General features: G+C 41.9%; 1 protein-coding gene and 2 pseudogenes across 3 annotated transcripts; 1 reads left to right on the top strand and 2 right to left on the bottom strand.

The window, feature by feature from the left end:
• Window positions 1-8,637: 8,637 nt before the first annotated feature.
• Window positions 8,638-23,114, bottom strand: LOC141573110 (26S proteasome regulatory subunit 4 pseudogene; annotated as a pseudogene).
• Window positions 23,115-27,428: 4,314 nt separating this feature from the next.
• Window positions 27,429-79,129, top strand: RPN1 (ribophorin I). 3 transcript variants are annotated; one of them, XM_019717189.2, is made up of 11 exons: window positions 27,429-27,563; window positions 36,087-36,174; window positions 45,973-46,037; window positions 49,773-50,079; window positions 65,660-65,869; window positions 66,880-67,072; window positions 72,506-72,605; window positions 73,841-73,979; window positions 74,217-74,336; window positions 76,991-77,236; window positions 78,520-79,129. In XM_019717189.2, exons 2-11 carry the CDS (start codon window positions 36,172-36,174, stop codon window positions 78,700-78,702), a joined length of 1,566 nt encoding a protein of 521 aa, XP_019572748.1. In that variant the 5' UTR covers window positions 27,429-27,563; window positions 36,087-36,171; the 3' UTR covers window positions 78,703-79,129. The 3 variants fall into 3 exon arrangements, with proteins under 3 accessions (XP_019572748.1, XP_074196586.1, XP_019572747.1); XM_074340485.1 differs by lacking the exon at window positions 27,429-27,563 and adding an exon at window positions 33,925-33,959; XM_019717188.2 differs by lacking the exons at window positions 27,429-27,563; window positions 36,087-36,174 and adding an exon at window positions 42,721-43,084.
• LOC109437765 (heterogeneous nuclear ribonucleoprotein A3) lies at window positions 32,051-33,878 on the bottom strand (annotated as a pseudogene).
• Window positions 79,130-123,449: the final 44,320 nt, after the last annotated feature.

The raw sequence follows: 123,449 nt of genomic DNA, 5'->3' as shown, positions 1-123,449 counted from the left end.
CTTGGCTATTGTAAATAACACTGCAATGAACACACGGATGCATATATCTTTTCAAATTAGGGTTTTGGATTTTTTTTCGGGTAAATGCCCAAAAGTGAAATTGCTGAGTCCTATGGTAGTCTTATTTTTAATTTTTTGAGGAACCTCCATACTGTTTTACATAGTGGCCACACCAATTTGCAATCCCACCAACAGTGCATGAGGGTTCCCTTTTCTCCACATCCTCACCAAAACTTGTTGTTTGTTGATTTATTGATGATAGCCATTCTGACAGGTGTGAAGTGATACCTCATTGTGGTTTTAATTTGCACTTCTTTGATGATTAGTGACGTTGAGCATTTTTTCATATGTCTATCAACCATTTGTATGTCATCTTTGAAGAAATGTCTATTCAGGTCCTTTGCTAATTTTTAATTGGATTTTTATTTTTTTTAGTGTTGTTTGAGTTTCTTATGAATGTGGATATTAACCCCTTATCAGATGAATCATTGGCAAATATCGTCTCCCAAATACTGTAGGTTGTTTGTTTTGTTGATGGTTTCCTTTGCTGTGCTAAAACTTTTTTGTTTGATGTAGTCCCATTTGTTTATTTTTCATTTGTTTCCCTTGCCTGAGGAGACATATCTGAAAAAAAAAATTACCAAGAGCAGTGTCAGAGTGTCTACTGCCTATATTTTCTTCTAGGAGCTTTATGGTTTCAGGTCTTATATTTGAGTTTTTAATTCATTTTGAGTTTATTCTTGTATAGGTGGTCTAGTTTCACTTTTTGGCATGTATCTATGCAGTTTTCCCAACAACTCTTATTAAAGAGACTATCTTTACCCCATTGTATATTCTTGCCTCCGTTGAAATAGATTAATTGACCATTTTGGCGTGGTTTATTTCTGGGCTCTCTACTCTGTTCCATTGATCTATGTGTCTGTTTTTATGCCAGTACCAAGCCATTTTGATTACTATCGCCTTATCGTATAGCTTGATATCAGGTAACATGATGTCTCCAACTTTGTTCTTCTTTCTCAAGATGACTTTGGCTATTCGGGGTCTTTTGTGGTTCCATATAAATTTTAGGACTATTTTTTCTATTTCTGTGAAAAATGCCGTTGGTATTTTGATAAGGATTGTACTGAATCTATAAATTGCTTTGGGTACTATGGAAATTTTAATTATATTAATTCTTCCTATCCATGATCATGGTATATGCTTCCATTCATTTGTGTCTTCTTCAATTTCTTTCTTCAATGTCTTATAATTTTCTGAGTACAGGTCTTTTATCTCTTTGGTTAAATTTATTCCTATGTACCTTTTTTCGATGCAATTGTAAATGGCATTGTTTTCTTAATTTCTATTTCTCACAGTTTGTTATTGATGTATAAAAATGTGACCAATTTCTGAATATTAATTTTGCATCCTACTACATTACCTGAATTCATTTATTAGTTCCAGTAGTTTCTTGGTGGAATCTTTAGGGTTCTCTCTATATAGTATTGTGCCATCTGCAAATAATGCCAGTTTTACTTCTCCCTTTGCAATGTGGATGCCTTTTATTTCTTTTTCTTGTCTGATTGTTGTGGCTAGGACTTCCAATACTATGTTGAATAGAAGTGAAAATGGACATCCTTGTCTTCTTCCTGATCTTAAGAAAAATGCATTTAGTTTTTCACCAATATGATGTTAGCTGTGGATTTGTCATATTGATGCTGGATTTTTTCAAATGCTTTTTCTGCATCTATTGATATCATTATATGATTTTTATTCTTCATTTTATGTAGTGTATCACATTAATTGATTTGCAGATATTAAACCAACCTTGCATACCAGTAATAAATCCCACTTGATCATGGTGCATGATCTTTTTAATATATAGCTAAATTTGGTCTGCTAATAGTTTGTTGAGAATTTTGCATCTATGTTCATCAGGGATATTGGTCTATAATTTTCTTTTATTATGGTGTCTTTGTCTGGGTTTGAAATCAGGATAATACTGGCCTCGTTAAATGAGCTTAGGAGCCTTCCTCCTCTTGAATTTTTTGGAATAGTTTGAGGATAGGTGTTAATTCTTCTTTGAATGTTTGGTAAAATTGAAGGATGCCTGTGAAGGCATCCTGTCCAGGATGTTTGTTTGTTGGGAGTTTTTTTTTTTTTTTTTCCTGATTTGATTTTCTTAGTAGCTATTGGTCTGTTTAGACTTTTTGTTTCTTCTTGATTCAGTCTTGGCAGATAGTATGTTTCGAAAAATTTATCCATTTCTTCTTGATTGACCAGTTTGTTGGCATATAATTGTTCATAGTATTTTCTTATAATCCTTTATATTTCTGCATCGTCAGTTTTCACTTCTGTTTCATTTCTGATTTTATTTATTTGGCTCCTCTCTCTGTTTCTTGATGATTCTGATTAAAGGTTTATGAATGTTGTTTATCTTTCAAAGAATGAGTTCTTGGTTTCATTGATCTTTTGTATTGTCATTTTATACTCTAGTTCATTTACTCCACTCTGGACTTCATTATTTCCTTCCTTCTACTCACATGAACTTCATTTGTTCTTTTTCTAGTTCCATTAGGTGTAAGGTTAGATTATTTATTTGTGATTTTTCTTGAGTGATGTTCCTTGAAGTAGGCATACATTGCTATGAATTTTCATCTTAAAATTGCTTTGGCTGTGTCTCATAGATTTTGGGTCATTCCGTTTTCATTTTCATTTGTCTCAAAAAGGATCTTTTGGATTCTTCTTTGACCTCATTGTCAATCCATTCATTGTTTAGTAAAATGCTATTTAGCCTTCCTGTGTTTGTGTGTTTTTCAGTTTTCTTCTTGTAATTGACTTCTAGTTTCATACCATTGTGGACAGAGAAGATGCTTGGTATAATTTCAATCTTAAATTTATTGAGATTTGTTTTGTGGCCTAACATGTTGTCTGTCCTGGGAAATGTTCTGTGCATGTTTGAAAAGAAATGTATATTTTAATAATATAATCCTAAAAAATAAAAAAAATAAAAATAAATGTATATTCTGCTGCTTTTGGGTGAAATGTTCTAAAATTATCAGTGAAACCCATCTTGTCTAACATCATTTAAGGCCACTGTTCCCTTGTTAAATTTCTGTCTGGAATGTCTATCCATTGTTGTCAATGGGGTGTTAAAGTACTCTACAATTACTGTATTACTGCCAATCTCTCCCTTTATATCTGTCAATATTTGCCTTATATATTTAGGTGCTCCTATGTTGGGTACATAAATGTTTACAAGGGTTATATCCTCTTATAACCCTTGATCCCTTTATCATTATGGATTGATCCCTTTATCTTTATGTAGTGTCCTTCTTTGTCTCTGGCTATAGCTTTTGTTTTACAGTCTATTTTGTCTGATATAAGTATTGCTACCCCAGCTCTTTTTTCATTTCCATTTGTATGAAATATCTTTCTCCATCCCTTTACTTGTAACCTGCGTGTGTCTTTCAATCTGAAATGGGTCTCTTGTAGACAGCTGTGTATGCATCTTTTTTTCTTATCCATTCAGCCACCCTATGTCTTTTGACTGGAGCATTTAATTCATTTACATTTAAAGTAATTGTTGATAGATATGTATTTACTTCCATTTTATTATTCATATTTTTTATATATTTTTTCTTTTTCTTCTTAAGAAGTCCCTTTAATATTTCTTGTAATACTTGTTTGGTGGTGATGAACTCCTTTAGCTTTTTCTTGTCTGGAAGCTCTTTATCTGCCCTTCAATTCTAAGTAACAGCCTTGCTGGGTGGAGTGAACTCGGTTGTAGGTACTTGCTTTTCATCACTTTGAATATTTCATGCCAATATGAAGTTTCTGACAGTCTTATGGGAGCTCCCTTGTCGGTAACTAACCTCTTTTGTCTTGCTGTTGCTGTTGTTAAGATTCTCTCTTTGTCTTTAACATTTGGAATTAATTATGATGTGCCTTGGTGTGGGCCTCTTTGGGTTCATCTTGTTTGAGACTCTCTGTACTTCCTGAACTTGTGTGTCTATTTCCTTCGCCAGGTTAGGGAATTTTTCAGTCATTATTTGATGAAATAGGTTTTCAATACCATCTCTTGCTTTCTTCTCCTTCTGGTACCCCTATGATGTGAATGTTGGTACACTTGATGTTGTCCCAGAGGCCAATAAACTATCCTCAATGTTTTTATTCTTTTTTCTTTTGGCTGTTTGGATTGGGTGTTTTCCACTACCTTGTCTTCCAAACCTCTGATTGGATCCTCTGCTGCATCTAATCTACTACTGATTTCCTCTAATGTGTTCATTTTATTGTTTTCATTTATTACTGGTTCTTTTTGTTTTCTAGCTCCATTTTTATATTTCCTATCTCTTTGTGAAAGTTCTCAGAGTTCATCTACTTTTCCCCTAAGTTCATTGAGCATTCTTATAACCAGTGTTTTGAACTTTGCATCTGGTAGCTTGTCTCTATTTTGTTTAGTTCTTCTTCTGAAGTTTTGTTCTGTCCTTTCATTCGTGACATGTTTTGTTTTGTTTTTCATTTTGGCTGCCTCTCTATTTGTTTCTATGTATTAGGTAGATATGCTACATCTCCCAGTCTTGGTAGAGTGGCCTTATGTAGTATGCTCCTATGGGAACCAGTGACGTAGTATCCCTGGTCACCTGAGCTGGGTGCTCCAAGTGTTTCCCTCGTGTTGTGTATGCCCTGTTGTAGTTGATCCTTGATTGCTGTTGGTGTGTCAATGGGAGGAATTGACCCCAAGGCTGACTGGCTGTGAGGAATAGCTGTGACTACAGTCGAAGTGCTGTTGTGTAGGGGCTGACTCCATGGAGCAGGATTCACTTTAGTGGGGCTCTGGTGTCTTCCAAGTCTGCCCTTTGGATGTGTCATTTGTGGAAGTGATTGTGTGGTGCTGCAGTGTGCTCTGAAGCTGGCTACTGCATGTGTTGTTTCTGGGGCCTCTTGGGAGGGGCTCTGGTGCAGGCCAAGGTCAGCTGTAGACTACCTGTGCTCTGCTCAGGGCCACATGGTATAAGCTACAAAGTGATCCGCAGACAGTTGCCACTTGCGCTACACTGAGAGGCACCTGGGTGTGGCTATGCTGTGAGTTGAGAGTGGCTGCCACTAGTAAAGGGCTGGGGGCCACTTAGCAAGAGGTATGAGGCACGCCAAGGGCAGATGCTGCTTGGTTGGGGTTTGTGAACCTTTGAGAGATTTTAGTAAAGTCCATAACACAAGCTGAGACAGGCTGTTGTTATGGAAAAGCCACTGGAAATGGCTTGGATTGGCCTGCAAGTTGGCTGGGGCAGTGGATCTGGGAAACACCAGGGCAGGTCAAACCGTGTTAGCCAGGTTGATGGAGATTTGATGTTGGTGCCTACCTGTACTTGCAGGCTGTGTGGAGGGAGGGCTCAACAAAGGAAAAAAATGTCAGAGAGAGCTGCCTCTCCAGCCCTTGTCCTAAATCCAGACAATTCAGTTCCTCCCTGTATGTCCCTGGCACTTTTTGAGCTGCTGTCCCAGCCCTGGAGCTCAGAGTGAATGAGTCCATCAGCCAGTAAATCCATGCATGCACCCTTTAAGAGAAATGCCTGGGGCTCCAGTAGTCCTTTGTCACAGTGAGCCACTATCCTCAGTGGTTTTCACAGCCAGAAGTTATGGGCATATCTCCTATCAGCACTGGAACCTTGTGCTGGGGAGCCTTGTGCATGCTGGGTCCCTTGCTTCTTAGGGGAGCACCTCTGTAGCCAAGATATCCCTCCTGTTTCTTAACTGACACACTGTGGGTATGGGGCCTGCCTGTTCTTTGTCTCTGCCTCTCTTACCAGTATCGACATGGCTTCTTCTGTATATTTAGTTATAGGATTTCTGTTCAGCTAATCATCAGGTGGTTCTCAATTATGGTTTTTCTGTAGTTTAGTTGTAATTTTGATGTGGTTGTGGGAGGTGAGCACCACGTTTCCCTACTCCGCCATCTTGACCAGAAGTCTAAATAGAAGTTTATTTCTCATCTATTAATAGCCCATCTTTGCCGTATCAGGGAGTCAGCCTTCAAATATATTGTTGTTCAACTGTCCCTAGGTATGCCCCAGTCTGCATGGCCCAAAATGGCTTATTGCCTATTGGAAGTAAGAAAAATGACTGTTTCCTTTTAGAGGCCCTGAATCATGCATATCAATTGGTCCCACATCCTATAGGCCAAACTTAATTATGTGGCCACACATAACTGCAAGGGAGTCTAAGAAATGTAGTATTTGATCCAGTTGACCATGTATATTCAGCTAAAAATTGAGGGTCATTAATATATAAAAAGTAGAGGAAATCTGATTTAGGGCAAAAATTACCATTCTCTCTTACAGTGTCCAATACCTTTTTAAATGAATCAATACTTTGTTTTATAAATTTATCTATTTAAAATTTTTCTGTATTTATTTTGAAATTCTCCCAATTGTACTGCATCATCATTTTAATATCAAAAGTATCAGGTTGGTAAACTTAAATCTTTAAAGTGTACCAGGAATTTTGGTACCTTGTTTGTTTTTTTAATGCTAGGTGCTAAAGGAATTGGCTTGAACCTTACCCAGTGGTGTAAACAAAGTCAGATGAGACCTAGTCTCTGCCCTTTTGGTCTAGTGTGGGATACAAACATGTGAATAAATCATATACACAAAAAGCTATAGAAGCCTAGAACAAGACTTTCCCTATGGGGTACGAGAAATCTTCTAAGAATAGGCAATCAAGAAAGAGCATTCCAGGCCAAGGGAGTATCTTGAGCAAAGGCACCAAGTTTTGGAAGTACCCCAAATGAGTTGGATGAGTGGCTGGAGATGAGACTTGAGAGATTGACTGGGCCCGGGTCTTGGAGAGTAAGATGCTTCATTTGTCAAACTGTTGTGGTTATGTTAAAATGGTTCTCACAATCCATTTGAATCCCCTATTGTGCACTCACACACTGCAGAGGCTAGAAAGCCAAAACTACATTTCCCTGCTTTCATTGCGGCTAGAATTCTGGATGAAAGTCAGCTCTACCAGACAAATGCATTGATGCAGCTAAAAGTGAGGTGGGGGACATCTTTTTGCTTCCCTAGTTGTTACTGCTGGCTAGTATAGCCAGTGAGACACTAAATTGTAGCCGCAATTCAGCTTTGTGGAAGCTAAAAGAGATTACGATAGAGTTGCACCAGCGGCAAAGGCTTCCTTATATCTGGATCACAGTTCCAGTGACAGCCTCCTGACTCCCCCATTCCTGATTATAGGAGAGGCTGCACCTCTCCAGTTCTGCTGCATTCTTGGAGGCCCAACCAGAGCCATTCCTCTAGGCCTTCCAATGATTTTGTAAGCATCTAATCCTCTGTATTAAATCCCCTTCTGATTAAAATGGCTAGAACATCTGTTTCCTGTAACCGAGCCCTGATTAATGCATAGGCTATGTAGTTGGAACTGACTATCCAGCTGTATTCCACCTGAAAAGTGGCTCTAATTCAAGCTCTGGCTCATATATTGGAGAGCCTGTTGCTGGTATACCCAGGAGGCAATGTGGATACACCCCCCCCCCCACACACACACACACATACCAGAAAGCTTCCCTGGCCTAACCCGCTGTAGGTGGAGAATAGGTCACTTGTGAGGGCAAGTCAGGGCAAGCATAAACACAGCCTTCTCTACAGAAATCCTGCTTCTGACATATCCAGTCCTCCCTTCCACACCCAAAGGTAATGGTTGTACAATCCTGACCATGACTCAGGCTAATTGAATGTCTGCAACAATATATTGAATAATTTAAAATATCTATCATCACAGAGATTTGGAACCTCTTTCATTTCCCTACAAACAAAGCCATAGAGGTTAAATCAGAGACTGTTGGGGTCAGGTGGGGGAGGGGTTTTGGTCATGGTGGGGAAGCACAAAGGAGGCAAGGATAACTCTCCATGTATTACACCACAGTGGTACAAACATGAACCACTTTTAATTTTAATCATTGTCTATTTATTTTCAGTAGAGTAGGAAAACACAATGTGTGAAATAAACTCAGTTTTGTAAGCAGCATTTCTTTAGGACATGGCTATGTTTACAAAGCAAAACAATTAGGTAAGTAATAGAACTGGCATAAAGCTATGTCAAAACCATTCAGGTGGCATGCCAGTTCCTAAGATTTGGGAAGCCATTGTAGGATGACAATTAGTCCTTTTGACACTCAGTGCAGTTACTTATTTTTTGTCCCTACTTTTAGAATGGAAAATGGGAGTCAGAAAATTGAAATGACCTGTCAGGCTCACCTGCCTGCTAGGGTCAGTGACAAAGTTGGTCTTCATTCTTGGCTGGTATCTTCTTCACCCTATTCCCACCCTACCTTATTTGTCATATATGGACTCTGAAAGTCACCAGTAAGAATAACCTTGGAGAAGTGAGAAACTTTGACCCACTTCTTCCCAGAGGCCATGGTCACCCACCAGATCCTGGTTCCTCTCTGATGGGGCTGGTCTGTTGCAAAGAGAGCTCAGGAGATTTGGCAGGCCTTTGGCCTGGACATCCAACCTGGGTGCTTCCTCCAGGGTGCTGGCTAGAAGGAAGCAGCTGCCTTCAGGTTCACGGGCAGAGAGGAGGGAGAAGCCTGTCTGTGTCTCATTCACTTCTTTTTGTCTTCCTCTCTGGGCTGCAGTCTATATCCCAGAAAAACAAAAGAGAAAGTGCAGCAGGATGGCTCGAGGAATTTGGATGCTGGCTGAGCACAGGCTGAGAGTTTCTCCTCAAAAGCTAATTACTAATGTGGCCCCAGGACCCAGGGTCAGAGCTGTTCAAGGCAGCAAATGGAAGAGGGGGTAAGGTCCAAGCCAGCCTTGTTGAGGAGCCAGTGGCTGTCGGTGCCTTTTGGGCCAGAGGTTTCAATGCTGTCCTAGTGCAGAGGCCAACCAACAAGGAAGAAGATCTTTGGGCATGGCTGCAGCCCACCACTCTTGCTCCACCTCAAACAACTCCCATTTTATCTGTTTAGATTCTAAGCAGTTTAAGAACCATTGCCCTAGCACCTTCTAGGTCTCAGGTTTGAAGAAATGCTTGCAGGGCCTCATTCAGCCACTGGCTCTGAAGATACCCAGGGCAGAAATGGATGGGATGGAGGAGGGGAGTAATAGCAAGTGCTGACAGAGCAGGAAGGATAGTGGGTCCCAGAAGTTGGCCTTTATCAAACCCTTTTCTAAAGTGCTTCCTGGTCATTCCTACTTAGCTTTGGGGAAAAAAGAAAAGAAAAGGAAACACAACACATTGGAATTGAAGAAAAGCAGAATGAGCCACTCCCAAATGTGCCACTTTGGCATGTGGATCATTTATTTATTTTTTTTGAAACAGGAAAGCATGACATTTAATAGAGTGGAAAGATATTCAATACAAATCAACCCCAAGAAAATAAAAATTCATGAATTAACAGACAAGGACTTATAAACATCTATAATAAATGTTAAATTATATTTTAAAAAGATAAAATGGGTGAAAAAATATGTTCCATCTCATTAGAGAAACAGAAAGTAAAAAAGTTGAAATTATAGAAATGAAAATATAATATCTGAAGTGAAAATCTACTAGATAGTCATAACAAAAATACTGGTTAGCAACAGGAAAACACAGGAAGCCTAAAATTCATAAATCATTTTTACCAAGGTTCACAGTTGTCAGACAACTTTTTTGATTTAACATAAATTTAACCTCTTTTGAGAAGAATGCTGTGGAGGATGTATTCTCATGCATTAAAAGAAATTCTCCTGGCTTCTTAGATTTTTTGTTTGTTTGTTTGATTTGTGTTTACTATTGATCAATATACTACTTTCCATATATACCCCATTTCCCATTTCTAATCTGGGTACTAGTATAGGGGTGGGTTCCAGAAATTCACATTTAATATAGTTAGAGAACATTTACATCTAAAAGAAATAGTCAAATACTAAAGCAGGTGGTGGGGATAAACAAAACAAATAGAACACATTGTTGGGGCCGGCCCGGTGGCTCAGGTGGTTAGAGCTCCATGCACCTAACTGCGAAGGCTGCCAGTTCGATTCCCACATGGGCCAGTGGGCTCTCAACCACAAGGTTGCCAGTTCAACTCCTCGAGTCCCGCAGGGATGGTGGGCTCCACCCCCTGCAACTAACACTGAACACGGCACCTTGAGCTGAGCTGCCGCTGAGCTCCTGTATGGCTCAGTTGGCTGGAATGCGTCCTCTCAACCACAAGGTTGCCGGTTCGACTCCCACAAGGGATGGTGGGCTGTGCCCCCTGCAACTAGAAAAAGGCAACTGGACCTGGAGCTGAGCTGCACCATCCACAACTAAGACTGAAAGGACAACAACTTGAAGCTGAACGGCACCCTCCACAACTAAGATTGAAAGGACAACAACTTGATTTGGAAAGTCCTGTTCCCCTTCCCCAATAAAATCTGTAAAAAAAAAACATCACATTGTGAATTTACATATCCCTTCCTTCATTCAAATGCATTTTTTAAAAAAATTTCACTGCGCTTTCCTTTTATTCTTCTCTCTCTCTCTCTCTCTCTCTCTCTCTCTCTGTCTCGCGCGCGTGCTCGCGTATTAGTTTCAGGTGTACAAAACAATGCAATAGTTAGACATTTCACTCCTCACAAAGTGACAACCCCCTTCCCTCTATCTATTGTCCTTCTGACATCACATATATCTATTACAATTCCATTGACTCTATTCCCTATGCTATACTGTTGTCACGCAGCTGTCTACCTGTCTGTCCCCTTGTACCTGCCCCTAAAGAAAGAAGGGTCTGTGAGACTGATCCTTTTAGGGACTTTGCTTCACCTTTGTGTTTATACCTTATGTCTCCCTGTTTGGCCCCGGAGGATGGCTGGTTAGCCAATGACGAGTAAGACTCCCCATGGAGGGGGGACGGGGGGGGGGGAGGACAACTCAAGCCAGGCACAGTCGAGTGGGGACCAGCAGGAGAACCCACAGGGTTGATAGAGGTGGACATAGTCCCCTACTTTCCCCCAGTTAACACGTTGCATACGGATCACGAGAATCTTCACGAGGGATTTAAACCCCGCCATACGCAACGTGTTAAGGAGAGCTTCTGCCTTTGTAGCTGCATTCCTTCCCACAACCTGCCTGGGAAGAGATTTAATGGTGTAATAACATCAGTTCTCCATCTATTCATTTCAGTAAGTTTTAGCATAAAGGTTTTGTCTCTTGGGGAGGTACATCCTGAAATTGATGGTTCAGCTGCTTGCAACCAAGGGTAATTAGTTCAAATCAGTTTCTTAGTATAATGTGTGAAATTCACAGACCTTGGAGAAAACAATGTTGCTTTCTTGTGTGTGCATCAATAAAAGCCACAAGGCAGCCCAATTCCAGGCTCTCAGTCCTTTCAGGCTGTGAGACTCTTGGCCCCTGTATCATAACTTTCTTGATTTGTTTCTTTTTTAACCCTTTGCCTGTGTTGCGCTGGATGTGACACTATACTATGTGGATTATTTTTAGCTGAAGGCAATTAAGAAAAACATTTGCCTGTCCCTTAACTGCATAAAAGAATTTAGATAGGGGGCCTGGCCCAGAAAGAGAGCTATTATCAGAGATAACTTTTTTATCTGAAAGAACTTACCTATATGGTAGGGCAAACATCTGATTACCAAACATCTGCTCTTCTTATCTTCCTGTGCATTGCCCTCCTCCCCTTGGAAGCCCCAGGCCCCTATCCCATTCCTTAGCTCAGGATGGCATTTAAGCCTCAATTGCCTTTGGGTCTCATGTTTTTATGGAGTTCTTGTTTGTATGAAATTAAATTTGTGTGTCTCTTTTTAATATATTTCATGTCAATTTAATTATTAGTCCAGCCAAAGAACCTAGAAAGGTAGAAGGGTAGAAGTAAAATTTGAACCTCCCCACAATTATTTACTGCAAAACAGTAACTTTACAGTAGGAAAACCTGGTGGAGTTCCACTTTAACTAAACGATCGCACTTAACATTAGCAATATTGGGATAAAGTAACATCATGGACCTCCTGATAAGATGAACTGAGGGCACAGTACTACACACAGTATTTCTGCCAAAAATGCAAAGCCTGGATCGAATAAGAAAGAAACCCAAACTGAGGGACAGTCTAGAAAATAACTGTCCTATGCTCTTAAAAAAGTATCAAGGTCAAAAAAGACAAAGAAAGACTAAAAAATTGTTCTAGATTAAAAAAGACTAAAGGGGCACGGAAACAAAATGAAATGCATGGTCTTGGATTGGATGTTAGACCAGGGAAAAAAAAATCCATAAAGGACATTATTGTGACAGTGGAAGAACCTGAAGATGGGGTGTGAATTAGCTAACAGTATTATATCAATGTTAAATTTCCAGATTTTGAACACTGTACTCTGGTTTTGTAACAGAATGTCTTTGTTCTTAGGAAATAAACCCTGAAGTTAGGGGTAAAGTGTAAAAATGTTTTCAGTTTGTTCTCAAGTGGTTGAGAAAGAAAGGAAATGATTTTTAAAAATTACATAAGTAATACACGTTCAAGTCAAATAACAGCATATAAAGGTAAAAATCTCTCCCACACGCTCGTTCTATTGCTGCTTCCCAGACATAAGCATTATCTTTTATATCTTTCTATGTGTTCAAATAATCATCTATACACAGATGTATGGTTTGTTGGATTTTGGTCTCTCTTTAAAAATGGGGTCATATATTACACGTTACTCTGTAATTTGATGTTTAAAATAGTTTTTACAATACATGCATATGGTAAAACAAAACAAAACACAGTACTGAAACATTTTAATAAAAGCCACCTGCCCCATCCCTTCCTGACCCTAAGGTTGCTTCTCAGAGCAATCATTCTTTAATTACTTGTTTGTTTTTCTGGTAATTACTTCTATAGCTCTAAATAATATGCTTAAACTGCTGTTTCTGGATATATGAATGATACATTGACTTCTTGCTGTGTGAGGATTTAATCCACTTATACCCTGCTCTCCCCCACTCTTTCCAATAGTTTTTATCACTGTTTTTAGTCCTTCTTGTAACTTCAGATTTTATGATTTTTTTTCTTGTTCTATCAACTCTAGACAGTATCTGAGTTCCAATTTTATAAGATATAGATATTCTGGAACCTACTCTTTTCTTCACCTTATTCTCTCACCTCTCTACTTCTGTTATTTGTGATTTTGATTGTACATCATCAAACTTGATAATCCTTATGTTTTGTTCTGTAATCATAATTATCTTCCTTGCTGATTCTATATGTAGACTGTAAATGTTGAAAAATCAATAAATATTGCTCATATGATTAGAACTACATAAATATTACCTGCACAACCAAGCAGTGTACTATGGTTATTATATTTCTTTTCTTGGGTAGCCCTTGATTTTCTTTGTGTTCAAATTCTTAACAGTATGCCAAGGGTCTTCCAATTTTTAAAATAAACATATGGCAATTCAAAGATGTAGATTTAAAAATTTTAAATTAACAAAATTTTTATTGTGGTAAAATATACTCAGACATAACATAAAATTTGCCATCTTAACTATTTTTAAGTGTGTAGTTTAGTGGCATTAAGTACATTTACATTGTTCAACCATCACCACTACCCATTCATAGAACTTTTTCACCATCCCATACTAAAACTCTGTACCCATTAACAGTAACTCCCTATTCCACCCCCCACCATCCGCTACCCCTATTCTACTTCTGTCTCTATAAATTCGACTACTCTAAGGACTTCATATAAATAAAATCAGACAATATTTGTTCTTTTGTCCATTTGGCTTACTTCATTTAGCATTATTCCCTCAAAGTTCATCCATATTGTAGCATGTCTCAAAATTACCTTCCTTTTTAAGGATGAATAATATTTTACTTGTATTGTATGTGCATATACATTTTGTTTACCCATTCACCCAATGGTGGACAATTTGGTTGTTTCCACCTTTTGACTATTATGATTAATACTACTACTGTGAACACTGGTATACAAATATCTGTCTGAGTGCTTGGTTTCAATTATTTTGGGGACTTATCCAGAAGTGGAATTGATGGATCATATGGTAATTCTATGTTTAATTTTTGATGAACCTCCATACTATTTTCCTCAGCAGCTGCACCATTTTACATTCCCAACAGCAATGAATAAGGGTTCCAATTTCTGTGTTTTGATAATAGCCATCCTAATGGGTGTGAAGTATTATCTTATTGTAGTTTGTAAAAATAGTTATTGGGGTAACATTGGTTCATAACATTATTTGCCAATTTCAGGTGTATAACTTTATAATACAACATCTGTATACGCTATTGTGATGCTCAACATCACTAGTTACAAGGGAAATGCAAATCAAAACCACATGAGATACCACCTCACATCAGTCAGAATGACTATTATCAATAAGACAAGAAATAACAAGTGTGGGAGAGGATGTGGAGAAAGGGAACCACTGGTAGGAATATAAACTGGAATATAATATGGAAAACAGTATGAAGGTTCCTCAAAAAATTAAGAATAGAACTATCATGTGACCCAGCAGTCCCTCTTCTGGGTATCTACCTGAAAATTTTTGAAAACACTTATTCATGAAGATGTATATACCCCTATGTTCATTGTATCATTATTTACAATAGCCATGACATGGAAACAACCTACGTGTCCTTTGACAGATGACTGGATAAAGAAGATGAAGTACATATATACAATGGAATACTACCCAGCCATAAAAAGATGAAATATTGCCGTTTGTGACAACATGGATGGATCTTAAGAGTATTATGCTAAGTGAAATAAGTCAAAAGGAAAGGACAAGAACCATATGATTTCACTTATATGTGGGTTAGTGTGGTTTTCATTTGTATTTCCCTAGTGATTAGTGATGTTGAGCATCTTTTCATGTGTTTATTGGCCATTTGCATAGCTTCTTTGGAGCAATGTCTGCTCAAGTCCTTTGTTCATTCTGTCCAAAATTTATTTTTAAAATTGTGGTAAAATATACATAACAAAGTTAACCACTTAACCCATTTTAAGTGTACTATTCAGTGGGATTAAGTACATTTATATTGTCGGGTGCAACTCTTACCCTATGAACTTAATTGGGTTGCTTTGTTATTGTTGAATTTTAGTAATTCTCTATATGTTCTGGATATTAATCCCTTATCAGATACGTGATTTGCAAATATTTTCTCCCATTCTATGAATTGCATTTTTACTACTGACTGTGTCCTTTGATGCACACACGTTTCACATTTTAACGAAGTCTAATTCGTCTATTTTTTCTTTTGTTGTCTATGCCTTTGGTGTCCTACCCACAAAATCACTGCCAAATCCAATGTCGTGAAGTTTGGCCCTGTTTTCTTTTAAGAGTTTTATAGTTTCAGCTCTTAACATTTAGGTCTCTGAACCACAGTACGTAGACTGTATAACTTGTTAAATTAAAACAATCTTTAAAAAAATTTTTTAAATCCAATCATGCCAGTCTCTGCTCAGAAATTTGCAGATGTTTCTCATCTCACTCAAATCAAATTGCATCACTCACATCAATGCAATTGTTGGAAAAGACGTTAGTAAGAAAGTTACCTTTCGTAACTTGATGTGTCTTTATTACTCCTACAAAGATTTGATGAAAAGTAAAAAGCAAATGTCAGCCAAGACTAGTGAAGAGCAATACAACCAGAAGTGGCATTTAAAAAAAAAGAAAGGTCAACTGGAACATGGATTCTTCTGGGCAATTTTCCCAACCTCGTCCCTCCAAGGAGTAAGGACACTCCCAACCATTTCCTTGAAGGCAACTGTGGCTTGCTAGAAATAGAGCCCCTCAGGAGTGCCTTCTTGTTTTTTATTTAAATGTTTTTTTCTTTAGATTTTTTTTTTTTTTTTGATGTCTTTATTTGTCCCTTTCATTCCATGTTCTCTCAAGGCCAACAGACCAGCTTCTGTACAGATTGCCTTGATGTGAGCACCACAGAGGTCATCTTTAGGTCAAGTGGTCTAGGGTTCTATCATCCTGCTTGTGTGAATCGCACTTAGACCTTTTGAGCAGGGGTAACTTGACCTCATCAATGTGGCCTGGTGTGATAAGTGCTGGATCCAAATTTTCTATTTGGTGGCCATGGTAACTTTTAGGGATCCTCTTGAATCAAATCCATCCAACTGTTCCAACATGGTTTGCTGAATTTCTCTCACCACCAGAATTAGAGTCGTATCTTTTGGTCACACAATGTCATCAATTTCTTCAATAAATACGATGGATGGTGCATGTTCTTCAGCAACTTAAAACAATTCCTGCACAAGTTTGGGCCCATCATCTATAGTGTTTCCTTGAAAATAAGACCTAGTTGGACAATCAGCTCTAATGCGTTTTTTGGAGCAAAAATTAATATAAGACCCGGTCTTATTTTACTATAATATAATATAATATAATATAATATAATATAATATAATATAATATAATATAATATAATATAATACTGGGTCTTACATTAATTTTTGCTCCAAAAGACATATTACAGCTGATTGTCCAGCTAGGTCTTATTTTCAGGGAAACACAGTAGGTACTTCTAAATAAGTTTAGAGCCAATCACTCTCAAGAAAGTGGCCAAGATTTGGTTTGCTACTGCTTTGGCTACTAAGCTTTTACCTAGGCCAGGTGGATCGTAGAGAATGACCCCCTTATAAGGCTTTAAACCCATCTCTTTATAATATTCAGGATGAGCAAGAGGAAGCACCACAGATTCCTGAATTTCCTGGATTTGGTTGTCCAACCTCCCCAATATCAGCATAGGTCTCCTGGGGGCCTTTTTCATCTTTATCACTGTGAGTAGGGAATCTATGTCATCCCTCAACACCCCTATCACAGCATGCACCTTGTGGCTGAGCAGGACCAAGCAGCCCAGTTCCAGCACATCCATCTACAAATAAAAGAATGCTGACACAGTGTTCTGAACCCACAGATGGAGACACAATGGCCTGATTGTCATCAATAATCTAATAATCTCTTCCATGGATATGTATATGTATATGTATATGTATATGTATATGTATATGTATATGTATGTGTGTGTATATATATAATATATATATATATAATATATATATATATAATATATAGTGCCCCAAAAACATACACATATTTTAAGAGATGTTAACACTTTGCTCAAGCAGTAGTTAGCCGTGATCAGAAGTATCTGGATGCTGATGGTAACCACTTTGAGCACCTCTTGTAATTGCAGAAGTCAAATGTGACTTGCAGTCATCTTTTGTTATCGGTATATATTAATACCGAAAGTTTTTCCTTTCTTTCTTAAAATATGTATACATCTTTTTGGCACCCTCTGTATATATACATACATACATACATACATACATACATACATACCTGTACATAGAAAAAACAGATACTTCAAAATGTTAAGGGTGGGGATTCTGTTGTAGTAGTCCAGGGAAGAAACCTGTCCAGGAAAGTACCACGGAAGTGAAAGAAATGCTAAAAACGACAAGAAACTTTCTAGACTGGGAAATTGAAAGAATGATGCAATTAACATGAAAGTCTTTAAAGCTGTCATTCTTACTACATAATAGTAACATAAATACATTTAAAAAATCCACCCTGAGTTCAGATAAAACTTTAAAAGAATTAAAGAGAGACTGTGGCTTAGTCTGTGTTTTATGAAACACAATTCCTGAGACATGACCATTGTAAAAAGGGTTCTGTAGATGTACACAGTACCTCTCTTTGAAATTTTAAAGGCTCTGAGAAACCCTGAAGTTAGGAAACATGATTAGTGTTGCTTAACGCAGCTTTATTGTGATAGACACTACTACTCACATATCTACTCTCACTTTTGTTTTTATAATATAACTCTGATTTGTTCAGGGCAACAATGTGCCCAGCAAAAGAACTACATTTCTCAGCATTACTTGCAGCTAGAGGTGTCCAGGTGACATGCTTCTAGTCAATGAGGCTGGAGTGGAAGTTGTTAGGTGGGGTTTCCTAAATAGCTCATAAAAAGAAAGGCTGACTGAGCTGGCAAATATGGTTTGCCATTTTCCCTTCCCCTTTAGTCTTCCTGAAACATGGATGTGATAGAGAAGGTGGCACAGTCATCTTGACACCCTGAGGTAACAAGCATGAGGATGAAAGCCACAGGATAAGGATGACTGAGCAATAGTATAAAAGCAGCTTTGGCCCCTGAAGGCTTCATGGGTTGACAGCTCTTCTCAGAACTTCTTGATCCATGAGAAAAATGAAATATATGTTTTCCTAAGGCACTATGGGTTGGGTTTTCTATCAAAAGATAAGAGTTTGGGAACTTGATGGCACCATAGATCAGCCACACTAAAATAAATTAAAACTTCTTTTACAAAAGAGAAAAATAAAGCTCTAATTTGCTTCTCACTTATACCTGAGACAAATAATTGCATTATTCTTGGGTTTTTGATAAGGAAGGAGTAAAGCACAGTCATGCTTTGTAAATGCTGAGTCTGAGGTATCTGTGGGAAAGCCAAATATAGAGAACCAGGAAAGAGCACGATGTGTGGGTCTGGAGCTTGGGAAAAAGATCTGGGCTGGAAAAGAACAGGTCATGTAAGTTCAGGGTGGTCACTTTTAAAGTCCCTCATTGCCTGTCTTGGAACACATATGTTCCAAGGAACAGAGCAAGGTATCAGATTTGGTCTCCAAATGAGGAAAGATCTTCCCATAGTCAGAACTCTCCAAAAATGGAACAAAGCTTCTGTAAATTAGGAAGCACTTTGCTCCTTAAGCAATGCAGAGACTGCACACTCAAGTGGTGGGGAAGATGTCCAGAGCACTGGGAAGGTGGATTCAAAGATTGTTAAAGATCTTTCAAAACTTGAGTTGCTAATATTCTAAGCATCTAATTTTGTTCTGAAGTGTGAAGTTATCAACCTTGTAAAAAGGCTCCACCCAACACTGAGATCACAGTTCTTCATTGCTATTGCACCCATCCTTGCTCTGATGCCATGTCCTTTCATGGAATCTAGGGCTGTGTGGATAGTGCTTGATTTTATGAAAGGTCTCAGATATTTTTATTAGATAACTATTAGATTCACTTATTGGGTAATTATTAGACTCAAGATTTTTATTTTTTAACTATTAGTGCCTTTTTTCCATAATTACTAAACTAATACATGCTTAAAACAACGACGAAAAATTGGTAAACTCAAGAAAACACCAAGGGAATGGAAAATATGTAATACCACCATCCAGAGATAACCCTAATTAACATTTTGATATAAAATATCATATCTTTTTTGTGTGTATAATTTTTTTCCATAAAGTTGTATTCTATTTTACATGCTATTTGCACAATATTTTTAAAGCTTATTTGACACAGATTTAAACTTACAGAAAAGTTGTAAGAATGGTACAAAGAATCCAAATATACCCTTCACCCAGATTTACTGCATTCCTTTTTAAAATCAGTTGCAGGTTCCAGTCAAGATGGCGCAGTAGGTAAATGATGTGCTCACCTCATCTCATGACCACATCAAAACTACAACTAAACTACAAAACAACCATCATTGAGAATCACCTAAAATCTTGCTGAACTGAAGCCCTACAACTAAGGACATGCAGAAGAAGGTACCTTGAGAATGGCAGGAGGGGCAGAACAGGCTGGCCCCACACCCATGTGTGTGACCATTAAAAATTGGGTGGTGTATCTCAGCTGTGGAGGTTGCCCCACCCCCACCCCCAGGAGCAAGAGGTCCCAGCCCCACCCCACCACAGGGTTCCAGTGCCAGGAAGAGAAGTCCCCATAATTTCTGGTTGTGACTGAAGTGAGATGGAGGGTGGCTGGAGTCCCAGGTGCTCCTCTTAAAGGGACCATTCAAGGACGTACTCACTGATGGAATCACTGGCTGTGAGCTCCAGTGCTGGGGCAGCAGCTGAAAAGGCAGCAGGAACATATGGCGGGAAACTGAGTTGTCTGGCTTGAGATGGGGGATGGAGGGGCAGCTTTCTCACGGACAAAGGATCTAGCAGAAGCCACTGTTTCTTTATTGAGCCCTCCCCCTACCCAGTATGCAGACACAGGTAGCCGTCATATCTGAGTCTCCATCAAGTTGGCTAACACTCTTCATTGGCTATGCCCTGGTGATTCAAGATCCCACTCTACCCAACTTTTGGACACTGCCAAGCTGCTTCTAGTGACTTTTTTTTTTTTTTTTTTTTAAGGGAGGGTTGTTGTTGTTTTTTAACTTTTATTTATTTAAGTATTTTTCCAACACCCATCAGCTCCAAGTCAAGTAGTTGTTTCAATCTAGTTATGGAGGACACAGCTCACAGTGACCCATGTGGGGTTCAAACCAGCAAGCTTGTTATTAAGAACAATGTGCTCTAACCAACTGAGCTAACCGGTGCCCCTCCAGTGGCTTTTTTGTACAAACTGCCTGCCTTGGCTCATGCTGCAGACTTCCCTAGGGTCTCTCAAAGGTTCTTGGAACACATACAAGCAGCATCTAACTTGAGCATGTCCTGTACCCTTAACTGAACAGCTCTAAGCCTGGCACTAGCAGCAGCTGGTCTTGGTTGTGGCTTGGCCTCTGGAGGCACTTCCAAACACAGTATGGGCTGTGGCCATCTGTGGATTTTCTGTGGCTCCTGCCAGGTAGCCCCCAGTGCTAGGGGGACTGGTTGTGGCTGAATCTGACCTGGCCCCTTCCCAGGTGGCCTTGGAGCTGGCTCCCCCAGCAGCCAACTTTGAAAGAAGGTGGGGAATCACCCAGCCACCTCCAAGGATGACACACCCAACGGACAGATTGGGAAGGCACCAGAACCCTGCTGAGGCAGATTCTGTTCTGTATGGTCAGCCTCTGCACCACAACTCCTCCAATGTACTCATGGCTAGTCCTCACAACCAATGAGCCATAAGGTCAGTCTCTCCCACTGATTTGCAAATAGCAATTAAGGCTCGACTACAAGAGAAGGGCACACACAGCCCACACAAGGGACACACCTGGAGTGCGAGGCTCAGATGACCAGGAAGACTGCGCAACTGAGCTTCACAGCACACCTACTACATATGGCCACCCTACTAAGGCTGGAAAATACAATAGCCCTACCTAATACAAGCATAGACAGACGGCCAAAATAGTGAGACAAAGAAACATGTCCCAAATAAAAGAACAGAACAAAGCTCCAGAAAAAGAACTAAACAAAATGGATACAAGCAATCTACCAGATACAGAGTTCCAAACACTGATTATAAGGGCACTCAATGATCTTAGGGAGAACAACAAAGAGATAAGAAACAAAAATGGAGATGGAAAACATGAAAAAGAACCAGTCAGAAATAAAGAATACAATAATGGAGATGAAGAATGCATTACAGGGAATCAACAGTAGATTAGATAAAGCAGAGGATTGAACCAGAGATATAGAAGATAAGGTAACAGAAAACACCCAATCAGAACAGCAAAAAGAAAAAAGAATCCAAAAAAATTGAGGGGAGTTTAAGGGTCCTCTGGGACAACATCAAGCTTACCAATATTCGCTTTATAGGGATGCCAGAAGGAGAAGAGAGAGAGCATGTAATTGAAAACCTATTTGAGGAAATAATAACAGAAAACTTCCCTAACCTGGTGAAGGAAATAGATATACAAGCCTAGGAAATGCAGAGAGTTCCAAACAAGATGAACCCAAAAAGGCCAACACCAAGACACATAATTAAAATGACAAAAATTAAAGACAGAGAGAATCTTAACAGCAGCAAGAGAAAAGCAGTTAGTTACCTACAAGGGAATCCCCATAAGACTACTAGCTGATTTCTCAACAGAAACCTTGCAGATCAGAAGGGACTGGCAGGAAATACTCAAAGTGATGAAAAGCAAGAACCTTCAACCAAGATTACTCTACCCAGCAAAACTATCATTTAGAATCAAAGGACAGATAAAGACCTTCCTTGACAAAAAAAAAAGCTAAAGAAGTTCACCACCACCAAACCAGTATTATAAGGACTCTTATTATAAGGACTTCTTTAAGATGAAAAAAATATGAATAATCAAATGGCAATAACTACATACCTATCAACAATTATTTTAATGTAAATGGATTAAATGCTCCAATCAAAAAATAGGGGCGCTGAATGGATAAGAAAACAAGACCCTTACATATGCTGCCTGTAAGAGATGCACTTCAGATTGAAAGACACACACAGGCTGACAGTAAAGAGATGGAAAAAGATATTTCATGAAAATGGAAACAAACAAACCAAAAATCTGGGGTAGCAATACTCATACCAGGCAAAATATAGAGTTTAAAACAAAGACTATAACATGAGACAAAGAAGGACCTAGGAATCCCACTTGTGGATATTGATCTGAACAAACCCAAAATGATACCTTGAGGGGACACGCTCATCCATATGTTCACTGTAGCATTATTTACATAAGCCAAGATATGAAGGCAACCTGGGTGTCCTTGAATGGGTGAATGGATAAAGAAGAGGTGGTATATATATACAATAGAATATTACTCAGCCATAAAAAAGAGAAGGAAATCTGGTAATCTGTGACAACATGGGATGGACCTAAAGGGTACTGTGCTGAGTGTAATAAGTCAGACAGCAAAAGACAAGCGTCATATGATTTCAGTTATAAGTGGAATCTACAGAAAAAAATAAACAAATGAAATAGAAACAAACTCAGATACAGAAAATGTTATGATGGTTGCCAGATGGGAGGGGGATTAGGGGTGGGAGAAAAAGGGAAAGAATTAAGAAGTACAAATTAGTTGTTACACAGTAGTCATGGGGATGTAGGGTATAGTATAAGGAATATAGTCAATAATATTGTAATAACTAGGAATGGTGCCAGATGGTTACTAGATCTATCAGGGATTGATGGGAGGGGAGTTGGGGGCAGGGTGAAAAAGGTGAAGGTATAAAGAAATACAAATTGCTAGTTTCAAAATAGTTCTGGGGACATAAAAGTATTAGGAATATAATCAATAATATGGTAATAACTATGTATAGCGCCAGGGGGATCACTTCCTAAATTATATAAATGCCTAACCACTATACCATATACGTGAAATTAATATAAAATAATATTGAATGTCAACTGTAATTGAAAAATTTTTAAAGGGGGAAAGATCAATAATACTGTGATAGCATGGTACAGTGTCAGATGGTCGCTGGACTTACCGTCATGATCACTTCTCTAGCATAGGGAATGCAATCAATAATGTTGTAATAATTCTGTATAGTGCTAGGTGGGTACTGTTGAATAACTATGATGTACACCTGAAACTAATATTGTATGTTAGCTATATTTTAATAAAAATCTTTAAAAAGAGAGAAAAAATAAAATAAAATATTTGCATATTATGAACATTTTTCCATGTCCATAGACAACATTATCATTATGGCCAACATTTACTACTGGCAGGTAAGTCACCATGAGTTCTACTATTCCCACAATGTCCCCCTGAGATAACTACTATTATTATCACATTTCAAATATGAATAAATTAGGCCTTAGTCAAGTGCTTCCAATATTTCACCTTATAATTTTTTTTTAAAGATGTCTTTTTCTGATCCCTATCTTTGTGCATCTACTTATTCCTTAAATTTTTGACATCATTTCTCAATAAGATGGACCATGAAATCCTCCAAACCCAATGACAGGACAGAAAGGAAAACCGCAGTTGTCATAGAACTTTAAACCGGTTGTCCCATTACTGGGCCATGTCACGGCCGATAATGCACAATGACTAACTATACTTTAACAATTTTCTAGTGACATTGTAAATAGCATGATAATACGGCATTTTTAAAAATGATTCTGAATTACTTCGTGAAATGTAAGTATACAAAACATACTCTGCTCTCTAGAATCCCATTGGTATTTCTTCATATTAAAATATGTATTCCCCATGTACAGAAAAGCATTATTTACAATGGCCAAAAGGTGGAGGCAACCCAAATGGCCGTTGATGGATGACTAGATAAAAAAAAAAAATGTGGTCTATCCATACAATGGAATATTCAGCAGCCTCTAGAAGGAAGGAAATTCTGACATATGTTACAACATGCATGAACTTTGAGGATATTATGGTTAAGTAAAATAAGCCAGTCAGAAAAAGATAAATACTATATGGTGCTACTTATATGAAGTCTCTAAAGTAGAGACAAAAAGTAGAATGGTGGTTGCAAGGGGCTGGGGGGTGGGGAGGGCAGAATGAAGATGTATTGTTTAATGGTTACAGAGTTTCATCTTTTTATGAGATGAATGACTTTTGGAGATTGGTAACATAATAATGTGAATATATTTAATGTCACTGAACTATACACTTAAAAAAGATTAAGATGGTAAATTTTATGCTATGTGTATTTTACCACAATTAAAAACTAAAAATAAATTTAAACATATGCAGTAGGTGCTTCATATTAAATACTAAAGCATGATGAATGGATGAATGAGCCTCAGAAACAGTGGCTAATGTTTCTGAGACATATGGACAGATGCTCCAAAGAGGTAACTGTGAGCTGAAATAGTGCAGGAGATTGTTGGCAACGGGGCATCTCTGGAAATGGCTTGCAGACCATAACCCCCTGGTGTGGAGGCCTCGCCATTTTCCAAATGGAGATAGGAAGCCTGAGGCCCTGAAGCCAGTGGATCTGCCATCACTCCAACTTCTTGTAGGCTTCCTCTATTAACTATCATCCTGTTGTCACTTGCTCCAGCCCCTTGACCAGAATTCTCCTGCCTCTGAGTGCAGTATTCGTTCCTTAACTCTGAGGTTGAAATATTACCAAATTAGAGACCATTTATTGAGTGTCTACAGTATGTCCTGCATCAAGTGCTTTATGTACATTATTCCTAATTACTATTTTCACAGTGACTCCATGAGAGAGGTTTTGTGATTTTTGTCTTACTCATGAAGAGATTAAAGTCCTGAAAGGTTAACTTACTCAAGGATACGCAATAAAAAGTTAAGTTCCTTCCATTGTTCCACATGGCCTCTAAGATGATAAAAATAATATGATCCCTACAGCAACTAGCATATTTTTAAAGCCCCCCTAAGGTCTCAGAGGTAAAAATGTACTATATGAAGCAACTCAGGGTTGACTCAAAATAATAATTGCTAATATTTACTGAGGATTTAGTACGTTAGGAACTTGGCTAAACTCTAATTACATTACCACACGTAATACATCCAGTAACCCAGGTATGTGTAAGAGTATTGACTTGTCAGTGACTGACACACTAGTAAAGGCTCAGTAATGGTCAGCTGCTTCATGAAGGAGGATTGATACTTCTTTCACATTCAAATATGATTCCCAAGATCAATACCAATTCTGCAACTGCTACTATTTTATTTTTTTTAGCATTAGAAACACATTTCTGGATGATTTTAAGGCAGAACTTGGTTTGAATTCTAATTCAATGCTACCATTGTTTTCCATGGTAACAACCCTAAAAACATAGGAAGATCTACCAGCAATAAAAGAAGCCACTGAGAATATGAGGTCTGACAATTAAGTTTGTGAAATTGTTGCAAAGATGTTGCTAAACTTTTTTTTATATCAGAGGCATTATTCATTACGAATTTGTACCAACTGGACAAACAGTTAACCAAGTTTACTATTTGGAAGTGTTGAAAAGGCTGTGTGAAAAAGTTAAGACAACCTGAACTTTTTGCCAAAAATTCATGGCTCTTGCATCATGACAATGCACCAGCTCACACGGCTCTATCTATGAGGGAGTTTTTAGCCAGTAAACTGTATTGGAGCACCCTCCTTACTCACCTGATCAGGCCCCCAATGACTTCTTTCTTTACCCAAAGACAAAGGAAATATTGAAAGAAAGACATTTTGATGACATTCAGGACATCAAGGGTAATAAGATGACAACTCTGATGGCCATTCCAGAAAATGAGTTCCAAAATTGCTTTGAAGGATGGATAGGTGCTGGCGTCGGTGCATAGCTTCCCAACGGGAGTACTTTGAAAGTGACTGTAGCGATATTCAGCAATGAGGCATGTAGTACTTACATCTAGGATGAGTTCGCAAATTTAACTGGCATACCTCATATGTGCGCTTGTAGCAGAAAGGCATTCATTAATCCAACAGATAGCTTGTAAGTGCCTTCTATTTGCCAGTCCAAACTCTGTTTCCCCTCCTCCCATCAATGACCCCCCCAAAAAAAACCAAACCCTCTTATGCCCCCCCCAAAAAAACAGCTAATTTCAAGAGGGTACCAGTTGAAACATGGATTTGGATCCTTTACAGCAAGTTCTACAGTACTGACCCTCAAAATTTTATCCTTACAAGTTGAATCTCATGAATCTTTATTAAATGTCCTGGTTCCAGCTGAACAAAAGCCCCCGTTTTTCTAAATGTACTATTCTCCCTCTATTACATAACCTTTAAATCATGTAACAAATATTTGCAAAACTTGTTTTTCCTCCCATCCCCATTTCCCATCGTTTCATTTTAATTCCTCTTCTTTAGACTAGGCAATTACGGTTACCAGTGTCTCAGTCCTTCCAGAGATATGTTATGCCTTTACAAGCTCATATATATCTTTACCTATGTGGAGCATTAAAAATAAAAAAAGAAAGAAAAGAAAAACGCGAACCATGGCATATCGATAACACATTTTTCTGCACTTTGCTTTCTTTCACTTAATGTATCTTGGAGTTGGTTCCACATTAGTATATAAACTGCTGCTTTGCTCTTTCTAGCAATGACGTTATTCCTCTAAAAGAATGGATTCTCATTTATTTCACCTTATCATTCTCTGGTCTCGTGGCTCAATATAGGAGAAAGTCTTTTTGTCTACATGAGTCGATCTGAACGTACTAGGAATTCCCATTCTGCCCACCTCTCTAAATCGTCAAGACGGAAAACTCCTTAATTAGGTACAATGAGGTATCCCTAACCCCAACTGGCGCTGGGAAGAGCCTGGATAGCGAGGACGCAGATGCGGCTCTCACCTTTCCCCCGTGTACCCTATAGCCCAGCCCCACCCTACGCTGAGGGCGGGGCCGGCCGAGGGGCGGGCAATCTCAAGCACACAAACTTCCATTTTCCCCGTCTCCATCAGCGCCCGCAGTGGGTGCCGCCATCTTATACTTCTGGACACCTACCACGTCAAGAAAAATACCTGTTAACTCCGCGCCAGCCATCGTTTACGAGAAGCCTGTGTTGCAATTACTTCCTTCAGGTCACCGCGTTGACGAGAAACGGGAAAGCCTCTCAGCGTTCCTTTCCACCACAAAGGAAGCAGCCATCCGTACGGCAAACCCCTCCATTTGCGGAACTGGCTTGCTCACGTGACAAGGGAGGTGCGAGCCAACATAGGCGACTCTCTCTCCCTCTGGCGGTGGGGCCCAAGCAGCGACGCCTGCTTTGACTTGGAGATTCTGCTTCCGGGTCGGCTTGGGCGGGTTTTTGTGGTCGTCCGGGTCCCGGCGGTGAACGCCAAGCTGGGGCGAGGCTGGGTTTGGGATCTGAGCCTGCGCATAGGGATGGGGCGTGGCGGAACGTCGGGATGGGAAACCCGGGAATGAATCCAGTGTTTGTTAAGGGTCCCTGCGTGGTCTGTTAAATCTCTCCACCACCGGGTGAGGCATGTACTGTTACCATTTACAGGTGAGAAAACAGACTCACTTTTCTTGTCCACCATGCTAAACCCTGGCAGAGATGGGATTAGAAGTTCCTCCCCCCGTTCCTGTAAAATGCGATGACAATAATGTGGGAAATTGTTGCGAGGATTGAGTTTTCAGGTTACAGTGCCTGGTTGTTAACTATATTAGTTTCTTCTCCCAAGAAGCCAGACCACACAGCCTTGTCCCTGACCTGTGGCTGGTGGTGATGGTGCTTGGTAGCACCTGGCTATTCGCTCTCAGGAACTTGACTGAGGTTGGGCAGTCCCTGGGAAGCTTTCCTGGCTCTGTCTCAGGAGTTGGCAGCTTGGCCTCCCATGGAGGGCTCCTACTTGTCAGGAAGGAGGAGGACTAAACATCTTTGGTACTCACACTTCCCAAGATCCATACTACCAACTTCCTAAGAAGTTGCAAATAGTGATTTGAGGAATCTTTAGATAACATTACCTGCTGTACCTGCTTCAAACCATCAATCAGACCACCTCCAATTCCATCAGGATAGTTTTCAGTTTCTGGAAATTTGATCATTCCAGGTGTTCAGGAGATCTCTCTTTAAAGTTCCAAAATACCTTCATATCTGTTATCAATTTCCACACTGGTTATTATCGCCTCAACAGGGATATGTTTAACACTTAGTTAAGGGCAAGTATGAGTCACAGAGTTTTCATCAGCATCATCACAATCCTGGGTGAGAATCCAGTTCCTGGAGAATATGCTGTTTCTGTCCTTGGGAAATGCACAGGTTTTTTAATCCACGTGTGAAAATGCGCAAATGTTACTGCCTCGTGGAAGATACAATATAAGGAAGTTTATTTTTCCATGACTCTCTAACAGATTGAAATTCCACAATATTGTCCTTAAAGTGATGAATGCCATTCGTGCTGGACAACACAAACCAAAACGAACAGGAACATTAGGCCTTTGCATTTTTATCCACATAATATGTATAATTATTGCTTTATGCAGTTGTCTTATAAATGAGAAAGAAGAGCTACAAACAACAAGTACATTTATGTTATCTTTTATATTTACCCTAGTAGTTACCTCTATTGGTTCTCTTTATTTTTTCATTTGTAATTGAGTTACTGTCTGGTCATTTCATTTTAACCTGAAAGATTCCCTTTTGCATTTTTTGTAGTGCAGGTCTGCTAGTAACAAATTCTCTCAGTTTTTGTTTGGGAAAGTCTTAATTTGTCTTTTATTCTGTTATTATAGCATATTATATTAATTGATTTTTGGGATGTTAAACCAACTTCACATTCTTGGGGAAAAGTCCACTTGACCATGGTATGTAGTTCTTTTTATATGTTGCTGGGTTTTGTTTGCTAATATGTTGTTGAGAACATCTGCATACATCTATAGTTTTCTTCTCTTGTGATGTCTTTCTCTGGTTTTGGTATCAGGATAATATTGGACTCCTAAAATGAGTTGGGAAGTGTTTCTTTCTTTTGTGTTTATGATAAGAATTTGTGAAAAATTGGTATTAATTCTTCTTTAATGTTTGGAAGAATATACCAGTGAAGCTATCTGCTCCTGGGCTTTTCTTTGTGGCTAGTTTTTAAAATTACTAATTCAATAACTTCACTTATTATAGGTCTGTTCGGATTGTCTATTTCTTCTTGAGTCAGTTTTGGTAGTTTGTGTTTTCTAGGAATTTATCCATCTCATTTGGTTATGTATATGTTGTTTGCATACAAATGAACACATAATCCTTAATTGTTTGTCTGAGGTCAGTAGTAATATCCCCTCTTTCATTTCTGATTCTAGTAGTTTGCATCCTTTCTCTTTTTTTTCTTGTTCAATCTACCTATAGATTTCTCAGTTTTTTAAAATCTTTTCAACGAACCAGCTTTTGATTTAATTGATTTTCTTTGTGTGTTTCTATTTCATTAATTTCTGCTCTAATCTATAATATTTCCTTCCCTCTGCTTTCTTTGGGTTAGTTTGTTCTTCTTTTACTAGTGTCTTATGGTTATTGGCTTCAAACCTTTTCTTTTTATTAAAGTTTATTGGGGTGACAATTGTTGGTAAAGTTACATAGATTTCAGGTGTACAATTCTGTAATACATCATCTATATATATCACATTGTGTGTTCACCACCCAGAGTCAGTTCTCTTTCCATCACCATATATTTGATCCCCTTTGCCCTCATCTCCCACCCCCCTCCCTCCTTACCCTCTGCTAGCCACTAAACTGTTGTCTGTGTCTATGAGTTTTTGTTTCTTCACTTCTTTGTCTTGCTCTTTTGTTGTTTTCAGTTTTATATACCACATATCAGTGAAATCATATGGTCTCTACTTTTTCTATCTGACTTATTTCGGTTAGCATTATAATCTCGACATCCATCCATATTCTTGCAAATGGTACTACAGTGGTACCTCGGTTTTTTAACGTAATCCGTTCCAGAAGACCATTCAAGTTCTGAAACGTTCAAAAACCGAGGCACAGTTTCCCCATGGAAAGTAATGCAAAATGGATTAATCCATTCCAGACCTCTAAAATCAACCCCTAAAACTGCAAATTTAGCATGAATTTTACTATCTAATGATACCATAGATCCATAAAATTTACGGCATTCGTAAACCGAAATGTTCGTCAACAGAGACATTCAAAAACCAAGGTACTACTGTATTTCATCTTTTCTTATGGCCAAATAGTATTCCACTGTGTATATATACCACAACTTTATCCATTCATTTATTGAAGAACACTCTGGTTGTTTCCATGTCTTGGTCACCATAAATAAAGCTGCAATGAACATTGGAGCACACATGTCTTTTTGGATAAAACTTTTCAGATTTTTTGGGTAGATACCCAGGAGAGGGATTGCTGGGTCATATGGTAATTCTATTCTTAATTTTTTTGAGGAACCTCCACACTGCCTTCCATAGCAGCTGCACCAATCTGCATTCTCACCAACAGTGTATGAGGGTTCCTTTTCCACAGCCTCTCCAACACTTGTTACTATTTGTCTTGTTGATGATAGCCATTCTGACGGGTGAGGTGATATCTCATTGTGGTTTTGATTTGCATTTCTCTGATGATTAATGATGTTGAGCATTTCTCTGATGATGAGTGATGTTGAGCATTTTTTCATATGTCTATTGGCAATTTGTGTGTCCTCTTTGGGGAAATGTCTCTTTAGGTGTTCTGCCCATCTTTTAATTGAATTGTTTATTTTTTTGTTGTTGAATTGTATGCGTTCCTTGTATATTTTGGATATTAGCCCCTTATTGGAGGCGTTGTTTACAAAAGTCTTCTACCATTCGGTTGGTTGCCTCTTTTATTTTGTTGATTTCTTTTGCTGTGCAGAAGTTTTCAGTTTGATATAGTCCCATTCATTTATTCTAGCTTTTACTTCTCTTGCCTTTGGAGTCAAATTCTAAAATGCTCTTTGAACCCACGGTCCATAGGTTTAGTATCTATGTTTTCTTCTATGCAGTTTATTGTTTCAGGTCTTACGTTTACGCCTTTGATCCATTTTAAATTAATTTTGGGACACGGTGACAGACAGCAGTCTAATTCATTCTTTTGCACGTGGGTTTCCAATTCTCCCAGCACCATTTATTGAAGAGGCTGTCCTTTCTCCATTGTACGTTTTTGGCTTCTTTGTCAAAAATTACCTGTCTGTATTTCTGGGGGTTTATTTCTCTATTCTATTCCATTGATCTGTGTGTCTGTTTTTCTGCCAATAACATACTGTTTTGATTATTGTTGCTCTGTAGTACAAAGTGAAGTCAGGGAGTGTGATACCTCTAGCATTGTTCTTTTTTCTTAGGAATGTTTTGGCTATTCGGGGTCTTTTGTGGTTCCATACAAATCTGATCATTTCTTGTTCTATTTCTTTAAAAAATGCCATTGGGGTTTGATAGGGATTGCATTAAACTTGTATATTGCTTTGGGTAATATGGCCATTTTAACTGTGTTGATTCTTCCAATCCATTAACATGGAATGTCTTTCAATTTTTTTGTGTCTTCATTTCTTTTAAAAATGTTATACATTTTTCAGTATATAGGTCTTTCACATCCTTGGTTAAGTTTATTCCTAGGTATTTTATTCTTTTTGTTCCAATTGCAAAAGGAATTTTTTTTTTAAATTTCTCTTTCTGAGATTTCATTGTTAGTATATACGAATGCAATGGACTTTTGTACGTTGATTTTGTAGCCAGCAACTTGACTGTATTCGTTTATTGCTTTGAATAGCTTTTTGGTGTAGTCTTTAGGGTTTTCTATATAAAGCATCATGTCATCAGCAAAAAGTGACAATTCTTCATTCCCAGTTTGGATACCTTTTATATCTTTCTCTTGCCTGATTGCTCTGGCTAGAACTTCCTTCCAATACTATGTTGAAAAGCAGCGGTGATAGGGGACAGTCCTGTTGTGTTCCTGAATATAGAGCGAAGGGCTTCAGTTTTTCACTGTTAATTATGATATTAGCTGAGGGTTTGTCATATATGACTTTTTTTTGTTTGTTTGAATTTTGAGATTTTTCATTTGAAGGTAAATCTTAATGCTATTGAAGTCACAAATATGCTAATTTAAATACCCAATTCTATTTATCTAAAACACACATTGCAAACATACAAATACCTATTCTCTCCATGTGTCAGAGCCCATTTATTTCATGGTTTGGAAATGGGGAGAATAGATTCCCCTTAACTGCAAGTCAGCAGGTGTTTCTTTACAGTTAACTTTAGCAAAATTCGTACAAAATAGTAATTAACAATGATCTTCTTTACTTGTTAACTCACAAGGAAACACCTTCAAAACTGCATTTTGTTAAAGTTTCTGTACTAAAATGTAGAAAAACTGAACTACACAAATATTGAAAAGTTAAAAATTCCTTAATTTTTTATTCCTGGTACCACTACCACAATTTACAGGGCAATATACCTGATGTAATGAAAAGAAAAAAGACAAAGACAAAGCTACAACAGATAAAAGACCTCAGGAATGTACACCTAATTGACACTACATTGCATTAATCAATAGCTGCACTTTTTGCAAACTGTGGCTATGACAGTCCTGAACAAGAAGGGTTTCCTGTTTAAGCTGCAGTAACTTTTCTGACTATGGATCATCGTTCCTTATGTGGCAGATTTTTACAGTTCCTTTAATGTATTTGGGATGACTGTCTCAAAGTAACCTGCAGCTTTCCTGACAACTCCTCGCTCTCTCTCCTGCTAAGAACTATAGCCCTTTTGTGCTGAGTTTTTAGAACCTTCTGCTACCATATCCACCACTTCCACCACCAGATCCATAACCACCACCATAGGGACTGCCCGAGCTTCTTCCACCAAAACTGCCCCCCTTCATGGGTCCATAATTTGATTGTTGTTGTCCACTATAATTTCCAAAATCATTGTAGTTCCCACCACCACCATAGTTACCGCCAAAATTCCCTTCATTGTAACCATCATATCCTCCACCACCACCATAGCCTCCTCTACTGCTATAGCTAGGACCACCGCCATAGTTGCCACCATCACCTCCAAATCCATTATATCCACCATCACCTCCTCCATAACTACCTCTGCTGCCACCGCCACCACCATAGCCTCCTCTTCCACCAAAGTTTCCACTGCGGCCAAAGTTACTCCCACCACCTCCGAAGTTTCCTCTGCAACCCATAAAGTTGCCAGATCCACCTTCACGACCTCTTTGTGATCCAGCAGACTGCATTTCTTACTTAGAAAGGGCCTTTTTCACTTCACAATTATGCCCATTAATAGTGTGATATTTCTGAACAACAATTTTATCAACTGTATCATGATCATCAAAAGTTACAAAAGCAAATCCTCTTTTGTTCCTACTCTGCCTGTCTTCCATAACTTCTATGGTTTCAGTGTTGCCATACTTTTCAAAGTAGTCTCTCAAATTATATTCTTCTGTATCTTCTTTATACCACCAACAAAAATTTTCTTCAGTGTTAGATGGGCACCAGGCTTTACAGAATCCTCTCTGGAAACAGCTCACTTTGGTTCTACTACGTGCCCATCAACCTTGTGTGGTCGAGCACACATCGCTGCATCCACCTCTTCAACACAAGAGTAAGTAACAAAACCAAAGCCCCTGGAACGTTTTGTTTGGGGATCTCTCATTACCACACAATCCGTGAGTGTGCCCCATTTCTCAAAATGTTCTCTTAAACTATCATCTGTAGTTTCAAAGCTCAGACCACCAATAAACAGTTTCCTCAACTGCTCTGGTTCCTTTGGATCATGGCCCTCCTCCCCCCCAGTGGCGGCGGCGATGGCTGGAGTCGGGCTGGGGGCGACTGGTCAGCGGTTTTACCTCCATTTTGAGACCGGACTTGCCTCTTCCAACTCAAGTTCAATATGGGACCTAGAGGAAGAGGCCTATGACCTTTATTATGTTAAGGTATTTTCCTTCTATACCTATTTTATTAAGTGTTTTACTCATAAAAGGATGTTGTATTTTGTCAAACACTTTTTCTACATCTATTAATATACTCATATGATGTTGTCCTTTATTTTGTTTATGTAGTGTATCACGATCGATTTGCATATATTGAACCATCCTTGTGCCCCTGGGATGAACCCCACTTGGTTGTGATGAATAATCTTTTTAATGCATTGTTGCATTTTATTTGCTAGAATTTTGTTTAGGATTTTTGCATCTGTATCCATCAAAGATGTTGGTCTGTAATTTTCTTTTTTGTGTTATCCTTATCAGGTTTTTGACATCAGGGTATTGTTGGCCTCATAAAATGAGTTAGGGAATATTGTATTGTCTCTTCTTCAGTTTTTTGGAAGAGTTTGAGTAAGACAGGTATTAGATCTTCTTTGAATGTTTGGTAGAATTCACTAATGAAGCCATCTAGTCCTAGACTTTTGCTTTTGGGGAGGTTTCGGACGAATGATTCAATTTCCTTACTGGTGATTGGTCTATTTCGATTTTCCCATTCTTCGTGATTCAGCCTAAGAGGGCTATATGTTTCTAAGAACTTGTCCATTTCTCCTAGATTATTGAATTTGGTGGCATACAGTCCTTCATAGTATTCTTGGATGATCCTTTGTATTTCTGTGGCATCCGTGATAATTTCCCCTCTTTCATTTCTGATTTTGTTTATTTGTGTCTTTTCTCTTTTTATCTTAGTGAGTCTAGCCAAGGGTTTGTCAATTTTATTAATCTTTTCAAAGAACCAGCTCATTTTTGTGTTGATTTATTCTAATGTCTTTTTGTTCTCTATTTCATTTAGTTCTGCTCTGGTTTTCATTAGTTCCTTCCTGCTGTTGACTTTGGGTTTCATTTGTTCTTTTTCTAGTTCTTTAAGATGTAACATGAGGTTATTATCTGGGATTTTTCTTATTTCTTGACCTAGGCCTGTAATGATACAAATTTCCCTCTTAAAATTGCTTTCACTGCATCCCAAAAATTTTGGTAGGATGTATTTTCTTTGTCATTTGTTTCTGTGTATCTTTTGACCTCTCCTCTTATTTCTTCTTTGACCCAGTCATTCTTTAAATGTATGTTGTTCAATCTCCACACATTTGTTGTTTTTTCTGCTTTCTTTTTGCAGTTTTAACCAATTTCAAAGCCTTGTGATCAGAGAATATGCTTGGTATGATTTCAGTCTTCTTAAATTTGCTGAGGCTAGTTTTATGTACCAATATATGGTCTATCCTTGAGAATGTTCCATGTACACTAGAAAAGAATGTATAGTCTGATATTCTAGGATGAAGTGCTCTGTCAATGTTAATTGCAGTGGTACGTCGGTTTTCGAACGTAATCCGTTCCAGAAGACTGTTAGAATTCTGAAACGTTCGAAAACAGCTGACAGCTAGGCCTCCCGATCTTGCACTTAGCAGAAGCCGCATGACATGTTTGACTTCTGAAAACCAAAGCATTTATTTCTGGGTTTACAGTATTCATAAACCGAAATGTTCGTCAACGGAGATGTTTGAAAACCGAGGTGCTACTGTGTGTCCATTTCATCTAATGTGTCATTTAGAGCTGATATTTCTTTTTTTTTTTTTTAAGATTTTTTTTCTTTAATTGGGGAAGGGGAACAGGACTTTATTGGGGAACAGTGTGTTCTTCCGGGACTTTTCCGAGTCAAGTTGTTGTTCTTTCAATCTTGGTTGTGGAGGATGCAGCTCCAGGTCCAGTTGCCGTTGTTAGTTGCAGGGGGCGCAACCCACCAACCCTTGTGGAAGTCGAAACGGCAACCTTGTAGCCATCTGGCCAGCTGGGCGCTGAGCGGCAGCTCATTGACTTCATTCTAATTGAGGAGGGCGCATTTCGCTGGCCTATGTGGGAATCGAACCGGCAGCCCCATTGCCCAGAGCTCGCTCTCTAACCAACTGAGCCACCCATCTACCCTGCAGAGGCTTTAAATTGTTGTGTTTGTATAGTTTTCACCAGTTTCATGGAGAAGCATGTGAATGGAACTCCTGATGCTGTCAATCCTTCACCCATCTCCTCTATTTTTGAAGGATATTTTGTTCATGTAGAATTATTGGTTGACAATGCTTTTCTTTTCAGCATTTTGAGGACATTGTACTGCCTTCTGGCCTCCGTGATTTCTGATAAGAAATCAACTGTTAAGCTTATCGGGGATTCCTTGTACATGGTAAGTTATTCCTCTTTTGCTGCTTTCTGGTTTTTTTTTTGTTTTTTTTGGTTTTGACCATCAGTAACTTGTGTTTTTTTTTAAAAGATTTTATTGGGGAAAGGGAACAGGACTTTATTGCGGAACAGTGTGTACTTCCAGGACTTTTTTCCAAGTCAAGTTGTTGTCCTTTCAGTCTTAGTTGTGGAGGGCTCAGCTCAGCTCCAGGTCCAGTTTCCGTTGCTAGTTGCAGGGGGTGCAACCCACCATCCCTTGCGGGAGTCGAACCAGCAACCTTGTGGTTGAGAGGACGCGCTCCAACCAACTGAGCCATCTGGGAGCTCAGCGGCAGCTCATTTCAAGGTGCCCTGTTCAATCTTAGTTGCAGGGGGCTCTACCCACTATCCCTTGCGGGACTCGAGGAATTGAACTGGCAACCTTGTGGTTGAGAGCCCACTGGCCCATGTGGGAATCGAACCTGTAGCCTTCGGAGTTAGGAGCATGGAGCTCTAACTGTCTGAGCCACCGGGCCGGCCCAGTAACTTTTGTTTTTAATTAGTTTCAGGTTTACAAAACAATGCAATAATTAGACATTTCACCCCTCATAAAGTGATAACCCCCCTCTGCCATCTGTTGCTGCTTTCAAGATTCTCTTTTTGTATTTGCCTTTTGTCAGTTTAATTATGATGTGTCTAGGTATGGATCTCTTTGAATTTATCCTACTTGAACATATTTTCCTTTAGTTCTTCGAATATATTTAAAATAGCTGATTTAAAGTCTTTGTCTAATAAGTCCAATGTTTGGTTTCCTTAGGTACAGTTTCTATTCACTGCTCCCTTCCCCCCGATATGGCCATACTTTCTTGTTTCTTTACATGTCTCACAATTTTTTGTTGAAAACTGAACATTTGAAATAATATCCTGTGGCAACTCTGGAGATCAGATCTCCTTTTTCCCGGGGTATGTTGTTTTTGTTGTTGCTGCTATTTGTTTTTTTATGACTTCCAGGAACAAATTCTGTAAAGTATGTATTTTTTGTCATGTATGGCCACTAGATTCTCTGATCATTTAGTTTGGTGGTCAACTAATGATTGAACAGAGATTTCCTTAAATGTCTGGAGCCATTAAATCTCCCAACCTTTGCTGAGGGGTTCTGTGTGCTTGTTAGTATACACCTTCAATGCTCTTGCAGGTAGTTTGTAGTTCCACCTTATCCGTTACTTTTTGTTTCCACAGAGCATCAGGAACAGCCCGCAGTGAGAGCTTAGAGCCTTCTCAGGTATTTCCTGGGCATGTGCACAGCCCTACACTTGTATGTGGCCTTCTAGATCCCAAGAATATGGGAACATCTCATTCCCCAGTTTTTCCTTTCGAGTTTTTTCAGTCAGCTTGTTTACCCCCATTGCCTCATGTATTTGTGATGCTTAAAAATCACCACTGATGGTTTTCAACAAATGTCTCTGGAGAACAACATACCCTATGAGCTCTGAGTCAGGTAAAATAAAGACAAACATTGTGAGTGGGATTTTCCAGGGACCTGTCAGCCAGTCAGATAATGACAATTATTTGGGAGTTGAGTTTTGGAGGAGCTCTACTCTGGTCTTTGCCCCCAGAGGCTGCTAGGCTGGTTTCTACCATGATTGGTTTTCAGTGCTACCACACACTGGAAAGAGTGGAATCAGAGTAAGTCAACTTAAAATGCCACAAACTCACTGTTCTTCCTGAGAGTCAGCTGTTTTTCTTGAATAAATCCTCCCTGGGTTGTTACAATCTTTCAGTTAATTTTCAGAGTTCTAAAAATGTTGATTTTGACCATTTTCCCCAGTGTTCTCATTGCATTTATGGAGGAGAGTTTTGGAGAGCCTTACTTTGCCATTCCTGCTGATGTCTTATCCATACAGTATTTACAGAAGTCTTTACCTTTCATCTCTTGATAGATGACCACATAGGATGTTTTCAATTTTTATCATTACGAACAAAGCTCTATGAACATTTTTGTCTATGTAGCCCAGGACACATGTGCTCACATTTCTCTAGGGTATATGTCTAGGAGTGGAATTGCTAGGCTATAGGACATGCATATCTTTGGTAGACCATGCCAAACTGTTTCCCAAGTAGTTACTCCAACTTATAGCAGGGAATGAGAGTTCTTCTTGATCTATATACTCACCAACAGTTGGTATCGTGAGACTAAAAATATTGCCAGTTGGTGAATATATCATGGTATCTTATCATGGTTTTAATATGCATTTCCCTCATTATGAAGGACGTTGTATGCCTTTTCATCCTTGTTGGCCGTTTGAATAATTTATCCTTTGGAAGTGCCTGGTCAAATCCTTCTGCTTATTTTTCTACTGTACTGTCTGTCTTTTTCTTATTAATTTGTATTTTCTTATATATTTTGGGTATGACTCCTGTCTGTGGGATATGTTCCAATGATCTTCTCCCATTCTGTGGCTTGCTTTTCACTTAAAGCATCTTTTAAAAAATCTTTTTATTTTTGAGTTTTGGATTTAGAGAAGAGCTGAAAAAATAGTAGAGAGAGTTCCTGTCTGCTCTCAGACTATCAGTCTGCACAGCTGCTAGTTTGCCCCTTTTATCCTTCACCCAGCTTTCCCTTGTGTGAACATCTTACATAATGATAGAATGGGAGTGGGCATAATTTTTTTAAAGGTCCCAATAGTAAATAATTTAGGTTTTGTCAGCCACATGGTCTCTGTTCCAACTATGCAACTCTGTTTTTGTAGTGTGAAAGCAATCATAAACCATACGAGGTCAGTGGGTGTGACTGTATACCAATAAGACTTCATTTACAGAAGCAGGTAGTTGGCCTACAGGCTGTAGTTTTCAGACTTCTGTAGCACAGGAAAGGAACATGCCCTCCTCTTCTCCTCCTTTATTCCCATTAGGTGGATTGTAGACTTTATGGAGGAAGCAGGACCAGCCATCTTGGATCATGAGATGGAAGCCATGTGTTAAGGATGAGAGAGTAATCATATTGAAAAAAATGTAGGTTCCTGGGTTCCTTACGATTTTTTACATGAGAAATAAACATTCTTCTTGTTGAATCCATTGTTGTTTGGAGATTTTGTAATAGTAGTTTATACTGCATACTACCATTCCTGGTTTGAGCTGGGGGTCTTCTATCATTTGCCACCAAAGGAGCTTTGAGTAATATATATAATAATAGGGATGTGGGGGTCTAAAGAAAAGAATTGTTTTGACCATTCTTCTGTGGGTAATTGATGGGCTCAGTATTTGACTTTGTTTCCTGTATCTGGTTAGTTCTGTCTTTCCAAAATAGGAGAATACGGAGGTTTCACTGATCTGCTAATGTGCAGAGTGGTATTTCTCAAATTTACTTAACTGAGTGGAAACACTTTTCTACACCTTTTTACTGAGCACCTGTGACATTCCACGTACTCTGGGAGTCATCATGGAGAAGGATGAACTGAACCTAGGTGTACCCCTTTCCTATAAAGAAAGGCAGATGCACAGACAACCCTCAAGGGGACACAGAGGTAAGGGGGGTTAATTGTCTGTGTGTGTGTAAGATTCATGAATTGTTCTCAGATGATTTTAAATGTACTGACCAGAAATGAGCAGAGGGAACAGTAAATAGGTTTGGGGCTTTTAATTAAAAGGAATCGTATGGGCAAAAACATCACAATTTCTTGACGTACAGGCCACAAACACAGGTATACAAGAAGTATAAATACCGAGGGTGCCAAAAAAGTATATACACATTTTAAGAAAGGAAAACACTGTATTAAAATAATGCTGATGGTAACTACTTTGAGCACCTCTTGTAATTGCAGAAGTCAAACATGACTTGTTATTGGTATATATTGAGTGTTATGGTTTTAATACGTTTTTTTTTCCCTTGCTTAAAAAGTGTATACATTTTTTTGGCACCCTCTGTATATTTACTTGTATAACATATCTTTATTTCTGTTTCCAGTTCCCTTTTCCTCTGGGTGATAGAAAGTTAATCTTGGTCAATTTGTTTTTTTTCTCTTCTTTTCCCAGGTTGCGCTAAGTCCTGGGAGTGGGATGGAGGGCATTGCTTAGTGCCAAGTCGGGGAGCACTTGGTACTTGCTAGTATGTATCCATTCTGGCACCCACTGGGACAATCTCCCTCCTGTGATACTGGAACTGTCAGTCTGAACAGCTGCTAATTTGTTCCTGGCACAATATTGTGATTTCCTTCCTAAGTCCATCTTCCCTCCATCCTCCAGTCTGTCTAACTTAATAGGAAAAGAAAGAAGGAATGTACTGGAAGATTATGGGGTAGCTTACAGAGTCAATGGAGGAGCAGACATTGATAAGTTGGAAACTAAAGAAGGATCCAGGCCAACTTTTTAGGACCTCCAGTAGAGATGAATTAGTACAGCAATTTTCAGGTGTAGTTGCTGTTTTAAAGATTCAAGTTTATGGGTGTGGCCTAGATTGGGCCTCATTACTCCTCTTCTGCCAATGGTGTTTGGAGCATTTTGACTGTTTCCCCAAATGGAACTAATGAAAGTTCCTTAAAATAATTGTGGAGTGCTGGTAGACACAGACTGCTCATTGTCTACCAGACATCTTTTCTCTCATTCTTTCTCACCAAACCACATTCTCTGCTAAAAATAGATATTTTCCTGCTTGTCTTTCAGATGGGTAGGAGTGGCCTGTGATGTAACTCAAAGCTCAATAAATGGTGCTTTGGGGGGTGAGGGGGTGAATGAATTCATGAAAATAATGTAAATAGCTTCAATGTTTAGAGAATTTTTTGGCAGTAGTTTCTAAAATAAAAAATAATATACCATTTACTCATCATTAACACTTCTTAGGGACAGATGCAATTTGTGCTCTCTCCTTGACTCTCTTTGCAAGGAGACAGAAGAAACGGGTAGCGGAGTATAACTGCCTCCTAGGAGTATAACTAGGTGGCTGGAGAACAGAAGATAGAGACTGACTTGCCGCTGTATACCTTTTGTGGTTGCTAGTCTCCAAAATGGTCCCCAAAAATCATAGTCTCCTGGTGGTACTCGCAGCCTTGCAGAATCCTCTTCTGCATTGTACTGGGGTTGGCTGTCACCAATAGAATATGGCAGAATTGATGGTATGTCATTTCTGAGATTACATTACAAAAGACACTCAGGCTCCTGTCTCTCTGACACCTGCCAATAGCCACATGAGTGAGCTGTCAGCTCAGGCTACAGTCTCTGGAGACTGGACTGGGGCTAGAAGATCTGCCCCAAACTCACTTAAGTTGTTGGCAGGAGGCATCAATTCCTCCTCAGGGCTGATCATGACATGGTTTTCCCTGGAATAAATGATGAGGGGAGAAGTGGGGAGGGAGAGAGGGAGGTGTGGAGAGAGAGAGAGAAAGACGGACAGACAGACACACCAGGACACCGTGAACAAGGAAGAAGTTATCCAGGGGAAACTGAAGGTCTGAAACTCCAGGATAACTCAGGGATAGCTTTGCTGTATAATTGTCATTTGGTGGAAAAAATAAGTTTTTTCATTCATTTGGGACCTGGTGCATGTCCCTAGATTTGCAACCGACTGCTGCCAAAGAACTTCCCTGTACTGTATTTTTTAAAATGACTATGTTAAAGGATTTAACATTTTCCATTCTGGCATTGTTGTTGGGGAGTCAGGATATCAGGTTTCTAGTCCCAGTTCTGCTCTTAAATAACTGTGACTTTGGGTAAGTTACGCTCTCTAGACCTGTATGTCGTATTTGGGAAATAAGGGTTAGATTAGGATCTTTCAATTTGTGAAAACCTTGGATTTTATGCAACAGCTTGGGGTAGTGGAAAGAGCTACATTTTGGAGTCAGTCTAGGTTTCCAAACAACCTGACATTTACTGGCTTGGATACATGAGTTTACTCATCTATAAAATGGGGTAATAATGTTTGTAATGAAAACCTCATTTATTCATTCAGTGTTTATTGACCACCGATGTACTACATGCTGGGATCATGGGATGAACAATCCCTGCCCTCAAAAGAGCTTACCTTTTGTATTACTTTCAAATTACCACAAACTTAGTGGCTTAAAACACAAATTTATTATGTTTATAGTTATTTAGGACAGAAGTCTGAAATGGGCCTCACTGGGATAAAGTCAAGGTGCTTTTGGTTTGCCTGATGTTTCTGATGGTTGCATTGAGGTGATGCATTTTCAGCAATTCTGTGACAGTACTACAGAAGTGAAGGGCACCTTCGGTATAGGTGTCTTATAATGGAGATGTTAAGGTGGTGCCTGCCAGGATTCTCCAATGTAAATTTACTATTTTCCCCTTTGTAATTACTAAACATTTTAGGGGAAATTACTTTGAGACTGCAGATATCCTGTTTCTGCTTAAACTTTTTCTTAGGCTTTTACTTTCTCCATTTGAGCTAAATTTTACTGTCTCTCAAGGAGTAGAAAGACCAGTGTTATTGCAAAGAAGAAAGCTAGGAGAGAGCAGATGGCAGTGGCTAGTTCCGGTAGAAACTAAATAAAGACCCACGCAATCAGGCGCCGGCGAGCCGCCCGTTGCCCTGGAAACGGGGTCCTTCCGCCCCGGGTGCCGCCATCTTGTGGCGCCAGCCTGGGCCCAATGAACGACTGCGCGGTGGCCGGAGGCGGGGCGGCGGCGCTTCGTGCGGCCTGCATCTCTTCTCAGCCCCGGTCATGGAGCTCCCAGCCGTTCGCTTGCTTCTCCTCCTGCTGTTCGAGGTCTGGGCCCCGGCGCCGGGCAGCGCCTCCCCCGAGGCACCACCACTGGTTAACGAAGACGTGAAACGCACGGTGGATCTGAGCAGCCACCTCGCCAAGGTGACGGCTGAGGTGGTCCTGGCGCATCCGGGCGGCGGCTCCACTTCCCGCGCCTCCTCCTTCCTTCTGGCCTTGGAGCCGGAGCTCGAGGCCCGGCTGGCGTACCTCGGCGTGCAGGTGAGTGGGGAGGCCTCCGCTGCTCCGAGCGCCTGTACTCTGAGCCCAGGCGTCGGGGCGGCAGCTCCTCCGCTCTGGACACGTCAGCATAAGTCTGGTCTGGTGCGGTCTGCACCTCTCTGTCGAGCGAGCACCTCCAGGGCCGCTAGTGTGGCCTCGCGCTGGTGACGTTGCGGGGAGCGAAATTACTTGCCCCAGTAAAACGAATAGCCTTAGTGAAGGGCCTAGTATGCGGCCCATGTGTACCGAACCTTCCCTTCAGTTTTCACGACTTAAGATGGCGGCACCCGGGGAGAAAGGACCCCGTCTCTAGGGCAACGGGCGGCTCGCCGGCGCCTGATTGCGCACGTCTTCCTTTATCTAATTCTTGGACTGGAGGGAGAATAAATGAGTTGTAATGAGCTTAATTTGTCTAATTCAGTATCTGGACTTCTGTAGGTGCTTCTTTCTAGATATCCAATACAATCAGAAATGTAATAGGCTCTGTGTTTAATTTGTGATCATTTGTAACCGTTGTTAATATACCACTTAAGGTTGCTAATGAACGCTTTTGAAAATTTTATCCTTAGTTTTAAAAATCATGCAAGTAATATATGCCCATTTAAACTGTACGGAAAGGTAAAGTCCATTTCATTCCCTTCTTTCTGCCGGTTCTCATTCTTACACTTCATTTCTTAAGTTTGCTTGTGTACTTCCAGGTATTTCAGTGAAGACTCAACGAAAGAAAAGAAAATGTTGGCTTTGGGAATAGAAGGAATATACAAATACAGAACTTTACTTTTTGTTACTATTTTCATTAAACATCCATTAAGTGATTACCCAATTATTTATTAAGAGGTGAATAGTCATTACAGTGTCATATTTCTTCTAAGCACACCTTACTTTCTGACTGAATCTGGAGCTATAAAGCTGAGTTTATAGAGATTATACTTCTGAAATGACTCCTATTCCCATTCATATCTTGTCCATTATGAAATGCTCAGTTCTACTCAAAGGTTTGTGGACAGATGGATTAGAACTTCATTTAAATTTGTGCTGCCACATTTGTATGTTTTGAATGTTAAATCCCATTCTAAGCTAGTCCTGATTTAATGAGGTTGCTACAGTATAATAAGACTCCAGCAGAAATAACTAATTTTGCCATCATGCTGGAGAATGCTTATAAGCTGGGTTACTGTACTGATTCCTTATTGAGAATCTATTTTGTGTCACTGTTGTGGTAAGTATTTTAAGTACATTCTCACTTAACCCTTATAGCAACCCTTGAGGTTTACTGCAGGTTAGGAGTCTGCAGTCTGGGAGGCTAAGTTTTTTGTTTAACCCCCCCATGTGAGGTTTAGAGTGGTGAGTGAGTTAGGACTTAGGTTAGGTTTGTTTCAAACTGTGATTTTTACTGTCCCACATCGCCTTTTATGGCCTAGGTGGCTATGAGGTAGCACTGTGTTGGGGTATAATGCTTGTATTCTCATCACCTGATATACTCAAAATTATTTGTTAATTTTGTCCAACAGAAAGACCACGTCAATGGATATATGTGTTCCTTTATATCCCTATCCCAATGGGAAACATAACTGGATAATACACTTAATACAGAAGTTTTGTATTTCCCAACAGTTGATTTGGAGGCTTTGGTGAAGTTGCTAGAAATTTTTTCATAGAGATAATGTTGGGGAGAAAAAGGCAGCTTAGCTCTTCTGGTATTTTGGTTGCGGACTGTTTTCAAGCTTCTGAATTTGAAGTCCAACCCCAACTGAAACAGTTCAGAGATGCCTGGAGAGCTTTTAAAGCCAAATTCAACTGCCTCTGCTTAGTTCTCATTCTAAAAAAAAAATCAGTGGATTGCCTTCAACCCTACATACAGAATTCTAGGAACTGGTAGAAGGGACCATGGTGATTATTGACGAGGAGCCACTGGTTCCTCATCTTACTATCAAGGACCCATCTTATTTTTCCTCTTGTATGGATACTATATTTGAAATATTTTGTCTCTCTAATCTTTTGTTAAAAAATAATATTTCTTAAGAGTGATACACACGAGTGTACTAGAATGTCCCCATTGTGATAAGATTCTAGTCAAAGTAATGAAACTTGTTATTTTTATTAGCCTGCACAACTTTATTGAGGATAATTGTATGATGACTTGTAGGCTGTTTGAAATACTAAAAATAGCTTCCTCATTATAGCTTTGTATACCCTGTTGGCAATTAGTGCTTCAGTGTTAAAAGGTAGGCTTAATTTTGGTGGAGGTTGGGTTCGCAAAGAGATAGGCAGTATGTGTAAGTTTTCTCCTTAATAGTTCTATAGTCTCATGATTTGAGGTGCCTACTGTTTTTCAGACCCTGCAGCCTGTTGGAGTTAACATCCTTTTTTTGGTTACACATCCTGCTACAGTGAAGGATAAGAACAGGGAGTGTGTCAAACGGTGGCCATTGGCTTGTTCGCCCCATGGACTTTTGCCACTGTTAACTTCTTTTGTGCAAATAAAAACAATTTTGGTCATGCATGAGACTTCTACAACAATTAACAGTATTTATTTTCTGTGTATATGGGTGTAAATGAAGAAGAAAATGTCCAGAAAGAAGCCTTTCAGGACTTTATATTTGGAAGTGTAAAGTGTATTTGGAGGTGTAATTTTTATGTGTATGTGTATATTTGATCAGTCAGGAAAACGTTTTGTATTTATAGAGCTTATATAACTTATTCAAAGCAAAAGTAAATCCTTGACAATGTTCTCGTGTTTCAAATGAAAAAAAAAATTGTTACTGAAACCAGAATTCAATCTTTAAAAAGTTCTTGTAGTTTGAATATTTTAGAAGCTGTTGGTTAATTGTTGACTCAAAATTTAAAGGCCAAAAACAAAAAAGAATAACCTCCTTTGTCCTTTATAGGTGAAGGGAGAAGATGAGGAAGAGAACAATCTGGAAGTACAAGAAACCAAGATTAAGGGTAAAAGGTAAGCTAACGAACAGTTGGAATATCTATATCTGCCTCTTCTTGTTATATCCTATTAGGATTAGATCATAAGGTAGGAGAGTTTCTTAGGAAGTGCCTGGTATATTAGAGGTTGTTTCAGTATAGTGTGTGGTAGCAGGCAACAGTATATAATATATTCTGGACCCATTTATGAATTAATACATAAAATATACTTAGAACAGTATGATGTCTTTTCTGATAATTAATGCTGCAATTGGATTCCCCGGTGGCTGTTTGTTTTACAACAAGAAAGTAGTTACTTTCCATACCAGGTCTCTAATCTATGTGGGGACTAGGGATCGCCAACCAATAGATGGGGAACCAATGAGAACTCCAAGCTGTTTGCCTCCGCAGATACCCTCCCATCAATGGCTGACTACTATCCTGTTTTTCAAGCGGCAGATATCCTTCCCCATCCCCACCTCCATATCTCATCTTTTAAGACTTCAGGGCATGAAAAGTGAAGCTTCTTTGCAGGAGGTAGCCTGAACTCTGTGAAGGCCTGGGTTGGATTTGCCTTGTTCTCTGCTTTAACCTTAGCACAGTCTGGGACCTGGCACTTATTATTTATATTGATACACTTAATAAGGATAGTTTTCAAATACACATAAAAGGCAGAACGAATTAAATAAAGAACACCTATATATCCCATCACCTAGCTTCAATTATCAATATTTTGCGTGATATGTGTTAGGCACTGGAATATTTGTTGAATGAATGATGTGGGAAGAAAAGATGTTTTTAGCTCAGTGATTCTTACTGAAGTAAACATCCTACAATGCCCAGGACAGGTACCCCGTTCTAACAAAGAACTGTCCACCCCAAAATGTCAGTAGTGCTAAGGTTAAAAAACCTCGCTTCAGTTTATGCGTAGTTTATCATAGGAAGAAATTAAAAAATTGGTTCTTGACCAGCAAATCATTGTGCCTTACAACTAGCAGTCCCTATGTGATTCGGAAAATGTTAAATTGGGTCTCCCTGCTTGCCAGAGTTTTAAAAACTTTCTTCTCATTCATTTTGAGTTTTTTAAAAATAATGAGAAGCTGATCTAGCAATAACTGTATTTTATGTATATGTCTGTATATACATGATTTTACATATGGGTATAAATGGGATCATACTTAAATTTATTCATCTATATAAAGCTTAATAGTAACATTAAACAAGTCACTGTCACATAACCCTAACATGACAACTTACATGTTTTTGTTCTGGACTATGTCCACTTGCAGATACATTTTTACATAGGTTCAATTACACTGTGATCCTACTTTTTAATCTTTTTTTCCTCATGTAACGTTTCCTGTATTCTGTATGGTCTTCATAGTTGTTTTTTGTTACATTTAATCTTCATTGAGTTGCTTTGATTTCATTATCTGAGGAGCCAAATTATAATGCATGGTGATTACCTTGATTTTTCTGTTGTAACCTCAGAATGCATGAAATGGGTATCTCACCAGCCCTGAGGATGCCAGATGAGTTAGCCTTAAATACGTTGTTATTAAGACTTTTTTTCTTGTAAGTATTTCAGAGACACCTCTCTGGCTATTTGAGGACCCTATCTATGTTTACTGGCTTTGGCTTACGGTCTGCAGCACATCTCTTGGAGAGCCAGGATGGCATAGTTGTTATGAGTGTGGTCTTATATAGCCTTACTGCCTGGGTTCGAATCCTGTCTCTGTTACTGCTTACTGGCTTTGTGTCCCTGGGAAACGGCTCCTCAGTTTCCTTCTCTGCTAGGTAATATCTACCTCTTACGATCATGGTTAAAACTCACTTTCACTAAATTAATACATAAAATATACTTAGAACCTGGTACATAATAAGTGCTCAGTAAATTTTGACTTAATCCCTAAGAGGACTAACCAGTGAGAAGGAGCAGTCCAGGCAGAAACATCTGTAAAGATAGAGGGGTTTGACATTTCATGGAGTGTTTAGTTAATTGGGCCTTCAGAGTGGCTGTTGCTTAGAGGAAGGTGGAGGTGGTGTAAGGAGGGCTGAGGTCAGTTTAAGGATTGCTTTATATACCATTTTTAGGGGTGTAGACTTTACCCTGTAGTCAGTTCAGAACTTTTAAAAACTTTTTTTGACAACATACTGTTTGTTTTTTATTCCTACTTATGAGTACACACATTACACAGACTTGTCTTTATTTCTCGGTCCTGCCACAGAAACTGACATGCACTGGGTATTCATCTCAGTAAATCTGTTTCTGTAAGTGAATAATTGTTTTAGTTTACCTGACAAAACTAAAAAAAAAAGTCCTTTACAAAATGTTCTTCCATTAGGTTAGGTCCAGTAAAAGAGCTGTAGAAAGCTGTCTGCTTCTTAGACACCATTATATTCAGCTCTCTGTTGCTGTCCAGCCTTTTATCAATCAGAAACCTTCATTAGCTAGTGCTTCTGCATTTCAATAAGAATTGATGTTCATAATGATGACCCTGGAACACTGAATGGTTCTGAAGTGTTTCTGAATCATCAAAACAAGATTCAATTATTTAACATGAAAATTAAGGTGGGAGTGACACCGTCAAAGTGTGTTGATGGGCTGGAGGGAGATAGAGATTAGGAGATTAATTGGAAGAGATGCAATAATCTAGGCAAAAGATAATGGTTTGAATTGAGGAGGCAATGGAAAGCCAGGAAGGGATAGACTTGAGAGATATTCTAAGACCGGATAAACCTGATATTGGGGACAGGATAGTGTGAGGCATCAGAAAATGCCTGAGATTTCTAGTTTAGAGTGGTTAGACTATAGCAGTATTAATAGAGATAGGAAATTGGTATCATGAATGATATTGGATATGTTGAATTGCCTATGGGGGTGGTCAATAGAGTTGTGAACATTTGAAAATTTGAGTTTAGAGCTCAGGACAGAATGGGATGAGAAGCAGATTTGGAACTTGAAGGCAAGAATTTGTTAAGACTGTTTCTGGAGAAGGTATAGGGCTTATATTTTGAGTAGGTATTTCAGGATAGTGTTATGAAGTATAATGGTGTGACTGATGAAGACATTTAAGAACGCTAAATACCATGGAAGCATGTTAAAATGCTTTCAGTTTTCCACTTACGGTTTCTGGGTCTGTAAAGAATTGGTAGAAACTCAGGTTCATTTCTTAGTTAATACTCTGAAGTTTAGTAGTTTCCAGGCCATCTCTTTTTCTTAAAAATGCTAGTAGCTTTATTTCTTTCTGGTTATGAGAGTGATAACAAGTTCATTATAAAACAAATTAGAAAAAACAACAAAATGAAGCTTACCCTCAGACAGTTACTATTAAACATTGCATGGCACATTCATTGAAATATTTCTTACACATACAATTGTATGTGTACATATTTTTAAATGGAATCATACTGTGTCATTTGTAAACTGATATGTTACTTACATTGTACATGGAAATGTTTAATATATATGTAGATCCAAGCGTCTTTTTTAGTGGCTGTCAATATTCCATTGTGTGGCTTTCTGCTGGAATGTTTTTAACTATTATCCTGTTGTTGGACATTTAGCTTGTTTTATCCTCTTTTACTATTATAAACAACCTTGAGATGAACATCCAAATATTTGTCTTAAAGGGCCTAAATTAATAGGTTAAAGGTGATCTCTTTTAACTGCTTTCATCTTGGGTAAAAAATTTTGCTGTGACTTTGAGTTGCTAGCTCTGTTTTTAATTTCCTTTATGTCTTAATTTTCTTGCCTTGTTTTTTCCTCCAGTGGGAAATTCTTCATGGTGAAGCTCCCAGTTGCTCTTGATCCTGGGACCAAGATTTCAGTCATTGTGGAAACAGTCTATACCCATGTGCTTCAGCCATATCCAACCCAAATCACCCAATCAGAGAAACAGTTTGTGGTGTTTGAGGGCAACCACTATTTCTACTCTCCCTATCCGACAAAGACACAAATGATGCGTGTGAAGCTTGCCTCCCGAAATGTGGAGAGCTACACCAAGTTGGGGAACCCCACGCGGTCTGAGGACCTCCTGGATTATGGACCTTTCAGAGACATCCCTGCCTATAGTCAGGTAAGCTCAGTCTAACCCATCCCTTTCTACTTCAGAGAATGTCTTCTAGAATGACAACTAGTTGGTAGGCTTGGGTAATGTGGGGTGTGTGGAAATCCAAGATCATTGCTCGGTTTTTTAACCTGCTGTGGAATGATTCCAAGGGGTCATCTTTCTCATTTTGGGAGTACCGATAGAGGCTAAAAGTTTAGGAAGGCTTTTTAAAGGAGGTAGCATTTGGGCAGTTGGGGGAGAAGGAAACAAAGCATTCTGGGCATGGGCAATAAGAGGGCCAAAGGCCTAGGGATGGGAAAATGTGTGGTGTGCTGTCTAGTGTGGGTCGGGTAGCTGCTATGGATAATAAAGCTGGCTGCTTTGCTGAGCCTGAGGGTTGGCCCTTAAAGGTAGAGGGAGCAGTTAAGGCTTAAAAAAGATTTTGTTATGAAAAATTTGAAACGTATGCAAAAGTATAGAGAATTGGATAATAAACTACTATACTCCCATCACTTAGATTCAGTGGTTATCAAGATATTAGCACACTTGCTTCAGCTATCCCTTTTTTCTGTATATTTTGCTATAATAATTTAAAGCAAATCTTAGAAATCATGTTATTTCACCCTGTCATCTCTAAAAAATACAGATATTTAAGATATTTATGATTTCTTTGAATCTCTTTGTGTCCAGAACATATGCTACTAAGGATGTATAGTCAAATTAATTTGTTCTAATGTCATTTGGAATAATTGTTCCTCTGTTCTCCTGCTCTCAACTGTCACTTTAACGTATTGTTAGGGCTGTTCATTTTGGGTTACTTTCAAGAATACTTTTATTGATTTAATTTTTTGAATATAAAAAAATGAATATTACACAGTCAAAATTATGTAACAAAGAATATTCAGAGAATTCTTCCACATTTCCCTTCCATCTGTTCTCTTTGGTGGGCATTTATATTAGTTTTAGATTATCTTTCTAATGGTTCTTTCTATAAGTACATGCAGATTTGTATTAAATGTATTCCTATTTCCTCATTTCTCAAAAAGTAGTACCCTGTATATTCTGTGGTATGTGAGTTTAGGGGGAGCGACAGAGGTCCTCTCTGTCTTCTGGTGTAGTTGCAATGTAGTGCAGAGAGCCCTGGGACCATGTGCCTCAGTGGGGCTGCTGGGCTGCTCTCTGAGTTGTGTTTCCTCTAATTGCATGTTTATTTCTTTTTCTTCCTTAAAATGTGCTCATATTGGGATAGAGGTTTGGTTCCCTCCTACCCAGGCTTTTAAAATTTGAAAGTTTTGAAATATATGGTGATGGAAGGAGAAGGACTCTTGGTGGTGAACACACAATGTGATATATAAATGATGTATTACAGAATTGTCCACCTGAAACCTATGTAACTTTACTAACAATTGTCACCCTGTTAAACCTAAAAAAAAAAAAAGAAAGTTTTAGATTTGGGGCTTTCCTTCATTTTAAGTTAATGAAATGCTCATGACAGACTTTGGCAAATACAGAAGAAAATTTTTGACATCAGTTTACATCTACTTTTGACATTTCAGCCCCTCAGTCATTTCTTTCTAAGGATAGGGGTTTTTTTGTTTTGTTTTTTAAATTTTATTGGGGAACATTGGGGAACAGTGTTTCTCCAGGGCCCATCAGCTCCAAGTCGTCCTTCAATTTAGTTGTGGACGGCGCAGCTCAACTCCAAGTCCACTTGCCATTTTCAATCTTTAGTTGCAGGGGGTGCAGCCCACCGTTCCATATGGGAATTGAATCGGCAAACTTGTTGAGAGCTTGCGCTCTAACCAACTAAGCCATCCGGCCACCCCTCTGGAAGCTCAGCAGCAGCTCGTTGTCTTCCATCTACTTGTGGAGGTGCAGCTTACTGGCCCATGTGGGAATTGAATCGGCAAGCCAGTTCAGAGTTCGCGCTCTAAGCAACTGAGCCATCCGGCCGCCCACGTAGGGGCTTTTTAGTGTAGCGATCATATTACATATAAAGCAATACTTTTGTCACTTAGAATATTTGCTAAATATTTTACATTACTGTTGTCAACCATTTTTAATGGCCATTTAAGATCCTATGATTTGATGTCCTGTTGTTTATTTGCCAAGTTTCCCATAGTTGGACAGTTAGCTTTTTTCTATTTAACAGTATAATGTTTATCTCTTTGCATATAACTTCATATATTTTCAGAATAGATTTTCTGAAGTAAGTTTTCTAATCAAAGTAAATGAACATTTTAAAATCTTCTACTGTGTATTGCCAAATCTTTTAAAAAAATATTTAGCCAATGGTTAATGGTACCACCAATATGAAACTGCCAGTTTCCTTATACCCTTGCCAGTATTGGTATTAAATGCTATCAGATATTATGAATGAAGATGAACCTTAAAAAAATCTAGCCATAGAGTGAATGAATAAGATAGAGCTGTAAGAATTAGCAAAATATACCTTATTATGTCCTTTTCATGGACTTTGTGGGAAGAAGGTTGTTTTTCTGGTGGTTCTGTCCTTTTAGAGTCTGTTTCAGTAGGGGTCTAGGTGTGTATTCATAGAAGGACACTTGAATTACTTAATGACCACAAAAATTTATTAATACTAACCTTAGTGGTAAAATTGGCAAAGAAGTGGTGGAATTGTCAAAGAGCCCTCTGAAGTTTTGTGGGACTCACTATGTAGAAATACAGAGCCAGAACTTCTGCACAGTTGAAGACCTAGTATTGCCACTTAGATTTATGACCTTGAACATGTCAGTGAAAACTGCTAGGCCTCAGGTTTTTTTATTTGTAAAATGGGGATAAGTAGTACTTTATTGTGTTGGGTTGAGAATTAAATGAGATAATGTGCTTATTTAGAGCTCATAAAAGAGTGTCTGACACATACATACATGTTCGCTCCATAGATATTAGTTTAAAAGTCTCTCTTCTGTGAATTTTTCCAGATAAGTTTTCTCCAGGTTAGAAAAATCCAGTAATGCTATGTATGACCCTCAATTATGAGTTTGTTTGCTAGCGCAATGGTTAGAGATTGTGTCTCTGTTAGATTTTTTTTATTAGCTGTGATATATGTGTGCGTATATATATATTATATATATGTATATATATATAATATATATATATTTCCTTGTCAGTTTTTATTTATTTACAATTTAAGATTTTATTTATTTTTAAACTAAAAATTATTTTTAAAAACAATTTTTAAAAAGTCATTGTAGAAATTTGGAAAATAATAACTGCAAGGAGAGAATTGACTGGGACTTCAGGTCAAAATGATGGAGTAGGTAAATGCTATGTTCACCTCCTTCTATAATCACATCAAAATTACAACTAAATTATATAACAACCACCCTTGAGAACCACCGGAAGACTAGCTGAACAGAACTCCTGCAACTAAGGATATAAAGAAGCCACATCCATACTGGTAGGGGCAGAGACACAAAATGGGCTGATCCGCACCCAGTGGTTAAGAATCGGGAAGGATAGCTCGACTGTGGAGGTCCCTCCTGAGGAGTGAAACATCCCAGCCCCACACGGCTCCCCAGCCTGGACCAGTGCCATAAAGAGGAGTCCCCACAACATCTGGCTGTGAAAGTCAGCAGAAATTCTGTCCAGATGAGATGGAGGGGTTCAGGAATCTCAGGTGTTCCTCTTAAAAGACCCTTGCATGGACTTACTTGTTGATAAACTCACTGGCTCTGAGCTGCAGTGCTGGGGCAGAAGCTCAGAAAGCTCCAGGGACATATAGAGAGGAACCAAATTGTCTGGCTTAGGGAAAGGACTGGAGGGACAGCTCTGGCCAGGACAGAAGTGCTGACAGGCACCATAGTTCCTTTGTTCAACTCTCCCTCCACCCAGCCTGCAGGTGCAGACAGGCACCAAATCTGAGTGGCCAGCAAACTCACCTCACCCTGGTGATTCCCTGAGGACGTGCCCCACACAACTTGTTCACAGGCCGGAACCTCTTTCAGCAGCTGTTACTTACAAGCGGCCAGCTTTGGCTTGCTCTGTGGACTTCCCTAAAAATCTCTGAAAGATCCACAACCCCTAAACAAATAATGGCTGGCCTTGGTGTGCCCTGTATCTCTTGCTAAGCAGCCCCCAGCCTGGCACTAGTGGCAGCCAGCCTGAGTTTGCAGCATAGCCTCTCCCAGGTACCACCAAGCCCAGCACAGGCAGCTACCAACTGCAGATGACTTTGTAGCTCCTACCAGGTGGCCAGGTCAGACACAGGCAGTGGCTGACCTGGGCCTGCACCAGAGCTCCTCCCAAAAGGCCACAGAACCAACACACCTATTAGCCAGCTTCAATCCACACCAGAGCACCAATTAGTTCCATAAACAACACACAACACGGTGGACTCAGCAGGAACCAGAGTTCCACTATAGTGAAACCCACTCCATAGGGTCAGTCCCTGCACAACAGATTACCTGCTGTAGTAACGACCAGTTCTCATAGACAGTCTGAGGATCAGTCCCACCCACTGATGTGCCAACAATAGTCAAGGCTCAACTATAACGGGGGCACATAAAACCCACATAAGAGACACCCCTGGAGCAACCCAGCTCAAGTGATAAGGCAGACTGTACCACTGGGCCCCACTGGACACCTACTATATAAGTCCACCCTGCCAAGACTGGGAGACATAGGACATCTAGCTAATACATAGAAATAAACACAGTGAGGCAGATAAAAATGAGACAAAGAAACGTTACAAATGAAAAAACAGGACAAAACTCAAAAAGAACTAAAGGAGATGGAAGCAAGTAATCTACGTTTCAAAACATTGGATATAGGAATGCTCAATGAACATATGGGGAGAATAGATGAAATCAGTGGGAACTTAAACAGGTAGAAACCATAAAAAAAGAACCATTGTGAAATGAGTACAATAACTGAATTGAAGAATACGTTAGATGGAACCAACAGCAGATTAGATGAATCAGAGGATGGGATCAGCGATTTGGAAGATAAAGTAGCGGAAAATACACAATCAGAAGAGGAGGAAAAAAATAATTTTAAAAAATGAGGATAGTTTACAGGACCTCTGGGACATCTAATGTACGAACACTCGTATCATAAGGGTGCCAGGAGACAGCAAGGTATTGAAAACCAATTTCATCAAATAATGACTGAAAACTTCCCTAACCTGGCAAAAGAAATACTCGTAGACACACAAGTCCAGCAAGTGCGGAGAGTCTCAAACAAGGTGAAGCCAGTGAGGCCCATGCCAAGACACATCATAATCAAAATGCCACAGGTTAAAGGCAAAGAAAGAATCTAAAAAGCAACAGAAGAAAAGCAGTTAGTTACTTATAAGGGAGCTCCCATAAGACTGTCAGCTGATTTCTCAGCAGATGGTATCAATGAAGTAGTCGAAGCGATAAAAAGCAAGTACCTACAACCAAGATTACCCAGCAAGGCTCTTGTTTAGAATCAAAGGACAGATAAAGAGCTTCCCAGACAAGAAGTTAAAGGAGTTCATCACCACCAAATCAGGATTACAAGAAATGTTAGAGGAATTTCTTTTTTTTCTTTGGTTTATAAAAATTTATTTAAATTGAAAGTTGATCTATCCATGAGCATCCATCCAGCTGCCTCTCAACAGGTCAGCTGCATGAGGGATTTCTTTAGATGAAAAATAAAGATAAAAATATGAATAATAAAATGGCAATAACTACACCTCTGTCAACAGTTACTTTATTTTTCTTTTTTAATTTTTTTATTTTTTTAAATGAGACCGGGTCTTATATTACTTTTGTTTGTTTGTTTGTTTGTTTTGTTTGTTTTTAATTGGGGAAGGGGAACAGGACTTTATTGGGGAACAGTGTGTACTTCAGGACTTTTTTCCAAGTCAAGTTCTTTCAATCTTAGTTGTGGAGGGTTCTGTTCAGCTTCAAGTTGTTGTCCTTTCAGTCTTAGCTGTGGAGGGCGCAGCTCAGCTCCAGGTCCAGTTGCCGTTTTCTAGTTGCAGGGGGCACAGCCCACCATCCCTTGCGGGAGTCGAACCGGCAACCTTGTGGTTGAGAGGACATGCTCCAACCAACTGAGCCATTGGGGAGCTCAGCGGCAGCTCAGCTCAAGGTGCCGTGTTCAGTTTTTTAGTTGCAGGGGGTGCTGCCCACCATCCCTTGCGGGAGTCGAGGAATTGAACTGGCAACCTTGTGGTTGAGAGCCTGCGCTCTAACCAACAACTGAGCCATCTGGGAGGCAGCTCAGCTCAAGGTGCCGTGTTCAATCTTAGTTGCAGGGGGCAGAGCCCATCATCCCTTGCGGGACTCGAGGAACTGAACTGGCAACCTTGTGGTTGAGAGCCCACTGGCCCATGTGGGAATCGAACCGGCAGCCTTCGGAGTTAGGAGCACGGAGCTCTAACCGCCTGAGCCACCGGGCTGGCCCCAACAGTTACTTTAAATGTAAATGGATTAAATGCTCCAATCAAAAGATATCAGGGTGGCTTAATGGATAAGAAAACAAGAATGATACATATACTGCCTACTTGAGACCCACTTGAGATCAAAAGACACAGAAACAAAGTAAAGGGATGGAAAAAGATATTTCATGCAAATGGAAATGAGAAAAGGCTTGGGTTAGCAATACTTACATTGGACAACATAGACTTTTAAAAAGTAAAGGCTATAACAGGAAAATAAAGATAAAGGGATCATCTAACAAGCAGCTATAACTCTTGTAAACATTTATGCACCCAATATAAGAACACCCAAATATATAAAGCAAATATTCATGATATAAAGGGCGAGATTGGCAGTAATACAGTCATAGTAGGGGACTTAGCAGCCCATTGACATCAATTGATAAATCATCCAGGCAGAAAACAAGGAAACAGCAGCCTTAAGCGACACATTATACCAGATGGATTTAACTAAAAATTTTAGAACATTTCACACCAAAGAAGCAGGATTCTTTTCAAGTGCACATGGAATATTTTTCAGGATAGAACACGTTAGGCCACAGAACAAGTCTCAGTAAATTTAAGACGATCAAAATCATACCAAGCATTTTCTCCAGTTACAGTGGTATGAAACTAGAAATCAATTACAAGAAGAAAACTGGAAAGCACAAACACATAGAACTTAAATAGCATACTACTAAACAATGAGTTAAAGAGATCAAGGAAGAACTAAAAAGAAACCTTGAAATAAATGATAATGAAAACACAAGTCTATGGGATACAGCCAAAGCAGTTCTAAGAGGGAAATGCATAGCAGTACAGGCCTGACTCAAAAAACAAGAAAAATGTCAAACAATTTTACCTAAAGGAGCTAGAAAAAGAGAAAAAGATCAGAGTAAGTAAAAGGAGGGAAATAGTAAAGATCAGAGCGAAAGGAAATAAAATAGAACCTAATAAAAGAGTACAGTACCGTGTTTCCCTGAAAATAAGACCTACCCGGACAATCAGCTCTAATGTGCGCCTTTTGGAGCAAAAATTAATGTAAGACCCAGTCTTATAGTATAATAGACCTAGTCTTATGTTGTAAGACCGGGTCTTATTTTAATTTTTGCTCCAAAAGGTGCGCATTAGAGCTGAGGTGAGGTGACAACTGATAGAATACAAAGGATTATAAGAAAATACCATGGACAGTTACGTGGCAACAACTTGAACAGTCTGGAAGAAATGGATAAATTCCTAGGAACAAAATCTTTCAATTGAATTAAGAAACAAAGTCTGAACAGACTAATAACTACTAACGGAATTGAATCAGTAATCAAAAAACTCCCAACAAACAAAAGCCTTGGACTGGATGGCTTCACAGGTGAATTTTACCAAACATTCAAAGAAGAATTAACACCTGTCCTTCTCAAACTATTTAAAAAAACTCAGGAGGGAAGGCTCCCAAGCTCATTTTATGAAGCCAGTATTATCCTGATTCCAAAACGAGACAAAGACACTATGAAAAAAAATTATAGGCCAATATCCCTGATGAATATAGATGCAAAAATCTTCTGCCAAATATTACAGACTAAATTCAGCAATACGTTAAAAAGATAACACCGTGATCAGGTGGGATTTATTCCTGGGATGGAAGGTTGGTTCAGTATTTTCAAATTAATTAACGAGATACACCACATAAAATAAAGGATAGAAATCATATGATTGTATCAATTAGATGCAGAAAAAGCATTTGACAAAATGCTACATCCATTTATGATAAAAACAAGAAAGTGGGATTAGAGGGAATCTACCTCAACATAATAAAGGCCGCATATGATAAACCCATAGCTAACATAGTCAGTGGTGAAAAACCAAAAGCGGTTTCCTTAAGATCAGGAAGAAGAGAATGATGTCCACTTTCACCACTTCTATTCAGCATAATATTGGAAGTCTTGGTAGAGCAATTAGACAAGGTAAAGCAATAAAAAGCCTTCCATGCCTTCAGGAACTTGTCTGGTCTCTAGTGGAGGGATGGCAGCTTGGGAGGCCCAGGGACATGCAGAGAAGGACTGAGTTGTATGGGTTTGGGGGCAGGAGGTAGAGGGACAGGAGCCATTGTTGTCCTTGTGTGAAGCCAGACATGTGTGGCCTACAGGAGGGCACCATCTTTTCAATGTTAAGCCCTTCCCTAAAGGACCAAGTCTGGGACTTCATTGGACTGGTGGAATCCACATGTGTGCACTGCCTTGGTGACACCCTGGGTAAACCCCCTACACAGCTGGTGCTATGTCGCTCGGGACACACTTGACTGCTGGGCTGCTGGCCCTGCTCCACAGGCTGTGGAAGCCATTTTGCAGTGGCAGCTGGCTGATGGCAGCTCGGGAAACACTTACTGATGGGTAGTAACGCAAGACCTGTGCTTCAGTGTCTCTTGGACAGCTCTCGGGAACCTAGGGGCTGGACATGATGTTCTCAGGGCTTTTTTTGTGGGGTCATGGGCCCAGCACTATTGCATTGACTTTGTAGAAAGCACTGACCACTCCCCTTAGCTCCCTAGATCCTTGACCCACCTAGAGCTGCATAGCCAGGGGCACTCTATGCAACTGGGTGGCTGGCCTTGTCCGTGGAGGCCTTTTGCAGCAGCAGAGGGTCCATGACAACCTGGGCAGATTTTGGTGGGCAGTGACCCAAAACCTGTACTTCATTTGAGCTGCTCTTGGGGATTTGCCAGCATGAGGCATGCGGTGACTGGCTGCTATGTTCTCAGGGTGCTGTGTGAAGTGGTCACAGACTGCGCACTGGCGAAAGAACTGAATCCGCGTTCACTTTGTAAAAACCACCGGCTACATCTCGTGACTCCTTGGGCCTCTGCCCCACCCAGCTAGTGCTGCATCGTTGAGGTCACTCTCAACACTCGGTAAACCAGCCTGGCCCATGCACCTAGGGAGGCATTTTCAACGACTGGGCCTTATCGGCAGCCCATGGGTGGCAACAGGCCTAGGGGACCATAGGCCTTTTGCTAAGCTACCTCAGGCCCAATACTGCTGGCAGCTGGCCTTTGTTCATAGTGAGGCCACCTTGACATTCCTCAAGGTCTAGCATAGGCAGCAGCCAACAACATATAGCTTTGTGGCTCCTATCAGGTAGCCGCATGCCTATCACAGGCAAGGCTGAAGTTGGGCTGCACAGGAGCATCTCCCAAAAGACACTAGAAACAACACACCCAGAGGTCAGCTTTAGACTACACCAGAGCACTACCTGGTTAGTCCCATAAGCAGCACCCCCAAAGGACAGGGGTCTCAACAGGCACAAGCGCCCACCGAGGCAAATCCTACTCTGAGGGGGTCAGCCTCCATACAGCATCTCATAACACTGTGGGCATAGCCAATCCTCACAGTCAGCCAGCCTGGGACTCAGTTCCCATCTCCTGATGCACCAAGAGCAGTGAAAGCTCAGCTAAAACAGAAGAATACACAAAACACACTCAAGGGACACTCCTGGAACACATGCATAGATGATAGGGAGACTGCTCCCTTGGATCACACCGGACACATACTACATAAGGCCACTTGGCAAAGACTGAGAGACATAGGAGATCTACCTGATACATAAAAGCAAACACAAAGAGGCAGCCAGAATGAGGAAACAAGGAAATATGTCCCAAATAAAAGGAGAAACCTGCAGAAATAGAATTAAATGAAATGGAGGCAACCGACCTACCAGAGACAATTTAAAATAGTGGTTATAAGAATGCTTAAGGAACTTGGCGAGAATTTCAACAGAGATACTAAGTATAAAGAAGGACATAGAAACCATAAAAAAGAACCAGTCAGAAATAAAGAATACAATAACTAAAATACAGTACACTAGAAGGAATCAACAGCAGATGAGATGAAGCAGAGAATCAAATCAGCGATTTAAAAGACAAGGTAGCAGAAAACACCCAATCAGAACAAAAAGAAAACATAATAAAAACAATGGTGATAGTTTAAGGAACCTGTTGAATATCAAGCGTAACAACATTCACATCATAGGAGTACTAGAAGAAGAGACGGAGCAAGGGATCAAGAACCTATTTGAAGAAATAATGAATGAAACCTTTCCTAACCTGGTGAAGAAATAGACATACAAGCCCAGGAAGTGCAGAGTCCCAAACAGATTGAGCCCACACCAAAACACATCATAATGAAAAAGCTAAGGTTAAAAACAAGGAGAGTATTCTAAAAGCAGCAAGAGAAAGACAACTACCCTGTTTACCCCAAAATGAGACCTAGCTGGACAGTCATCTCTAATGTGTCTTTTGGAGCAAAAATTAACGTAAGACGCAGTATTATATTATACCTGGTCTTACAGTAAGATAAGACTTGGTCTCATATTAATTTTTGCTCCAAAAGACGCATTAGAGCTGATTGTCCGGCTACGTCTTTTTCTGGGGGAAACACTGTAGTTACAAGGGATCTCCCCTAAGACTATTAGTGGATTTCTCAAACTTTGTAGGCCAGAGGCAGTGGCAGGAAATACTCAAAGTAATGAAAAACAAGGGCTTACAACCCAAACTACTCTACCCAGCAAGGCTGTCATTCAAAATTGAAGGAGAGAGAAAGTTTCCCAGAGAAGAAAAAGCTGTAGGAATTCATTATCACACTTTAATCGGAAGAAAGAAAACAAATGAAGATCAAAATTGTGGATAACATAATTATATATCTATCAATAATAACTTTAAATGTAAATGGATTCAGTGTTCCAATCAAAAGACATCTGATGGCTGAGTGGATAAGAAAACAAGACCCATGCATATGATGTGTACAAGAGAGCCACCTCAGACTGAAAGACACAGAGACAGAAAGTAAAGGTATGGAAAAAGGTATTTCACACAAATGGAAATGAGAAAAAAGTTGGGGTAATAATACTTATATCAGACAAAATACTTTAAAATGAAGACTATTATCTTCATTTTAAATGGCAATAAAGTGAACAGTCCATGAGGATGTCACCCTAGTAAATATTTATGTACCCAGCATAGGAGCACCCAAATATACTATAAAGCAAGTATTGCATGACATAAAGGCAGCAATCAACATTTAATAATCATGGTAGGGGACTATAACACACCATTGACATCAATGGACAGAGCTTACAGGCAGAAAATCAACACAGAAACAGCGGCTCTAAATGACACACTAGACTAGATGGATTTTTTAAAAGATTTTTATTAAAAATATACCTAACATACAATATTAATTTCAGGGGTACACCATAGTTATTCAACGTTTATATACCTAGAGAAGTAATCACCATGATAAGTCCAGCAGCCATCTCACACCATACTAGGCTATCACAATATTATTGACTGTATTCCGCATGCTGTACATGACATCCCCATGACTGACTTGTTTTATACCTGGAAATATAAATAGAATCAGCACAATCCCTATCAAAATACCATTTTTCACAGAACTAGAACAAATAATCCTAAAATTTATATGGAATCATAAAAGACCCCGAATAGCCACGGCAAACCTGAGAAGTATGAGTAAGAGCAAAGTGGGGGGTATCATGCTACCTGATACCGAATTATACTACAAGATTGTAGTAATCAGAATAGCATGATATTGGCATAAAAGCAGACACAGATCAGTGGGACAGAATAGAGAGCCCAAAAATAAATCCATGCCTATATGGTCGTTTAATCTATAATAAAGGAAGCAAGAATTTACATTGGCATAAAGACAGTCGACTCAATAAATGATGCTGGGAAAATTGTACAGATACATGCAAAAAATTAAACCTGAATCACCTTATGCCATATACAACAATAAACTCATAGTGGATTGAAGACTTAAATGTAAGACCAGAAACCATAAAACTCCTGGAAGAAATTTAGAAGTAAACTCACGGGCATTACTCTTAGTAATATTTTTGCTGATATATCTCCTCGGGCAAGAGCAACGAAAGAAAAAAATAAACAAATGAGACTACATCAAACTAAAAGTTTTTGTATAGCAAAAACCATCAACAAAACAAAAAGACTGAATGGGAGAAATTATTTGCCAATGATATATCTGATAAGGGGTTAATACCCAAAATTTATTTATTTATTATTTTTTTTTTTTTTTTAAGATTTTATTGGAAAGGGAACAGGACTTTATTGGGGAACAGTGTGTACTTCCAGGACTTTTTTCCAAGTCAAGTTGTTGTCCTTTCAGTCTTAGTTGTGGAGGGTGCTGTTCAGCTTCAAGTTGTTGTCCTTTGAGTCTTAGTTGTGGAGGGTGCAGCTCAGCTCCAGGTCCAGTTGCCGTTGCTAGTTGCAGGGGGCGCAGTGCACCATCCCTTGCGGGAGTCGAACCTGCAACCTTTTGGTTGAGAGCCCGCACTCCAACCAACTGAGCCATCCGGGAGGTCAGCGGCAGCTCAGCTCAAGGTGCCGTGTTCAATTTTAGTTACAGGGGGCGCTGCCCACCATCCCTTGTAGGAGTTGAGGAATCAAACTGGCAACCTTGTCATTGAGAGGACGCCCTCCAACCAGCTGAGCCATATGGGAGGCAGCTCAGCTCAAGGTGCCGTGTTCAATCTTAGTTGCAGGGGGCAGAGCCCACCATCCCTTGTGGGACTCGAGGAATTGAACTGGCATCCTTGTGGTTGAGAGCCCACTGGCCCATGTGGAAATCGAACCGGCAGCCTTCAGAGAGGAGCATGGAGCTCTAACCGTGTGAGCCACTAGGCCGGCCCCCCCAAAATTTATTTTTAAAATAAAACCTCATACAATTGAACACCGAAAAATAATCCAATTAAAAAATGGGCAGAGGGCCTGAATAGACATTTCTCCATAAGGACATACAGATGGCCAATAGACATATGAAAAGATGCTCGATGTCACTGATCATCAGATAAATGCAAATAAAAACCACTGTGAGGTACCATCTCACGCCTGTCAGAATGGCTATCAATAAATGAATAACAAGTGTTGGTGAACACGTGGAGAAAAGGAAGCTCTTGTGCACTATTGGTGGGATTGCAAATTGGTGCAGCCACTATGCAAAACAGTATGGAGGTTCCTCAAGAAATTAAAAATAGAACTACTGTATGATCCAGCTATTCCACTCCTGGGTATTTATCCAAAGAAATCCAAAACACTAATTCAAAAAAATATATGCGCCCCTATGTTTACTGCAGTGCCATTCACAATAACCAAGATATGAAAACCACCGAAATGCCCATTAGTAGATGACTGGATAAAGAAACTGGTACATTTCTACAATGTAGTATTGCTCAGCCATAAAAAAGAATGAAATCTTACCATCTGCAACAACATTGATGGACCTAAAGGGTATTATTATGCTCAGTGAAATAAGTCAGATTGAAAAAGACAAATACCATATGATCTCACTTACATGTGGAATCTAAAGAACAGAATAAATGCACAAAGAAAACAAATAGTCATAGGTACAGAGAAGAAACTGATATTTACTGGATGGGTGGGAGGATTGGGGCGTGGGTAAAGAAGGTGAAGGGATTAAGAGGTACAAATTGACAGTTACAAAATAGTCACAGGGATGTAAAATTCATTGTAGGGAATATAGTCAATAATATAGTAATAACTATGTATGGTTTCAGGTGGGTACTAGAGTTACCAGGGAATGACTTCACAAGTTACAGGTATTAATGTTGAATCACTATGCTGTATCTCTGAAACTAATATAATATTGAATGTTTACTGTAATTGAAAAGTTGAAAAAAAATTAAAAAATTATACAGAGAAAGTATAATTTCTCTGCTTCCCATCTGTTGTGAGATTCTCATGTATTGCATTTCACATTCTTTTTTTTTCTTCACATAGTTGCTATAAGGTAATAAGTGGAATGTAGACGGTTTTGTTTTTAAAACAAATGATATTTATGTTGGAACCTAAAACCGTTTTATATATCCTATTTTTCTAATATGAATATTTTAATATAGCATTAAAAAGTCTTAGTATCATTTTAAAATGTGGCAGCTCTTTTTCGTGGCACCTCAGAGGCAGTCATCAGCTTCAGGATGAAGCTGAACATCTCTTTCCCAGCTACGGATTGCCAGAAACTCACTGAAGTGGATGACGAATGCAAACTTCATACATTTTATGAGAAGTGTATGGCCACAGAAGTTGCTGCTGATGCTCTGGGTGAAGAATGGAAGGGTTATATGGCTTGAATCAGTGGTGGGAGTGACAAGGTTTCCCCATGAAGCAGGATGTCCTGACCCATGGCCGTGTCTGCCTGCTCCTGAGTAAGGGGCAATTCCTTTCTAGAGCAAAGAAAGTGCAAATCTGTTCAGGGTTGCATTGTGGATGCCCATCTGAGTGTTGTCAACTTGGTCATTTTAAAAAAGAGGGAGAAAGATATTACCGGTCTCACTGATTTTATGGTGGCTCGTCACCGGGGGCCCAAAGAGCTAGCAGAATCTGCAAATTTTTCAGTATCTCTAAGGATGATGTCCACCTATATGTTGTGAGAAAGCCCCTAAAAAAAGAAGGTAAGAAACTTAGGACCAAAGCACCCAAGATTCAGCTTCTTGTTACTTCATGCGTCCTGCAACATAAACATTGGCATATTGCTCTGAAGAAATAGTATACTAAGAAAAATAAGAGGCTCCAGAATATACTAAACTTTTGGCCAAGAGAATGAAGGAGGCCAAAGAAAAACGCCAGGAACAGATTGCTAAGAGACTCAGGCTGTCCTCTCTGAGAGCTTCTACCTCTAAGTCAATCCAATCAAAAATGAGCTTTTCTAAGAGTAACATAAGATCAGACAGCAAAAATAAATTAAGTAAGTAAGTGGCATACATTTGATACATCATAATTGAACTATTCTGTTGCTGGTGTATAGATTGTCTCCAATCAGTTTGATTTAAACTTTTTCTTTTTGTTTTTTTATTGCATTCATAGAATGTTATTTTTATTTGTGAAACATTCTAAATGCAGACTAACGCAGATTTAGTATAACATACATAATCTAGATTTATACAATTTTGGTAGGTTTCTTTTTTCTTTTTTTTTTCTTTAATTAAATTTATTGGGGTGACAATTGTTAGTAAAATTACATAGATTTCAGGTGTACAATTCTGTATTACATCATCTATAAATCCCATCGTGTGTTCATCACCCAGAGTCAGTTCTCCTTCCATCACCATATATTTGATCCCCCTTACCTTTAACTACTTACTTGTTTCGTTCTTCTGCAGGATCCCTTTAAAGTTCATTATGAGAACAACAGCCCTTTCCTGACTATCACCAGCATGACCCGAGTAATCGAGGTCTCTCATTGGGGTAATATTGCTGTGGAAGAAAATGTGGACTTGAAGCATACAGGGGCCGTGCTTAAGGGTCCTTTTTCACGCTATGATTACCAGAGACAGCCAGATAGTGGTATTTCCTCTATCCGTTCTTTTAAGGTATGACGTGTTCAACTTGGATGTTGGGAGAAACTGACATTATCGTATCTGCCCTTTTGCTTTTTGAAAGTAGGTAACTGGATAGTTGTATAAGATTAATGTTCAAGTAGTTGACTGACAGTGTTAGAACAGAATCTTAAAAAAAAAAAAAAGGCCCTCATTTATATAACTAGGCCTGCTTTTTAAAGAAAATTTGAGTAATAGAAAAAGGGAAAACATAATATCACCCCTTAGACACTACCGTGTTTCCCCAAAAATAAGACCTAGCCGGACCATCATCTCTAATGCGTCTTTTGGAGCAAAATTAATCTAATATAATACAATATAAGACCCGATCTTATATTAATTTTTGCTCTAAAAGACGCATTAGAGTTGATGGTCCGGCTAGGTCTTATTTTCCGGGAAACGCTATTATTGCTGTCATATTTATATTTTTATACTGTTTTTAAAAAACGTTTGATCATACGTATTTCATATACAGTTTTATATTATTTGTCTTATAAATAAAATCTTAGTAACATTTTTATGTACTTACATGTTACAGAAGGGCTCACTGTGAACAAGGTATTACATTTTCTCCCCAATTATCAAAATATGCTTTCAGATTTGGAAAATACCTAAAGATTAAGTAGAGAAACCCCTTCTATAACCCTGCCTACTGTCTAGTAATTTGACATAATTTCTTCCATGTTTGGTTTCCCTTTCCGTAAAATAAAGTGCAGATTGTTTTTACCTTTGTTCTGTCTTTAGTATTTGCAAAGGTATTTGTAATTTTCTTTATTATTTACCATGTAGAAAAATTTGGCTACTTGCCAACCTTGATTGAAAAGTAGATTCAACATCTGGACATTTTGAAGTCTTGGGGGGAAAGTTAGACTTTTTTTAGGTTGTTTACAGTTTGAGGACTATTTTAATTGAGCAGTACATAGTACAATGCAGATTTTGGTGCAGTGTCTTTTCTGTATTTAAGATCACTTTTTTCTGAAGAAAGTATGTCCACTTGCTTGCAGACCATCCTTCCTGCTGCTGCCCAGGATGTTTATTACCGGGATGAGATTGGCAATGTGTCCACCAGCCACCTTCTTATTTTGGATGACTCTGTAGAGATGGAAATCCGACCTCGCTTCCCTCTTTTTGGAGGGTGGAAGACCCATTACATCGTTGGCTACAATCTCCCAAGCTATGAGTACCTCTATAATTTGGGTCAGTCTTAATAGTAAGCAAGTAGAAAAGGGAGAGATCCTTTTTTTCTTTAATTTCCTGCAGTTTTTATTGTTGTTTTTTAAATTTTATTAGGGAATATTGGGGAACAGTGTGTTCCTCCAGGGCCCATCAGCTCCAAGTCCTTGTCCTTCAATCTAGTTGTGGAGGGCACAGCTCAGCTCCAAGTCCAGTTACCATTTTCAATCTTTAGTTGCAGAGTGCGCAACCTACCATCCCATGTGGGAATCGAACTGGTAGACTTGGTGAGAGCTTGCGCTCTAACCAGCTGAGCCATCTGGCCGTCCCTCCAGCAGCTCAGCTCACTGGCCCATCTGGGAATCAACTGGCAGCCCTGTTAAGAGTTCGCGCTCTAACCAACTGAACCATCTGGCCGCCTCTGTTACATTTTCTTCAAGTCTTCCTTTTTAAATACAAAACAATATAGAAAACCACACAAAACAGACACATATAGCTCAATAAATTATTGTAAGAGGAACACCTGGCTACCACTACACAGGTCAAGAAATTGAACTTTGCTAGCCATTCAAAAGGTCCTCCATGTACCTCTTTATTCCTCAACAATAGTCATCACCATCTTGGTTTTCAGTAAACACTTTCTTGAATTTCTTCATACTTTTATCACCCAACGGTATATCTCTAGATACTCTAAATAGTTTTGCCCTTTTCAAAAAATTTGGTTTGTCTTACCAGTCTATTAATCCATAGTTTCCTCCTCTATCTGTTTTCCTTATAATCTATCTGTTGAAGAACTTGAGCCCACTTGTAGTGTAACCTGCAGTCTGGGTTTTGATGACTGCTTACTCAGTGTAATTCAGCATATTCCTGTCTTCCATATTTCTTTTCAAATTGACAGCTGTCCCTGGATGTTTGATCAGACTCAGGTTTGATCCTTCTGGCAAGACTCAGGTGATGATGTGTTTCATTAAAAGGCATATAGTTAAGTAGTGCGTGGTGTCTCCTTTTGTGATGCTCAGTGCCTAGGTTCTAGTACTTTACTGGGGACTGCAAATTGCTGATCTAATTCTAGCATTTCTTTTCCATTTATTAGGTGGAATTTATAAGGAGACACTTCTCCTTATCTACTCTTAGGTTTCCCAGTATTGCAATTCACATAGGATAGGCAGAATAAATACTTGATTCTTTTTCTTTTATTTACTAGATGACTAATTAGGTTTTTTAAAAGAATCATTATGTACTTACAGTTCTAAACATTTTATGGGTTTTATTCCTTTGCAGTGGTTATCCTCATTGGTGTTCAGGTTCTCCCATCTTTAGCCACCGGGCACCTCTTCAGGTTAAGTTCCTGAACCATCATCACATGACGCTACTAGTCGGTTAGCTTCCTTGCTGTCTTATAAAAAGGCATTCCTGGTTCAAACTTATATATTTTCTGTCCCAGACCTGGAATCAGCCATTTCTCTCCGATCCACTAGTTTCTTTTGGAAAAAGGTGTTTGAAGACCACAATCTGAGAACTGGGAATGCTTATTGCTCTTAGGTGGGTCAATTTCTAGGCCTTTTTAGTTAACAGAGCTAGAGGTGTGTATGTTAAAAATTTTGAATTCATGCAGTTACTTATCGTATGACCTATAGAGATTTGCTTTTATATTTTATCTGTCTAATTCCATGTTGAGAATCCTGGTTCTGAAGGACACAGGAAAACATAATTAGAATAATTCTGTTATTATAATAGTCATTTGTCTTATCCCACACCTAATACATCACAGACTCATTAAAAATGGTCATATTACCACTTCTAATATGATTACTGAAAAGAGTTAATTTTTTTTTGCATAATTCCTTTCTCCATTCTACTCCATTTTTTAGTGTGCTATATGTATCTTGTAAGAAAAAATAGTCGTTACATAGTATACTTTCTTAGTCTTAGTTCTGCAGGTAACAGTGTATGTAATAATCACCATCAATCTTTATGCTGATTGATACCTCTAGTCTTTTTGATGATCTGAAACTCATTCTCTAGTAGATGCTCTAGGAAGGGCTTGGGATGAGTTCTTACACATGTTTTGAGAATAGGTTGTGCCTTCTGTGCTTCTAACTCACTTTTGCTTAAAATCTTTGGCTTACATGTCTTGAATATCTTAAATATATTACTACTTTTTTTATTTTTTATGTTTTTGCCATAAAGTGTACCTGTCAAAATCTGATGATAACTTGTTTTCCCCTTATAAGTCACTTGCTCTTTATCTAGATGCTAAAGAGTTTTGTTTTTTCTCCCTAATCTGCCATCTTCAAGAATTCTTTCTTTAAAGTCTAACACTTTTACTAGACCATGCCTTGGCAGTGATGGCCATTTTTGGGGATGCATTATCCTTTTTCAACTTAGTTTCAGACCTTTTTGAACATTTCCTCCAGTGGGGACTCTTATTATTTCCATGTTGAATCTTTGCCTGTCTTCAGTATTTGAAACTTTTTCTTGAATCTTGTCTTCATTTAAAACTTTTCTTTTTTTAGATTTTTTTTTTTATTGGGGTACTTCCAGGACTTTTTTTTTTCCAAGTCAAGTTGTTGTCTTTTCAATCTTAGTTGTGGAGGGTGCCATTCAGCTTCAAGTTGTCCTTTCAGTCTTAGTTGTGGAGGGCGCAGCTCAGCTCAAGGTGCCGTGTTCAATTTCAGTTGCAGGGGGCGCTGCCCACCATCCCTTGCGGGTGTCGGGGAATTGAACTGGCAACCTTTGTGGTTGAGAGGATGCGCTCCAACCAGCTGAGCCATCGGGAGTTCAGCAGCAGCTCAGCTCAAGGTGCTGTGTTCAATGTTAGTTGCAGGGGCCGCTGCCCACCATCCCTTGTGGGACTCGAGGAATTGAACTGGCGTTGTTGTGGTTGAGAGCCCACTGGCCCATGTGGGAATCGAACCGGCAGCCTTCAGAGTTAGGAGCATGGAGCTCTAACCGCTTGAGCCGCTTGAGCCACCAGGCCTGCCCCAAAACTTTTCTTCTTTTTATCATAAGTCATTATCTCTTTATTCACTCACATTGTTTCTAGCTTAGGCTTCATTTTTAAAACAATTTTCTCTATTATTTCTAAATTTTTCCTGAGCTCTGTCACTTTTCCGAATTTCTATAATTTTGGTTTATATTGTTTTTTTATGACTTGTGTCATTTTCATAGTATCTTTTGCTTGTTTTCCAATAGTAGGAACATTTCTGGTTGGTTTTATGGGCATGTCTTCTGGCATACTTTCATTTTTCTCTAGGAATGTTCTCCTTTTTTGAAACCTTAAAAAATTATTTTTAATTATAGTTGACATAGTAAATATTTTTGGTTTGTTGTTATTTATTTATTAAAGGAGGGCGCAGCTCACAGTGGCCCATGTGCAGATCGAACCGGCAACCTTGGTGTTATCAGCACCACTAACCAACTGAGATAACCAGCCACCCCAGTAAATATTTTTAATATAACTTATTCTGAAAGTGAGAGGGTGTCTTGTACTTTTCTGTTGCTCATTTTTAATGTGAACTTTCGGGAGGAGGTATGGTAACTGCCCAATTCTCTCTTGTTTTAGTGTAGTATTAAAAAATATGGTGGCTTGCTTTCTGAGCTTTTTCTAGCTCTGTTTTCTTTCTTTTTTTTTTTAAATTTATTGGGGTGACAATTGTTAGTAAAATTACATAGATTTCAGGTGTACAATTCTGTATTACATCATCTATAAATCCCATTGTGTGTTCACCACCCAGAATCAGTTCTCCTTCTATCACCATATATTTTATCCCCCTTACCCTCATCTCCCACCCCCCACCCCCTTTACCCTCTGGTGACCACTAAACTATTGTCTGTGTCTATGAGTTTTTGTTTCTCATTTGTTTGTCTTGTTCTTTTGTTGTTTTGGTTTATATACCACATATCAGTGAAATCATATGCTTCTCTGCTTTTTCTTATTTCACTTAGCATTATACTCTCAAGATCCATCCATGTTGTCACAAATGTTCCTATATCATCTTTTCTTACCGCCGAATAGTATTCCATTGTGTGTATATACCACAACTTCTTTATCCATTCATCTATCAAAGGACATTTTGATTGTTTCCATGTCTTGGCCACCGTAAACAAAGGTGCAATGAACATTGGAGCACACGTGTCTTTATGTGTAAATGTTTTCAGATTTTTTGGGTAGATACCCAGGAGAGGAATTGCTGGGTCATACGGTAATTCTATTCGTAGTTTTGTGAGGAACCTCCACACTGCCTTCCATAGCAGCTGCAACAATCTGCATTCCCACCAACAGTGTAGGAGGGTTCCTTTTTCTCCACAGCCTCTCCAACACTTGTTACTATTTGTCTTGTTGATGATTCTAGCTCTGTTGTTTTTTTTCCATGTTATCTCTGGTATGCTCAATTTTGATTCTACTGTAGCAGTTTTTTCGTCACTGTAGGATACTGTCCTGGAATGGGAGCTCTGATGGGCTTTTCAGAGTTCTGAAGGACTAGACTACTCTAGACTTACAGATCGTCTGTGGGCCCATTATGCTCACCCACTGGGCAGGGACAGGGTAGGACTTTTCTGAGTTTTAGCTATTCTTCTCCAGTTGGCCTGCCATGCTCCCAAGTGAACACTATTGTCTGTCAGGAGTTCTTCTGTCCTAAAGTCTGTCAGTTACCCTGTTGCCTCCCTCTGCTTTCTCATTCACAGAATGTAGGTCTTGTGCCTATTGGTGTTTTGTGGACCACACTCCCTTATATTTTGGGGTTTGTGGAGATGCCTTGTTACCTAGTTTGTTGTGAGTATGGTCCATGGGCTTTTGATTTTGTTATCTAGTTGCTCTGTCATTATGTGGAAATCAGGGAAGATACAAAAACTGCTGCCACCACCACCTCTGTCTTCCAGTCTGCTAACTTTTTCTTTTCTCCCCTCTTCCGCCTCCCCGCCTTCCCCCCCAATTCAAGTCGTTGTTTCTCAGTCTAGTTGTGTAGGACACAGTTCCCTGACCCATGCTGGTATGAGCCTTGCGCTCCCCTGGATGAGGCCGTCGGTCTCCAGTTGTCGGTCAGCCACTCATAGCAGCTCACGGCAGCTCTTGTTGGCTGCTGGCCACTCATGATGCCCACTGGCCGCTCATGGCAGCACTCAGCAGCCCACGGCAGCTCACGCCAACCTCTGGCTCCTCACAGCAGCCCAGCTCCAGGGAGAGCTGTTGTTCACAATCTTAGCTGTAGAGGGTGCAGCTCACTGGCCCATGTGGGAATCAAACCCGCGACCTTGGCATTCGGAGCACGGAGCTCGGGCTCCAACCACCTGAGCCACCTGGCCGGCTCTAGTCTGTTAACTTTAGATAGCATCTCTACTCTTCTGTATAAGATAGGAGTGTTAATACCCTGTACTTCCCTCTGGTTCCTGTCCCATTTTCTGTTTTTCACATCACTGCATGTGTTGAAAAACTGCATGTTTCACACCCTGCAGGTGATCAGTATGCACTGAAGATGAGGTTTGTGGATCACGTGTTTGATGAGCAAGTGATAGATTCTCTGACAGTGAAGATCATCTTGCCCGAAGGGGCCAAGTGAGTGTTGACTGTTCTTCTCACCAGACAAATGGGGAGCGTGCCCTTGGTACTCAAGAGGAATCTATCTAGGGCCACAGAATAAATGCTCAGTATATGTAACTTTGACTGAGAAGTCTATAAGGACCTTCTGACTGGAGTTTAAACAGAAAAGTTAGATGAGGGAACAAGATTTATTTATGAAATATTCCTCAAAACACAATGCCTTTGTGTGACAGGAGTAGTATCCAAAGTCACCTTAGCAGGCCAGAGTGATAGCCTGAATCTGATGGGAAGAGTTGCAACTGGAATGCAAAGTCAGGACAGTCAGATAGCCCTTGTTCTGTGTTAATAGAAAGGGGAACAATAATGGAGCAGTCTGCATTCCTTAGACTAGGTTCAGAAAGGGAGGGGGTCATTCTCAAATGGTACGTTAGGGTTCTATGGTTATAAGCAGTTGAGCTGTCTTTGGCCAATTTAAGCAGAAAGGTATGAACTTGGAGCAGAAAGGATCTTTTAAAATGACAGCATAGGCTGGGGAACCAGGCTCGAAAAGGATAGAACCAGATCATCTCCAGGAGTCTGGTTGGCCGAAACTGATGGACACTCACAGAGACACCTGCCCTTGGCGTGAGTGACAGACACCTATTTGTAGTCTCATGTCAGTTTGCTCTTGATTCGCTTTAAAGGGAAGCATTGCTTGGCCTTTCTTGGGTTACTTACTCACTCTGATCATCAGAAAGAGAGGCAGCTTGATCTTAATTCCTGTGGAGGACATTCCCTGGGGGAATGGGTAGTTCCTCCAAGCAAAACTAGAGTGTACTGTTGACCAGGAGAAGGGAGAATGGGTCTGGGCAGACAAAAACAACATATCCACTGCACCCTATAACAAGTTTTCAGTCATGTGACAAGACAGAACATTTGAAATAACTTCTTCGGTCTCTTCAAGTCACACAGGAGTGCTCTGTGAGCTGTGTGACTCCAAGGGGTAGACCAATACTAGTGAACCCTTGTGAGTGCAGGATGCAGGGAGACAGTTGTTAACTCAGCAGAAGAATGGTCTCATATCAGAGCTCTAGCAGTGGGTCAGCTGTCTCAGGAAGTCAGGTATTCCCTGGTGCTAGAAGGGGAGCAGAGTGGAGTGTGAATTTAGTGACCCTGAAGGCCCCTTGAGCCTTGGAATTCTCCAACCCTAATAAACCTAGTTGGTCAGTGCAGTTTGTCTGAGGCTATATTTCATTCCCATCTGCCTCCAGGAACATTCAAGTTGACAGTCCCTATGTAATCAGCCGTGCCCCAGATGAACTACACTATACCTACCTGGACACATTTGGCCGCCCTGTGATTGTTGCCTATAAGAAAAATCTGGTAGAACAGCACATTCAGGACATTGTGGTATGTGACTCCACTCCTTTGCTCTGCCTCCTATGCCTCCCTACCCAGAGAATGGGTGCTGGGGGCCAGGACTTGCCCATCTTTTCCTCCTTGGGTTGGAATGGTTTGAACACAGCATCCTCTGGGGGTGAGGTGGGGCAGCCCAGATGATTCTTGGCCTGCTGAAGCCCTTTTGGTCTCTAGGTTTCTGAATCCATGCAAACCTGTTAAAGCCCATCTTCCTGGTTCTCCCCCCAGGTGCACTACACGTTCAACAAGGTGCTCATGCTGCAAGAGCCTCTGCTGGTGGTGGCTGCTTTCTACATCTTGTTCTTCACGGTCATCATCTATGTCAGGCTGGACTTTTCCATCACAAAGGTACCCTCTTGGCTTTTTTCTTTCTCTTGTCATTTAGTTATTTTTGCACCCTCAGTAAAGTGTTTCACTAGCTTTACTAAGCGTTGGTCTTTTCAACAAGCCCAAGGCAGAACCCTATTGCCCAGAAGATACCCTCCTGACTGTGGCCTCTGCTAATCCTTTCTGTAAAGATACTTGGTCTTTGTTGCTGTAATCATGGAGACTTGATGTTAAGTGAGGCAGGTTGCTACTGGTGGATGAGTACTGTGGGAACAGGGCCGCAAGCAGTGTGTATTTTTGGTGGTGGGGCATGGGGGCTGAAAAGGCTATCCTGAGGAGAGGTGACAGGCAGAAAAGGTGGGGAAGAGCACTCAGCCGGAGGGAACAGTTTGTGGGACAGCAGGAAAGGCTTCAGGGGGTCCTGTGGGTAGCAGTAGTGTACATGTGAGCAAAGACATTGATCTAGGTGCTTCCATAGACCAGCGAGGCTGCCCAAGTGTCAGGCGGTACAGCTGGGACAGCTGCTAGCAAACCTTGTCATGCAGAAGGGGCTGAATTTAGGTTTTAGTATGAAATAGCACCATTTTTTAAGTTATAAAAATTGCTTTTGTTTTATTGATTTTTTAAAAAATTCCACATTTATAGAAACTTTGTAAGAATAGTAAAAATAACTCTTGTATGCTCATCACCTGGACATAGCAGTTAACATTTGGCCTCTCTCTGTATGTATCGTCATTTTTCCTGAACTATTTGAGAAGTTTGCACACATTTATGCTCCTTTACCCTTGAATACTTAAGCAAGTGTGTGTGTGCAGCCTGAGAATAAGGGTATTCTCTTACATTACCACAATATAACTATCAAATTCAGGAAGTGTAATGTTGCTATAATACTACTCACCAATATGCAGTTCATGTTCAAATGTTGCCAATTGTCCAAATGATAACTTTTGTAGTAATTATTTTTCATACTCCAGAATCCAACTGAGGATCACGCAGTGCATTTTGTTGTCATATTTCCTTAGTCTCCTTTAATCTGGAGCAGTTCCTTAGCCTTTCTTTGTCTTTCATGACCTTGATATATTTGAAGTTTAGAGACCAGTTTTGTAGACTGTCCCTTAGTTTACGTTTATCTTATATTTCTTCCTGATTAAATTCATATTATGCGTTTTTGGCAAGAACACTAAAGTGATGCTGCATCTGCAGTGCATCACATCAGGAAGTATACTATGCTATTCAGTCCCAGTGTTGGTGATGTTAACTTTCTTTAGTTGATCATGTTATTATTTTTCTCTTTTTAATTAATAATCTGTTTGAAGTTATAAATATATGCATTCATCCATTAGTTGTAGCATTTATCATTGATTCTTGCCTGAATATGTTTTTTAGTATGGTGATTGAAAACTGGTTACATTATTAGTTTGCATTCTACTGTAAGGAAAAGCTTTTTTTACTGATTGGTTGATTGTTTGGATTCATGGATTCTTACTTTGTTCCACGGATTACTGTCTACCGTGCTATTGGTTTTGATGCTCAAATTGTCCCAGATTTGACTGTTTTTAATGTCTCCATCCTTTTTTTAAGCACTTTCATTGTTGGCACAACAATGCATTTCAGACATATCTTCCTTTCTCCAAGGAGCTCTGGTTCCTTTTAGTGCAGGGTGGTACCTAGAGACCATGATCTGTGAGCTAGATCATTGCTTTTAGACTATCACTGCTTCTAACTAAGCCTTTTCAGCAGACAGAGCTAGGAGATAAAAATATATATAGTATTTAAAATATGAATTAATAGTTATGCCTTTCATTCCAGTCTTAACACCACAGGGTTCTTGCTTATCTTCCCTCTTGCCATTTTTCCTCTTTCCTGGATCCCTACAATATCAATGTGTTTATTTGCTGAATTATATAAACACAAAATAGTTTCAGAATTGATATACTCATATCACTACAAACACCAAACCTACCAAGTAGAAGCCAAGATTTGTTTGCAGTTATTTTTGTCTTTAGGTTGAGAATATATGAATTTGTAAGACATTGGAAAGGTTCTAAATTCAGAAATTGAAAATGGTAGTTTCCTTCATCCTTGCCCACCCTGCCTTGTAGTTAAACAATTTCATCAGTCCTGGGATATCCTTTCTGATTTATTTTGCAAAAATAATGAGACTTTCTCCTCCACTTTTTTCTGAGCTGCCAAGTTAGGATTTTTGTAGTAGACACCTAGTGAAAGGTGATTCTGGAAAGTCTGTAGGGCCTCATCTTAAGGGCCGTGAATGGTAGCATAAGGAGTTGGGGCTTTTTCTTTCAGGCCCTGGGAAACCCTTGAAGTTTTTAAGGAGAGAGATATAATGAACATACTGGGAGCCTTTCCTGACTTGAGTTGAGATTGCTCTTTGCTCAGCACTTTATCCCTTTCATGGTGCATTCTGGCCTTAGTAGCCTTTTTCACATCCGTCTGTCTGCCCTGCCCGACTTCCAAGTGAGCATCTGCTTCATCTTCATGTTCCCAGTCTTCCCTGCTCAACTGGTCCAGACGCAGTGTTAGTAAGGATTTGATTCTCTGACTTTCCAAGTAGGTGGCTTTTCTTATTTGCACAGCTGGTGGTGGGTGCTCTTTGGGAAGTGAAGATCGGAGTGGGCTCATGCCTGGTTTCGTCACATATGGTGTCTCTCCTCCAGGATCCAGCTGCAGAAGCCAAGATGAAGGTGGCCTGCATCACAGAGCAGGTCTTGACCCTGGTCAATAAGAGAATAGGTCTCTACCGTCTCTTTGAAGAGACTGTCAATAGGTACAAGCAGTCCCGGGATGTGTCCACCCTCAACAGCGGCAAGAAGAGCTTGGAGACGGAACATAAGGCCTTGACCAGTGAGATTGCACTGCTGCAGTCCAGGCTAAAGACAGAGGGCTCTGACCTGTGCGACAAAGTAAGTGTCTGCTATCACTGAGTCATTTGGCTTGTTGCCTACCGTACTCCACTTTCAGGGATTATACCCAACTGTTTAGAGCACCACATGGCTGTTGTACCTGGATCACACACCAGGCAGCTCTTGATCACTCCTGGCTTGTGGAGTGGTAACGTTCCCAGTCGTAGACTTGTGGCATGGTGGTATGACAAGAAGTTTTGGTGTCTCAGATGTGAGCTGGGTTTGGAGAAAGCTCTGCTAGCTTCTACAGCATTGTCTGTCCACATGGCGAGTATTAAAAGCAGCTGTTTCCTCTCCTGGAGGCCAGACTGGACAAGGCTCCAGGCTGCTCATGCTGTGGTAAGAAGACTGTAGACTTAGAATCATGGGTTTGAATCAGCCTCTGATGCAAACTTTGTAAACCTAGGCAAGTTACCTCACTTCTGTGCCTCAGTTTCCTCACCTGTAAATTAGGGATGCTATTAGTATTGGCCTCATAGTGGTTGAAATGAGTTAGTACGTGTAAAGTGCTGAGAATCCTGCCTGGGACATGCTATGTAAGTGAATTCTTGTGACCTGTAAATGAGTATGAGGACCTCCCCTCCCCATGGAGGTACCCCTCAGAGTTCCTGACGACCCTCTCCATGTGCTGCTCCCTAGCATTCCCTCTCCTTACCATGTGCTGTTTTCTTTATGTACTTAAGTATTTCTCCATGTACTAAAGGATTTATAATCTGTCAGTTTTGTGAGGGGAAGATGCCTTGTCTGTCTTTACTGCTGTTTTCCAGAACCTAGAATCATGCTTAGCATTATGGCTCACTAAATATTTGTTGAATGTTGAGTGAACGTGTATAAAAGCCCTCAGCCTGACACTGAGTCGATGATAAAATGGGAGTCATTCAGTCCGGCTGCCACACCCCTGCCTTTGATCTTTTGCCTGACTGAATTCCTGTACCTAATTTGGCAAGCTGAAGGGAAGAGAATGAACGTTCCTCAAGTCCCTGCTGTGTGCCTGGAACTATGCTAGGTGATTTCACATATTTTCTCACTCAGTCCTCAACAATCCTCTTCTGTAAGGTCCAGTGATGGTGAAAGGACTTGCTCACAAGGTTCAGAGCTTGAAGGAATAAGTTTTATAGGTGGGGATGAAGCTGGATAGTATTGAAAGCTAAGCCTGTCTCCCTCCACAGCCAGCCCCTCTGCCGTAGGAGTTCGGGGGTCTGTAGGCTTGGGAGGCAGTGGACTCTGCTGATTGAGGGTGCGAGGACCACTCTCAAGCCCTGCCCTGCTCTTGCCTTGGCCAGGTGAGCGAAATGCAGAAACTGGATGCACAGGTCAAGGAGCTGGTGCTAAAGTCGGCGGTGGAAGCTGAGCGGCTGGTGGCTGGCAAACTCAAGAAAGACACATACATCGAGAATGAAAAGCTCATCTCAGGCAAGCGTCAGGAGCTGGTTACCAAGATTGATCACATCCTGGATGCTCTGTAGCCCCTGTCTTTGTCCTCAGGATGGTCCCAGAGTGCTTCACTTACGGATGGGGGGGGGGGGGGGGGCTGAACAGCGAGGCCAGTGAATGCTGGCATCTGTATTTTGCAAAAGGCCTTCAAGGAAGAGAAACCAGACCCTGCCTCAGACACCACAAAAAGCTTAGTTTTTGTCCCTAAAGTGTTCCTTTAAACAAACAAACAAAAAAACACCAAAAACTTCCATTAAAAATAAAATATCTTTGTGTTTTGAACAACTAAATTTTTAATATTTGATTGGTTTGTTTTGTTCTAAAGCCTAGGACACTCTTTTAAGTCTGTAAGCCCCTTGTTTTATGCCCTTCTAGTTACTGATGTTTGGGTATTGCAAGTGTGTATGTTTTTAAAGTGTTTGTGACCAAATGAAAATAAAGCAGGGACTGTGAACATTTGTTCTGTTGAAAATCTCTCATAACTTATTTCTTAGCTTTGCAGATGGTACTTGTATCAAGTGTTTTTTATCCATTAAAAATTGGACTTGCTCCACAGAGCAAGTGTGCATAACAAGTATTGGTTACATCTTACATATTAGAACACTGAGCCCACAAAGGCAAAGTAAGGTTTCAGAAAAGAGTGGTGGAGTGAGGGCTCTGTTATATTTTTTGATTACCTGTTCTGCCTCACATACTCTACTAGGCACTAAAGTAACGGTGATGAGCAAAGCAGAGATGGTTCCTTAAGAGGATAGTCAGATGATCAAACACAAATTCATAATCATAAACTGACAAAACCTTGTGAGGAAAAGGGACAGGGGGTTCTCTGATCTATATACTAGACAGTACTGGACTTAATCTGTATGGGAACTGGGGAGAGTTTCAATGAAGGAAGTGACTTCTAGGAGTTACATAGATGGCAGGGTGTGGTGGAGCAGAGTGTTCAGACAGAGAGCATAGCATGTGCAAAGGCCCTGAGACAGGCCAGGGCTTGACCTGAAGGAGATCCAGAGAGTAAGGTGGAAAGTGTGTGACACAGGGCAGCAGAGGAAAAGTTTAGAACAAGATAGGGCTGCAAAGGCCTGCTCAGAACAAGATAGGACTGCAAAAGGCTTTTGGCTTTTTTCTAAAATGAAGGGAAGACCGGCCAGTGTGAGAGACATATTTAGATTTGTATTTTGACTGAGAATGAACTGTAAGTGGGTGTGGAAGAAAACCTGAGAGCCTCTTACGATAATCCAGGCAAAAGATGATGGCTTGGGCAGGGCGATGATGTACCAACATGGATGGAGTTGAGAGATTTACGTGGGGAATCGACAGCGCTCTAGTAGTCCGGGCTAGAACTGGGTCTGGGGTCAATAACAGAGCTGGGCTGTGGTGCTTGCTACAGGCAATGGGGACTTGAGCTCCCAGATACTCTGCGGGCTGTGGAGCCAGGTGGGCTGGCAAGAGCCCATGTCTCACCGTGTCTTGGGCTGGGTGGGGGCCATAGGTGAGGCATCCCGCGCCTGGCTTCCCCCCAGCCCCCTCTCATCCTTAGCTTTGGGTATAGTTTTAGGCCACGGGCAGCCCAGCACCTGTTTGGTCTTCGATTTCCCCTGTGGCAAACAGGGCCTCGGTTTGTCCCTTGTAAATCCTGGGGTGAAGGGTGACATGGGGCTCTTTGTGTAAAGCGTTGGCCCAGGCCTGACTCCCCCTTGGCAAGGTGAGGTGCCCCACACACCTGACACCTCTCATTTGATCTCAGACCCAGCCTACCCTCTGTGTTCCTCATGGTGGGTCGGTAGAGAGGAACACTACCTGGGGCTTCCTGGATATTGCTCAGACCCCCAGGCCAGCCCACCAGTGGACTGGCCCTGGCATCCATCATGGCTGCAGCTTTCAGCTGCCCCTACAGCCAGAGGTGGTTGTGTGGCAGGCCCCCAGCCTGGCCCCTACTCAGAGGGGGAAAACATGGATGGCTAAAGAAGGAAGGCTGGGTGTTACTTTCCCTCCTCCATTTGTCTTGGAGGCTGACACGGGAGAAAACCCCAAAGGACCGAGTGAGCCCTCACAGTTTCACCACAAGTATCCTGACCGGGCATCTGGTGCCGATCTGATAGTGCAGGGCCCGGCCGCAGCTCTGCCGGAAACCGTGCTGCCAGCGGTTGGGGGCTGCAGGCCCAGACAGGAAATGCCCCCGGACGTACCCCAGGGCCCATGGCCTCGGCATAGGTCTGCTGCCTTGGACCAGGCCCGGCGCCATTTTGAAGCTGGGCTGGACTCGGACTCTGGCCAGGGATCTGTGAACTAGTCCATCACCTGCCTGCACAGGCTTGGGAAATGACAGGGAAGGAAGACGGAACTGGGCTAGACTGGAACCAGAGCAGAGTGCAGCCCCTCGAGCCCTACCATGGCCAAGCCCTCCATGGTGTCCCCAACCCAGCCATTTAAATTCTCAGCTTCCATCTGATGGTCGGTTCCATATATACCATGACAGGCCCAGAACTAAATGCAGGCAACACAGAAGAGAACAAAATAGTATTGGGCATTGGGAAAAGCAGACAGAATAAGGGACATGGTTAGGAATAATCACAGGGCCTGCAGGATTTGCATGGGGGTGGTGGTGATGGGGAGGGAGGAACCCAGGTTCCAGCTCCCTTTTTTTTCTTCCATCCAGAAAGATTCATTTTAAGATGAGAAAGACAGGAGCCCATTTAAATGCTGGTGAGAAGGAAGGTGATCATAGGGAGGGAAGGTTGCAGACCTAGGAGAGAAGAGGCAGATTGAGAGGGAGTCCCAGGATGTGATTGTGGGCTAAAGGAAGAGATTTCAAGGCATATCTCTCAGCAGTCGGCCATGCCTTCCACCAGGACTGCCAAGGAAACCGGCAGAGAACTGTACAAGCTTTTTGCCTCCTGGGCAACCTTCCCTATTCCCCTGGAAGGCCTCTACCTTACACCGTTTGGCACTGCTCTCTGAAGTGCAGAGGCAACTGCTTGCCTTCCTGAGCTCACTCTTAGCAAAGTTAAAGAGGCAGCACATATCTTTACTATGTGTCAGGCAATGTGTCTAAAGGTACCAGGGATACATACACTAAGTGGGACAAAGTCTTGTGTAACTTAACAAGACAAGAACCTAGAAAATAAATCATTGCAGGTTGTGATAAATGCTATGAAGAAAATAAAATAGGGTGTTATGATAAATAGATTTAGTCTATTTATTATCCCTGGGAGGTGGGAAAGGCAGCATGGCAGAGTGTTGGCTGTCCTGGCGCCCTCGTGGCCGGCCCTGACACTGTCTTCCCCAGTCCCTGCCCCTCCCCCCATGACTTCGCATTAAGGCATGGTCATACCCATACCAGGCTTGTTACGGGTATGTGACCCACTCGAGACTCAGGGTTTATTTCTCTACTCTGAGCCTCACATTGCTTACCTGGGATTGGGGACCATATAATGTGAGGCCTGGAAGGACTCAGTGATGGGATGTAAATAAAGTCCTCCCACAGTGCTGGCTCAAGAAATGGAGTCTCTTCCCTCAACAGATACTAGAATGACCAGCATAACCCTTTTGTTGGAAGAGTGTAGCTGTTTACGAAGTGCGTTTATATAAGTGTCCATTACTCATGGTTCAGGCGTCAGATGGGGTCTCAGAGCACACGAGGTTGAGGTCCCGGCTGTGCAGCCAGCCTGGGGGTGATCTTGGTCCCTTCCCTCTCCAGGCCTGAAGTCTTTCTGCACAATGACATGTCTGAGCGACCTTCTAATATTGACACTGGGATGCTGGGGCCAGTCATATGGGGAGAGCCCCAGGAGTAGCCTCAGTTGAGGAGGGGGGAGGCACAGGGCTTTTTTCTGTTTGTTTTGCCAAGTTCTAACTACTCTCCAGTGTAGGGCTGGGCTGTCAAGATAACTGAGCCTGGACACTGAGACAGGGACCCATCCAGGTTTCTTGTTGCCCTGTCAGGGCCGGGGGCACTGTGATGTGGAGCAGATCCTGACCCTGCATGACCTGCGCTAGCAGTGGGGCGTGGTCCCTCTGTCTCTGTGTCATGTACACCCTCATGGGGGACAGCGAAGGCACATAGCCACAAGTAGGCAACTATTCCAATGTTTGGGCATGCCTTCCCTCCCACACCCATGCTTCACACCAAGGCTCACCAACACGCACACACAGATTAACACTGATGTATGCGCACACCCACTGCTGGGATGTTCACTGAGTGCCCACCATGTGCTGGGTTCTGCCCTTGGCCCTGGGGACAAAGAGGGGAGTGGGCAGAGTCCCCACCCTCAGGGACCTTGGAAGCCCACAGATACACTGTCATAATAACAGCCAACACTCTGGCCACCTTATGCATCTGACACTTAACCATCAGAGCCACACTGTTGGTCAATACTATTATCCTGCTTTCTAGACTAGGGAGCTTGCACAGCAGGTAGGCTTGGCATCTGAAGCACCTTTCCTCGCCCACAAAGTCTGTCCCCCGTGCACACACAAGACATGCAGGCTGCTTCACTGCAGAAACACTTCTGTGCACACTCAGGCCCTCTGCATGATGCTCTTGCACACACCATCTCATCACACAGCTCTCCCACCCCCTGCTCTTGTGTCCTGGCTCACAAAGTCTTCTCTTCTGTCAGCCCCAGCTCCTGTTGCTCTGACACATTCCCTTTAGGGCCTGGTGCTTCCCTCCACCAGACTGGGAAAACAGGGCAGGGCCTGGGTTTTGTGCCCAGCCCAAGGCCCGGAGTGGGGAAGATGAGTCTGTGCATGTAGTAAGGAGTATTGGATGAAAGCTAGACAAAGGCACAGGTTCTCATCCCCTGGCACCTGAGCTCTTCAGGAGAGCTCAGATTTTTCTGCACTGTGAGGCCAGATCACTGGGATGGCTCACTGCTCGAAGCCAGAAGGGAACCAGGGAGTAGACCAGGTGCCACATGGGCTCTGTGATGACTAGACTCAGGTGAAGGACTCCAGCAGCACGGAAGTAGGGTGGGGGAATTGACAGAGATGAAGACTGAGCTCAGAGGGGGAGACCCCTTTGAATTTGACAGGACTACAGAGAGGTGATTTGGGCTGGGGTATCTTTGTACACTTGGAGCATGGGAGAGAAAGAGGCAGCTCCAGGAAGGTGAGTGTCCACTTTTCTCTCAACATAGTCTGCTTCATGTTGGTCTCACTTGGCTCAACATTTTGGGGTCCATCCACGTTTCTGTGAGTATATCCAGATGTCCTCCTACCTCATATTTCACCATGTACTCTGACTCTCAACCACCCACTCCCCAGTGATGGACACCCTCATGGCCCATCTTCCTTCACCTCCCATGACTCACCCTCCTGTGATGGATGTCCACAGGCTACATCTTTCCTCTATGCCAAAGGAGGCTGCAGGGATGACTGCACAAAGGAGCTGGAGTGGGAGGACTAGCAGGCCACAGGCTGCCAGGGTGGCCACCAATGTGTCCCCTCAGTGCCCACCCTGTTTTGCGCACTTTGCCTGTGATATTTGTTTAGTCCCTACTGCAGAAGGAGGTGTAATTCATCTCGATTTACAGTGAGGACTGGAAGCTAGAGAGGAGAAGTGACTTTCTGGGGCCACACAACAATTGGGTAAGTCTGGGCAAGGCCTGGTTGGGGGGACTTGCAGAACAACAGTTATGTGGCGTAGCCCTCAAAGCACTGGAAGCAGCACCCAGCCTGGTCCAAGGCAGAAGTTATCTACCAAAGCCCCAGTCTGCTCTGAAGTTTCAGTGGCCCCAGAGAGCAGCCATGCCCTTGTTGGAAAGGAAAGAAGGGTGGTGCAGTGCCTGGTCAAGGTGAGAAAGACTCTTGACTCAGAAGGTGGGTCTCAAGAGAAAGTCCAGGGTGGGGCAGCTCGGGTCTAACAACCCTGTAACAATCTCTTTACAAAGACAGAGCTTGTCCTGATCGCTTGATGATCTGGCAGAATGCAATCCCTTTACTAGGTTTACATTCTCTTTGTTCTTTTCAGTTACCTTTTATTTAGGCAAGTGCAACTGGTTTTCTACTTATGGTAGTGATACAAAGTTTCCTTTAAGAAAGGGGACGGGATGAAGAAGAACAAATTGGGTGTTACACAGTAGTCACGGGGATGTAGGGTATAGCATAAGGAATATACTCAACAATATTGTAATAACTAGGTATGGTGCCAGATAGGCACTAGGTCTATCAGGGTGATAGATGGGAATGGGGTTGGGGTCAGGGTGAAAAAGGTGAAGGTATTAAGAAATATAAATTGATAGTTAATACAGTATGGGGAATATAATCAACAATGTTGTAAAGATCATGTAAGGTGTCAGATGGGCACTGGACTTATCAGAGGGATCACATCATAGACGGTATAGATGCCTGACCAATGCACTATACGCCTGAAGCTGAAGTAGAATAATATTGAATGTCAACTATAACTAAATGCATAGGTGCTTGTAGTCACGGGATGTGGAGTACAACATAGGGAAGATAGTCGATGGTATTGTAACAGCTAATAAGATGTCAGAGGGGTAGTAGATTGGGGGGTGGGTTTTCACTTTATGAGGGGTTTAAATGTCTATTATGTTGCTTTGTACACCTGAAATAAAACAAAAAAACAAAAAAAACTAAATTAGACTATGGGACTGACCTGATTAGGGAGAAGGTGGTATAGCAGAGAGCTCAGCCTCTCTGGGCAGCTTCCTGTGTTGGATGGGTAGCTTTGCCTTTTCCTGTGTGACCATGGACAAGGTACTCAATTGCCTTGTGCCGCGATATCCCCATCCATAAAATGGGGTAATATTAATTTCTAACTGAAGAGAGTCATTGTTAGTGTGAGGCTCAAATGAGTTGACAGGGCCAGGCACTGGCGCATGGTATGTACCAGGTTGGGGTCTGTTGTTATGAGAACATTTAGACAGCGGGGATGGGAGCAGGTGGCACAGGATGTGAAGGTTGATCTTGAATGCTGGCAAAACACCTATCTAATTCAGCTCCCATTTCAGAGGAGAAACTGAGTCCCTTTTATGCCACACTCCACTGGAACCAGTGGAACACGGGCAGTTAAGAGGTAGCTTTCTGGGAGGTTGGCCTTCAGGGTGGCTTTGGAGTCAGCAGTGCCTGAGCCCCTGCGTCTCATCCATAGACTAGGATAATCCCAGAGTGGGGTTCAAAGACTAGACTCTCAACCTGACCAAACTCTAGTCAGCTCCTCTAAACTCTCTTCTCAATAAGGCCCTGACTTTTGGGCTTCCGTATTCATCTCTACATTGTCCAATTTCAGCAAGACTCCCACAAAGTTTAAGCAGAATCCTCCATCTACCCATGATACCTGTTCAGGTTCCTCATCACCACCATCTCCCAGGTGATGTCTGATCACCTGGTCCACTTTCAGCAAGAATCCTATTAGGTTGATTTAGCCAGAACCCGCCCTTACCCCTGATGTTTCCTGTTAGTCATTTTTTACCCACTGACCCCACCCTGCTCTGTGGCTATAAACTCCCTCTTCCTTGTGTTCAGGCTTGAGCCCCATCCCTCTCCCCTACTATAAGACCCCATTGTAGTAGTGCTGCTTGAATAAAGTCTTTCTTACTGTCTCTAACAAGTGCCATGAAAAAAATTTTTTAATAGGGGTCATGCATGTAAAGCACACAGCAGGCACTCAATCAGTGCTGATGTCCCCATTCATCCCACAGGCCAGCCACTGGGCGTCAAGATTGGCTGCTTCTTCCAGTTCTTCCATGGATGTGTTCTGTGGCCCTGGACAAAGTTTTTGCTCCATTTTTGGGGCCTCTGTTTCTCCTTCACAAAGTGGGGCATCTGGCCTCTGGTCCCTGAATGGTGAGTGAGGTTCAGGTAAAAGTTGGGTCCACCTCACCTTGCTTGCTACTTTTTTCCAAGACCTTCTGAGGCCAGCAGGGACTCTGAGCCCATCACCACCAGAGGGCGCCCCCACCCAGGAAATCCACTCTTCTCCCCCTGGGTTGGCCAGGTGGCGCCCAAAGCACAGAGGCTGGGCATTTCTTGCTAGGTGTGGGTCAGTTTTGCTAGTTGGTGGCCAGTGCTCTGCCATGTAGAAGCTCTGTTGAGGCTGCCAAGTTCTACTTTGAAAGGGTGAAGAAGTGGGGTGCCTGCATGAAGGGTGTGGTGGGTGACCCTTCATGTGAGGTGCCTGGATGCTGGAGCCAGCCTGCTGGGGCTCCAGATTCCCGCACCTTCACTCATTGGCTGTATGTATCCCTGACTGACTCAGTTTCCTCATCTGTTATATATGATTATCACGAGAACAACCGCATAGGCCTCTTGTGAAAACCAAACAAATTGGTGGTGGCAGAGCTCCTAGAAAAGTGGGTACCGGATAAATGTCAGCAATTATTATGGCGCTCCTGTTCCAAGCCAGGTCCTATGCTATAACTTGACATCCTCATACCATTGGTTCCTCACAATTGCCCTGCAGATGGAAGTTCCTACTAAGGAAACTGGAGCTTAGGGAAAGATAGCTAAAGGTTCTACCGAGGTGGGTAAAGGTCCCAGTGGTATTGGAACCTAGAAGTGATTGACCGGCTCCCAATTGGGAGGTGAGTCATGCCACATTGCTGAGAACCTGAAGGGTGCTTGAGGTGGTCATTTGTCCTGCAGAGATGGACTGAGGGCCTCCTGGACCTCTGAAAGATAGCTCTGGGCCAGGTTCTGTGGGGACTGGGGACATTCTCAGACTGCAGACTCTGCTCTGGCACTGCCCTGTGGCACCAGAAGATGGCCTTCCTGGAATCCCAGCTAGATTCCATTGTCCTTGACATGTGCCAGGCTCATTTCTCTCCATGTCTATGCTTGTGCTGTGCCCACCACTTTAACCCTCTCTCCCATTCAAATCTCTCCTTCAAGGTCCAGTTGAAGTATGTCACTTTATAAACTTCATGAAACCTTCCCCAGTAACCCCGACGGCCACCAATTTCCTTGGTCTGCAAGGAAATTTCTCTTTTTCTCTGCCTGGAAAATCTCCTATTTATTCTCTAAAACCCAGCCCCCAGCATCACCCCTGGGAAGGCTTACTGCTGCTCTCTTCCTCTCTCATAGATGGAGACAGTTACTGCTTTGCTGGGCTTTTTGTGCATTCGAGTTCCAGTGTCATAACAGTGTCACTACATTGGTTTACGTTCATATCCTGTGTTTTAAAAACTAAAAGTAATACAAGCTCATGATAAATATTCAAGCAGCTCAGAAAGGTACAAAGAGAAGCGTAGAAGCCTCCTCCCCCTTTCTACCAGCCCCCAGCTGCCAACCTCCCTCCCAGAAGAAAATTTGGTTAACAATGTCTTGTGACTCCCCAGGAAATTCACCATGCCTGTACAAGAGTGCTTACACTGTTTCACTATGCTTTAATGATCTGTCTCTGTGCACCGCTTCAAGCCTAGCTTCCTGGGTCTGGGTCTGACTTAGGTGAGTGCCCCGTGCCAGCCTTAGCTGGGCCCAGAAAAGACACTCAGAAGAGGTTGTCTGTCTGGTTTTGCGCCCTCACAATCCTGACTGGCCTGGTGAGTCGTCTGGCTGCTGATTGCAGGTTGTACCAGCTATCTGGCAGATGTATTTTCTTTTCTTGCAAAATGTTATTATCATTGTGAAAAGTTGAAATTATGTTCAACATTTAAAAGTCAGAGATTTCCTAAAAGTTTGAATTTTCTACATGTCTTGAAAAAATTCAGATGATCGGGATATGTGGGGCCTGGCGTGCCGGGGCTGGAAGAAGCCACTACCTTCTCTGCCTATTCTGAACAGCTTCCCATGCTCCCACTGCCACTCCAGTCCTCGTGCTCGAGTATGCCCCTTACCAAGATCAGGGACCCTTCGTGCGCTCGCGCATGTGTGTGTGTGTGCGCGCGCGTGTGTTTCCTGTACCTGAAAACTGCTTGAGGAAAACAGGATTGTAGGGCAATCATCAGTGACAGGTGATTACAACAGCTAAGTGCCAGTGGAAGTGAAGGAATGATTGAGAAGGAACCAGGTGTACGTTTGAAACCCCCAAGCCCAGTCCTCTGGGGCTGTGTCACCCTGGATAACACTGGGTTTATGCTCTGGGTCCTTGCTTTTCTGTGTACAGAAACCTCCTCTGCACACAGAGGGTACAACTTGGGCCAATATCTGCAGGCTGCCTACCCACGGATGCCAGTGGTCCAGGACAGTGGGCCCCAGTACACCTTGCCTGTGGGTGCAGACCCATGGGGGAGCTGTTCCAGGGTGAGGGATGGGACTTAGACTGAGGTCCCCTGGCTTGGAATGCATGGGCCAGGGGCAGGTCAACAGGGTATGGGACACTTGTGGGACATGGCTGACTCCCTAAGTGAGGACAGCTAATAAACATAACTCAGGTTCATTGGAGTGAAGAGCAGGGGAGGGGAGCAAGTGGAAGAGGTGGGGCCTGGGGCACACAGAGTCCTATAGCTCAGAGATTCCCAAACAAAGCTGGAAATACAACTTAAAAGAATGGATTTAAAGATGAAAATCCATGTAGCAAACTAAATATACCAGTGGGTCTTCAGTACACTGTGTCTAATTGGCTGTACCATCATTTCTTCAGAAAAAAGGTTTTATTTTCTATTTTTCCCTAAAAAGTGTGAAGCTCATAATCTCAGAGTATAGGGCAGCCCTTTTGGTGAATGCATTTTGCTCTATAGAAAAACCACTGGGTTGCCCTCGGATTTCTGGTTTCCTGGTGAGGAGACTGGTGTGAGGGGAGGTCCTGAACATGGTGACTCCAGAGCCACCCTGGGCCTGCCTTCCTCTGGCCATGTCTGGGCCTGGAGGCCCTGCCCAGCTGCAGTAGAGGGATGCTCCGCAGGGCTCGGAGGGGGCACCAGCCAAGGAGAAACCCAATCCCCTTCCAGCTCATTGGCCAGGGAGGCTGACTGGGCCTGTGGAGCGCTTGTTAGCCTGAAGCCCCAGTCCTGGACAGGGAGACTCAGGAGTCAACCCAGCTGTAGGATGCTTCCAGGCTGAGGGGGCCTCCACAGGCTCCCATCCCTCCCCCTGCATAGCAAGGGCCTGCTCAGGATAGGGACCAGCTCAGCAATAAGCCCGACTACCATGATGCTTACTCAGCCTCACACCTTGGCCTCTTCCCACTCAGGGTGCCCAGGACTGGGCCCTGCAGGTTGTGGGGATGAGGCTGAGGCTGAGACTGAGAGGCTGGGGCAGGCCGTCCATCTTCTTGTGTGGCTCTGGTTGAGGCCTCTCTGTCTTTCCTTTCCCAGTGTGCCCCCATATGCCCTTGTTCCCCCAGTAGGGAGGTTGTTGACAACGTGTGCATGAATCTCTCTGCCTGGGGCCTCCTGGTCAGGTGGTGCTTATCAGGGTTCCGCTCCTGGCAGATGAACCTTCCGGAGCCCATGGGTGAGGGGGACTGCAGGAACCCCTGCTGCAGGGGCTGGAGGCTGCCTCATCATCTTTGGGCCTCTCCTCTCTCCCCTTCCCCCCTGACCCCCACCTAAACACCGCGGGCTGCCTTCTTTACCACATCAGGATACAGAACATTGCATGAATTCCGGTCTCAATGGAATTATTTCAGAATTCTGGTCAACCGCAAGCTCTGGGTGTTTCACAAACTATCTATCACTGCTGTGTGGTGGGAAGAACCTGGGCTGGAGGCAAGTAACGGATGCAGGGAGGCCCCTGTCCACTGCCTGTGGGGGTGGTGAGTCCCTGCCCACCTTGTCGCCCCTCCCAGCAGCACCCACGGCTTTGTAGGCAGATGACCCCCATGTCTGCAGGGGCTCAGGGTGGCGAGTTTCAGGAGAGGCACCCAGGGGCCAGGCCCTGGGATGGGAAGGGTGGACTGGGGAGAGACAAAGTGGGGGGTGGAGAGTGTCCAGGTTTGGGTTTCCCTCTTGGCTCCACCACCTAGTGGCAGTGGGACCTTGGTAAGCATTTGTGAGCCTCGGTGGCCTCAGCTACAAAAGGGTTTATGATGCCCATCCCTCAGCTCAGCAAACATTCAGAGATCGGCAAGACTCGGCCATTGCTGATTCTCCTAACACTTTTAGAACTGTTATGGGGATGCATTTATAAATGCCTGGCTAATAATAGGTGCTCAGGAACTGGTAGCTATGATAAGAGGAGGAGGAGGAGGAGTAGTGGCAGCAGCAGTAGTAATAGCAGTAATAGTAATAATTCTGCTAATAACCTCTCCTCATCTGTACTTGAAGTCATGCTTACAAGTTGAGGGAAGACCTTACCTCAGGGATGGCAAATATATAGTCTGTATACTGACAGTCTCGTTCCACACCATGCAGACATGGTCAATAAATTACCAACACATTTTCTTCAAGCTGGGACAGTGCCTCAGAATCCTTGTCATCACAATGCCCAGGCAGCACTATCAACTGACCAGAGAAGGCACATAAAAGGAAGCTTCTTTATTATTCTGGCCCCAACTGATGGGAGTGGTGCAAATTGCCAGGGCAACGGGTCCTCACTCTGTTTCCTGTTTCCTAAAATCCTCTGAAAGGTCTTTACCCTTCCTCCAGGGAGCTTCCTTCTCAGAGGGCCTGAGCAGGGCAGGGATTGGGGGACTAATCTCATCTCCTCCTCTGTAGGCTTCTGTCAGACTATGAGTGAAGTGGCCTTGGCCTTGGGAGGAGGAGGAGGGAAAATGGGGGACATGATACAGAGGCCTGGGCTTGGCTGGCATAGGATTTGCTTCTTAAAAGGGTCTGGGATTCTGGGCTATCTGCTCAGTAAGATGCTTTCATGGAGCATTGGCCAGACTGGGCCGGAGCACCTGGGGGTTGCTGCAAAGGCCCCAAGCCAAGCCTGATGCCAGCCCTGCCCATGAAGAAGCAGGTCACAGGTTCTGAGCCTGGGAGACCAGCCCTGTCCCTCCTGTGCAGGGCTGAAAGGAGGACAGGGCTAGCAGGGGTTGTGTGGCCACATGCCCAAACTATGGCAACACAGTTTGCAAATCCCACCTTGGACTCCCAGCTGGCCATGTCTGAGGGCACTAGTAAGGGAGATGGAGGGAGCATTTGAAATCAGAATGGTCCCAGCAAACCCAGGATTCCTGTCCTTATGGCAAGTCCCATGGGCTAACTAAATTAGTCCCCACACCCATTTCTTTTTTCTTGTCCTTTTAATGAAAATGATTGCCCCACTCCCCACTGCTGTCCTTCTGAGTGTTTCACTAGGTGGCCTGTGCATCTGTGGGATCAGATCCAGGGCTGCTGTCCTCTCCCATGAACAACAGCAGAGCGCTACCACACTGCCTACAGCACCTGGCTTCTTCCCTTTATTTTGGAGATTGTGAATATCGATTATATTCATTTGCCTCATTTTTTTATTTTTAAACTTTTTATATAGGAATAAATTTAAACTTGCAAAAAAGTTAAGAATAGTATAAAAATCACCTGTATACCATTTACCCCAATTCATCCATTGTTTACATTTTACTTTATCATTTTCTCCTCTCCTCTTCTCCCCTCTCCTCTTCTCCCCTCTCCCTTCTCTGTCTCTCTCCTTTTATATGTGTGTCTGTAAGTATATGTAAGCACACAGTATTATGTACATTATGCACATATAATGTAATTTTTTGAACCATTTGAGAATAAGTTGCACGCATCATGGCTCTTTAAAGACTTTAGCATGCATTTCCTAAGGATGAAGATTCTTTTTTTTTTACATACACACAACACAGTTTTAGTCTCAGCACAGTACTTTTCTTTAATCTGTAATCCTATTCTGTCCATTGACCCAATAATGTCCCTTTAGACACAGACCCCATCAAAGGTTAGGTACTGCATTTAGTTTTCCTGGGACTTGTTAAAGGTTCCAGAGAGTGTCACCATGCTGACTGAATGAGCCGTCCTGGTGATGGACATCTCCGATGTTCCGTTTTGGGCTCCACCAGTAGCACTGTGGTGAACGCCCTCATATATGTACCTCTGGTTGATAGGATGGACACCCATACAGTAAATTCCTAGGTATGGGTTTGCTGGATCAAGACACATGCCTGTGAAATCTGTTGGCCATTGCCACATTGCCCTCGGATTTACCCCTCAGCAAGGTAGGACATGCCGCTGCCCTACAGCCTCACCCACACAGAGCCTTTGTGCATTTTTGTACCTCTGCCAGTCCCCGTCGTTATGTATAATAAAGTTCAAAAAGAAAGATGGATAAAAACATTACAAATTTTAAAATGTTGCTTCTGAATTTGCCTATGAATCAACTATTAAATGGCATTAATAAAATACGTTGTTGGCAATGACAATGTGTTTTGACTGCAGTAAAAGATTCTTATTTCTTCAAGATGTGTATTGGGGGATGCAGAGGTGGGGTGACATGGTCTGTGATTTACTTTGAAATATGTCAGCATAAAAAAAATAAAAATAATTAAAGCTTTCTTCTGCTATTTTACTTTGGGTTAGAGTTTCATGTCAGCCCTTGAGGGATTTTAGTCATAAAATTGGGGACAGGCTGAGGAAGAAGTGGCTCTGAGGAGAGAGGGCTCATTAAAGGCAGGCTATGGGGACACTGAGGAGGGGGCTTCAGGAACAGGGCGGGGCCAAGGGCCCGCTGGGAGGCAGCAGGTGGTGCAGGGCGTCTGGCCCTTCGGCACCCAGTTATTCCTCCTCTGCTCCTCACCTGGAGCCGAAGGCATTTCACAGAGGAGTTGAGTTTGGGAATTCATTTGGCATTGGAAGATGAACAAGGTGATACTGGAGAGTGATGGGGGTTTGGGGTGAGCTGGTGAGTCAGAAATGATGGCACGACCCACTGTTATACTAGTGATAGCAACTTAGAAGGACTTATTAAGAACTAGGTGCTATTATTGTGCCCATTTTAAAAATAAGAAAACTGAGCCAAAGACAGATCAAGGAGCTTGCCAGAGACACTCAGCAGGGGAGTAGAGGAGCAACACTAGACACCCAGGAGGTCTAGTTCCAGAGTCTTGCTCTTGACGACCAGCTGCAAAGTTAAGAGGGTGTCAGGTAACCTGGATTCTTTAAGACATGTCAAGTTTTAAGGTTGCATTGATTTAGCCAGAATTATCAAACTAGCATAGCATTGCAGAAATTTTTCAAAATGATAAAACTGAAATGAACAATCTTTCATCACAAAACGACATACCTACCATGATTATTTGGATGTGTTTTTGCTAGTGGATGTTTTTATGAATATAACTTTTTCTTCCCTCCCTCCCTCCCTTCTTCTTTCCCTCCCTCCCTTTATCCCTTGCTCCCTGCCTCTTTTCTTTGTTCCTTCCTCCCTCCGTCCCCCCCCCCCTCTCTCTTAGGCTAGATTTCCAGAAATAGATGAACAGGGTAAGGGGGATACATTTTCTTAAAGTTTTTTTTTTTAAATTGTTCTTGGCAGCTATTAGGTGAGGCCCAATCTTAAACAAGGGAATTCCCATTTGTGGAGGCTGAATATGGGGGTTTCACAGATCAGAAGATGTATCTTAGATCCCTTTTCAGAGGCTTATGGGAAGTACTGACATCCAGGCGTCATTATCACTGATGGTCATCTTCATTTCTTTATCTAAAGCACTTTCAGGAAGTGCGAGGGCTTGTAGAGTGACACAGCCCCAGACTCAGTCTTGCCTTGGGGCTTTCTCATGAGACACAGAGGCACACCACATAGGGCAGGCGAGTGTGGAACACAACGAAGGACCATCTTGAATGCGCAACTCAGGGACAGGGCCTGAGGGCCCTGAGACCTGAGATTGTAATGCCAAGCCTCCTGGGAACACTGCTATGTTAGGCAATACAGGCTGTGAACTATAGGAGGTGCCATTCACTCAGAGTGTGACTAAACAGGGGCCCGAGAGATGAGCAGTATGCAGCATTGACAACCTTATAAGGCAGCTCTGGCCAAGCTGGTAATGCACATGAGTGAATAGGACAGATGTCTGCAAATTGACTCCCTATAAATATTCTTCATGTCCTACAAAGTAAAACTCATGGCCCCTTGATTTACTTTCCTTTTTTCAATTTTTGATAGAAACATGGTACCAAAAACCATGTTGCTACCATAAGAAGGGCAACAGTGTAAGGGCCTTTCAAAATGAAGAGTGTCTTGGCTTCAGTGTCAGGTGGCAATAAGGAGTGGTGGGGACTGTGGTGAAATGGTGAGCCCACACACTGTAAAAGGGTGGCTGCTACTTATCTCCAGAGAACTGGGGCTATGTGGGAAAGAAGTTTAGACATTTCAGTGGCTTAATCTCTGTGTGTCTCATTTTCCTCATCTGACAAGGAGGATAGAACTTTCTGCAAATGGTCATTGTGAGGATGAACTCATATAAGTCCAGCACTTAAAGCCATACTGGCTACATGTGTTCCTGTGATGACTTAATCTCCATCCACTGGGGTGTTGGTCCATATCCACAGGCTACAGTGGAAGGGAGATACATTCTCTAACCTAATGGATCGATAAAAAATAATAGCACATAATGGTTGCAGTTTGCAAGGCCCTTTCATCTATATTATCTCATTTAATTTAATCCTCACAATCATCCTGGGCTTCTTGGCCCTAAGTTACAGATGAAGAAACTGAGGCACAGAGGGTTTAAATGCCTTGCTCAGTGTCACACAGCCTGGAGGTGGCTGAGGCCAGAGGCATGGTGTTCCCAGCCCAGTGCACTGAGCCGCTGGAAAAGTGTTCTTTAGGAAGAGCTGCTGCTACAGCAGAGTACCTCTTGTGAGGGGATGTGCTGGTGATGTTTTAGGTTTTGTCTTTCTCAGTGGGTTTCCTCCCTAAAGGGAAGGGGCTACAGGCAAAGGTGGGAGGGACACCCCTCAGAAGACAACAGAACTCTGCTCCATGAATTTGGTTCTCTGAGGGGAAGGAAACCACATTTCCTGAGCACCCACACTGTCAGAATACTCAGGCCTGTGTGTTTTTAACCCCCAGCAAATTACCAGGTCCAAATACAGAACCCTTTTCACAGATGGGGAGGCTGAGATTCAGAGAGCAAGGAGCCACTTGCCCAGAGGCACTCCCAGATGGGAGACCCAAAATTTCCACCGCACTCCAAGAGGGCAGAGAAAGAACTCCTTGGCAACTGTTGTTTCCTTCTGCCCTCTGTTCTCCAGGACCCATCCTTCCAGGACTGAGTCCTCCTCCTTCTTAGTCCAGCTCCCTGGGTGGCTACAAGGAAGGCACTGTGATGGCTCCTGTGTGGTCCCCTCGGAGGGCATTGGACAAATCGCAGGGTCCATGAAGCCTTCCTTCTCCTCTTCCAGGGTCTTGTCTCCTTTATCGTATCTCTGCTGCATCTTTGATGCTCATGATGACTCTTCTAATCAAAGTTAAGCTCATGAGGCTGCAAGAAACACATTCACTTTAAAAAATGGGAGTCTTTATTGAGATGATTGTGGATTCACTTGTCATTGTAAGAAAGAACACACAGCCTGTGAACCCTTGACCCAGTTTCCCGAATGGTGACATTTTGAATGGTGACTGTAGTATGACATCACAACCAGGATATTGACATTGATGTTGTTTACCAGTCTTGTTCTAATGGCCCTTGTTTTATCTGCACCCATATTGTGTGTGTGTGTGTGTGTGTGTGTGTGTGTGTGTGCGCGAGCGCACATGCTGTGTTTAGTTCTATGCAATTTTATCACCTGTGTAGGTTCACGTATTTGTGAATAGTTCCCACACCACCAGCTCCCTGCCCTTTTCACGTGGATTTCAATGAGGGGCTTTTGAAGATGGTCACCTCCTCAGTGCTGGGCTCTGTGCTGGAGTTGCCCAACCTGGCCTTCAGATTGGAGCTTTATAGTAGCTCTGGAGGTTGGCACGGGCATGGTATTGTGGAGTCACTTTGCCCACCGTGGCTCAGCAGGCACTGGAGCCAGACCGGCTCAGGACACGTAACATCCACAGAGTTTTCCTTTTGCCTTAACCATCCCGTCATCATTATTATTAAAATAGTAATACATGTTTGTTTTTAAAAATCAAAACAGGACAGAAGAGGATTACAATGAAAAGTACAAGACCTCTCTTTTTTCCAGACTCCCCAAAGGGAACACGTGTTTTCTGATATATCCCTCAAGTCATTTTCTATGTATTTCCAAGACTATATGTGAATATTCTTTAAAAAAAATAGAACAGGTTGACTCACACTAGACACCGTGTTAGCAATTCATTTTCATTTAATAATGAATCTTGTATATTTCTCCATGCCTGTACACATAGATCTTTTTTTCATTTCCTTCCTTTTAAAATCTAAATGTATTTTGAAAGATAATACATTCGTGTCATTTAAGATCCAAAAGAACACACAGTGAGAGCCCCCTCCTTCCATTACCTGTTCAGTTATGCTCTGTAAAGACATCCAGCATTATCGGTTCCTGGGAGTTCTCCTACAGACAGCTTTCCCACATTCAAACCTGTATGTATATAAATTCTACCCTCCTTTTTTTTTCACTGATATATAATCAACATATAACATTATGTTAGCGTCAGGTGTACAACATAATGATATGATACTTGTATATATTGTGAAATGATATATACCCAGTAAGTCTAGTTAACATCTATCACCACACGTAGTTATAAAATTTCTTGTGATGAGAACTTTTAAGATCTACTTTCAGCAACTTTCATATATGAAATTAGTGTTATTTTCTATAGTCACCATGTTGTATATTACATGCCCATAAATTATATGTTACATAACTGGAAGTTGATTCATTTTTACCACCTTCACCCATTTCCCCCATCTCTCAGCCCCCGCTTCTGGCAACCACCAATCTGCTCTCTATCTATGCGCTTGGTTTGTTTGTTTTAGATTCCATATAAAAGTGAGAGCATGTGGTATTGTCTTTTTCTGTCTGATTATTTCACTTAGCCTCAAGGTCCGTCCATATTGTTGCAAATGGCAGAGTTTCCTTTTTATAATGGCTGAATAATATTCCTCTTCTCCTCTTTCTTATAGCAGAGTTCTACACCTTGATTTTTCTCCCTGAAGAATGTCTTTTGGAGACCCACTGATAAATAGTTTCTTATTTTCTTTTATAGCTGTACAGTATTCCATTGTAATGTATAAGGTCTGACAATTAAGTTCACAAACTTTTTGCAAAGATGTTGCTAACCTCTTTTGCTATCAGAGGGATTATTCATTATGAATTTGTACCAACTGCACAAACAGTTAACCAAGTTTACTATTTGGAAGTGCTGAAAAGGCTGCATGAAAAATGTATACAACCTGAACTTCTCTCCAACAATTCATGGCTTTTGCATCACAACAATGCACCAGCTCACGCGGCACTGTCTGTGAGGGAGTTTTTAGTCAGTGAACAAATAACTGTATTGGAACACCCTCCCTACTCACCTGATCTGGCCCACAATGACTTCTTTCTTTACCTGAAGGTAAAGGAAATATTGAAAGGAAGACATTTTGATGACATTCAGGACATCAAGGGTACGTAATACAACAGCTCCAATGACAATTCTAGAAAAAGAGGTCCAAAATTGCTTTGAAGGGTGGACTAGGCACTGGCGCCAGTGCATAGCTTCCCAAGGGGAGTACTTTGAGGTGACTATAGTAATATTCAGCAATGAGGTATGTAGCACTTTTTCTAGGATGAGTTCATGAACTTAATTGTCAGACCTTGTATGTACCATAATTTGTTTAAGCATAATTATTTATATCCTTTTAGGCTGATTTCCAGTTTTTCTATGTGTTATGACCAGAGATCAGAATCTTTAATGGTAGAATTCCAGGCACAGAAAAAAACATTTGGGGGCAGAGGTTTCCAGATACTCTTGGGAGCATACACGACTACCTGAGGTAAGGTATCCTGAAGGCACAGAGAGTCTCTCTGCCCAGTTGTCACAAAGACATGTGTGTCAGAAAGTTTCCTACCCATGATATTTACAGGTTGGTGACTCATAATGCTGTCCAATATTTATCTTACTTCCTTTCTGCCCTTTACTTTTTCCAGCTTCTCCTCCTTCCATCCTCCCACCCGATGACCATAACCAAATCTAGGATGCTGTAAGGATCTCCTGTTGTTAATGAGTTGAAAAGGTTGTCCTGAACCAGGACTGTTAGAATTTAGGTGTCTTATTGGGTTTATTTTTAGATAGATGGGAGCTGAGAAAAATTGGTTAAGACTTCCAATTTGAGATCTTATGATCAGGGACATGGTGACAAATTTTCTGTTCTTCCTGAGATGGTGGAGGGACAGCTGCAGTTCTGCTTTGACAGCTGATGGATTTGTGTGAACTTGGCAACAACTCCGGCCCGAAGAGACCAGCTGGGCTCCATTGTGTTTACCTTTTTGATTATATTTGGTGATGTGGGTTTTGAAAAGGGAAATCAAACACCAACAATTTCACAGATATACCTTTAAAGCAGCCTATTTTATCAAGTTATGGAATATTTCACTGAAAGTTTTCTCTGGAATGTGACTCTCACATGTGGGTCCCTAGGAATGGTTTGAAGTTGGAGTGTGGGTTGTTTTTTTTTTTTAAAGATTTTATTGGGGAAGGGGTACAGGACTTTATTGGGGAACAGTGTGTACTTCCAGGACTTTTTTCCCAAGTCAAGTTGTCCTTTCAATCTTGGATGTGGAGGGTGCCGTTCAGCTTCAAGTTGTTGACCTTTCAGTCTTAGTTGTGGAGGGTGCAGCTCAGCTCCAGGTTCATTGCCATTGCTAGTTGCAGGGGGCGCAGCCCACCATCCCTTGCGGGAGTCAAACCGGCAACCTTGTGGTTAAGAGGATGCACTCCAACCAACTGAGCCATCCGGGAGCTCAGCGGCAGCTCAGCTCAAGGTGCCATGTTCAATCTTAGTTGCAGGGGGTGGAGCCCACCATCCCTTGTGGGACTCGAGGAATTGAACTGATAACCTTGTGGTTGAGAGCCCACTGGCCCATGTGGGAATCGAACCAGCAGCCTTCGGAATTAGGAGCATGGAGCTCTAACCGCCTGAGCCACCGGGCCGGCTCCTGGAGTGTGGTTTTTAAATGTATCAATTTTCCTGGATACAAGGCATAGGTGAACATAGCAAAACCTGATGTTTGCATTTGGTTACTGCCCTTTGCGGATCCAATCATTAAAAGTGCCAGGTATGACATGTCCACTCAGACTTAGTGTGAAAGGATCATGCCAAGCTTTCAGAGTAGCTCACAAAGGGCCCCTAGTGACAGCATTGGGACTGAGTCACCTTCACACTGGATCCACTGGATCCAGGGTTTGCCCATCCTGACAAAGGAAAGTCTGCATGGATCCTCCTACAGGACATCCCATCAGTGTCACCCCAGCCTCAGAGACAAAGTCCTCACTCTAATTCTCAACAGGCCTCCCTGCCCCTGCCCAGGCTGCCTCCAAGTGTTTCCTCAACTTCCCCACCCTCTAAACCTCCCCTTCCTCTCACTTAGCTTTTCCCCCATTATTTCCTCAGGGGCCCCGACTCTCCCCTCTGTACTTCGATCATGTCCACGTCTACCCCTGAGGAAGGAAGCTCCTGCAGGCCCTGTATGTCTCGGGCCTCTCCCTTTCATCCCTCCCTGTGAGGTCTAGTTCTTTCTTTCATAGGCCCTTCCTCTCCCCTCAGAAACTATGGGGCACAGGGATGTGGGGGGTTCCACCGATATTGCACATGGGTGGGTCTCAAACTCAGACCTTCAGTATTCTTCTAAAAGAGGTCGAATACCTAGAGAATGAAAAGACAAGCCACAGATTGAGAAAATCTTTGCAAAAGACTTATCTGACAAGAACTATTATCTAAAATATACAAAGAACTCTTAAAACTCAACAATAAGAAAACAAGCAACCCAATTAAAAAATGGGCCAAAGACCTGAACAGACACCTCACCAGTGAAGATATACAGATGGCAAACATGCATATGGAAAGATGTGGGCTCAGGTGGTTTCAGCACAGTGCTCCTAACGCCAAGGTCGCTGGTTGGATTCCCACATGGGCCAGTGAGCTGCACCCTCTACAGTTAAGATTGTGAACAATGGCTCTCCCTGGAGCTGGGCTGCCATGAGCAGCCGGAGGTTCATACGAGCTGCCGTGGGCTACTGTCTGCTGTCATAGGCTACTGTGTGCTGCCATGAGTGGCTGGTGGCCAGCATGAGTGGCCGGCAGCCAGCGTGAGCGGCTGGCAGCCAGCGGGAGCTGCCGTGAGCTGCTGTGAGCGGCTGACCGACGACTGGCGAATGACTGCCTCAACTTGGGGGAGCGCAAGGCTCATAATACCACCATGGGCCAGGGAGTTGTGTCCTACACAACTAGACTGAGAAACAACGGCTTGAAACCAGAGTGGGCGGGAGAGAGGCGGAAAGAAAGGGGGAGGGGAAAGAAGGATGCTCCACATCACTTGTCATCAGGGAAATGCAAATTAAAATAGATACCACTACATATCTACTAGAATGGCCCAAATCCAGAATGTTGACAACACCAAGTGCTGATGAGGATGTGGAGCAACAGGAACTCTCATTCATTGATGGTGGGAATGCAAAATGGTACAGCCACTTTGGAAGACAGTTTGGTAGCTTTTATAGAAATAAACAACTCTTACCATACAATCCAGCAATCATACTCCTTGTTATTTACCCAAAGGAGTTGGAAACTTATGCCCACAAAAACCTGCACACAGTTGTTTATAGCAGTTTTATTCATAATTTCCAAAACTTGGAAGCAACCAAGATGTCCTTCAGTAGGTAAATGTGTACATAAATGGTGATATATCCAGCTAATGAAATATTATTCAGAGCTAAAAAGAAATCAGCTATCAAGCCATGAAAAGACATAGAGGAGACTTAAATTCATATTACTAAGTCAAATAAGCCAATCTGAAAAGACTCCATAATGTATGATTATAATTATATGACACCTAGAAAAGCTAAAAGTATGGAGATAATAAAACGATCAGTGGTTGCCAGGGGTTCAGGCAAGGAAAGGATGATTGAGTAGAGCACAGAGGATTTTTAGGGCAATAAATTATTCTGTATGATACTGTAATGGTGGACACATGTCATTATACATTAAGTCCTCACTTAATAAGTTCTGTGGGGTGGCTGGATGGCTCAGTTGGTTAGAGCGCAAGCTCTTAACAACAAGGTTGCCCGTTCAATTCCTACATGGGCCAGCTGAACTGTGCCCTCCACAACCAGATTGAAAACAATGGCTTGAACTTGGAGCTGAGCCTTCTGTGGATGGCTGGTTAGCTCAGTGGTTAGAGCACGGTGCTCATAACACCAAGGTCACTGGTTCGATTCCCACATGGGCCAGTGAGAAACAATGGCTTAAGCTTGGAGCTGAGCTGTGCCCCCCACAACTAGATTGAAAAACAATGACTTGACGTGGAGCTGATGGTTTCTGGAAAAACACACTGTTTCCCGCCCCCCCCCCCCCAAAAAAAAAGTTCTGCAACTTTAAGCAAAAAGACATGTATGAAACCAATTTTACCATAGGCTAATTGATATAAACAGGAGTTAAGTTCCTATAGCATCTCATCAACATTATAAGTAAACAATGTTGAATTAAACAATGTTATTAGAAGACCTGCTGTACGTTTGTCAAAACCCATAGACTGTACAACATCAAGAGTAAACCCTAATGCAAACTATGGACTTTGGGTGATTATGATGTGTCACTATAGATTCATTGATTATAACAAATGTACCACTCTAGTATAGGATGTTGATAATGGGGGATCCTGTGCATGTGTGGGGGCAGGAAATGGATGGGAATTCTCTGTACTTTCCATTACTGTGGGCCTAAAATATCTCTAAAAAAATAAAGTATATTAAAAAAAAGTTTGAACATATAATTGCAGAAATCCACTGATAGGGTTGAGAGAAGACAGTGTTTTCCATTCAGCTTTAATTTTTTTAAAATTAAAGTTTGTTGGGGTGACAATTGTTAATAAAGTTACATAGATTTCACAGAAACTCATAGACACAGGCAATAGTTTAGTGGTTACCAGAGGGTAAGGGGGGTGGGGGGTGGTAGATGAGGCTAAGGGGGATCAAATATATGGTGATGGAAGGAGAACTGACTCTGGGTGGTGAACACACAATGGGATTTATAGATGATGTAATACAGAATTGTACACCTGAAATCTATGTAATTTTACTAACAATTGTCACCCCAATAAATTATAAATAAATAAATAAATAAATAAATAAATATTAATAGCTTTTTAAAAAAGTTACATAGATTTCAGGTGTATAATTCTGTAATACATCATCTATATATCATGTTAATGTGTTCACTACCCAGAGTCAGTTCTCCTTCCATCCAGCTTTAAATGTATGTTCTACAATTGGACTCACTCCTTATAATGACTCCAGATTAATATATACATATTTTTATAAATCTCCTAATTATTTTATGTAAGCATAATTACACTGTAGCATGTTTTCTTTTCTTATGACAACTTTAATTTGTTAAATGGAAACACTTAAAATATCTTGTAATTTATGTAACCATGTTTTGGTATTACTTCATTTTTTGTGTACTAGTGACCCCCCACAAATGGAAGTCGTCAGGGCCCCTCTTGAGTATGGAGGGCCCCACCCTCAGTCCCTTTCATAGGCTGGCAATGTCTTGCCTCTCAGGCTATTATTCTCCCTCTTATAGTCTCCTACCCAAGCCTCCCATTCCATGAGCAGTCTTGAGATGGGCCTTCCCTCCTATCATTCCCCTTTGTGACCTTCAATGCCTCATGTCATTTCACCCCAACTCAGCTGGCTCTGTCAACCTGCAGGCCTCCCTCCCTCAGAGCCCCAGACAATCTGCAGGGCTTCCTCCTCACTCATGCAAGTTGCTGCCATGGCTAGAACTTCTATAAACCCCAAGTCTCATCACGCCTTGGGGGCAAATGAGCATATGGGGGTATTCTAATTCTGCCATTCCTGGTGTCACTATAAGCTTGGATTTGTCACTTGGGAGAAAGGAGCTATGCAGGTGAAACTGAAAAGGTTAAGTTAAAAATCTTGTGGTATTGAATTTGATTGGAAGTGTGAACTCATGTATTTTATGTTAAAATGTTAAATGTATTTTATTCAGTGAAAGGCCCCAAAACAAGTCCAGCAGATAGCAGTGTGCTCTCTTACAGACATATTGTGGTTTCTAAACACCCTTCTCCACTGAATGAAACCAGAGGTCTATGGAGAAATGGCTGATTCCAGGTCTGGGCAGGAGATGTACTAGATGAGTTTGGAACATCTGGTCATGAGATAGCAAGGTAGCTACCCTAGACTACCAGGGTCATGTCTAAAAGACTCAGTAGACAACTTGAATGATTCTCACTGGTCAAAAGGTCAGACAACCACCTAAGCACCAATAAGAATAAGAACTATAATGGATTGTAAACACATCAAGTCTGCTTAAATCCATAAGTTCACATGGTACTAAAAACAAACAAAATAAACTCACGGTCACCATTGGGAACATACTAATTTTTTTTTTTTTTTTGAAAAGTGGGATATAAGAGGGAAAGAATTGAGCATTTATCCTTTTCTTCCTATATCAGCTGTACCACTGGGTAATCAAATAGCAGATAAGAGGAACCTTTTCTTTACAGACATATTCCTACTACTGAATGAAGAGGTATAATGGAAATAGAATACCAACCATTTTGCAACTCCAATAAATGTAGACATTGATGATTCAATTTCTCCTAGCATTATAACAGAGAGACACCCAGGCATGGCATGCCTCCTGATAGAAGAACAATCATCACTTATGACATAGTCTTGCAAAAAAAAAAAAAAATCAAACCTGAATCAAATCAAGCTCTAGCTTCAACTACCAGTTTTAGGAAATGCAGAGAAGAATATGTGACTCTTGTGCTTCTCAAGCTCCAGCATGTGTATGAATGACCAGGAAGCTTGTGAAAATGAAGTTCTGATCCAGCAGGTCTGGGGCAAGCCTGAGATAGTTTGCATTTCCAACAAGGTCCTGGGTGATGCTGCTGCTGCACCTGGAACACACTCACTCTGAGCAGTCAGGGTTAGATGACCCCATGGAGACGCAAACAGCAAAATCCATACAGTGGTAAACTCTAGGGGACAAACAACATGATTTTTTTCCCAACAAGTAAATTGCAAGAAAGAAAGATTAAAAGAGTCTTAAGAGACATATTAACCAGTTACAGTGGGTGATCCTTGTTTGGATTTTGATTTCAATAAAATGTAAAAAAAAATATTGTGATATTTGTGAGATAATTGGAAATTTGAACATTGACAAGATTAATTTCTTAGGGCTGCCTTAACAAGCTGGGTGGCTTAGAATAACAGCAATTTAATGCCTCTTAGTTCTGGATGCTAGAAGTCCAAAATCAAGGGGTTTACTCCCTCTGAAGGCACCAGGGAAGGATTCTTACTGGCCTCTTCCAGCTTCTGGTAGCCCCAGACATTCCTTGGCTCATGACAACATAATTCCAATTTTTATATGGCATTCTTCCTGTATCTCTTCCCATAATATTTCCTCTGTGCACATCTGTCTTGACATCCAAGTTTCCTTCTTAAAAGAACACCAGTCAGCTCAGATTAGGGCTCATCCTAATAACCTCATTTTAGCTTCATCACCTCTATAAAGACCCCATTGTCAAATAAGCTCACATTCTGAGGTACTGGGGGTCAGGATTTCAACATATATTTGGGGGAGAGGGATACAATTCAACCCACAGCACTAGATATTTGATAATATTAAGGAAATAATGTTAATTTTTAAAAAAGTGTTATAATGATATATGGCTATGTCTAAAAAGTTTCTTTTTCCTTCAGAGAAACATTTTTACATATTTACAAGTGAAATGTTATAATGTATATGATTTGCTGCACAACAGTATGGGACCAATTATAGGGTAAATATATGGCAGTAATAGATGAAGTAACATTGGCCCTGACTTAATTGTTGAGCCTGGGTGATGTGTATACAAGGGACCATTATAGTATTCTGTTAACTGTTACAAAAGTTTAAAGTTTCTGGCAATAAAGATAAAACAAACAAAAAAATACGAACAACAAAAATGAAAAACTTTCCTCATAGCTGTCTGGGCCCTATCCCTTACTCCAAATAATCCCCCACAACCCACCTTCTCCCAATACAGAAGTCCCCTCCTATAGACAGTTTGGCTGGGGCTTCCCTCATGAGTTCCCCAGGAACCTCTGGGGCCCATATATCCTGTTGGGCCACACACACAGCCCCACCCCCCCACCCCCGTGTAAACTTCCTTCACTCCTCTCCCATGTGGTGCCCTTCCCTCAGCCAGCTTTCCCTGCACAGGAAATTGCCTGCTGCAGTCTTTGACCTCTTGGGGGCAGCCACCGCTCAGGGAAGAGATGCCCTAGTCCCAGTGCAGCAACAGGCTGGGAGCTGTGGTAGGGGGGAGGTGAGGTAGGGGTGCACTGCCCTGGGCCCCATCTTCTACACCAAAGGGCAGGCCATGTGGTCTTTGAAGGGACAGTGGCTTGTGGACATGCTTCCCACCCCCACCCTCACCCACCAAAATTTGTCATGGTTCTGCTTGCAGCCATTTCTATCCTAACTCTGAGGGCTCTGGGCCAGGCCTAGTGGGAGGGAATTAAGGTCCAGTGGTCCCCTTGAGAGGGACTCTCTGTTCATCAGGGAGAAGAAACCTATAAGCAGCGAGTGTCCCCTAAGAACCCTGTGGTCTCTGTCCCAGGGCCCCTCCCTCCAGGAGTGAGACAGCTTTATAGAATATTAAACAATGAAGACAAGACAGAATAGCATTGTGAGGCATTATGGGATCTTACAAGTGTTTAAATTGCAGTTTAACACCTTTAAGAAAAAAGTTTACTGTAGGTATAACCTCATTTGGAGATAATATAAAAAAGTGTAAACTCAAGGTCTTTTGTGAAAGCAAGGCTTAGATAATACAGCCCCCAATTTCTTCTGGGACACCTCTCAGACCCTGTCCTGCTGGTTTCCACAAAATCTCTCCTCAGAGGCTCACCCCTGGGACTTTCTGCAGGTAGGCCTCCCCCTACACTCGACCCCTCCCTATACCTGTAGGTCAGTCACAGATGTTCTCTGGCTTGTCCCGCATGGTAAATTCCTTCCACACTTGTTTGTTGGCACCTACTATCTGCCAGGGACAATTCTAAGTCTCCGGGAAATAACAGCGAACACAGGAGACAAAAGTCCCTGTATTGTAGAAGGGGGGCTAACAAGAAACAATAAATTCAGCAAAGAAGTAAATTGCGGTAAGTTTTAGGGGTGTGAAAACATTAAAGAAACCATGAAACATTAAGGGCCATGAAAACATTAAGAAGAGGAGGAGAATAAGGGGGTGGCTGTGGTCAACAGGCAGATGTCACCTAAAGAAAACCCTAGGTTCAGGATCCTCTTGAAGAATAGGATTCTCTGGCAGCCCCTGGGCTTGGCTCCTGCCTGGCAAGAACAGGCGATGGCCACAACTGTGGTGCCCTTTATTAGCCAGTCCCTAGCACTCCTTAACTCCTCCCACCGGCCACCTCACTCATTTATGCTTTCTGCCTGCTCTTGTGGATGTCAATCTGGGATAAAAGTATACACATGCTCATCTTTCAGCATTTTCAAGTTTGGGGCAGGGCAGCGCGAACTTTAATGCGTTTTGTCACCTGGGGATCTTGTGAAAATGCAGGTTCTGATTCAGTAAATCTGGGGTGGTCCCTGAGATCTTCCTATTCTGATAAGCTCTTAAGTGGTGCTGAAGTTGCTTGTCAATGGACCACATTTAATTAGCAAGAAGAAAGGGGACAGGATTGGACGGAGGGAAGACTAGTGCCCATGGAAAAGGAAGCCAGCAAGAAATTCTTGGTGATGGTATTATCGCAGGACTCTGTGGGGACAGAGCCCCAGAGAGCAGTTCCAGGCTCTCAGACTCACATAGAAAGGTGCTGACTCAGGTAGTAGATGGTCATCAGCTGTGACTAGTTGGCCATTGGCTTACTGGTTAGCCATTAGACACTAATCTAACTGCCGCGACTAAGCTAGCAAGGTGGTGTAGTGGTGTGGCATGGTGGTGTGACGTCCTGGCATGGTGTGGCGTGGCGTGGCAGAGTGTGGATTACGGATTTCAGAGAGGCAGATTGCAGCTAGCAAGTGAGGTTGGTTGGTGGAGACAAGTGGACGGCGGGTTGCGAATCATGTAGCTCCTGCTTCCTGTGTCTCCAACCCAGCCGCCAGTGAGAGGATAGTGGTATGACTCCCCTATCTATGGCTCTGTGGGTGATCCTTTTTGGTCTCACCATATCCTGCTTTCTTATGTGGGGAGCGGGACTAGAGACCCCGCATGCCACCCCGTGTGACAACTCTTTTCATTATTCTTATTAGTTACTCTCTGTTAGTGTGTTCCTATCCAATTGAGGTTTACATTTCTGTCATTGACCCAATCCATTGACTTGAATATACTCACGGACATTTACGTAGGACCAATTTAAAAAACCCGTCTTGTCTTCTATAAAATACAAACAATCCAGGCTGGTCTTCATTCTGTGAGCTTTTACTGCTAACTGCATGTTGCGGCCAGATGATTCCATGAGTCAGTGACACTGTGAGCTCACCCCAGGGGCTTCTGCCCTGTCTGCACATTGGAATAACCCTGGAGAGTTTCTAAAAATACCTGTCCACAAACAAATTCAATGACTTCACCAGAATTACTAAATGCCTCACAGGTGATTGCAATGTGTAGTCAGGGTCGGAAGTCAGAAAGGTGTCTAAAAGAACATGACATGAGACATGAGGAAACATCGTGGAACAAATGACATAGGTGGTTTCCTGTGGATTGTGTCAAATGAGAAAATGATAGGGCTAGAGTTGGACAAAAGGGCCCAAGATCAGGGGAGGATGAAACAAGGGTGGAGAATCTGAATGAAGTGATTCAAAAAAGAACCCACAGTAGCCTCTTGAAGAATGCTTTGCTTTTGCAGTGACTTTGGTGCCAGGACTTGAGCAGGTGGCAAGAACTGCAGGGATGCAGAGGCCACTGCAACCTTCAAGGTAGGCATTTTGAGACAGAAGAGACTGGAACAGTTGGCAGGAGTGGGTCAAGAAGGACTTGAGTCTTGGGACTTTGCCTCATTTGTTAATTCTAAATAGGATCAGATTTGTGCTTTAGAAAAACCAAGCCATGTGGAGAGGGGAGAGCAGGTCAGAGGCTGGAGTCAGGAAAACCAAGTTAGGAGGCTCCTGGCTTGTTGGGAAATGACAAGAGCATGTCCTAGATCAGGGGCTAGATGGGGTGCTGTGGGGAGTGTGGGTGGAACATGCTTATACGAGGGAAACAAGCGTGAGGAGGCAGCCAGCACCAGAGTTCTTTTTAGGGAGGGACCCTCTGTATGCAGGAAAATACCTTTCTGAAGTGTGCTGTGAGGAAAAGAGTCGTGATTTGGAGGGAGATGGGAAAATAAGCAGTTACACTGTTGTGCTAAGAAATGAGCTGAAATTTGGGAGAACTGAAAAGAAAGGGGATCGGAAAGAGGGAAGATTGAAAAAGGAAGCCAGCAAGAAATTCTTGGTGATGGTGTTGTCACAGTACTCTTTTAATTATTCTTATTAATTACTCTCAATTAGTGTGTTCCTATTCAATTGAGGTTTACATTACTGTCATTTAAACTGCCCTAGAGCTTCGGGGAAATCCATTTTTTCAGTGTTTTATGTGAGTGGTCTTGAGTGTACAGAGGGGTGGATTAAGTGAAAGGGCAAAGTTCCATCTCCAAAACAGTGCAGAGAAGGGAGAAGACACAGGACATGGAGCGATGAGTGAGAACAGAGTCAACCTGGAGTCACAAATGGTCAGGAGAATAGGAACCCTGGGGGACCTGTAGAAATCTTGGACAGGCCACAGGATGAAGGATTGGTGATATGACACAATCCTACTGAGCTCCTGGGGCAATGGAGACATATGTAGGACCCACCACATCCACACACCCACCAGGGTGAGGTAGCCACATTTTAGAGCACATGACTAAACTGGGTTCTCAGATCATTTCTTTAGTAGTAGGGTCTTTTTTTGGTTTTATAAGACAGAAACTCAACCCAAACTGATATAGGAGGGGAAAATGTAACTCATTGGTTCATTCATTTAAAAAGCCAGGAGTAATTTCAGTCATGGCTGACATAGGGGCCCACAGATCAACAGTGAAACCGACAGCTAACAGTGTGTTTAGGTAGTAGATCATTGAATCTAGATACAAGTATGGACTTTAACTTAGTATTTTAGTTGCTTTGGTTGTCACATAGCTTATAGTCAAAGATTACGAAAGTATGTTAGTCTGCCCGGCCCGGTGGCTCAGGTGGTTGGAGCTCCGTGCTCCTAACTCCAAAGGCTGCCGGTTCGATTCCCACATGGGCCAGTGGGCTCTCAACCACAAGGCTGCCAGTTCAACTCCTCAACTCCCGCAAGGGATGGTGGGCTCCACCCCCTGCAACTAAGATTGAACAGGGCACCTTGAGCTAAGCTGCCTCCCGAATGGCTCAGTTGGTTGGAGCACAGGCTCTCAACCACAAGGTTGCCAGTTCTATTCCTCGAGTCCCGCAAGGGATGGTGGGCTCCACCCCCTGCAACTAAGATTGAACAGGGCACCTTGAGCTGAGCTGCTGCTGAGCTCCCGGATGGCTCAGTTGGTTGGGAGCGCATCCTCTCAACCACAAGGTTGCCAGGTCGACTCCCCCAAGGGACAGTGGGCTGTGCCCCCTGCAACTAGCAACGGCAACTGGACCTGGAGCTGAGCTGTGACCTCCACAACTAAGACTGAAAGGACAACAACTTGAAGCTGAACAGCACCCTCCACCACTAAGATTGAAAGGACAACTTCTTGGGAAAAAATCCTGGAAGTACACACTGTTCCCCAATAAAGTCCTATTCCCCTTCCCCAATAAAATAAAGTTAAAAAAAAAAGGAAAGTATGTTAGTCATGTTCTGAAGCAAGTCCCAGGAGAAATGTTTAAAAGTACACTTTGCTTGAGATAATAGAAAAATATAGCTAGTTAAGAAAAAAAACAATGATACTTAAACAATGCCTAGCCACAAGATGTCTGGTTTCTGCTTTTTGTTTTAAAGATAATGTCACTGATGCACAATTATGAGATACTTTGCAGAATCTAGGTTCTTCAACCCAGCACCCCTTGTTCTCATAATATAATTTTGTGTTGCTGATGTACTGTTTCTTTGTCAAGCAGGGGGAGATAACTCCAGGGCCACAAGGAAAATTCATGAGTTTGTTTTGCAGAAGGAATAAATGGCTTTAAGAAAGTTGCAACTAGCTGCTGCCGCCCAGAAGTCTGGTTGCACAAAATGTTATCTGTGACTGAAGAAACACAGACTTTCCCCTTGGTTCCCTGAAACTAACCCCCACCCCCACCCCTTACTCCCTAGCTATATAAGAAGTCCCTTCTTTTGCTCTTTGGAAAAACAGATTTGAGAGACCTTGCTCTCCTGTCCTCTCGCCTCTTGTGCACCTGAAACTAATTAAAAATAAATTAATTAATTAAAAAAAAAAAGAAAAAACTATTCTCTCTCCAAGCACCAGTGTCTCACTAGTGCATCAGCACATGGACCTGAATTTTGGGAGGTGATTCTGTAACAACAGGACTGCAAGTTTCCCCAGCTCTTCTTGGCTTCTGGTTTCTATGCTGTTTGTTGTATTCTCAGGCAGGTGGCCCCCTGGTGGCAGCAAGACTCAAATGTAGAATTTTGAAGTGTTTGTGGGAAATTAAAATAAATAAACAAACAAATAAATATTGCTGAATAATGCCAACAGAAACCTGTTGGCAGGGTATAGCTGGAGAGAGTTTCTATAAACAAGGACACGGATTAGTGTGAGGCTTTACCTTTAGAAATAGACCCCTTGTTCCAAGTGAAGACAAAAAATTGCAGTAGAGTTGAGGCAAGAGGAAAAGAAAGTGGACAGAGGCCATTGGGGAGAGAGGAGGGCTTCCCTGAAATGAAATGTGTTCGTGGTCTAAGCCTTGCATGGGTCTTGTCTTCATCTTCCCAGCCTCCCTTGTAGCTAGGTTGACCGTGTGACTTGCTCTGGCCAATGAGACGTAAGCAGCTCTCTGCTTGGAGGATTTCAGGCAAAGCTTTTACTGTCCTTGGAAAGTGCAGTGGAGACCAAGGCCAGTGCTGACTCTTCCCCTGCCTTCCTCACTTGAGCCCTAGAGCTGTGACAGCCATCTTCTGACCTTTCTTTTTTATTCCTTGAGCAAAGACATGCTTTGGAGCACCAGTTTGGGAAAGGGTTTAGCTCTCTTTAAACCACATGGATTAAGAATATATTTTTAGGGATCAAAATGGTGGCATAAGGTGTGCCTCTGTAAAGCTCCCCTGGAATTTACAACTAATCGAACAACAATAACTCCACAAAGGGCTCCCTGCACAGCAGATAGGCAAATTGAAGAGGCCCACTACTGAATTCACCTAAAGGTGGGGGAATCATGTGAATGGGGGAGGAGGGAAGGGAGAAGTGATGAGATGGAGCCGCGCGTGTGCAGGATTCAGACCTAGCTCAGTGCTCCGAGCTCGCTGCATCCCGGTACTACCGCAACTGCAGGAGAGGGAAGAACTCGGACTGCTAGGGCTCCACTTATGGCCCACAGGGCTGAGGGGGCAGCATATACCACAGCTGAACCCAACGCTCACGGCAGAGACCTCAGAGAAAAGACTGAGGGAAGAAGGCTGAAAACGGTGGTTTAAGCCTCACTGCCAAGCAGAGAACGGAACCCTTAGGCACTGAGACTAGCCGCCCCCTCCCTACCCTCCCAGAGTGCACCCCGCCCCTACCTGCCCAGTGCTAGAAGCGGAACAGTAGCAGTGTCAGATCAAAAGAACAGAATATTTACAGTTCTGAGACCTATGGTCTGTAGATACAGATTCGCAGCCCAACTAGTTCCAGTAAAGGGGAAAGAGCTGTGGAAGCAGGACTGGCTGTGGTGGTGGTTGATGCCATTGCTCTGGGCCATCTCTCACAACACACTGCACCCCGTTCCCACTCCATCAGAAAGAACAATATAAGAATAATGGGCAGACCAGAAGGAAAAGAAAGAGAGAAGGGAACAGAGAATATATTCAAACAAATTGTCGATGAGAACTTCCCAAACTTGTGGACAGAACTGCATCCTCGAATCCAAGAAGCAAATAGAACACTTAATTACCTCAATCCCAACAGGCCTTCTCCAAGGCACGTTGTATTGAAGCTGTCTAAAATCAACGACAAAGAAAGAATCCTCAAGGCAGCCAGGGAAAAGAAGACGGTAACTTACAAAGGAAAGCCCACTAGATTATCATCAGATTTTTCAGCAGAAACTCTACAAGCCAGGAGGGAGTGGAACCAAATATTCAAACTATTGAAAGAGAGAAATCATGAGCCAAGAATAATACATCCAGCAAAGATATCCTTTAGATATGAAGGAGGAATAAAGACCTTTCCAGACATACAGAAGCTGAGGGAATTCTTTAATACACGACCTGCACTAGAATAAATACTAAAGGGGCTATTCGACCACCATCAACAGGGACAATTTGTGGCAACCAAAACACAAAAAGGGGGAGAGTAATTGCCTGAACCGGAATATGGGAATGGAGAAAGTATGCGTGCTGAAGAAAATGGAATACTCTAAATATCAAACTTTCTTTTACATAAACTTAAGGGTAACCACTCAAAAAAAAAAATCCAGAACTGAAATATATACTGTAATAAAAGAAGAAACAGAGGGAAACATCATAGAATACCACCACACAGAAATAATAGACAACAACAAAAAGGCAAAGAAACAATGGAGACATAGCCTTACCAGAAAACTAAAGATAGAATGACAGGAAATCCTCACATATCAACAATCACCCTAAATGTAAATGGACTGAACTCACCAATAAAAAGGCACAGAGTAGGGCCGGCCCGGTGGCTCAGGAGGTTGGAGCTCCATGCTCCTGACTCCGAAGGCTGCCGGTTCGATTCCCACATGCGCCAGTGGGCTCTCAACCCACAAGGTTGTCAGTTCAATTCCTCGAGTCCCGCAAGGGATGGTGGGCTCTGCCCCCTGCCACCAAGATTGAACACGGCACCTTGAGCTGAGCTGCTGCTGAGCTCCCGGATGGTGAACTGTGCCCCCTGCAACTAGCAATGGCAACTGGACCTGGAGCTGAGTTGCACCCTCCACAACTAAGACTGAAAGGACAACAACTTGACTTGGAAAAACGTCCTGGAAGTACACACTGTTCCCCAATAAAGTCCTGTTCCCCTTCCCCAATAAAATCTTAAAAAAAAAAAGGCACAGAGTATCAGATTGGATCAAAAAACTAAACCCAACCATATGCTGTCTGCAAGAGACACATCTCAGCTACAAGCACAAGCATAGACTCAGAGTGAAAGGGTGGAAATTGACATTCCAAGCAAATGGTACCCAGAGAAAATCAAGTGTAGCCATAATGATATTAGATGAAACAGATTTCAAGGTGAAAAAGATAACAAGAGACAAAGATGGGCATTTCGTAATGATGAAGGGGACTATACAACAAGAAGACATAACAGTCATCAATATTTCTGCCCCCAATCAGGGACCACCGAAATATACCAAGCGACTACTAACAGAACTAAAGGGAGAAATTGACCAAAACACAATTATACTAGGGGACTTAAATACATCATTGACAGCTATGGATAGATCATCCAAACAGAAAATAAATAACAAAATAGCAGCCCTAAATGACACATTAGATGAAATGGACATAATTGACATATATAGAGCACTTCATCCTAAAACATCAGACTATACATTCTTTTCTAGTGTACATGGAACATTCTCAAGGATAGACCATATATTGGGACATAAAATCAGCCTCAGCAAATTTAAGAAGATTGAAATCATACCAAGCATATTCTCTGATCACAAGGCTTTGAAATTGGATATCAACTGCAAAAAGAAAGCAGGAAAAAACACAAATACATGGAGATTAAACAACATACTTTTAAAGAACGACTGGGTCAAAGAAGAAATTAGAGGAGAGATCAAAAGATACATAGAAACAAATGACAATGAAAATACATCCTACCAAAATTTTGGGATGCAGCAAAAGCAGTTTTAAGAGGGAAATTTATATCATTACAGGCCTATCTCAAGAAACAAGAAAAATCCCAAATAAATAACCTCATGTTACACCTTAAAGAACTAGAAAAAGAAGAACAAGTGAAACCCAAGGTCAGCAGAAGAAAGGAAATAACAAAAATCAGAGCAGAACTAAATGAAATAGAGAACAAAAAGACAATAGAAAAAATTAATGTGACAAAGAGCTGGTTCTTTGAAAAGATTAACAAAATTGACAAACCCTTGGCTAGACTCACTAAGATAAAAAGAGAGAAGACACTAATTAACAAAATCAGAAATGAAAAAGGGGAAGTTGTCACGGACACCACAGAAATACAAAGGATCATCCAAGAATACTATGAAGGACTATATGCCACCAAATTCAAAAACGTAGAGGAAATGGACAAGTTCTTAGAAACATATAGTCTTCCAAGGCTGAACCATGAAGAACTGGAAAATCTAAACAGACCGATCATCAGTAACGAAATTGAATCAGTTATCCAAAACATTCCCAAAAGCAAAAGTCTGGGACCAGATGGCTTCACTAGTGAATTCTACCAAACCTTCAAAGAAGATCTAATACCAATGCTGCTCAAACTCTTCCAAAATATCGAAGAAGAGACAGTACTCCCTAATTCATTTTATGATGCCAACATTTCCCTGATACCAAAACCTGGTAAGGACAACACAAAAAAGAAAACTACACACCAATATCTTTGATGAATACAGATGCAAAAATCCTAAACAAAATTCTAACAAATCAAACGCAACAATGCATTAAAAGATTATTCATCACGACCAAGTGGGGTTCATCCCCAGGGCACAAGGATGGTTCAACATCCACAAATCCATCAATGTGATACATCACATAAACAAAATAAAGGACAAAAATCATATGATTATATCAATTGATGCAGAAAAAGCATTTGACAAGATACAACATCCATTTATGATTAAAACACTTAATAAAATAGGTATAGAAGGAAAATACCTTAACATAATAAAGGCCATATATGACAAGCCCTCTGCTAATCTCATAATTAATGGTGAAAAACTGAAGCCCTTTGCTCTACGTTCAGGAACACGACAGGGTTGTCCCCTATCACCTCTGCTTTTCAACATAGTGTTGGAAGTCCTTGCCAGAGCAATCAGGCAAGAGAAAGAAATAAAAGGCGTCCAAATTGGCAATGAAGAAGTTAAATTATCACTCTTTGCAGATGACATGATGCTATATATAGAAAACCCTAAAGACTCCACCAAAAAACTATTAGAAACATCAACGAATACAGTAAAGTTGCCGGCTACAAAATCAACGTACAAAAGTCCATTGCTTTCCTATATACTAACAATGAAATCTCAGAAAAAGAAATACAAAAAACAATTCCTTTTGCAATTGCAACAAAAAGAATAAAATACCTAGGAATAAACTTAACCAAGGATGTGAAAGACCTATATGCTGAAAACTATAAGACATTTTTGAAAGAAATTGAAGAAGACACAAAGAAATGGAAAGACATTCCGTGCTCATGGATTGGAAGAATCAACATAGTTAAAATGGCCATATTACCCAAAGCAATATACAGATTCAATGCAATCCCCATCAAAATCCCAATGGCATATTTTAAAGAAATAGAACAAAGAATCATCAGATTTGTTTGGAACCACAAAAGACCCCTAATAGCCAAAGCAATCTTAAGAAAAAAGAACAATAATGGAGGTATCACACTTCCTGACTTTGGCTTGTACTATAGGGCTACAATAATCAAAACAGCATGGTATTGGCAGAAAAACAGACACATAGACCAATGGAATAGAATTGAGAACCCAGAAATAAAACCACATAAATATGGACAGATAATTTTTGACAAATAAGCTAAAAACATGCAATGGAGGAAAGACAGCCTCTTCGATAAATGGTGCTGGGAGAATTGGAAAGCCACATGCAAAAGAATGAGACTGGACTGCTATTTGTCACCATGTACCAAAGTTAATTCAAAATGGATCAAAGACTTAAGCATAAGACCTGACACAATAAACTGCATAGAAGAAAACATAGGTACTAAACTTATGGACCTTGAGTTCAAAGAGAATTTTATGAATTTGACTCCAAAGGCAATGGAAGTAAAAGCTAAAATAAACGAATGGGACTATATGAAACTTAAAAGCTTCTGCACATCAAAAGAAACCATTGACAAAATAAAGAGGCAGCCAACTGAATGGGAGAAGATTTTTGCAAACAGTGCCTCCGATAAGGGGCTAATATCCAGAATATACAAGGAACTCATGCAACTCAACAACAAAAAAAACTAACAACCCAATTGAAAAATGGGCAGAGGACTTGAAGAGACATTTCTCCAAAGAGGACATACAAATGGCAAATAGACATATGAAAAAATGCTCAACATCACTAATCATCAGAGAAATGCAAATAAAAACCACAATGAGATATCACCTCACCCCAGTCAGAATGGCTATCATCAACAAGACAAATAGTAACAAGTGTTGTAGAGGCTGTGGAGAAAAAGGAACCCTCATACACTGTTGGTGGGAATGCAGACTGGTGTAGCCATTATGGAAGGCAGTGTGGAGGTTCCTCAAAAAATTACGAATAGAATTACCATATGACCCAGCAATCCCTCTCCTGGGTATCTACCCAAAAAATCTGAAAACATTTATTATACATAAAGACACGTGTGCTCCAATGTTCATTGCAGCTTTGTTTACGTTGGCCAAGACATGGAAACAACCAAAATGTCCTTCGATAGATGAATGGATAAAGAAGTTGTGGTATATATATACCATGGAATACTATTCGGCAGTAAGAAAAGATGATATAGGAACATTTGTGACAACATGGATGGATCTTGGGAGTATAATGCTGAGCAAAATAAGTCAGACAGAAAAAGCAGAGAACCATATCATTTCACTGATATGTGGTATATGAACCAAAAACAGAAAAAAGAACAAGACAAACAAATGAGAAACAAAAACTCATAGACACAGACAATTGTTTAGTGGTTATCAGAGGGTAAGGGTGGTGGGGGGTAGGAGATGAGGGTAAGGGGGATCAAATATATGGTGATGGAAGGAGAACTGACTCTGGGTGGTGAACACACAATGGGATTTATAGATGATGTAATACAGAATTGTACTCCTGAAATCTATGTAATTTCACTAACAGTTGTCACCCCAATAAATTTTAAAAAAAGAATACATTTTTAAATTATAAAAGTAATACATACTCAAGGTGAAAATAAAACAATACGCAGATATATATAATAAAAACTGAAAGTCCTTCAAGGATCCTTCTTCCCCCTATCCTGACTTTACAGAGGTAGCCCCAGCTAACAGTTTGAGGGAGAAGTCCCCCAACACCTTCCTGGGCTCTATATACCTTTCTGAAACTTTTCCTGTTGAATTCCATGACCTCTATCCACATGAACACACATAGGTTAGCTTCATTCTTTCAAGTGGCTCCAGAGTAGTCCCATAGTGGGCTCTATCATAATTTATTTAGTTATTCCTCCAGGAATGGACATTGAGGGGGTAAACTAATATTATTTTTAGCCTCATTGCCTTATTTTCCCAAGGAAAAAGAAGTGATTGTCATTGTCCTCATCAATTGACATTTAGTGGGTGGCCACTGTGCACAGGACACTGTGTTCTGTTGGGGGACATGGAACAGAACCAGACAAGATCCTTGTTCTGAGGGGTTGGCTGGGTCAATGTGTCAAAATATAAGGTCACACTTGAGTACCAAATGAGGAAGTTTGGGAGGAGGGAGTGAGAACAGGGGGTGGTTGGCTGTGGTCCTCACACCAAGGAGAAGTCATTGGAGCTGATTTTGAAAGGTTGGGTAGGTGGCAGAGAGGGTGCCTACCTAGGTAGTGGGTGGCTAAAGGTACAGAGGCAGGGAAAATGAGCTGACCTGGTTCTCCAGGCACTCCCCAGGCTGTCCAGGAAACATTGTGCATCCCCAAAAAAGTGAAATTGAGGTGCCAGAACTCATTATCTGTCCCTTCTCAGGGCTTACAGACTCATTCCTGCTTCTGTGGTGGTATTTTTTTTTTCTTTCTCTCTCACTCTCAACTTTTTTTTTTTTTTTTAATAAAAATAACTGTGAAGGGTTCAAGATGCCTTTCTTTAATGACATCTCAGCACTTAGGTCCCAGCAGCACATTGGTGGCAAAGAATGTCCCCTGTCAATGTGGCTGCTTGCCTTTATTTGAAGTGTCTGGCTGAGCTATCTCTTTGGTGACATGCTTCTTTCAGAGTGAATTATTCATGCCCCCACAGCCCCCACTTCTCCCTCAGCTCCTGCTCATTCATCCCGCAGGTGTGAAGACAGGCCTGGCCTTTGTATGTGCAGATTGTGTCCCCTCCTTCTGCTCCCTCTTGGATCCCCTCCAGGACTGTCAAGGTTTTCCTCGGTCTGGGCTGTGCTGTGTGCGGGCTGATGTCTCCTGTCATCCGGGGGAGGTCTGTGCAGCCCCCATTCTGCCTCTAATCTCCCCCTCCACAAAGGGCAGCCCTGTCACTCAGGGGGATGGCATGCACCCTGCTTTGAATAGGAGGAAACAGGGCTGGTAGAGTGGCTACAGCCCTCTAAATGACAGGCTGCTGGGAGAGGGGGCAGATGGGCAGGGGGCCTGGACAGAAAAAGGGAATGTGGCGCCATCTTGGGCCACCAGAGTCATGGAGCCAAGCTTATGTTGGGGATATGTGATGGCACCACACACCAAGTGAAATCCTGGTCGTACTAACTAGTGGTTAGTATGTGTGTGGGATCTGGGTTATAGTCTCAAGGCCATCATAGGAAAAGAAAATGACCTTCAGAGATAAGGTCAGTAACTTCATCCTCCACCAGGCTCCCCAACTCTTCCCCTGCCTTCTGGATGGGCCATGATAAAAATATGACGGAGGGTGGCAGGAATGCAGTGAGCTGACTGGGACTGGCTGGGTACTGGGCCAGCTAGTGTGCCTTTTTCTCCTCAGTTTCCTTTGTCTGTCCAAAGGGGAACACAGTGCAGCAGCACCTGCATACAGAAGATGCTCAGTATTACTATTGGACAGTGGCACAGAGGAGAAGTGGAAAGCAGGGCCTGCAGACAGGCTTTCTCTGACCTACCCAGTGTTTAGGAATTTATTGTTAAAGTTACTAACATGGAAAAATGTGGAGATTCCACGTGAAAATCTGGCCCCACAGGACCCACCTTACTTCAAGGTAACAGCAGGCTGGAGTTGAGTGGCGCCTGTCCCCTGGAGGTGGCACAGGTGCCCCCAGCTCTCCTCAGCCCCCGCCACTGTCATTGCAGGGAGCTCTGGACCTAGAACAGACCCACCACTGCTATCTATGACCTATGTAGCCTCTCTGAACCTGTTTCTTCATTTGTAAAATGGGACTCAAATGAAAACAAGAGGAGCGTGTGTATATCACCTAACTCTGCACTGGGCACAGAGAGTGGATCCTCATTGAAAAGGAAAATGCTATTACTGAGCTTTGGTTGTCATTCTTTGTTATGGGACCAGTGTGGCGTGCACCTCATGGGGCTGGGCTCTCCTAACCCCCATGGGTGGCTCAGAGGACGGGACAACACTGAGTCAAGCAGGCCCTTGGATTCCCAGAGCCTTCGTTGCAGCCCATAGGGGAACATGGCAGAGGGGAAGCCAGAGGGGCTCTGTAGGAGGCTGTGTCTATGAAAGAGGGGGGGATTTCAACCTTCCTGAAATCCCCCTGTGCCCAGAAGTTGGCTACTTAGAGGGGAAAACAGGTGCTGGGCACCAACTCTGAGCTGCCCCCTGTAAATTAATCCACTGAGCAATTGGGAACAGAAAGTGCTTCCTGTCCTGGCTGAGGACAATGGACAATAAATGCAGCCAGCCCTCTGGGCCCCGACCCCTGACCTCAGAGGCTTCAGGAAGAATTTCCCAGCACACACACACCTGCGGTGTGTTGAGCCCTTAGCATTGTTCTAAGCTTGGAGCTGAGCTGGACCCCTTTCTCTCAGAAGCCTCCAGCTTGTTCTGGAGTTGAGCCCAAGGAGCCTTTACTCTTCCCCTGAGACACACATTTCCTAGGGAAGCAGACCCTACATGACATGTATTGAATAAGCTTCCTTCGGTTCAGTTTCATTTGATGCACACTCATAAAGCCCCTACTATGTATAGGACCTTTACACTTCACAGCATATCACCAAAAAGCTTTTCCTAAAAGCTATTGTTTAACAATTAACAGAGTACCGCGTGTGCATTCTCTGAGGCACCCAAGTGATATGTACACAGACAGGTTAAAATATTCTTATTGGGGTAAAATTAAACATGGGTACCGTCTGGTATCACTAGCAAGTAAGGACAATTAGGAAAGTCATTAATTGAAATCATTTCTGAGCCCAAAGATACCCACTATGTAAGCAAGGCCGGCTTGACTTGTTTCCTTGGGCCAACGCAATCCAGTGGAGGCTGGCTTCTTGAGTGAAGCCAAAGGCTGTGAGAGTCCCACAGGCTGGAGGACCTGAGGCTCCTTTTTAACTCCTGAGGCTGACAACCAGGGCCATGTGGTTTGACTACAACAGACAATTATGGGCATGCGTGCACGCACTGGCCATGGGATTAGTAGCTGTTCTGCCTTGCCTGGGGAGTGTTCACATTTTGTCTTTTTAAAAATAATGGACTAGTTCATTCTTAGAGAAGGAAATAAGAGAGGGCTCATGTCCAACCAGAAGGCAGCTAGGGAGGTGCATTCTGAAAGGCTTTGGGCAGGAATCAGGCCTGAGGAACTCTCTGTATGTGTGACTCTCCCATTTTTCCTGCAGAAAATCTGAGCTGCTGGTAAGGGCAAGGGACCTGCCTGGAGCCCCAGGACAAAGTGGTTGGTGACCTTGTCCTGGGTCAGCCCTGTACCTGTCCAGCTCCTGGGTGAGTAGGTGCTCTGAGACAAATATATCCTGAAAATTCCTCCTCAAAACAAGCTTTTATTTGTGGAAAACAGGACTGCCCATGGAGCGTGGCTCTTGGAGGTACTAACGCTAGGTGGGGGCGGATGGAGCGGTGGGCTCTGTTTCTTTCTCCAGGTGTTGTCCCGACAGCCAGGCTTCTCCCGCTCTCGGTCCTCTGGGGAGGCTCCACGTGAAGGGCCAGTCCTTCCTGTCCCCTCCCTTTGACATTAATGAACTACTCTCTCTCTCTCTCTCTCTCTCTCTCTCTCTCTCTCTCTCTCTCTCTCTCTCTCATCTTTCTCTCTCTCTCTCTGTCCTTTTCAACGATTGGGCCGTTGGAATCAAAGAGGCCCTCTGGTGACTCAGGCGTTTCCCATTGCCCTATTCCAGCATCCTCTACTCTTAGCGCTGAGAGTTTTTCACGTCCTATTTGGAACTGATAGGAAACCCTTTCATTGTTTCACTACATGGATATTAGCACTGATGAAGGAAGCGTTCCATCAGATAATTGGCTGCTGCAGCGAGCTGGCTTCCAAAATGAGTGCACCCAGAGTCAAAGTGTCCCTACCTCCCAGTGACCCCCAGATTTACAGCCACTGAGGCACCCTCAGCCAGGATGAACCGGGGCTCTGGGCAGCCGGAGCTCTGCCAGTTGAGAGACACAGAGGTCCAGGTTGAGTGTGACCCTTGTCCCTACTGTCCACTACCATTTAAAATGGACCTCTTTCTCAGAGAGAGAGAGAGAGAGAGAGAGAGAGAGAGAGAGAGAGAGAGAGAGAGAAACAATATTGGGAATGGAACTTCTGTGTCTTGAGTGTTCACAATGGGCCAGGACTCTGCTTACCCATTTGAGAACATTTCCTCACCTCTTCCTCTGAGTACTGGTTTCCAGCTGGGCACCTTGAAGCCCTTGAAGGGTCCTGGAGATATTGCTGGAGACCTCTGAGCAGTTTCCTTTCAAGCTATTTCCGTGCCCACTTTCTGTGTAAGACTACTTGAATGAAGCCTTTGCTGCTAAAAAGTCATTGGAAGAACCACTTCCTGACCACAACTTTCTAAGGTAAATATTTTATTTTTGCAATTAGATATTTGCAGATGGTTTGACTAAAGCCTGATTCTCCCACTGGATTGCTAGCCAATGAGGATGAGGTCTGTATCTATCATGTTCACTGCAGTCTACCTGCCCCTACTTGAGGGCTTAAGCTGGTAGGTGCTCAATAAAAATCTCCTGAATGAATGAATGGCTGTCACCTTCCTCCCTCTCAGGCTCAGAGAGGGTAAGCAGTTTTCTCAAAACACACAGCAGGATTTGAACCCCAGGTGAGCCATGTTTCTCTTTCTGGGAGAAGCTGTAGTTCTGGGGATGAGGATAGGGATGGTGTGGGGAAAGAGGACAGGGGTTTCCCCAGCACCATTCTGATTCCTGATTAGAAGGGATTTCCCTTTGATAACTTCTGTCCTATTTTTCCGAGCTAAAATGACAAGCCATGTCCACATCCTTGGTTAAAGTGCTCCCTCTTCAGGAAACATGTACATTTGGACAGAGCCATCTGCTCAGGAGCTGCTCCAGAGGAAAGGCCACACTGCCCGGCCTGGTCTCAGTTGTCACCTCTCTGCTAGTGCCAATGGCGCCAGCCTCTCCTGGCTCTTGAATCCTAAGCACAGCTACATTTTGAACATCTGTATGTCAGGCCCTGTGCCTGATACCTGATGTATGTTATAGCTAGTCTTTATAATAAGCCCTACATAACATAAGCATTTCTGTGCCAGGGTCAGAGATGGGAAACTGAGACCCAGAGAGGTTGGATGATCTGCTCGAAGTCACACA

This window comes from Rhinolophus sinicus, linkage group LG09 (assembly GCF_036562045.2).
Source record: "Rhinolophus sinicus isolate RSC01 linkage group LG09, ASM3656204v1, whole genome shotgun sequence".
Classification (NCBI taxonomy): domain Eukaryota; kingdom Metazoa; phylum Chordata; class Mammalia; order Chiroptera; family Rhinolophidae; genus Rhinolophus; species Rhinolophus sinicus.
This window is presented reverse-complemented; position numbering and strand designations above follow the sequence as displayed.

Coding starts and splice junctions, on each gene's coding strand:
- RPN1 (XM_019717188.2), top strand. CDS start 42,824: ATGGAGCTCCCAGCCGTTCGCTTGCTTCTCCTCCTGCTGTTCGAGGTC. Junction 46,038..49,772: donor ACCAAGATTAAGGGTAAAAG/GTAAGCTAACGA, acceptor TTTTTCCTCCAG/TGGGAAATTCTTCATGGTGA. Junction 65,870..66,879: donor CCTCTATCCGTTCTTTTAAG/GTATGACGTGTT, acceptor ACTTGCTTGCAG/ACCATCCTTCCTGCTGCTGC.